At 34.7% G+C, this 121,896-nt stretch overlaps 3 protein-coding genes and 1 long non-coding RNA gene across 7 annotated transcripts; 2 read left to right on the top strand and 2 right to left on the bottom strand.

Moving 5' to 3' along the window:
- Window positions 1-879: 879 nt before the first annotated feature.
- LOC119071413 lies at window positions 880-25,243 on the top strand. Its single transcript, XR_005086645.1, has 3 exons — window positions 880-1,027; window positions 13,961-13,966; window positions 25,231-25,243. It is a non-coding gene; the product is annotated as an uncharacterized LOC119071413 (long non-coding RNA).
- LOC119071389 (endoplasmic reticulum chaperone BiP) lies at window positions 17,107-21,012 on the bottom strand. The gene is made up of 3 exons (XM_037176270.1): window positions 20,801-21,012; window positions 19,497-19,634; window positions 17,107-19,392 (listed from the first exon to the last, which is right to left on the bottom strand). Exons 2-3 carry the CDS (start codon window positions 19,619-19,621, stop codon window positions 17,547-17,549), a joined length of 1,971 nt encoding a protein of 656 aa, XP_037032165.1. The 5' UTR covers window positions 19,622-19,634; window positions 20,801-21,012; the 3' UTR covers window positions 17,107-17,546.
- An 8,963-nt stretch (window positions 25,244-34,206) lies between the features above and the next one.
- Window positions 34,207-111,629, bottom strand: LOC119071374 (tyrosine-protein kinase receptor TYRO3-like). Of its 3 annotated transcripts, XM_037176238.1 has the most exons (9): window positions 110,980-111,629; window positions 94,790-95,364; window positions 67,015-67,220; window positions 58,685-58,846; window positions 58,568-58,616; window positions 56,442-56,549; window positions 50,039-50,166; window positions 43,351-43,519; window positions 34,207-34,445 (listed from the first exon to the last, which is right to left on the bottom strand). In XM_037176238.1, exons 2-9 carry the CDS (start codon window positions 94,824-94,826, stop codon window positions 34,276-34,278), a joined length of 1,029 nt encoding a protein of 342 aa, XP_037032133.1. In that variant the 5' UTR covers window positions 94,827-95,364; window positions 110,980-111,629; the 3' UTR covers window positions 34,207-34,275. The 3 variants fall into 3 exon arrangements, with proteins under 3 accessions (XP_037032133.1, XP_037032142.1, XP_037032151.1); XM_037176247.1 differs by lacking the exon at window positions 56,442-56,549 and having other exon boundaries at window positions 110,980-111,628; XM_037176256.1 differs by lacking the exons at window positions 94,790-95,364; window positions 110,980-111,629 and adding an exon at window positions 94,189-94,230.
- On the top strand, window positions 60,401-63,475 carry LOC119071348 (probable cytochrome P450 12b2, mitochondrial). 2 transcript variants are annotated; one of them, XM_037176235.1, is made up of 9 exons: window positions 60,401-60,604; window positions 61,011-61,110; window positions 61,247-61,767; window positions 61,825-61,940; window positions 61,999-62,158; window positions 62,223-62,471; window positions 62,540-62,757; window positions 62,818-62,945; window positions 63,018-63,475. In XM_037176235.1, exons 1-8 carry the CDS (start codon window positions 60,515-60,517, stop codon window positions 62,924-62,926), a joined length of 1,563 nt encoding a protein of 520 aa, XP_037032130.1. In that variant the 5' UTR covers window positions 60,401-60,514; the 3' UTR covers window positions 62,927-62,945; window positions 63,018-63,475. The 2 variants fall into 2 exon arrangements, with proteins under 2 accessions (XP_037032130.1, XP_037032129.1); XM_037176234.1 differs by lacking the exon at window positions 63,018-63,475 and having other exon boundaries at window positions 60,402-60,604; window positions 62,818-62,968.
- Window positions 111,630-121,896: the final 10,267 nt, after the last annotated feature.

Raw genomic sequence — 121,896 nt, 5'->3', positions numbered from 1 at the left:
AAATTTCAATTTGTGTTTTACATACATAATATAACTGAAAGCTTAAAGAAAAAAGTGATTTTTTCTTTTCTTTTTCCTTTTCATATTTTCTGCTTGATTATAATTTATATCATATCATTTCTGATGTTGGCTATTGTACTCTGTGAGATGAAATATTGATGCGAAACTTCGTTTATTCGTGTTGTTCTTAGACTCGTACGAAGTGTTACAGGTTTACTATCACATTTGAAACACGTTCGACATGGGTCAGAAATCTTGCAAGTGTTCTCCGAAATTTTTTTAGCTTTCTCAATTACACATTACCCTAACTTTACGTGAGAGTGGATTGGTGAGCTATGATATGAATCGGTCGGTAGGGAAAGTAAACGGTCGAGAAGAAAAGTAACGGCTGGGAAGGAATGCACCAACACACTCTCACTATTACAGAAAAAAATCTTTCAAAATACCCCAATACACACTCGATTGGGATATGTTGAAATATACTATTTCATGCCTTAAATTACGGAATTTTCCTCGAAATTTAGGCCCAAGGCATGAAACATTGTATACGCATCTGTTGTGGACGGCTTATTTTGGGTACTTTCGCTTGTCGCTCTCACTTCGTTCGGGCTACAACCCGCGAAATTGCCTAAAATATACCGCCCACAACAGATACGTAAAACCCTATTTCTATTCCCAAACTGTCATTTTTGTTTTGGTCTTGTAAAATTGTATTCGTTTCGTGGAGAAAAACGGTTAATTACATCTCACACATATGGAAAACATTGTCGCTTCGCTCTGGCCGCAAATTTTCGCTCTTCTTGAAATTTCCGATTTTCTTCCCTCGGTAAACAAATACCTATTTACATGCTACATGTGCCGAAAACCTTACTTATGTTTCAATGAGAAGCCCTCAGCATGTAAAATCCATTACATAACTGTGGATAGAAAGATAAAAAGTCTCGTTTTAGTTTATTTATTGACCTCGGCTATGCCTCGGATCAACAAAATTCACACTTAAACTCTACTTCTCATCCATATTTACTCTGTTTGGATAGATTTAAAGGAAGCCTATGTTTGAATGTGAGGGAAGGTTCAACGGTTTTCCCAAATATCTGCGGAACGCGGCCAAAATCAATTATAAATAAATCAGAGAGGAAATTTGTAAAAATCTGGAGTCTAAATTAGAGTTCGCATTCTGAGTCGAGTAAATTTGTATTTTTTTTGCACTAACAAAATGGCTGACAGCAGCCATATTGGATTTTAGTAAAAATGAAATATCTCGATGAAAATGATACCGAGTGTATTTCTGTCAAGAGGTAAGCGACATATAAATAATTAGATGTGTTTGAGGTGTTTGGTGTAACTGTGTACGAGTATATTGTGTGCATACGTAAGACACTATTCGTACGAGTCCCTTCTTATGTTTTTTTTCCTCGTTCCTTCTGTAGTTGATCGTTGAACCTTTTACACACAATATCTAGGACAACATTTTTTTGATTTCTGTACACGTGTGTGTCTTGTGTGTACATTTCTTTTCTGCGAATACTCTGTCTACATTTGCGATATAATCTATTCGAAAATTTGTTTTCACTCAGGGGTTGGTATGGACATAAATCCCCCAAAAAAAAAAATTGTATTTTTCTTATTTATGTGAGGTTTTAGGTCAACCAACATCTGACTCTGACATCTAGACACCAGACAGTTTCTATGCTAAAAATTCAAATCTTTTTAAGTCGATGAAAATTGATGGAAAGAGGTTATCGTACTCCAGCTCCATATTTATTGCAGAAAAGCTGTCTACAGATGCTATAGCTTCTACTAGTTGTTTTCTACGTCAGGGTGTGATCTAAATTATATGACCCAATTTCTTATACAAAACACGACGCAATGATATTTTCAACTTTACAACCACTATTACGGATTGTTTGTGGCAGGTTAAATAATTGGACGATGGATGAACGATTCCAAATTAATTACGTCCACAAAACAACACATCAAGAGTTGTATCCCGATATATTTACGTAAACATTCGGTAATGTGTCGCAAACTTATTGAACGATAATATAAAACAAAAGCACCCGGTAATCGAGACTGTTGAAATTCGAAAAATAGATTTCCACTTGAAAACAGGATAAAAAGACGATAAAAGGAACACCCCACTCCCAGTATGAATGGCGCATTTGAGACGCGACTTTATGTATAATATGAATTTCGGGTAAAATACCAGCGGCATTTACTTAACGTTGAAGTTAGGCGAAAAAGTTTCGGAATAAATAAAGTAATCCGGTGAATAACGGGTTTATGGAAAATACCATGCACAATTTCGACGAAGCATTATTCAGTCGGAATAACTGAAATGAGCGAAATTTAAGGGAAAATATTTACGTACGCATAAAAGTTTTGAGGTATTATAAGCCACGGATAGAAGTTCTTTATATCGCTGAAAGGAGCTTTACATTTCGAAAACGAATTTATGTCAGTAAAAATGTGGATTTGAAACAATTGGAACTAATGGAAAGTGGGACATTTCCAGACATCATAATAAAAATGTTTATCCATATCCAAGATTGAAGTTTTTTTTTCAATAGCTTCATTCGCCAGTTATCCAATTCAAACCTGTCACAAACGGCTATTCGTCCGTTATCGATAACGACGACGAAAATAATGACAAGCTCTGGGTACAATGGTCCTTTATATAGTAAAATGCATGTTAAAAAAGGGAAGTACAAGATTTGAAATCAACAGATTAAAATTACTTTGATCGATGGATGTAATAGACCCGATAATAATACTGGTCATATGCTTGAAGCCTGTAACCGGTTAAAATGAAATTTTGAACCAGCAAGATGGCTAACACCAACCGAAATACAATTTATTGTCTAACATAGTCAACTGTCCAATGGTTCAATATTTGAACTAACCATTTTAACCTAATCTTCTGTACTTACTCTGTATTATTCACCACAAAGTTCTTATTTGTCTACACAACCCCACACATACATACCGTCTCCAATTGCCTTCAATATCCGCTTACACAGTACGAACGTCGCTTTACGTTTCAACTCCCTTACCATATCTGAATCATTCAAATGAATATTTCATGGTTGAGAGTAGAATTGCAGAGAAGAAAAAAAAACATTTTTATTTTATCATACATCAAGCATTTTATATGGAAAATGATCGAGACTGGCACTTTTATACATATAGGCTAAATCGAATCCTTGCGCCGAACCACTGAAACAGTTTTCCAGGTCATATAAAAACATACTTTTTTCGGGCGCAAAAAAAAATATCTGGAACCAATACAATATAGTGTCGGTATATAGAGGTGGATATAATCATCTATATATCTCGTATAGATACCCGTTGTGTGAAAGCACATTTTCAAGTTCTCACAGACTATACTAAGCAACTCAATGAAATATGTGTACATACCTAATATTCCGAATTTTATTTTCCGTTTTCCTTGCATATTACAACATCGCACCAAACGAATTTGATATTTGAAAGGAGTGAAAATATACAGCTGGTCGGGTTGCCTTTGCATATACAGAGAGGCCAGTACGAGATGAAATATTTTTCTGTTGACTGAATGAACACTTTATAGATAATAAGAGGATGGTACTCACGACTGAGGTACAATAGTATTGGCAATCAAATTTGTGTCTAAGTTTGCGTCAGATGTTTTATCAGTTGGGCCACTCATGCTTACACAATTTTACTGCTACCACGCGGATACGTGTAATTATGAAAGCCGTATTCACGGACAGCGATTTCTGGCCAGCTAATTTTTAACTAATCGGTGAGTCATACGGCGAAATGAGAAGAACTACATACAAATTTAAACTGGACTAGTCGGGTTACTCTCACGGTTTTCAACTTATAAATTTATCTTATCTCGGGGTCAGCTGTCAAAAATTCATGAATGAAAAATAAAATTGAGAATCGAACTCTGTTTACAAACAAAACAAATTTGTATGCGATCAACGCACTGAAAGAACAGAATTTAAATAAGAGGCCTCCACGACGCAGTAGTCCAAAATTCACATATAAATTCAGTTTTTTATGTTGGTATAAGCCATTGCGTTACAGAAGTTATAGGCGAGACCAGTAGCAATAAACTAGACAGAAATCGTACCAGTTTCCCAGTTGCAATAAACTAATCGTTTTCCTTAACCGCCCTATTCATTCATGAATTTTTGAAAACTGACCCAAAGTTCAGTTAAACTTAACTGATCTTCGCTCTCCGTGAACACTCTGGTATACTGTGTTAACGTAGAGACATTTCGGCTCAGTTAAACCTAACTGGCCTAAAGGGCAATGTCAAAATGAGAGAAGATAAACAAAATTCAAACTTTGAATTTCCTTTCATTTTCATGCAGGGCAATGTCAAATAGAGTTTTGTACTTCGGCATAGCGCTGCTTCTCGCATAACGCCAGTTATGGTATGTCACACATCAAAAATCTTCTAAAATTTCGTACATGAATGCTTGTACACGTAAAATAAAAAAAATCTTGTCTAAACGAAAGAGATGCAAACCTATTCTGGGCAGTTCTATGATTTAGACTTCCGAAACATGTGTTTATTGTTTTGCTTAGACTGGATTAGTAAACTTAACTGGTTTTATAATCATCGCAATAAATTTTCAAATTTTCAGAAAATCGAGTCATTTTATTTACTGACATGCTTTCAAAGCTAGTTACAATTATGTGGTCTTTCTTGCAAAAGGTAACCGCAAAATATGCTCCGCTGTGCTGCTCGTACAATGCACAGGTCTAAAATGCACATAAATATCGCGGGAAGTATATCTTTTGAATTTTATTAAACGTGCATGCATTGCAAATATGAATATTTTTCGTGGCTTTCAATTTTATGCAATTTTGTACATGATTTTTGCATTTATAACCGAATGCATTTAGCATTTTATGTTTCGTCTTTATTTGAATGCTTTATGGTAAGTTTGTTATTATTTTCAAAGTAAATTATCAAATGTTTGTAGTAGTTGAAAAGGGTGGTTTTGTTGGCGGGATTACTTGTTTGTTTTGTTTTGTAAAATTATTTTAGATATGATTTGGAGCAGGATGTTTTTATAAAATAACACGAGCTTTCAACGTTTTCAGTTTTAACATAATTTTGCTTTCAAAATCAGGGAATCGGAAACGGCATGAAGTTAGTTTTTCAAATAGAATTTAATTATTATTTATGAGGACTAAAAAAAATAATTGTGGATTCGAATGATGGCACTGTAAAATCGAGAAGACGATTTTAAAGGAGCATGTCAACAAATTTTTATTTTTATGAATGGGTTGTGATTTTCGCCATCTTGTTTTTGGCAAAAATTGCATGTATGTAGAAAGACTAACAGATGACGCTAGGAGTAACTCTATGATAAATTTGAATATTTGTATGGAGGATGTGAGATTTTTCTGAATCTAAAAGTTTTGGAGTGCGGAAATCAAAGTTTTTGATTTTTCTTGTTAAAATTAAAATGTTTTCTGTCGTATAAAAATAGTTCCGCATGAAATTTCAAGAAAAAATAATTATTCACTGGAACTATTTTTAAACGATGCAGAACGTTTTATTTATAACGAGAAAAATCAAAAACCTCCATTTCCGTACTCCAAAATTTTTAAATTCAGAAAAATCTTACATCCTCCATACAAATATTCAAATTTATCATAGAGTTACTCGCAACGCCATCTGATTTCCCCTGATTTCCCCTCTCGTTGAACGAAACTATATCACAACCCATTCAATTTGTGTGCTTTCAGTTGACATCAGTAAAAATGAGACATGAATTTGTTTCAGCTGGTCCACTGATACAAACGAAACACGCACGAAGAACAGTGATACAACCATATGAAGACGTATGAGCTGGAGCAGTATGAGTGTACCAGCTGAAAAACGGCTGAAGCAAATTCAAGTCTAAATTTTACTGACGTTGACTGTGCATACACATCAAATGAAATTGTAAATTCATTTTCTTACATTTAATCTTGCTCTCAAGTCGTATCTGAGTGGATGTTTTGCATACGTCTTTGTGAACATGGAAAAAAATTCTTTCATATTTTAGTCGACATTTTATCAGCTGAGATGTTTATCATTAAATGTGTTTATTCAAGAAACACAGAAAGGTCTTTTTGTGTCCTCTCCGACTAATGTAGAAGCAACAGATCCGCGATTTTTTTTTTAAATAAGTTTTCGCATCCGGTGGATAACTTATATAATGTTGAGACTAGTGCAAACTACAATTTGCTGTTTCGAGATAATCACAGTGTCTAGTCAATCTACTATTCATGAGCATTACAACAATTGGATACAAGTCAATACTTCCTTAGAAAAAGGAAAACGTAGGTGTAAACGCTATGATTGTGCCTTGTAGATAATGAGATATGCGAGTTGAGCCAGCTGTGTATAAATATATCAAACGAAGCGTACGTACATTATTTGCACCGAGATAAAATAATGGAGATTTAAAACCAAATGCAAAAATCTAAATTGAATTGAAAATCGATATCGAACGTCCCTTCTCTCGTGTATTGAATGCTGCAATAAACAATCTTTAAGTCTCAACTTCGTAGATTGAAAACCTTGGTAAACCCATAATGGCTCAAGAAAACTCATTAAAGTAATTTCGTTTTCGATATAAATTCTCGTATACAGTTTTCACATATAAAGCTCCATTCATTCTTCTGTGGAAGAAATAGGTTTCGCTTGGAAAGGTACTCGTGCTGCACATGTATATACACACTAACATATTGAGTGGATTCGACAGGATATTAAAGTACATTAAATTAGACAGAATAATATTGTCACGAAAAATGTTAATAGATTTATACTGTTCTTGCCAAGACTGGTCTGAAGATGAGGAGGAAATTTTAGAATTGGTTGACGCTGAAAAAATTAAACATTTACCAATTTAGTATGAATTTCCACAACTGTTGTGTAAGATCGTTGCTAACGGTAGTGTAGTAATGGAATTTCATTTTCTCGTGTTGCTCTCGCTTCGCTCTGGCCACCTCGACAACACTATCGCAATAAAATTTCCAACTTTTTTCCTCGCGAACTCACACGTGTTTTAAGCACCTCGGTTTTAAAACGGTTATTTTGACTTGGTTTGTTGCATACCTCGCCTTCGGCTCGGATATGCAAACTCTACCCTTGTCAAAATAACAGTTTTCAAACCTTAGCGCTTAAACACACACTTGGGAGTTCCCCTCGTATCAATGTAACATACTATTTGCGTGCCAGCCTATGGATCATTCTTGCTGTGTTCTACGTTTTTGTTCATGGTTTAATGAAACTCCTCAGTAAATTCAAATCAATTTTATACTAAAGCTCCTATCGAAACGAAACTACTAAAATTAGTCGATGTGTGAGTAATATTTCAACCCCAGAGGTTGAAGGATGTGCTACAAGAGGATGTGTCTATTCGACCTAATTTTCAGTATAACGAATGTCCCAAACACATTTACAAACGGCTCACAAATTGATTGCATTGATCGTCAACATACGTCCAGTATGTATGAAATGGCTGGCAGACAGCTTCATTTTTGCCTTACTTCGGAGATGTATTCCAACATCTGACATGTATATCGTCAAAGGCTCTATACCTAGAACCATTGATATCGTACATGTTCGATGTATGAACATAAGAGTGACACGAATAGTCATGAGCAGTATGTATGATTAAACGACGGACATGTACGATATACTGTCAGACGTTGGAACATATACGACGACGTAAGGAAGAAATGAAACTGTCTGCCAGCCATTTCATACATACTGGAAGTATGTTGAAGAAATTTTTTTATCAGTGATGGCATCAGGGATGGCATCGTTATTCTTCAGAACTTAACGGATGTTCGAAAATTATTTAAAACTTCCAATGTAGCCACAGAAAAAATGTGTTTCACTTTTTGTTTCTTTTTGTGGTCAGTCCGGATAAATATGACTTCCAAGCCATGCCATGAAGTATCTAAATACTATCTTAGAAAAGTTAGTGAGGTCACGCCTAAATGTATGGACACAAATTCATCGCATTTGGGATAAGCTTTCAATTAGACGATTCAGTGGCCGAAATATACCTGAATTATGAAGTGCGATATACCCAGGACGTACCAGAATTTGGTGAAAATTTAAAATTTCCGACTCTAATGTATGGAGCAGTAGCTAGTGACGTAGTACATTGAATCCGACTAAAATTCGACTTTCGAAAAACTGAAGAGATAGAGTGACCAAAGCGAAATTACAAATGTGCGAAATTCATAATCATGGCGGTACATTCAAACGTGCATATGGCTGTATTACAGTGGACGTCAATGAAATTTGAACATGCATTTTGCTGCAGCTGTTTTCCAGCTTACGACATCAATTCTCTTTCCTCTATTCTACTCCATTCTATATACCGATAGAGTGCGCTTCACTATTTCATTGAAAGATGTCGCTGCAACAAAGCCAATGTCAACACAAAAATGATTAATTTTTTACTCGACGGATTTTAGTAAAAAAAGCCGTCGTATAGCATATGACCTTATAAACACTTATAAGCAGTTCTGTTGGTATCAGCGGATTTTCTAGGAAAATGTTCAGTGATTCCACGGAAAATTTAATGTGAAAAAGTCGAAAAGTGAGCATAAGTCACGAAAATAGTTGCTAGAAATAGTTGATTTTCTGATCTAAAAGTAGGTGAAAAAGTGAGTTTTCGGGAAATTTGTACCCTGTTTTTACGCGAAGCCAAAGTTATTCCGCAAGTAAGTTTCTAAAAATTTAAATTCGTCAAACTCAACTAGAACTTTGTTGCGTCACATCAGCACGTTTCGAATCATCATGAATTGCTTATAGTCTGGGTTATATGTCAATCCGCGCGCTAGGCGTTTACCGAGTTTTTCAGTTCTACCATTCGATTGGGCTTGAAAAATTATAAAACATATGTCTTTTTCAAAAATAGTCATTTTTCATAAAAAAAAATTCGCGCGGACCGGTTTTTTTTTTAACATAAGAGCCCAGACTATTATGAGAAAATGGTTGTAAATTCAGAAAGAATCCAGGTTTCGACATGTTGTCGTAAAATTAGATGTGGAGGACATTGAGGACATCCGTTACCTCCATCTTACGTGTTACATTTCCTATGACTCAGTCAGGAAGGCTTGAGAAAAATTTATAACGTTCAAGAGAAATCGGCACATAAAATTGGCTGAAAAGGAGAACCTCATTTTTTGTGCCGATTTCTGTTGACATTATGGACCCGATATGCATAAAAAATAAACATTTCTGTTGGAAATTGATAGAACAATTACGGCGCTACAGAACTTTAATGGAGGTTGCGTGTGAGAAGCTTTGGTGTAATTTTTATGGTCAATCAAACAGACTTTCATCCTCCCTCATCAGGATTTCAATAAACTAACTATTTTCGAGCTCAACATTAAACTCTTGTTCTTGTGTCTGCTGTTTTCATTTGACATTTGTTTCATTGAGACTTAATCCATACCTGATCTGAAACCTGGAGAGTTACCAGGAAAATTTGTATGAAAGTTGCAGGTTACCTGTAACTCACCTGACAGCTTTGAAGCTCTGATCAGATCCCTCCACCATAATAAGCGTGCGTTCTGTTTGAATGACTCAAGCAATGGTGGAATCAAAAAGTAGATTGGAGTCGACGCAAAGTTTCTGCGTACACTAACTCCACAGGTAAGATTTCTAAATGATAATGTACAAGACTAGAAAAAAAGGAGAGTTTCGAGCGAAATTTCACAAATCTAACATGGTTTCCAACCTGTTTTAAGTGGTTACGAAAAAAGTGAGTGAACGGACTGAAAATAGTTGAAAAACGTGAGAAATCGAGCAAATGCTCGCTTTTTCACATGTTGAAATTAGTTGTAAAAAGTGAGAAAAGTGAGTGCGTGGAATCCCTGAATGTTGTTAAATTCGGGAAAATGCAGGAGATTTTGTGAAAATACAGGAAAAATAGTCCCTGCTTATTTATCAAAGGTTGCAACGTCTCAATATCCCCTACCACATTTAAATGTTTATAAAAAAGAGTGAGCTTAACAATAGTCTCGACTTTTTTATATTGATTAAATAGACGAAAAGCGAAGAGGTTATTGCAGTAAAATGTTTATTATAAGCAAAATTTAATACTTTTTTTATGGAACCTAATAAAAATTCTTCACATTGTAGTCTTTCTATTTAATTAATATCGATAGGGTGTATCGCATTATAAAGGCACCCAGTCGAAATGCTTTCGGACAACATAATAAAATACTTAATTTCCAAATAAAGTCTTTATTCCACACTCATTTTACTCGTACAACATAATATAGTTACCTTCTGGTGAAGCTAAATTTTTTATTTCTTACCATAAAAGCACCATTCAAAAGCTCTTAACAATTCTACTTCGCACTTTATGCTATTCATTTCAGTTTCACAATGTTTACAGCTCTCATCAGGCATTAATTTAAACAAAACTCAATGTAACCAAAAAAGGAGGACACTTGAAAATTTAACACTTTTTGGCTTTGGAAATTACTTTTATTTAAATATTTGCATAGCTCAGAAAATGAGAACCGCACAACATGACAATGAAATGGGTTTGCTTCCATGACGGTTGGATGTTTGAGTATTTTTGGGGATATAATATGTTTAGTGGAGGATGATATTACAACACGTAACCACAAAATTGCACAATGACAAAATGACATCATCAGCCCTCTGTCTGTTTATATGGATGTTACATGGTAGATGGTACTCCCACATATATACGATTTTTTGTACGACATAATGGATGAGATGTGCCGTGTTATGAAGTTGAACATTTTGCTTCCTTCGAAACAACGTTTCAACCATTCATGAGCATTGTAATGTGCCAACGAGATAAAAGTCTTGTAAAAGTAAATGAAGAAAAAAAGTTCTGATTTTACTGAATGCTTTGAGGTTGTACTATTTACACTGTAAGGAATTGAGGTAGGAACATTACAATAAAAAAGGATGCCTTTGAACGACCATTGTGTTTGCATTATGTGAAGAAAACTTCAATGTGCAATCTGTTTAGGTGGATGCTATTTGCACCCGGTTGGAAATAGTGTAAGTACTACTGCTGATGCATTCTTGTTGAAGATCATATTTGCAACCAAAACCAAGTGTAAATCATCGCAGTGTTGTAAATTCTATTTGAAACTATTTTTGGGAAAGCTTTTTCTGATATTTTCCTAAATTTTCCCACAGTTTTCCTAATTTTCCCAAAAACTTTTTTTTTGAGAAATATAGGAAAACCTAGGAAAATGTATGAAAATTCAATGAAAAATGGGAAAACATTTTCACAAAAAATAGCAACTGTCAATTACAGATACTGTTTTCCTCCAATCGTACTAACATTACCTTTTGACTCGTTCTATTTCTATACTTCGCTAGTATACAGAGCAGTATAATAGGGGTAAACCATTATGGTTCGTAAATTTCGTGAACTTTTGACGTTTCGCCCATATATTTTATGTCAAAAATCTACAAAATCGCCAAATACTACCGAACTTCACGAACCATAATGGTTTACCCCCAATGGTCTCGACAACGAAGCAAATAGTATCATTGTGTCACAAGGAAAGCCTTTCAGTATCATGAATGACTTCTTAAAAAATTGCTCTGTGGCAGCGACATTTTCTCAGCAGACGTGTCAATTCGTGTCAACCGAGCGTTGCCTATAACCGATGAAACGAACTGTACGTAAAAGATTATCCGAATGACAAATTTTTGGTTGTTTGAAACGTAAATTCCGCATGACTTGAATATATGATTTTCTGATGTTGAAACTTAAAACAACAAAGCGTCCAGTAATTATCAAATAGTTTTGAACTGAACATCGACAAATAAACTCAGTCCCGTTTGTTGCGGTTGACCAACATAACCGAACCGTATCTACCGAACAACATATCCCATTTATTTATGTTAGCAATATTCGGAATAGTAATATTTTGTGAATGTTTCAAGATTCATTTAACTCTCAAATATGAAAGCACCAGCTCGACGAAGAAAAGTTTCAAAACAAACCGAAAACTAAACTTTAAGAGTTCGCTCTGTATACATTCACTCAAAACCATTTCATTATAGACTTCTTCAACAGACAACTTGTAGTTTGGTGGGTATATTACATGGAGAAAAGTTCACTCTTCCATAAATAATTTAATTAAATATTTCCGCCGAACATTGGAAAAGTCAGAAGCACATTTAATTGCTCATTCAACTAGCTAAAACGGCAGTTTGTGTAGTTTTGCTTTCTAGTTCAAACGAGACCCATTTTTTATCACTCCAGTTACACTATGATGCAACTGATATGAATGTGAACCAAAATTCCAAACAAATTGTTAAATATAGCCATTACCGTTGCTCAACAAGGACGTCCACTTGATATAGTTACATTATATCCCGTAAATCCTTTCTGTGGAAATTGTTTGTGACGTCAAATAATTCGTACGTCTTTGACTGATAAACCAAAATGGAAGTAGAGGATAAACTGGATTTTTTTGCTTCATAAGACCAGATTTTATATCTGCATACAACAGAATTTCTCTATGCAGCATTTCCTTCGTCCTTTTACATTCAACGAACAACGGCACTGAAGTACGTACTACTTGTAACCATGGTTGTAAGTTGTTTGTCCTTATCGTTTTTTCGAAACATATTGATGCGAATAAATAGAGTAAATTGTACAAAATACGAAAAACCCAGAATCTTCAACAACAACGAGACAAAGCTTTTATCATTCTTCAATTTTTGTACACAATAAACGGATGGTGTTAACATCTTATTATTATCCCTGCAACGTATAATCGCCTTTTAAACCTTTTTCCATTCTCACTTTTTTCTACTATTATCTATCATTTGTACTTGCGATTGCGTCATAAGCGACACATAACAGTAATAAATTTGTAATCTTTTCATTGTCTATATATGAAGGAGATGTCTTACACAAAATCCCTCTACTTCTTCAACTTTAGCTTCCACCAGGCTATGACGGGTAAAAAGCCATATCTACCATAAATACCTGTAATAAATTTCCATTTTTTCTTTCTTTCGGTTTTTCCTTAGCTTTAAGCTTAATCTGTCTTTTTCGTTGGATGAGAAATAAGACGATTAACAATGACTTTATTGTGATGCTGAAAATAAGACGCCTAGTCGAAAGATAACGGGGACAAGAGGATGATTGAAATGGCATAGATACAATATACAACAACGCAAGTCGTACCTTCCTCTATGTTTTTAATATGGCTATGGCTAGATTGCTCATGCGATTTTCTATTGCCAGGAGTAGTATTTTAATATGTAAAAATTTAATATCGTTCATTTTGAATGGAATTGTTATAATAGTTATTAACATGCTTTTGTTTTCCCTAGGGTCGAAAGTGGCTTATTACACACCTAGGGAGAACAAGAAATTTTATTTGGAATAAAAGTTTAAATGTCTTGTTTTCTTGTGTTGATTGACCTCGGCTTCGCCTCGGATCAACAAAATTCACACTAAAACTCTACCTTTCAACTTGTTATCTCTTGTTATGTAAATAACTATTACATAATAAGGGATAACAAGTTGAAAAGTAGAGTTTTCGTGTGAACTTTCAATAAACACATGAAAACGAGACTTTTAAACTTTTATTCCGAGTCATTACATTTTACATGCTTTTGAAACCTAAACCTAATTCTTGTTTTCCCTAAACTGTGTAATAAGCCACTTTCGACCCTAGGGAAAACAAAAGCATGTAAAATGTAACACTTCATTAGTTTGCTTGTTTGTTCATTGATGGATGTGAGACAAGAAATAGTTATAATTACAAGCTGTATAATAACAATAAGCTCTGTGATAGGTTGTATGCATTTTGAGGTCTCTAGGGTCCTTAGGATGTATACATAACACGGGATAAACAATTGAAGAATAAAGTTTTTTGTGAGTTTTGTTGATGCGAGGCGAAGCCGACACTCCCGATCCAGAGTTATGTAAGGGATTTTTCATGACTTGGGCATTCATCTCAGAATTTTGTATACTTTGTCACTTTGTTCGGGCTACAACTCGCGAAATTGTAAAAATCTACCGTCCACCACAGTAACGTAAATAACTAAATTACATGCTTTTGAAAGCTAGATCGATTTTCTTGTTGTGTTATAAGCCACTTTCGACCCTAAGGAAAACAAAAACATGTACGAGACACGACGGGATAAAAATAGAAAGTCAAGTTTTCGTGTATGTGACGAACAGAACAAAACAGTTCAATTGAACCAATTTTCAAAAACTCACACTGATAACCAAAGACAAAAACTGCCCGATTTTTGAAAATTGTTATTTTGTACAATTCTGATTTTTTTAGGAATGTTTCGGAACCTTTTCCGAATTTTTCGTAATTTTCAGAAAATTTAAGAGAATAAATTGACAAAAAAAAGTCCTGCGTGTTACAGCAGAGACTATTATTTGGAAGTTTTACCCAAGATATTTGTGTTTTACACTTGATGCGTCGAACTTAGTTTTGACCGTGTGGTCTTTGTATTCTACCAATCACCGTACTGAAGTCGGCTTGCCTCATTTGATGAAATGCGTTACTTTCCCTTCAAGACTTACTTGAAGAAAGTAAATGGTACCTATAAACCGTATGTGTCTTGGACAATCCAAAATTTCCTAAACTTAAATTTCTAAAATCAGGAAGTTTTTAAGAATTTTTAAGAATTAAATTCCTGGAATTAAGCCCTGATTTAAGCTACCATTTCCATGTAGTTGCTTCTTAGGTTAATTTTGTATCAGTAAACATACGAGGATATCAAAATCTTCCTGGTTAACTTTACGTTGGCTTTTTGTCAAATGCTTTCTAGGGTAGATAAGTCCAAGGTAGATATAGCGTGGAGGCAATGCTAAACATACCGTTTTTTTAATTGTTCACTAATGTTCACTTGCGTTTCACAAAATTGTTTTCCTCCCATAAAGCCCATAAAACAGCTGGCCGAAGTTTCTATTCCATTTTTTGTTTCTACCTCCCCACTATACCTTGGGTACATCACGAACGTGCGAACGATATACAAGATTATATGAGGGGTATTCCTTGCATTTTTATTTACACTCGATATATGACCGTATATAGAGCATATCGCGCATATCGAGTATATTTGAATATATTGCGCATAAGGCGCATATCTTTGAAAACTCGCCTGAAAAATAAAGCACTTCAAGCAAAAGTGATCATAGTCGACAGCTGCCAAATAGAGTACTATAGACCATTTTCATTGTACGGTACTCGTCAATGTCAAGGCTGTATACTTTGGGGAAGTAGTACTTTACTTCAATTATTTGAGTTCAATTTGCTGGTTTTTACACGCAAATCGTTCGTTCAATGGGTTGTGATTTTCGCCATTTTAAGAAGAAGAAGAATGACGTTTCAGGTCTATCACGCTCAGTAAATACACAATTTGTGAAACTATTTATGTTTCAGGCATGTAGTATACGTTGAATAAATTGGTGTATCGAGTCTATATCTCAATTTCAACAGATCATTGAAGTGAAAAATCAAAAAGAAAATGTTGACATTGGCGCTGGCGATCAGTTTCGACGGTCAAACCATGAACTTTCATCACAACCCATTGATTCGATATTTTTTGACATTTCTGACAACTGGGGATCGTGTCTGACGTTTACAAGGTCATGAAAATTATGTATTTTGTATGAAATGGTTTTTTATGTACAGTGTTTTACAGTTATATGACACATTGTCAAGTTTCAGTAAGTACCGTAATTTGTATAAGAAACAAGTGTCTCTTATGCAAATCATTTGTAACCATTTTTCAGCAAGTAGTTTCTTATGAAAAATTTACGAAAATATGAAAAAATCTGCATAAGAAACTTTTGTCAATTTTGTTCTAAACGAAATTGTAAGTTGTAAGAGAAACTACTTTCCTAAAAATGACCACAAATAATTTGCATGAGAAACTGATTGTATGGAATTTCTATGTATTTCGTACTGAAATTTTCTAGTTGTTTCTTATACAGATTATTTGTGGGAAAAGTTTCTTTTGCAAATTATTTATTGGCATTTTTGATCGAGTAGTTTCTTATGAAATTGAAAATTGCTAAAAAATAAATGGAAATTTACCGTTAAGTGTTTCTTATGCAAATTACGGCGGTCATGCTTGAAGTTCGTTGCTAATATCAACAGAGTAGAATCGTAAGTTTTTTTCAGGTTATACCCAATATTATGTTGTATAAGAAAAATTAGGGGATACCGGCTATTCAATATAATACCCATATGGTTTCAGATGTGATAAAAATCGATTTCTTCCAAATAACTGTAAACATGAATTTTCACTGTCCGTAGAGATCGGTTTTCATATAACGTATATTGAGCAAGGCTGTATACTTTGGGGAGGTCACGCAGACCGCCATTTTATTAGATACGCGGGAACACACCTAGCCTTTAAATGGCCAGAGAAATCTTTGGAAAACGTTAAAGCACTTATGGGGCCCCAGCTCTGGAGGGGTCGACCCAAAATCGCCCATCTTCGAACTAAGCCTCACTATTTCAACTAAAAAATTTTTGAAATCGGATTTGATTTACTCAAGATATCGACGTGACAGACGGACAGACGGACAGAAGGACAGACGGACAGACAAAATTTTTATTGCGGATTCGTTATCTATGAACATAGGCAAACACTTTGCCCTTACCGTCTCCTTCGAATTCCATCAATTACACACGGCATCGTAATCCTATAAGCCCCTTCGTTCTTCGTACGGGGCTAAAAATTTCACCACATCATCAAGACGACGAGAATCATCAGAGTAGGTGAATTTTTGTATGAAATCGGCCATTTTATCATCAACTGTGGTGTGTAACCCGCGTATCTGTATCTGCGTGACCTCCCCAAAGTATGCAGCCTTGATATTGAGGAGGTTATGGATCAAATTTGACAGAACTTCGATAATTCGTATGGCTTTGGAACAAACCTAAAGTCGTCACGTTTAACATACTTTATGAATGATGTCTTAAAGTCAGTTCTAGGGAGATCTCAGATGTATTTGCGGATGTGGGTTTTTACGTTTACAACTCTGTCGTCCCGGATATGTTCCGCTGTGTGGTTGTTGTACGAGAAAAAAAAGATTTTTTTTTTAATTTTTTTCTGTTTTTATTTTCTAAAAAAGACAAATTCTCTTTACACATTTGCATCAGTCTTTTTTTCGAATCAAACACATTCTTAACTACGTACAACCATTCACACCAATCACACTTATACTCTCACTTACGTTAACATAATGTCTATATATCAGTCGAAATGCTTGCATAATATTGGTTTTAGTTAGGTTGATCGAACCTGCCGAGTAAGTGTGTAAGTGTCTTCTTGAACAAACATTTCTGATTTTTTTTTTGTAAACATGAAGGAAACCGAAGAATTGTAAATTTTAATCGAATTTGAAGAAGACTAATTTTGTTTTTTTATCACGGAATGAACGCGGACCTCATCAACATTTCGTTTTCACTAAATTTTTCTCGGAAAAATTGCAAAAATAAATAACTCACTAGAAAGTTCAAATAAATTAAATTTACAACTCGTCCTTGAGATCATCGTCTTCGCCACCAGCTGGTGGTGGTGCGCCTCCTTGCCCTTGGTATAGTTTGGCAATGATTGGTTGCACAACATCTTCCAATTCTTTCTTCTGTGTTTTGAAGTCTTCCGGCTCGGCATTTTGATTCTCTTCCAACCACTTGATTTTCTCATCGATAGCCTCTTCCATTTTAGCTTTTTCCTCATCGGAAACCTTCGATCCGAGTTTCTCCTTGTCGCTGAGTTGATTCTTCAAACTGTACGCATAACTTTCCAATTCATTTCGCGACTCAACGCGTTCCTTCAGTTTCTTATCCTCATCGGCGAATTTCTCCGCATCGCGGATCATACGGTCAATGTCTTCCGGTGTCAAACGGTTCTGGTCGTTGGTGATGACAATTTTCTCTTTGTGTCCGGTGCCCTTATCTTCGGCGGTTACTTGAAGAATACCGTTGGCATCGATTTCGAATGAGACTTCGATCTGTGGAATGCCTCGGGGTGCTGGTGGAATGCCGGTCAAATCGAATTTGCCCAACAAATGGTTGTCTTTGGTCATTGGACGTTCACCTTCGTACACTTGAATGGTAACGGTGTTTTGATTGTCGCTGGCAGTTGAGAAGATTTGAGACTTCTTGGTTGGGATGACAGTGTTTCGTGGAATCAATTTTGTCATTACTCCACCAACAGTCTCGATACCCATAGTGAGTGGATTGACATCGAGCAATACGATGGCATCGGTATCTTGTTCGCCAGACAGTACACCAGCTTGAACAGCAGCACCATAAGCAACAGCTTCATCGGGATTGATACCACGCGATGGTTCTTTGCCGTTGAAGAAATCTTTGACCAATTGTTGCACTTTCGGGATACGCGTACTACCACCAACCAATACGATTTCATCGACGTCCTTCTTGTTCATGTCAGCGTCCTCCAAAACTTTTTGCACCGGTTTGAGTGTCGATCGGAACAGATCCATGTTCAATTCCTCGAACTTTGCACGGGTCAATGTTTCGGAGAAATCTTCACCCTCGAAGAACGATTCAATTTCGATTCTGACTTGATGACTGGCCGACAACGCTCTCTTTGCCTTTTCGACTTCACGACGCAATTTCTGTACGGCACGGTTGTCTTTGCGGATGTCCTTGCCCTTCTTCTTCTTGTACAATTTGATGAAGTGGTCCATAACACGCTGATCGAAATCTTCACCGCCCAAATGTGTGTCACCGTTCGTTGCAACCACCTCGAACACACCGTTGTCAATTGTCAACAGAGACACGTCAAACGTACCGCCTCCCAAATCGAAGACCAACACATTCTTTTCACCGTCTTTCTTATCCAAACCGTAAGCGATGGCCGCGGCGGTAGGTTCGTTGATGATTCTCATGACGTTAAGACCGGCGATGACACCAGCATCCTTAGTTGCTTGACGTTGAGCATCGTTGAAATAAGCCGGAACGGTGACGACGGCATGTGTAACGGTTTTACCCAAATAAGCTTCAGCCGTTTCCTTCATCTTCAGCAGAACCATGGCGGAGATTTCTTCCGGTGCGAAGGCCTTGTTTCCTTGACTGGTCGAAACTTCAACGTGTGGCTTCGAGTTCTTTTCGATGACTTTGAATGGGAACAATTTTGCATCGTGCTGGACGGTAGCATCGTTGAATTCGCGACCAATCAAACGTTTTGCATCGAACACAGTGTTTTCTGGATTCGTTGTCAGCTGATTCTTGGCCGCATCACCGATGAGACGTTCACCTTCGGCTGTGAACGCGACATAGGATGGAGTGATTCGGTTACCCTGATCGTTAGCGATGATTTCGACGCGACCGTTTTTGTACACACCAACACTAAAGAAAGAGAGACAAGCAAAACGTTAGATAAATCAACACCGATTGGCATACAACATCATCATTGAAATGAGGTGCATAATTGTACACTGGTATCCACTTACCATGAATATGTTGTTCCTAAATCGATTCCAATAACCGTGCCCATTTCTTTATCCTTTTCTTTCTTCTCCTCCGCCCATGACACACCAATTACGGCCACAACGGCCAATAGCACGAACAATTTCATCTTGTATTATGATCTGTAACAAAATGTATTTTCCATGAGCATTTGAGCGTGAAGTAGTGCCACATAGGTTGTTTTATCAGCCGTATGGCCAAATCAATATTCAGATAAGGAGACACCGGCTCGATATGATATTAAAAGCGACCTGTCTCCATGGCAACCCTATTTTGTCCGAGATTCAAATGTTACGAATCATACACAGAGATTTAGAGTGGAGACATTCTACTCATTGGACATTGGCTCATCTGGCTTTTAAGTCGTCAAAAAACCAATTATCGAAGGATTTGTTTGGGTGAACCACGATTAAATGAGTAACATGGTCACGTGAGACATCGGCTTAATTCAAAACTTTAAACAAATTAATTCGTGACACAATTAGTACGCACACGTATGTGCAACCGTTACCGTGGTTGACTGAAACCATTAACATCCGAAATAATTGTATGCGTCAACAATATGCTGGTACACACAAGACTGTAACAGTTGATGACCTACAAAAAATCGCGGTGTACGTGTACTGTTTCGTCTGTTTCGTTTGTAATAAAGCCACGTAAGTTCTAAAGCAATTTCGGTTTGCCGGATCTCATTCAAGTGTGGGCTTAAAAATTGAAAAAAGAACTATCGAACGAATACCAGCAAAAGTGGCTGTGCCAGTCAAGCGAAACATGATAATTTGTTGGAAAATGGGGTTTAAACAGATGGTTTGAGCAGACACATCAGTGATATCCGTTAGGTGCTTTGACCTTGCCAATGAAATTATTCCGATAATTCTAACAATGGAAAACTATTTTTAGAATTGTGAACGCGACAATCGTGTTGCGACCGACACTCATATTCTCTACCGTAAGAAATCCTTTCACGTTTCAGTTTAATTTAGAAATTTTTCTCATTCCAAATGGTTTGAGAAAGAGGCGCTGTCCGTCACCATTTTATTTTTTGCTGAGAAATAGAATGTGGTAAAAACCACAAAATTTTCCCGAAAAAATAGTTCCACTTGAATATATCGCTTGGAAGGTAAATTATGTCCCTATTGCACACGCATTCCGACTAAAATTCATTTTACTTTGCGGAAAATTCAACATCGTAAAATCACTGAGACCGGCTGCCATTGCAAAATCGATAGAACGATTTTTTTCCGTTCACACAAAACCGCATACGAATAAAATCCAAAATTTCACTTACACGAATCGATCTAATTAATGATATAGTTGAACGAGGACCGTAATGCTGTCCCTAATTAACTTTATATTCCGAATTGAGATGTATTAATCACCAAATTTCAGTTGTACGTTTCGTTTACCGACTTGTTCAATATATAGTTACTCGTTTACTTCTCTCTGATTAAATGGAAACTGATGTGCAAACCGTCGTCGCTGTGCATATGAAGCGGTCGTTGTCTGACGTGTATTTCATTCATTGGTATACATAGCCGACAACGTGGTTTTATCTGATTGGTGCACGTAGTACACGTCAATGTTTGTCGTGTCGCAAATGTAATAATATCTGAAATTTCAATTGATTGTAGGGCAATGGAATCTTCTGGAATGGTCCAAGACTTTTCGAGATTGGACTAATAATTACTCGCAAATGATCCAAATAAAAATCTGAAATTATTTTCAAACATTGTAGCGATTTTCATAATGCAATGGTTGGGAAATATACGTTTGAATGAGTATATATGTACATGTCGTTATATAGGCGGTGTATGAGAACCATGAGAACGTGCGTATAATAGCGTTATACAGGTTTTTGGTAAACAAAAACAGCTGTCTGAATGAAAAGTTCTACCAACTGGACGATATTGTTCTATATTTTTTTGAATTGGATGGGTTGGATGTGTAGCGTTGTGCTTCAATTTAATGTTAAAGTCGAAATGAATGGAAGATGTTTTAAAGGGCTTATTATGAATTATGATGCAAAAGGTTTCGCTAGCTGTAATCTTGGCTCATTACATTTCGTGAAACTTTGCAAAGACTCAGCTTCATCATTTGTTGTCGACAATGTAATGCTATAACCAAGGTAATTATATGGGCGGAGGTAATACCATATATAACCGAATCAGATGTGCAGTGGCACGAAAGTTCGCTTTAAAATCACAAAATTGCTTAGAAGCCTGGGCCAACATTTTGTGAAACACAAGTAAATCATTTTAACAAAAAAGGTGTCATTAGCATCAAACTGTTGTGCTTGGCCAGGCGTCTGAATGACATTACCTCCACCCATACATTTACCTTGGCTATAACTAACGAAGTAGAAGATTTCGAACCAATCTGTCCACAGCACCGCTCGTAGCATGAACACTGAATTGGCAAGTGTCAAATTTGGAGGCTTTAGCGAGAGGAGCTACCGTCTAGGATTGTTTGTATTGTATGTTTTAACTCATAAAACGAAAACAAGTCATCTTTCTGTACAAAAGATACGCAGTGCGAATATTTTCAATGTTCATGCTAGAAGCAGTGCTGTGATCTGTCCAAAGGAATATCAAATCAGGTTATAAGACCTGATAGGTATCCTTGATTGATATGTTTGTCGTTTGTGAAAGGCTAGATGCTTATTCCCCTCCATGAACTTACCTCCAATTTAAAAAATTCTCTCTCTCTCTCTCTCTCTCTCTCTCTCTCTGCTTACTCAACATTCTCAACATTTACCCCGATATCCTGTATGTCAACATTTCCCCGTATTAGAGCATTTCAATTGGTAGACGGGATGGCTTAGCAGTTATGTACAGAGACTGTATTGAAACACAGCCTGCCGAAATCAGATGCATTTTCCAGTGAATATTTTTTATTTGTGCCTAGAGAAAGGTATACAGTTTTGTGTCATTGTACAGCACAATGCGGGCAATCAGGGAAAATCGTTTTTTGATGCTTTAGGTACGTTTCAGATTCAGAGGAACTTCCAAAATTTCGCCGAAATATTCAAATTTTTACCCATTTTTTCAACTGGTCATATCTCATAGTGGATAAATTTTAGACCCAATCAGAACCCCGAAAGTCCCGAAAGTGCATACAATTATCTTTCTTATGACAGGCTACATGTCCTGTAAGTTTCGTGTACTTGAATGAATTTCCATTAGAAAAGTCTAAGCATCTCTCTAGGATGCCTAACACAACGTGGACACTGTACGATTTTAGGCCTCCTAATTTTGTAAACAATGCGTGTGCGGTTGCTATAGAGAGCTGCCCTAGAAAAGTTCATGTTCATGTTGAGAGGAATTTTGTCTTCTAGGGACTAATAACGCTCTAGGCACAAATTAAAAAATCCACTTGAAAATGGGTCCGATTTCGGAAGGCTGCTTTTCAAAAGAATCCGTCACTAGCCGTCCAACAAAATGATCCGGGTTGATTCCCCTTTTAGGTAACGTTTACTCAATCTTCATGTGTTTTGGTGGAACGATGTACATACTGAATGAATCGTATGATGTAATCCAAGTGAGATGGTATCTAGCATACATTTCAGCACCTGAGTATTTGCATGTATGCATACTTCGAGGCATGAATCGGAGCCGGACGTTTTTTATGCCAGTGCTTCAGACTGAACTTATCATATGGCCGTTAACATTTGTTTTCAGCCAGTGACACAATTTTCTTTTAGTCGGAAAACCATTTTATTTGTCCAATGGATGACTAACCTAATTTGTGAAAATAATATTTCTACTGCCAGCTCAAAAATCATATGTTGATTTAACTTGCATCAACTATCAGATTCCGCGAATTATATGGTTTTTTGGGAAGTTCTGTGAAATTTCCAGATGTTAAATACAAACGAATTCATGTTGCAATCACTGCTAACTAAAATAATTAATTTGTACCAAGCTCTGATAGCTGTATTTTCCAGAAAACGAATTGAAACTTTATATAGGTATTATTTTGTAATTAAGAATTCTATCGAATTTTCTGCATTATATTTCGTCCTGACCAAAACAAAGATAACAATTCCTTTAAATTCCACTGTGATAAAAGAACGCATTCAAATGCTAGTACGAACATAATTTACTGCAAAATTCATTGCTCATAAATTCCAATAAAAAAAATTCTGTCTCAAAGTGCAGAAACTGTAAAACACACATCAAAATTATTTTCAACGAGTCAGCTTCTGGTTATCTGCTGAACATCATCGTTGAGTTTTTAATTTCCATGTTATAAATCTGCAGTTACAAAATGATGAAAAAGTAAACCGAAAAACTTTTTACTCTTAAAATTATTTGGAAAGATTTGAACAAAGATATAAATCCTTTTCGAAAAAACTTTGAGCAGGTAGTACCTGCATCATACCATTAATAAATTGTCTGTTTTGAGACTGTTATTTCGTACACCTAACGGTAATAGTAGATTACATCCTTGTTCAGAACTTTATATTTTGTCTCACTTTCGGCAAAATAAAAAGTTTCACTTGGCAAACAGTTCTTTTACTCACTGCATCCACCGGAAATTTGTTTTCCGTCAATGACAGTACTAGTAGCATCAAAACTGTAGGGGGGTTTTGGAAAAATTCAGAAAAATGTTGGAAAATATGGGAAACGTGTTCTCGAAAATATCATCGGAGAATAAACCAAGGCTGTTGAGGATGTCACGCAAATACAGATATGCGTTGCTTGTGTGGCCTACGGCTCGACCTACAAGCGTCACACATCCAGATAAAATTCTCCAAACCAGTACGTAATCTACGTAATCTACTATACAGGTTAATACTTGCTGCATACGGCAAGCATATTGACCAGTATTATTATCGGGTATATTACTTCCATCGATCAATAGTATTTTATCACATACGCGCAGTGTTCGGATGTCAAAATAACTTAACTAGAAGTTTAATTCAAAAATTACACCTCAGGTCTATGTTGTTGTCTCGTTTTCGCTTATGTGATAAAATAGAGTACACATTTGTCACTATCAGTCTCGGCAAGCCTCGACTTCTCCGTGACAAGTGTGTAATAGTACATTTCGTATCTAGTGCTAAAAGTCTTTTTTAGCATGTGAGAAGTTTCCAGACAGAGCCGAAGGCGAGGTCTGGAATTGAATACGCTAAAAAAGCCTTTACTCCGTGGTACGAATAGTATTTTTCATATTGGATTCGGGTCCTAGGAATGAAAAATCCATTACATAACACATTACATTACATAATTTATCCCGATAAAAGTGAAAAGTCTTGTTTTCGTGTGTTTATTGACCTTGGCTTCGCCTCGGATCAACAAAATTCACACGAAAACTCTACTTTTCATCTTTTTATCCCTAGGCATGTAATATATATATACATACTTGTCACGAAGAAGTCGAGGCTTGCCGAGACTGATAGTGACAAATGTGCACTCTATTTTATCACTTAAGCGAAAAGGAGGCAACAACATTGAACTGAAGTGTAATTTTTGAATTAAACTTCTAGGTAAGTAATTTTGACATCCGAACACCGCGCGTATGTGATAATAGTAGATTATTCACCTCTGTCCACATGTTTATTTAGACACTTAGGGAGTTAAGTTATTGCATGAGCCGAAGGCGAATGTTATAACCTCAAGTGTCTAAATAAACATGTGGACAGAGGTGAATACGCTATTTTATCTACCGGCGGCGAAATAATAGCACTTTTTCACTGCTATTATTTCACCTAGGTAGATAAAATACTATTACATGCTTTTGTTTTCCCTAGGGTCGAAAATTACACACCTAGGGAAAACAAGAAATTTAGTTTAGGTTTCAAAAGCATCCATTTCAAATAACTATTAATCGGTTGATTTGAAATCTTGTACTTCAATTTTTCTAATATACATTGTTGGTTGGTTGGTTTTATTGACGAGCATATTCCGTATTACAATTCAAATAAATATGCATTGTACATATAAACGACCATATTACCCAGAGCTTATCAATATTTTTGTCGTCGTTACCGATAACAGATGATTAGTCAGTCGTATGTGGTTAATTGTGAACAGTTGCGTTCGTACAAGTTACAAGTATATAATTCAACCATGAATTTTCTTGTTAACTTCTGTAACCAACATTGCTCTTTTACTGAACTCACTTTGGTAATAATCAAAGGAAATCTTTGTTTTGTGGTAGGAATACATTTTTCACGAAATCTGCATTGAAAATCTTAGACAGTGTCGGTGTCATCGCAGCCGGTTTCATTTTGCCTTTCGTATTCAAAATTTAAGTATTCAAGAGTCTTTCAACAAATGTTTTATGCACATAAGCGGCAAGATAAGTTTTTCGAATCGGTAGCTGTGAAACTTCTTTTTTTTTTTTTGTAAGCACAGTAGTAACAAAACAGTAGTCAAAACTTTAAAGGTGTATAACACTCTGAATTTAAACATTTCTTTTGTTTTCTTCTTCTTTTTTGTTTTCGTTGAGATTTAGTTTTCTTTTCACAAATGTGAACTTTTCTGAAACAAATGCCAGAATGCCAGGAAAATATGGCCAACCGCCTGAGAGTGCAAATCTATGGATCCATTGAAACATTTATATATAAAAAGTCGATCCGATTGTTTCAATAATGCATTATAAGGGAAATATAACAGTTCTTCTATCGAATTTAAAATTGGATTTCTTGAAGGTAATGTACATTCGGATATGGTTGAATAAACTTTGACCAGCTTATATAATGCATAATGCTTTGAGGCTACTACTTTGATTAATCTTTCAAGACATCTGATGAGGACCAGTACTGTATTTAATACTATATCCACTATATATTGAATAAAATCATGTTCCATTCATTCATTCTTGCATTAAATCTTTGATGTTAGATGAGATTGGAGGTAGATTGTGTAGATGGTATAAAAAGAATATATTTCATTTACTTATGTAATGTATTGTTGAGAGAGACTCAAACCAGCAAACCAAATTGATAAGCGGATAATATCATTTAACTTTTTGTTGATGTATAGATTTTGGAGTTTTTACTTTTCTGGCGCAGCTCAACTTTTCTTCCAACATTTTCGAAATAATCATTTGCGTACCAATTATGTGGCCAAACATAAATGACGTCACGCTATTTTATCGATTTTTTGATCAGCAGCATCTCAAAAATGGTCAAAATTGACCCAAATTTATTAGAACCATCACGTTTTCTACTCAAAAGGGTCAAAATTGACCCAAAATTGTTAAAAGGTCCTTTCTCCCTAAAATATGTTTTTGGGCGCGGTTTAGGTTGTAGTCTATGTCCGTATTGAATTTGACCTTATGCGGCAGACTTAAATTTCAATGTGAAGACCACGATGAGCTTGAACTAACTTTTATCCCGAAGTGATAACATATGGGATTTTTACTGAAATGTAGTTATCTACGGTACTCTCACTATTATTTTCATCTGGAAAGTACAATCTTCACATTGGTAATTTTTAGATTTTTTTTCTGAACTACAGTGTTACCCACAGAGTGGATGGTCGCCGAAAAAGTGATTAAATTCATCAGGTAGTACAGTTGGCGACTTTGAAATACGTGACGCATTTCATTTCAGCTGTTTTTCCAGCTGATTCACTCACGCAAACAAATGTGTTTGTATGTTACTAAACGGTTTTACCACTACCATGCGCATGCATAGTGTATAAGTGTTTTTAAGTGTATACGTGAGAGTGTATTAGTGAGCTATGATATGAATCGGTCTGTAGGGAAAGTAAACGGTCGAGAAGGAAAGTAACGTTTGGAAAGGAATGCAACAACACACTCTACTATTGCAGAAAAATATCTTTCAAAATACCTCAATACACACTCGATATGTGTTTTCGCTTGGGCTATTCACTCACTAGTGAAAACCTTTTCCCTCACTAAAAGGTTATACTTTACGTGAAATAATTTGATATCTCGTATCACGATGAGTAACTGATCTGGATACAAGATATCAAATTACTTCACTGGTGTAGTAATTTACTATTATTTGTTTGAGCGGATCAGCGCAAAAAAAATAAGTCACTTATTTCAGAGTCACCGGCTGTAATACCTCTAACGCATAAAACTTATCAAACTTTTATGCATGAACATTGCAAGACACTTGAAATCAAATTGAAATTTGGAAAAAAAAATTGTTGTACAGAAACGAGATTTGAAACCCAGACGTCTTGCGTATGAAGCAAACGTTCTGAGAAACAAAATTATTTCAATGTTGGGAACACCACCGAAGCAATACAATGTTTAGAATAAAAACATATGAAACTCATTTGAACGGCTTTAAGCCGATCCAGTGACGCTGCCACTCTACTAAGGGGCCGTTCATAAATTACGTAACGCAAAAATCAACATTTTTCAGACCCCCCCCCCCCCGGGTCTGTAACGCTAAAAGGGTCAAGTTTGACCCAATTTTGTTAGAACCGTAACGCTTGCCTCATACCCCCCCTCCCCCCTCTAGCGTTACGTAATTTATGAACGGCCCCTAATCAATTTTAAATTTGAATCAATGTGTACTATAGAAGCAACATAATTATGTTCCCAGGCGTAGGCTATGTTTTGATTTCGGATACACTACGATGATTTTTCATGTAGAAGTATTATTCCGTTGTTTATGAGACGATATGAAGACTGTTTATCGCACAATTATGTGGCTTTAAGGTGTCATTAACACACCGGGGAATGAGATCCCAATCTGACTATCAGTAGAGTCATTTGGTAGATAGCGATTTTCGCTCTTAACCAGAAGTTGGCGTTAGACTGGAAAATTGTAAGTAACGTCTTCATTTCAAATTGAAAACTAATCTGGATCATGAAGAGACGATCTTTTCAAAATCTCCATATTTTAACCTCCATGGGGAAAAGTAAAAGGTGAACACTTTAGATTAAATATGTTATAGTTCAAACTCTCACCGTGGATCGATCTGTTCTTCACCTAACATTAAAGTGCTGTTGTAAATAAGAAAAAACTGTAGTAGAACAGTGGTCAAAACTTTACCCGTTCATCGCACTGAATTTAATAATTTCTTTTGTTTTCCCTGTTCTTTTTGTTTTAAAAAAGATTTTCTTTTCACAAATGAAATTTTCTCAAACAAATGGTAAGTGCCAGAAAAATATGGCCAACCGCCAGAGAGTGCCAAGCTATGGATCCATTTATATAAAAATTCGATCCACTGAGTAATGCTGACAATATAACCGAATTGAAGGGATTTTGTTTCAATAATGCATTATAAGGGAAATGTAACATTTTTTCTACGGAATTTAAAATTGGATTTCTTTACATGGGATATGGTTGAATAAACTCTGACGAGCTTATATCTTATAAACAATGGTTTGAGGCTACTGCTTTGATCAATCTTTGCGGATCTTTGATGAAGAGACCAGTACAGTATTTGTTACCACACAAAGTAAATTTAATCAAATCATTTTTCATTCATTTATTCTTGCAGCATATCTTTGATGCAAAACGAGATTGAAAGATTGCGGTATACCACGAAATACTAACGTTGGCTTTTGACATAACACTGCAATTTATGTAACAACATTTTTAGATATGATATTGAGAGATTCTTTAAGCAAACTAAATTTTTACAGGGAAGTCAGGAAATATGTTTCAGTTTCAGCTGCAACTTCGAGAATTGTGAAGAATTGATCTGGTTTTTTCTGTTTCTTCGGGTGACTTGTGAAAACACTCTCAAACTGCAATTTCCAACTTTTTTTACCGGTTTTAAGATAGTGACATTGACAATTTTTGTGCTTTTTTTACATGAAATTCTTTATTCAACAAAACAAACCTAAAGGAGGTAGGTTTTGTATCAAGGTTTTTCGTTGTAACACAAATTTTTGTGTCACCACAAAATTAATATGAGAAAATTTTCAGTGCATTTTGGTCAAAAATTAATATGAGAAAATTTTCAGTGCATTTTAGTCAAAAATTAATATGAGAAAATTTTCAGTGCATTTTGGTCAAAAATAATATGAGAAAATTTTCAGTGCATTTTGGTCAAAAATTAATATGAGAAAATTTTCAGTGCACTTTGGTCAAAAATTAATATGAGAAAATTTTCAGTGCATTTTGGTCCAAAATTAATATGAGAAAATTTTCAGTGCATTTTGGTCCAAAATTAATTAGAGAAAATTTTCAGGGTATTTTGGTCCAAGATCAAAACGAGAAAATTTTCATTGCAATTTGGTCCAAAATAAAAATTAGAAAATTTTCATTGCAATTTGGTGCAAAATCTAAATTACAAAATTTTCATTGCAATTTGGTGCAAAATCAAAATTAGAAAATTTTCATTGCAATTTGGTCCAAATTCAAAATTCAACAAAAATTCCTAAGGAAAAAAATGTACAGGTGGGCCCCCATGTCGCGAGAGTGTTAGCACTTACTTAGCCGCAATATCTTCTTCTGGTTCTCTCCAGGATCCAGGTGGTCCATTGATTGATTCCGCAGCCGAATTATTTTCACTTACACATTTTGTTAGTCAAAAAATAAAAATTAAAAGAAAAATGTCTGAACACAAACACAAAATCTAGAAACGGAAAAAACACATGACACGCTAAACGAAAAACCGCGATAATTTTCCAATAACTGGCTCGATCCATTCTGAATTTATTTAACAGTGTTCGATATGATAGCATATAATGTAAAATCAAACGCTACGGAAGTTAAAAATGAAAAAAAATTGATCGCGTAATGAACGCACAGCCAAAAGCGGTACTATCAGAATGCTCACGTTCCTCACGTTCTACAAAAAGCTGTTTCGAAATGTGAAACTAACGGTATGTATGAGACTGTCAACACTGACAACTAATTAATTTCGAAAAAAAAAATCGAAGTTCACAACCCTTTGTATTCGAATACTTTGAGCGGAGCTTCTAAACCGAGCACAAAACTCTTCGAGTGCCAAATCAGCACATGCAATTGTGTACTAGAGTTAATACGGAAGTAGAAACTAAGCGCCACATGATCTATATTCCATAGTCCGGTAACAGACGTAACAAAGCTAGTGATAACAGTATTTGTTTCATTACAATTAATTTGTCCACACACAGATTGTCTCACGTATAGGTGTGCTGCTAATAATGATGAAGAATCATTGTATAACTATAAACCAATGCACTTGACCCAAAAGTGATCATAGTCGACAGGTGCCAAATAGAGTATCACTACTGTTTTGTATGAAATTGTTTTTCATCGATTTTTGGTCACTTTAAATTCAATTAGTCTCACTAGTACTTGGACTTGACCATCGTAATTTATAAGAAACACAATTTTCAGTATTGCTTTTGTTATTTTATTGGAAATTGTTTTTCTTCCGAAATACGGCAGTGGGTGGAAGGAGTGGTACAAAAATGTCGTCGAATGGCCTTGGACAGTTACGTTCCATTCGAATCAAAGATACAAAGAGTGTTGATGCCTTATCTCATCTCAACAGAGGTTCAGTGCATCAAAGTTACGACCTATCGTAAGTCAAAAGCTTAGCACGGTAGAACAGTTGTTTTCTATAGGAGAAAATAAAGATTACAATCGGTTGTTGAGAGTAAAGGAACTTTGAATGAGTACCACAGCAATCATAAACCGATTACCACATATCGAAAATGACAAGGTCATGTTAATGATTGGTCATATATTCACTGATCCAGAATCGTACTCCGAAAAGAGGCGAGTCAGTTGTAAGATCGTTTCAAATAATAGAACGAAAAATTAATTTATTAAGTTTGAAACCTTCTAGACACAGCAAACATATCGCTCAATTGATTAAAATCTTCGTTTGATAAACGTGACGACGCCGATTGTATTTAATACATAAAATCTTTTACTTCAATTGTTAAACATAAACTTAATATGAATTTGTTTAATTTCATTGTGAAATATAGAGATGCGGTACTGACTACATGCATATAACGTATAGTTGTGGGAGACCTATCTGTTTTACATCAATTAGAACTAGATTTTGTTTATCCAAAGCAGGAAATGAATTGAAATCGCTGAACTGAATTTCAAATTAATTTTTTGTTCAAAAATCAAATCCAGTTTGCACAATTCATCAGGCAAGTAAAGTCAGTATTATGCCGGGTTACGGAAATGAATGGAAATTTTGGCTGTATATTTGGTTCACAGTTTCTGTTGCAATCAAATGCGATAAACTTATGGAGGAACAGGTAAGATACAATTTTGATCTGTTCCGTGAATTGGAAGTTAATCTTTCAGGGAGCGAGGCTTAGATTGGAAAGAGCTGCATGTAAATGTTCGCCCACTTTTTGCCAAGTAGAATGCTACGTTAAATTTATATCACGTGAACGGGCAGACTATAATACTTTCATTAAACTGCTCAAGCCGTTAAATAATATAGGTTTTCATATAGAAACCTTTTATAAGGGTAGCAACAACCAATATCGTCCAATGTTGGTAAATTATAAGGACGAATATTGTGCAGCTTATGCGAATGATTCGCCAGTTCTTGGAGTAATTCTGAAAGTGTTTGGTGATCACGTAAACTTCAAGAAACCATGTCCTTGGCCTCCTGGAGACTATTACGTAAAAGACTTTAATTTTGGAATAAAAGATTTTCCAGGTTTTATACCAGAGGGACGTTACGTACTGAATATAAGCTTATCAACACCTACTCACTCCAAAATTACTTTTATATATTTTGAAACATATTTTGAAGTTAAAAACTATGGCATAACGGATATGAGAATTGGATGATCAATAAATTGGTAAAGTTGCTCGAATATGTAAGACATGCCGGACACAAATACATTTACTGTTTTATTTTTTTCGTGTATTTTTTCCCTTCATTTTTTTCTTATTAATTTGAGTTTTCATTGAATGTAGAAAAAATTGTTCAAAGAGCTGATATACTGATAGAGGTGTTCGGTACCCGAACATAAAATTCCAGATCAACACATCGCGTGATTTTTGACATTAGGCGAGATAAATCGGTAACGGTAGTGCGATTCGTCTGTTTTGGTTATCCACATTTTTGAAATTTTGAAGAAAAAAAATCGGTTGTCAGACGTGTACACAAATGCACAGCTGGTTGAATCGATTCATAAAAAAATCTGGTATGGTTGTGTGTGTAGAGCTGTCACACGGCTTACCGGTCAAGACATTGTTGGCAGCTGCCGGTATTCTACTCCTACTGCGCTTTAGTGGGTCTTAGCACTGCTATAGGTACTAAGGCGCAATATTCAAAAATCCTTCAGAGTATATATTAACTATATAATAAGGCGTGGTTCGGAATTCACGTAAGGCATGTGGTCCCTAGTGTTAGGTCATTACAATACCATGTAAAAGTACCTTCACTGGCTATAACAGCAAATGGTAGCCGACAAACCAAATACTATGGTGCCATCTTGTTTCATTCGAATGAAACGCTTTTGATTATTCTTAATAACATTATTGTTATGCCTAGTCGGAATTTTCAGTCACACTCGAAAGACAAGTAACGGGTATCTTTATTTTTAGGTTTTAGCTACTTTATGCAAACATTTTTTTTTTTAGAAAAAATGAAATTTGGCGCTGCTAAACTTAACAACTGTCAGTTAAGAGCAATGTGCCCTTTGCAAATTTATAGCCTTAAGGTCCGTCATAGGGAAATGACAGGACAGTTTCCCGAAAACTGTAGTATCGTGTGACGATGCTTGTATGTCAACGCTGCAATAGCGGCAACACTGTAAACCATGAAGTCATTGAATAAATCATTCTCTTACATACAGTCACTGAGACCGAACAGACGTGGCTTGACCTCCTACAAAAACGTATGGAAAATTTTATAACACAAATTCACCGAAAAAATTCGAAAAAAACTCACCTCTTTTGCTTTCCATAGTATTCGGGCATAGTCTCTTTAGGCATCTTTGACCACTAAACACTTTTTACACCATGGGCAAATGCCCGTGGCGCCCGAAGTGGAGCAGAAAAAAATGGCGCTCGAGGTCCTTAAAAAAAATTTAGCTTTACTAAATTGGCGCCTATTTTTCCAATTGACCGATGGCGCCCAAAAGCTAAAAGCGGCACTGAATTCGAGGCTTGCGTCTATAATCGAATTAAACACTATGATTTCCAATTTTAAAACAATTTATTTTTATATTCATTGAATATTTAGTTTTATACATTTTCCCATCATAAAAACAATTTTTATATTGACCTTATTTTACGATCTAATTTTATTTTCTTCTCTTTGTGTTAATTAATTTAAAATATTACTTCTCTGTCTCTCTCTCTTTTTTTCTAAATTATTCAAATAGACAGATAGGTTTCTAATTTTTCATCTTCCAATTTTAAAATAAATATAATTTCTTTTTATACCTAACTATAGGTGTAATATATGTGCACAATATTTTGGTTTTGTTTTTGTTTTTTTGTTTTTTGTTTTTCTAAATGAATATGTTCTCTTCACACGGATCGTCTTTTTCTTCTTTTTTTTGTTTCTTCTTTAATTTCATTTAGTGGAAGATACACATTATATATATATATATACGGAACAATGCAACATGACCATTTATATAAATTTATTGAATAGAAAATGTGAAATAAATTTGAATTCAATTCTATTCTATGACATAGCTAAATTTATACACATTTTCTATTATTATGTGGGGGGGGGAGGAGGGCTAGCAGTTACATTTATATAAATCCATTTCGTTGATAACATCTAATATGCTCCTTGTTATTTTTTGTTCTGTAAATTCTTTATTTCCTTTTTTTTTCTTCATCTATTACATTTTCATGACATATACACATTCACGTGCGATGCATTCTCAATTTTATCACCGTATAATAACATTAGTCTTCTTACAAATTTTCACATTGATCTTCGACAGTTGAATATGCTGTCGAAATAGGTTGCAGATGCTGATAATAATGCAAAGTATTAGAGTGTGCGCAGATTGGTCAGATATTGTTGATGTCCCAGTTTGCATTGCCTCGGGCCGTTCACCTATGAGAGCGGAATAAAAGAATAATAAAAATAAATAAAAATTCGAATATTTTCGATTAATAAAAACCAAATAATATTTTTCATATTCGATGTTTATGAAAATGTTCGCATGTTGGGCGCTTTAAATTAAAATTGTGGCAACCGCGGTTACACATAGCCCCGTAAAAGGGACTTTTCGACAATAACAATTTTCAATATTATTATTAAATACCAAAAGTAAACAAACACTTGGAAAAATATTAACTGCAAAATTGTGCATCCATATCAATGTTGTTCAATGTAAATGATATATTTCAGTTGGTACATACGACAACATAATATTGCCATACTGGAAAATCCAATATATGTGAATGGGGTGAGGATAGAAACCAATTTTACAATTTCATGCAAATATTTTAGTATAAATAATGCGTTAGAATTGAGATTTAAATGCGATTTTTCAGTCGTAAAATAATGGCATGAACGTACTTTAGGATCCGATTTGGAACTTGAGGGGTCTCTTTTACTTTTAATTATATTTCTGATGCTTATGTGTCTACACTACGCATTTTTAGACGGTAACGAATGGTTTCTGCCACTCCAGAGTATACTTCCAGAGAAATGACAACAGGTTACATTGCCTGATATTTCTCTGCAGTTTACAAGTGAACATAATTATGTAAATAATTCAATTAAATCCAATTTATTTTCTTACGTACAAACAACAAGGATTTCTCATTATACAAATGTTGGTATATTACAGAAAATTTTAAGTACTACAACGAATAAAAGAGTGAAAAACAAACAGTGAAAGAGTGAAAAAAAACAATAATTAGAAAAAGAACTTCTTTATTGGTTGCTGCACTTCTCAAGCTTCCACTTCCAGTCGTTCAATAATATATTATTGCTACTGGGTTTTATATCGAATGTTGAGTCGTAATGTATCGATACATGAAACGGAGGCTTTCCGAGATTGCCTCTCATGTATCGATATCCTATTTTATCATAAGAGCGAAAGCAAGACAACAACAGTTGCACTTGTCAATAATTACCGATCTATCCTTCTAGATAAATAAACGTGACGTCACAACATGACGCGAATATGATAAATTCAACTGTGACATAGAGGTCGCCATTAGAGAAAAGGGTCACGACATGACCTATAATGTGAAACTCAAAAGCAATACGATGCTTTTTTGCATAAGCTTTATGCACATTTTAAAAATCCTTGGATAATCGGAATAACGTCGCGCATATCGCAAAACGATACGAGAGTGATATGAAGTCAATCAAATTTCTGTCTAAGTTAGATGTCAGTTGGTTATGAGTGTTTGTTTATACGGATACGGATTTGTGTGTACTACATGCGCGCGGTAGTGGTATAACTGTATAAACATGCATGGACAGTTTTTGTATGAGTGAATCAGCTGATGCAAATTTTTGATAAAATTTGATTGTCCTTTCCTGTATTTGAATATTGTTAAAGACTTGAATTCTGTCGACCATAAGGGGCGCCATCTGTTTATACAAGGACACAACAAGGCTGTAAATTCGAATACATTTGTTTACTGAAATAGAAGTTTTTGAAAACCGTACAGACTACTGATATGAGATAGCACGCATTATAGTCGCGTGAATTCTATTTGTGGGTGGAAAAAAGGAAAAAAAAAAGTTGCTGAGCTGTTTTCGTCCGAGGTAAGTTGAATATTTTAGGTTTTGATTAAAGGACATCAGTTATCTTTTTAAAAAGAAACGGTTTAGTCTCTCAGTCTTAACCTGTCACATACGGTTATGGTCATATGGTTCTTAATAGTCAAGTGTAAGTTGTCCAAAAAAGCCGTTTCGCTCATATTGAATGTAAAAAGCGATTTTATGGTTGATTATCGTAGATGGATCGACCAGTAACTCAAATCGCGATGTTGCCTAGCTGGGATCGGCCTGGTTTGGTCTAGGGGGCCGACGTTGCCTAACACTTCTTTTGGCTCTATGAAATTTTGATTTTTGAAAATTTATTTAAAAATATAAAATGAAATATTTTTGACATGGTTCCATGGGCGAAATTATTCCGAATGGTGTCAATTTTATGTTAATAATAAAAAACATTAATTACTTTAAAAAAAGCATTTACCGGATTTTCCAGATTTGCACATTTTTTTGTATTGATGGGCGCCATCTTGAATTATAGCGCCACCTGCATTCTTTTTCAAGCACCTATATTTTTCTCGTATGCAGAAAGGTTCAAGGAACACAAGATTTTTTTCCCACTCAATTCGGATCAAAATTCAATTTTATAGAGCCGAAAGAAGTCTTAGCTGACGGCGGCTCCCTGGCCCAAACCAGGTCAATCCCAGCTTGGTAACATTGCGATTCGAGCTCGTGGCCGACCCACATACGATAATCAACCATAAAATCGCTTTTTACATTCAATATGAGCGAAGGGACAACTCGCACCAGACTATAATATTGTAAAATGGATGTTAAAAACATTGAAGTACAAGATTTGGTTGTCGAAGGAATATAAGTTTAGACACTGGTTTCGAAATGTGTGAATTCCGTAGCAAGAATGTATTCGAAGTGTTGCTTCGGATAAAGTGGAATCAATTGGAATTGATTTTTAGGACCATTCTCTTACTCAATCAATTTTGATTCGTATAGCAAACTTGCCGAGATACCATGGCTGCGTCCGTCGTAATGAAAACTTGTTTATAATATTTACGTTCATAAAGAAACCATTGTGATGTTGTAGAAATTTAAAACGTCTTGATTTTTCTGTAGTTTGTAGCAATAGAATATAGTCTTTTGTAATGTTCTACGCACATTCGCTGCTGCGATGGGTGAATAAAGTCAAAGGTAAATATTTGGTTCCGATTGATATTCGAACGAGGACAAAAAACGAGAAGCAAATATCAGTATTATAAGTGTTTCCCAGAAATTTCATTTGCTTGTTACGAAGATGTCAGATTCATACGTTATTGTTCGCAGTGAACTTTCAATTTTGCCTTTGAAAGTCAAATATACCCTAACTTCCTTCTATCAAGTCTATTCATACCCATATTAATTGCTTTTCTAATATAACCTTTGTCAGAGAATCATAAAGCGAGGGGGTAACGTCTGTGGTATTTGTGGGACAGGTCAACGGAATTTTTGGAATTTAGTGAAAATATTGGAATTTTGAGTGGAAATTTGTGGAAATATTGGAATTTTAAGTGGAAGTTGAATTGAATATTTAAGATTGTTGAGTTGACTACTTACTGACCTTGATTCCACTTCAATTTATTTTCTTAGTGTTTGCGTTTTTGTTTTGATGCCAGGGAATTTTTGGAACGAAATTGGAATTTTTGGAATTGAATGGAATTTTTGGAATCAAGTAGATTTTTATGGATTTTTTGAATTTGAAGAGTGGAATTGGAATTGTTGGGACAGATTTATTCCCAATGGCTACCCCCTCATCATAAAATCAGATGCAGAACTTTCGAGGTTGCCATCAGAATTTTATCTAATTACTCGCAAACGTGTCTTGGTAATACTAACTATTGGCACAACAAAATGAAAGCATAAAGACAAAGAACCCATCATAATATACTATGAAAGACTAAATTTTTTCCTATTTTTATTATGCTTATTCCAAGACGTCACGTAGAGCAGAGTTAATATTAAGAGAAAATGATGTTATTCTGTAGGTTCTATTCTTTATATTAAATACAATTTGTTTGCAGACGGGTTAACGTAATAGCATGTGTCTTATCATTATTTTTACACCTGAGACAAACACATGACCTTTTAATAGCGAATTCCCTGTTACGCATTGAAAAGAATTGGACAAGCAACATAAGATATGGTTGTATATATCTCTCATAGCATTAACGATGCATCAACCTTTGTATCCATTTTTTTACGTAAATATTTTCAATGAAAAGAGTTTTTCCTTTTCTATGGAAAATTCCATAAATAATTCGTTTTTATTAACTCCAGTTTACCTTATCGGGAGACTCATGTTGTGTTGTATGTTTAATAATGATGATGTACGATATTACTCATAACATTTCACTACAATAATATGGTCCATGCATGCATATAATATGCGAAACTTTTCACGACGAGAAGCAAAAAATTTTATTTTGACAAAACGGCATCATATAGACAACGAAAACACGGTGGGACTGAAAAAAGTTTTAATGAACTAGACGACTTCCACTTTTGTTTTATGATAATTTAGTAAGGGCACACGAGTTCTCTTCAAATCAACAAGTTTTCGTTTTCCACAGCTATCTATTGCGAATAGAGGAACGTCGATGAAACTCTATCATCAAGAGTTCTTGCTGTGAATGAAGCTTGACAAGTCTGGTGTCGTTGTGACGCTTACATTTTAGGTCAAAATACAGCTGACATACCGTTTTGAATTGTTTGGCTTCCCACAATTTCCAGACAAGAAAATCGTTTTCCCCATCTGCCGATTTATTTAACTGTTCCTCGACTGTCCACAATTTTCAAACCAGAAAACAGTTTCGTTTCTCTGTTCGCCGATTGATTCTGTACGAAACCCAGAATTTCACAATATTCTTCTCTTCTTTCCTTTTTCTCCTGACTACTCGGCCCATAACCTGTTGGAAGTCCTTGGAATTGACGATATTAAGAACAAAAGAAGTGAGACTCAGCCGAAAGTAATTTGGCACTTTATTGTAAAGGAGCTCGAAACAGAATGAACGAGTTCAGATTGATGAAACTAACTAAATTGAATGCATGATTTCCAACAAGTTCACCGAGGCTAACCGAAAAAGTGACCTTTCTAAAAAATGTGAAATAAACGACAGTTTACCAGTAACAGTTATTGTACCAGTAAAAGCTTTATATCTTTTTAAAAGGGTGCATTAACTTCAACTGGAATCACAGTTAAGAGGCTTACTCTGTCATTTTGTCATGGAGCTATCACCCTTGGAAGATGGTGAAATGTTGATTTTGTACTGTTATCAATCGGCGACTATGTGACCGAGAGCAATAATTTTTACACTGTAGATCTTACCTCGCCACCAACTCCAATTTCAAGCACGAGTCCAACGAGACAGTTCAGGATATTCCTATTCTAACGTATAAGCGGTTCTGGCTAAAACTTGCTGATTTGATACACGGTAGAGTAAAATAAACCAGGCAGGAGCGGCTCATTTTTGTAACGACAAATAAGGGACCTAACACACCGTATGAAAATGAACTCGAATGAACACTGAAAAAAATTTAAATAATTTTATTCGCAAAAATAAGGCTTCAGATAATTCAGTTCCCTAGTCAAAACTAGTGCTCCTGGCTGGTTTATATTACTTCGCCGTGTTTCAAGAGTTCTCGTGTCCCCTAACTAACGTATCATAAACACAAAAATGAAAGTCTGCGAGTTCATTTAAACTTTTTCCAGCAACACCATGATAACGTATCATATCCATTCTGTGTAACGACAACGACGATGATGAAAAAAAAAATCGTACTAACAATATTTATGCACCATACTGTGCTAAGTGGATTTTTCTTCGAATTTTTTGTCGCTTTTTATTGACTTTTCCCATTGATTTCCATTCGGAAATGTTTTCATGAACTTTCTGTTCAACGGCAAAGCATATCATTCAAATCGGGTATGGTGCATCCAATATTTTATGTTTTTCGATATAATATGTGTGTGCGATGTGTTTTGCTATGTATCGAAATAGATCTCTGACAAATTTAAGGGTGCTCAATCGGGAATGTAAATGACGAGAGAAATGTTACCAGTTTCGGTTTGGGTAGATTGAATTTGTAGCTGTTGTTATACATGTTACATGCAGACGGGTTATGAATGTGGAAGCGGTTTTATGAGTGCGATGATAGATTATTTTTCGTTCACAATACATATATTCAGATGATTGTACCAGCAGAAGGTCTTGTCTTCATATGACACAGAAAAAAATGCGTGGAAGAAGCATGGTAAAAAGCTACAAGTAAAAACCATCAGTTGAAACAGTAAAATAATCCTAATCCGAGATAATCCTGCGATAAATTGAATAGTAATCTCACTTGGTAGTAAAACAAAATTACCAATGGATGTTCATCTAAAATGAATCAAAACAACTCGAATTGTTCATCGGAGCACAACATTCAGAGCTGCAAACAAATTACTCTCCTCATTTTTTCCAAGAAAAACCCCAGACTGCTTAAATCTCCAGTATAGCCTCACCATTACCTTTACTTTGATCCAGAAAAGAAAAACCATTAAATTAAATCTTCCTTCGCTAATAACACAAAAAAAAATTCATTCCTTTCAACAATTAATGATCCTTGTTGTCTTTTCTGCCTTTCCGTTTTTAGACAAAAAAAAAATGAAAACATTTGCATAATGCAGACAAAATGTACACACAAAAAAGACATTACGATTTCCTTTCCACGAAAAAGCAGACTTTCTTCGCCTCAGAACCCATCCCCATCCCCATGCCATTCGACGAAGAAGAAGAAAAAAAACCGTTAAAAAGACGAGAATTTTTGTTATTTGATAAAAACATTCTCGTCCTGGCAGCCTCGCCCAACCCAAAAAAAGAACCGAATGAAACTTGCTGTTAATATTTCGTTATCATATTTTATACGAACACTCATTTCTCCGGCTAAAATAATGTAGGTGAGGGCATTGAATGCGAACAGGAGAGTTGTATATCTTTGACCTTTATTTTGGCGTGAGATTACTTGTTTCGAGTACATAAAAGGAATTAAAAATTTCTTAAGTATTTCTTTCTTTCGCCGACTGCTTGAATTCGTTATTTCCGAGCGGGTAGCTGTTACGTACGTACTATGCCTAAACGAGTAGCCCTGCCATTCCTTTTTGTGTTTCTTGAATGAAAGAGGGGTGAATATTAGACTCGTCGATAATATTGCTATAAGATGGGGAATAATATAAAATTGATAAGATGGAATTAAGAAAATAAACAGAGGGTAGCATGATCGGCCCCACAAAATAAATTTTATATCGAAGAAATTTACAAAGATATTGGAAAATGTATTAACACAGACGCGTATACATACGTATACGAAACATATATATCTTGTCCATAACTTTTAAGAACTTTCCATTTTCATAAAACGAAACCGATTCAAATGGAAAGATATTGTTTATCGAAAATGTTGTTTGTTGTCTTGCAGAAAATGAAAACGATACGAAAATTATTCTTATGACCATCCGAAATATGGTTGGTGTTTTATCGGAAACGGTTGGGTACATCATAAATCATTTGAGAGCACATTTTGTATACGTTACGTATACATCTGCATGGCTTAGAATAAAATAAAATAAAAAAGTTTTTTTTCCTATACCAGAAATAACGTCGTTCGATTATTATTTTTGTTGCCGAGTTTGCGAGGGAAAATTATTACGGGTTTTCGGAATGAAAATAAATTTCCATTTTGTTATGGAAGAAGTGGGTATCGAGGATTCGAAAATTTAATTTTAGAAAATTGAAAAATTTATTGCTCTGGATTCAAGAGACCTAACGCCTTATCACGATTCTGATTCAAATAGCATTCACATTTCATCGTATGACACTGGTCTTAATCAAGTGAATAGGCAAAGTTCGAAAAATAAGAATCGGATCCTGGATGGGAAATATTCATAACGAACATGATCACTACACCACGATGACAAAATGATGATCGAACGAAAGAGTGGAAGATTTTAGAATATTTTAGTAAACGGAAATAGACCCAAGCGATCACATGCCTATTAATCCCTTATAAGACAACAGAGTAACGAGATGAAGGTGTTAGAACCAAATGATGGATCCAATTGAAAATGGTTTTTTGTCTGTCGGGGGAAGAAAATAGAAAATTCCAACAAAAGTAGAGTTTTGCGGACAGAGCGGAGCGAGGTAAATACAAAGTTTTTCTTATTCCTCATGTGTGACTAACCCTTTTTCTCCACGAAACATTGTTACACAACTTCTCAAAACAAAATCAAAGGTGACAGGTCGGTGGAAATAATGTCTATTTTCTCCCCCTGTCGAAACCAGAGGTGAGAAAATATACATTTTCTAACCCGAAATGTCATCAGACAAAATGTCATTTTCTCATAATAATGTCGTACCTGACAAGACTTTATAATGAAAATTTAATTTTTTCGACATTTAGGACCCGATAGTTATTTATCTACCAAGGTAGGTATGAAGGTATTTTTTCGCACTAGATGTCGAATGTCGACCCGAGGCGAAGCCGAGGTCGACAAGACGTCTTGTGCGAAAAGATACCTTCATAGTCGCTGCTTTGTGTTCAAAAACCTTTTGGTGTCGGGGGTTCGATTTCTGGTCAATGCAAGATTTTTATTTATAAAAATTTAGCCTTCGTTGAAGGTAATAGGTTCTTTAGCGTGCGAAAAAAAGTTAATATCGCACTGTGTCCACAAATACAGTGAAATAAATACCTTCAAAACGATATTAAATGGATGCATGGAAAGGTGATGATTATGGACCGGAATTGCGAAAACAGTAATATTCGACACCAATTTGGATTTTCTACTATGCGTTATTAGAGATTCCGGCCCTTCGAAAAGAGGGTACAAAACGAGTGTTTCTTGTATCGGATAATATTAGTAGATTACTGTAACAGGGAAGTTATTTGATATCTCGTATCCAGATGAGTAACAGAATCCGAGGGCTTCATCCCGAGGTACTTTTACTCATCGTGATACGAAATATCAAATTATCTCCCGTGTGCAGTATGCTATTTTACTTGACGAGCGAGGTAAAGGGTTTTCCGTAGGGAGGCAATGGCCCTATTACCTCTCTAGTAAAGTCAAACAATTTGAATCCGAAATGTCCGACCTGCAAAGTAGTGCGTCCACAAGTACGATAGTAACAGAAAATTATCAGAAAAATGTATGAAACTTCTTACTACGTTCATGATCATAAGTTTATTAAAACCAACTCACCGTTCAAGACATGAACACGTATCGATGTTACATCAGCGTTGGATGGATCGCAAGAGTATTTTCCGGAATCACCTAAGTCAGCATCTTCGATCAGCAAAGAAGATGCGGCAATATCGCCCTTGTGTGTATGTATACGAATACCGCCTCTCGGTGAATCGCTGCTAATTACCTGCAAAGAATTCAATTTATTTCATCGATATTATTTAATGGAAATTGAAACTGAAAATTAAATTAGTGAGGGGACACTTGTCATCAAAATGTAGATCGATTATTACTCAGGGAAGTGTTTACAGAACTTTTATGAATTTAAAGAGTTTTTCTAATGCAGCTAAATCCAACCAAATTTGGTATTGCCACCACCATCTGTATTGAAACAAACTGTGTCACAAATTTGGATGGAATTTCCGAATAATAAGCCCTGCTATGAGTTAAAAATATCTAAATGTGTCTGATACAATTGAATTCGAATTATTCGTGCAGTAATATCCATAATTATTGGTTTATCAAACGCTTAGCAACCTAATTTTCAAATCAATTACATCCAAACAAAACTCGTTTTTTTTTTAGAAAATGTGAATGGTCGAATCAGCGTCGGTCATGATTATAATGCATAAATTTTCGGTGTGAATAATTTTAATGCATTTCATGATTTCACAACAAAATATAATTCCGTGATGAGTTCATTCATTTCCAGTGATTTATTTTATTTCAATATTGTTCGAAATTGGAAAACGGCGAACGTAATGGAAAGTAAAATTGATTTCCCAAATTCAGAATTAGTCAATTAAAAAAAAAACTCAAATTGTTTTTGTTCACTTGATTGCTTAATTAATTTATTCGGCTGGGGTTTTAGAGTTGCAAATATTCGTATAGACGACAACCGATGCTGTGGAACCGTTGTGACTATTACACAAAAAAAAAATTGATTTTTTATTAGATAAATTTAATGAGTGGTAAATTGTGAGGAAAATTTTGTTTTGGGAAATAAACCAAGCCATACTCAGTTCTGATTACTTATAAGCAGATTCTATTCCTTAGGAACTACGATTCCTCGATGGTTTCTCACTCAGGATCTTACTGCGGTTATCAGAAATAAGGATTCTAATGAAGGATTTTGAGGATTTTTTAATGATTTTCGGGTGATTTTCTTTGCTGGATTTTTGGATTTGCTGAACAAATGATTTTTAGTTTTCAAAAATTTTCAAAAGATTTTTTAAGTATCTTTTAAGATCGACAACGAATTTTCGACATTTGTCAGCCCCTGACCAGTAAGTAATCTTTTATAAACCTTTTATAACACATTCAAAATAATTGCGGCTTGTCAACTTTCGGCACCCTGGACTTTACTTAAATATTCGTGGAATACCTCCAAATAAATTTCTAAAAATCTAGAATTCAGTTTTGGATTTTTAGAAGTTTATTTGAAGGCATTCCTCGACTACTTAAGTAAAGTCCAGTGTGCCGAAAGTTGGCAAGCCGCAATTAATTTCAATGTAATAAACGGCAATCGTATCGCCATGTAATAATTAAATCTGTTATTTTCTTTGTTTTAAGTGCTAAGTTTGATACCAAATCTTGTACTTCGTTAGTTTTACCATTTTTTTTACTTTTTGATCGAGCTCATTGAATGTTTTTGTCGTTGTTTGTAAAAAGAGACTGTCTGCTTTCTGAATTTATGCGCGCCCGATTTAAAATATCTTCGCTTCATTTGAAACACTTGGTCCAATTGTTTTAGTTTTATTTTAAAAAAAAAATCCCATAAATTTTAATTTAGATAAAACTGAATCCTTTCCTTTCAATTAATCAATGAGTTATACCAAACGGTCCAACGAAATGAAGAAAACTATTTAAAATTTATCGTCCACTCCTGCATCATAATGTAGATAAATCCATCCATATATAACTCATCTGTACATGGTATTGTTACACCAAGCTGCTCCTCTTTTTTTTCGACAACGGAAATAAAATAGAAAAAAGTCTCTTTTATAGCCGACCCATTATTTAACTCTCGCGGCATATCTCTTTAACATGCAACATAAATTCAAATCCCTTTTTTCGTGTAAGAGAATAGGAAATTGTGACCCACATTACTTATGACCAGAATTGAAAATTTGAAAGCGACACTTTTTTTCGGTTCATTGTTTGAAATTTGATAGCTTTTCGGTCTTTTTGTCTGACAAGATTATGGTTTTAGAAAAAAAGATTCGATCAAAGCGATATGTGCAATGAAAGCTTAATATTATGTCGATTAAATCGATTTGAATTCTGTAAGAGTGAATTCGCGAAAACTCAGTAGTCGAGAAAGTGAGCAAAACAGAGAGTAGATTGTTTGTTGTGCCTGTTTTCCAGCATATCTCTGGATATTTTCGCTCAAAAATGTGATAAAATGATATGTCAAAGTAGACGAAACAAAATGTTTTCGGGTTTGTACAAGCTATTGGCCAGAAAGCAAGCAAAAAATCGTGTTTTGCCTGTCTTCCCTCACCTCCCTATGACCCTATGGAATCGAATTCGAGATTGTAGACTCCGAATGAGTTTAAATGAATGGTCAAATACGATTTTTTTCGGACGCATTTTCCAGTGGAATATTATATGGACCCTAGAAGCCAAAACAACTTTCAAAAAAATTCTTCAAAGCTTGTGTGGCTAGTTATAGGTGATCAAAACCCGAAAATATGCGCTTTTCTTACAGCAATTTCTCCAGTTACACGAACTGTACAGGGTCGTGTGGGGTGTCATTAGAAACGTAATTGTATTAACTTTCGTGACAAATAGGGTCGTATTGGAATTAAAATCATCCACACTGAGATATGTGCAGTCGAAGGTTTCAACAGAAAAAGACTGAAAACTTAAACTTTTCTTACAGAAATTTCTCAAGGTACACGAAACGTACATGGTCGTGTGGGGTGTCATTAGAAAGGTAATTTTATGTTGTTTCAGGGCAAATAGAGTCTTACGGAAGTGTGGTGGCATCTACGATGGAATATGAGCACTTAAAAATTTCAACTTCTCATATTTCATCATACTTGAAAAACCGCATAAGACCCTATTCGCCCGAAAGATTCCAGTGAAAAATGCGCCCGATTTCGGTAGGCTGTTTTTCAATAGAATCCACCTTGGTCAGTGTAGAATGACGAGTCACTTTAGATATAACTCATTCGGGTGGCGAATTCCGACGGTTTGAAGGTTTCGCGAATTCACTCTTAACTCCTGCAATATTTTGTAATTATTTTTGGTGGAGAATTTAAGTAATTTCTGTGAATCTTAATTACCAAATAAACTCCAAATATCCCTTAGTATTCAAGTACACTGTAATACAGTGACTGTACCCTGATCTACCCTAATCCACAGCATCATAATCCTGTTCAATATTACCGAGTATTTCAATCCGGAATAAAATAGGAAAATACTAATTGGCGAACTCAAATACATAATGGGAAAAAAAACCTTCGCCTCTACATCCCAAACCAAGTATCCCACTTACAAAACATCTTGACGAGGTGAAATACAATATTGTAACACCCCAGCTACGGATAGGAAGTACAGTATACATGAAATGCCATAAAATATAAAGCTGAATTTTTTGTTCGAGATTCTTTTGTAATTTATGTACTCGCATGTATAAGTGCATAAATCTTTCACAGACAACAACATTAAGCACAAGCAAAGTGGTTTTAAGAGTATATTTGATACAGATTCCAAGTGTAAATAATTTTTTTTTTCGTTACACAAGAAATTGTTGTGTTTAACACAGAGAAATGAAAGCCTCAAAGGCTGGGCTTGTTCTATAATACGTGCATGGGAGAGGTGTGTACGCTTTATGTCTATACGTTTACCCATTAGATCCTCAGATATATATATATTATACATTTTACGTCTCTTCAGGCCATATTCTATTTACATGCGTACAATATTCATCATTTTGTTTTCGTATAATCTTGTTTAATGTTTGTGTTCACAAGATTTTGCCACTTATTTTTCTTTCATTGTATAATGGCCATAATATACATATCCGAATCGTATACACGGTCTACATTTATATATATATGCTACTCAATAATGGTTTCACCTAACCTTTGCCTTACCTTGTCGTATTGGGACTCAAAAATGGTGTGTAATGAAGGTTAAGGTTGTATTAAATTGTGGTAGGACGGAAAGACTACGCACGACCGAACTAAATTGCTATATTATTTATGCAGCCATTATGGATGTGCTTGGATACTTTATGTGTCTTTCAACCGTCAGACACATATTATTTTGTTGGGAAATGAACGAGAGGGTAGGAGGGAAACAATGGAGGATCTGAAAAGTTTGGGTTTGAGCCTTACAAATTACGCAATTACTGAACTTTTAATTGGGTCGTGTATTTTTTCCAAGAATGAAAATAAAAGAAAAGAAAATTGAAGGGAAAAGTTTTTTTTTTTTGCTTGTCCTACTACACAGCAAACTTTTGAAACAATCAATGAGAAATTAAATATAAAAAAAGAGAAAAGATTGTGTTTTTATTTGAAAGCTTATCTCCATTAGAAAGTTCAAAGATAAATCAGACTTTCAATTATGAGAGATGAGATGGTATAGAGGCGATGGGATATTTCGGATTCGCATTTCCGGATTTTTTTTTTGTGAAGTGAGGCGTGAATATTGGTTACAGCATGGGTTGTGAAAATGTTGATCCACGGAATGCTGCAGCTATGGTCCGATGTTAGGCTGACCAGACGTGGATATGAGGTAAGCGGAGGATTATTTAAAATTACAATACAGGCTTTACTTTGGGAATCGTTCCTTATATCCTAAAGAATTTCCTATCGGGAGTTTCGTGTATGTTATTGCAAGAATATGTTCTACAACGGTTCTTCATTGCATGGCATTATTGTGCTTTGAATCCACTTACTCTTACAGTTGAAGTGTGACGCAAGTTTCTTAATCCACTTACAAAAGAACTGATATCGATTGGATTGATATTAATGACAACCATCTTATTGTGTACCGAGTGTCAGGAAACAACTGTTTCAAGTAACTCCTTCATTTGTGTCATATTTATCGAGAATATCTACCAAGCAATCCTATGCTTTCAGGTCTCCCTCTAGATGAATATTGATTCGAAGTCTCATAACAATAAATGAGCTACACTTGAAGATAAGTCCTATTTTCTATGAAATTTTTCTAAAATTTCGATTTATCAAAATAGTTGGGTACCTTGTGTCAATCCGCTCGCTCTACGTTTTTCGAACTTTTCACTTATCACACATGACTGGGAATGAAAAGTTTGGGAACAAATTTTCTTCTTCGAAAATCGACTTTTTCAGTACATTTTTGGCGAACGAAGAGCCATTTTATCCGACACAAGAGCCTGGACTAAAATATTTTTTTGAATTTTTGGATTGATTTTCTACAAAATAGAAGTCATAAATCTCGAAAGGTAGTAACTCTTAAGACCAGGTGAATTTGTTTACAAATTTGGCGATAGTAAACACCTTCACCTGGCCTTAAGGAAACTATTGTTGAGCTTATGAAATAACCACGCAAGAAATGACACCACCGATTCCGTTAAGTAAAATAACTTCAGCAAGGAATATCTCCACTCTTTTCCATTTTCAAAATTACTACAATTCTATTTGCCGTAGGTCACTTGACCACTGTTTCGATCTAAAAGACAATTAAAAAAAAGCCTTTCATCAGACCATGACGACAGTATCACTGATACAGTGCTCAATAGCGGATTGTGTAAGTCGAGACTTCACATTGAATTATTGAGTTGCCAGTTGTGGGTTCGAAACTCAACCGCAACACAAATAATTTGATTGGTGTCCACAATAATGACATCTGATTGAATTGGTTTTTAGGTTGCGAGGATTTGGATTTGGATTTGGATTTGGTACCGATAACGTCTCTTTGTGTTATTTGTAATTGTTCGTTGGTAAGGTCATTCAGTCAGTTAGGCGAAAAGCCCGTTGACGGTGTGTGTTGTCTTCAAAGAACACTATAGCATTTTGAACACGAACAAGTCTAGCGAATCATAATTAAAATGAAATTCTATCGGGTTGTTTCTATTAAAATAATAATTTAAACAGCAAAGAAAAATGTCATACCTATCCGTATTTGACCACTAAACTGACAATAACTCATTCACACAAATGAAATTTCGAAGGAAATAATTGATAAATCACTCTTCCCATCCAACCCACCCAGTTTCGTTTTTTTTTTTTAATTATCTAATTATGAGCTCAATTAAAGAAAATCGATACATAATGACTTGAACTGTAACCATTCGATATCATCAAACTATTTAATCCTTTCAATTTTTCATAAATTATTCAATGAAGACGGTCTGTTTCTGAACGAGATTAGTTACAAAAAAGAACCCACTGCGAATAGTTTTACGTTGATCCAGCAAAAATTTATGTCGAATACAACGACACCGACCAAGCGAATCGATGTCACCGTTCCAGAAATAACTAATTAAACGAATTATATAAGGTAACTAATGGAGAGTTGACCTTCCCAGAAATGAATGTTGAGTTGACTGTGTAAATTTGTATGAAGCAAAAATCAACAGGCAACTCATGATACAGCGGTTATCTTCAAAAATCGCAGAAAAATTTAAGTTCAAAGTGGAGATTTGTCAAATTAGGACAACTCTCCATTAGTTGCCTTACATTATACTACAACAACAAAAAAATGCACAAACCTTGTCCTGATGATACCAAAACATTGAAACTGGTGGCTCGGGACTGAACCGTATTGCACACGTTAGGTTTATCGTACTTCCTTTGTCCACATACAGATCGGGTCCATTTAAAATAGTTGCGGTGGGAACTGGAAAAAGTTTTATTTTTTCGGAATTATAAATTTTTGTTTTGCTTTGTTGTTTTTCTCTCTTTTTTGTTGTTTTTATTTTCGTTGCATAATTCAGTTGCATTTATTTTCATTTCGTGGATGACCTAAATTTACAAATACGGGAAAAAAATAACAATCGCAAAGTGGAAAAGTTTTATGATTAAAGATAATGGAGTTCATAATATTTAGTATGGTGTTATATAGATATGCAGGTTTTCGTTACCCGAAATTTTCGTTTTCATGTATTAACACCATACACACAGCAACACTCGAAACGGTTTATGCCATTTTTACAGGTGGGGAAATTTTTTTTATTAAAAACATGAAATCAGATTACAGTTTTTAAGCTTACACCATTCATAGGTATTGTTAATGCGTGTCATGATATGTTTAACCGAGTACAATTATTTTATGAACTGAAAGCCTACATAAAAACTGTTAAAATGGTCAGGATTAAATCACCACTGAAACAAAAACTCTCTCGCATTAATGGAAATATAATAAAATTATTCATTCCCGATATAAATTACCGACATTGGTAAAATGCATTTGTTTTAATCTGAACGCTCATACTGACTACTGCGGCTGTTATATACTTATCTAGGTATTAATGATGATTAAACATTAAAATCCACCGATATCGAAACATTAATCAACATGTAAAAGCCCAACAATTTTAATGAAAAATAGATTTTTAACTATAAAACCGCAGTGAAATTTTGGCGGTTCCACTGGATTAGATTAACGGATCGGACATCTAGACTTTCAGTCGACTTGTATTGACCACTTCTGATCTTAACATTGATGGTGTAGCAGCAAACGGATAAAAACAGAATGCTTGATTCCTTAAAGACCACATTTCAGCTGCTATCGACAATTTAGTTTAGACTATTCTCAATTGACAACTGGCTCCCACGTGTCCAGCTAGAATCTAGATCATACTGACTTAAAACATTTCTAAGGCTTGCAATAGGTTACGTTTACCTGAACTGATCTGAAAATTTGTGTGAACTATTCAGGTCACCTAACGGATGATTGAATCCTTCCCCATGGAACGTTTATAATTTTTTTTTTTCAGAATCGTGGACTCAGAAAACCGTTCCACTATATCTGACCTGTTCCTTCGAAGCAACTTTTTTTTCTATCGAGGTCAGTTCAGGTCAAATCAGGTCAATTCAGGCTTGTTTTCTAAAATTACCTGACTTAACATGACATTTCAGGTAATACTAAATTTTGAACACGGTTGACCTATTCCGACCTTTATCTCATGACCTATATCTTTTCTGTAGCGCTAACATTACAGTTACATGTATTACAAACACTACGACGAAATAAAAGATAATCAAAACAATCCCTCGGCATGTTACATTTGGATCGGCAATCTTATACTTTATCTTCCGTTAAAACGATACGTTCTGCGAGTAAAACAACAAACAATTATTACGTCCTAGGGCCAAAAAAATATTATTTCATTTATCTGATCTTTTTTCTTTATTTAAATGAATAAAGGAAATATTTACTTATGTAACATGTAACATACATAGTTACGTGCCAAGCACAAAAAATAAGTCAATTTCATGCCCTAAGTAACTACAATAATATCGTGAAATTGAATACAGAACAGAGGAAAAGCTTTAATGCGAATACACGAGCTTTGTTTTTTTTTATCTTCTTCTCTTTCTACTTCTGTGTTTCCTGCATGAAAACAAGATGGAAACGAGGTAAAAGAAAACGAAGGAAAAAAATCGTTTTGTCAATGGCAAAAGAAGTGCTCGATAGCATCTTAACGTCTAAAAATTCACACCTCAGCGCCCTTGAATATCATTCATATCATAATAAATATGTAAAGTGTGTTTGAGAATATCCCTTTTCATGTGATTGATATACATTCGTCGTTATTTATCCTTTTTCTTCTTCTGAATGGTTTTTTTTCCGCTCTGCTTTTGAATAATATCCAATGTCTCATTGAAGCATCGATTTTCAGTCATAATTTTTTTTAACCTAAAATATTCTGTGAAATTTAAAGCGATGAAAAACCTAAGAACATTTTCAACGCGATACGACTTGATTCTAAGATTTTGTTCTTCGGGTTTCTCTATTCTTTCATATGATATTCCTGTCGAAGATCTTACAGAACTCACAGAAAGTAGTTTTAAATACGTATTTTGATATGCATATAATGTAACAACTAAATGATCGGTGCCCCGAGTGTAATTCATCATTAGAGAACACAAATCTTTTTTTTTGGATTTTTATTAAATTTACTTAATTTTCCGACATTTTTCCGAATTTTTCGACATTTTACCGACATTTTCCAGAATTTTTCAACCATTTTCCCAACTTTCCGACGTTTTTACAAGTTCTTTCAAAATTAAAAAAAAAAAAATAAGTTAAGGGCACATTCCGCCAATAACGGTCTTTTGCGTTACAATTTTTAAGACTGAAAAGCTTCAGGCATCAGACTGATCTTTCCTCTATTGCCTCACAGTGCTAAAAACTTAATCTGAGGTAACTGGTCATACAAAATTATTGTAATTGGCGGAGGTCTGCGTTTTCAAACCCATGTTCTACGGCGATCTCCGCTATCAAAATTTTTTCTCCGCCAATAACGGATTTGTTCCATAGTTTTTCACGCTCTATCGTCTCCAGCAAGTTTTATTCGTTTACCATTGAAACTGAGGCGTCCGCTGATAGACAATTTTACAGATTCTGAAAATTTACCATCAGCGAACCGCCGAGTTATGTGGGAGGACATCCAAAACTTTCGGGGATGGAAAGAGCCAGAAGAACTGTGGAACAAATCCGTTATTGGCGGAGAAAAATTTTGATAGCGAAGAATTGCCGAGGCTCTAAAGTTCCAATTCAAAAAAATATACCCTGGAAAATTGGAAATGCAAAAATCAGCAAAATGTCGAAAAATCAAGAAAATATTTGCCCAAAAATTGTCCCTGAGAGTGAGAGAACATGAGTGTTTTTCAGTAAGGTAAAGTCTGAGTTTTTTTTATTCAAAAAATTTTGAAGTAAACTAAATGGCATTCCTGTTACTACGTTTGAAACGGCGGTAGTTTGCACCACATGAAGGAAAAACTGTCAGAGTTTTACTTGCTACACACATGCTTGTTGCGAAATAATCTTAGGAATGTGTACATTTTTGTCCAAAGAAATTTAGAATGCTGAAACGTTTATCCTGTTGATTCTCGAGGAGGAATAGCATTTCGCCCACCAATGGGATAAAGCTCCGTCTGTGAAATTTTAAAATAATTGACGCTAATGTTCCAAGTTAGAGTGATGGACAACGATTTCAAGCGTTCGAATACCATTTAATTTCATCTTAATAGAAAAGCAAAACAGAGCAGAAAACTATGTATAGAGCATTTTAAGATGGGAATGTTTAATTAGAACGGGATATTTACATATATTTCAATAAACTGATCTCGTTTAAGCTCTGAGTTAAGGTAGAGCTATAAATTGAATGTTGGCACTTATTTTCTCAGTTAAATACCATATAATTAAACTCCAAGTGGCAATACTATCGTTTACCACTGATACAATAGTTCATCACACTGAATTCCCATTGTGTCACAGCAAAACAAATTAATTCATAAAATTTAATTACTCGTTGTAGTGAACCGAATACTGAAAATAACAAGTCTTCAATGTACGCGTCGTTCCTTATAATGCTCTATCAATTGATGGGAAAAGTTTTCAACAGCAGCCAGACATACTTTCTACGATGTATACTTTCTACATCATAGAATTATGAATGGTGCAATGCAAATAATAATATGGTAACAACCCATTTGTATTATTGTATCACTTGATTAAATTCAAACGATGACACGCGTCTGTGAACAGGTAGCATTATAAATGGAAATGTTTATTGATGAATTGTGTTGGTTGAACGATCACTTTATCGTTCATAAGGAATCTATTTAATTTAAAATTAATGTGAATCTTGAACCTGAACTAATCGCATCACCACACTACAATCCATTTATAATGTCGGTGTGAGCCTGCCGAAATCGGACCCATTTCCGAGTGGTGTCATTTTGTGTGCCTAGAGTTGTCGAACCGTAGGATCCAAAACAACTTTAAAAAAGAAAATTTCAATCAATATGTAGACATTGGGGGTGATCAAAGGCCGAAAAAGTTTAATTTTATTTTGCGATTTTCCCCTATCCCAATAAGGTCACACAAAGCCTTACAAATGTTAATTCAAAAACTCGTATATGACTTTGGATAGTTTTGATATGGTCTGCCACCCTAATTGCTCTTCCAAATGGGTAGTAGATCATATCAAAACTATTTAAAGTCATCTGGGCCTACGAGTTTTCTATATATTTTGAATTGACAATTTTAAGGTTTGGTGTTGCATAATTTTGTAATTTTGTTCCTGAACGACGATGGTCATGGCCAAATGGCACCACTTCATGTATTTAAGAGGGCTTTTATTGAGTGTCGGACTCAACTACACTACAGGACCTATTTTAAAGGATTAAATTCTGGAAAATTCCTTAAAATTTCCGAAAATTCCTGAATTCTGGTTTCTCTTGAATGTTATAAAAAATACCATCCGAATGGAATCAATGGAAAATACACTGATATCAGCCATAGAAAAAAAAACTGAAATCGGCGAGCTTCCAAGGGTTGTCCTGCCTCGACAAAGAGACCAAAAAACCTGGAGGAGCCAAAAATGTAAGGTAAGGAGCAATATAAAGCAGAGGCTTTTCGGGCATCGGCTGATCGCCCAGTATGACCAGACCGGTCCTGATTTGCAACTCAAGCATAAGGTTCCAGTTCCAGTATGATTCCAGGATTTTTTTTACACTATTATACCAGCAGCTTATGTAGTTTTAGTAGCTGTAGAAATCTGCTCTGATGGATTTCAATTTTCACAGAAGGTAAAGTGTGCAGAGTATACAAACATTTCTAGGAATTGATTTCAATGCAATTCATTTATTGATTTAACGTATGCATAAGGCAAGCTGTCTTGTTTCACATAATACAATAGCTACTTGCAACAATAAAATGTAAATAAAGAAAAATATATTTAAAAAAAATTAAAATTAACTCAAAGACTGAAACAAAAAATGTAAAACTTATACAAATCTACAAAAACATTTAAAACGACGAAATGACTCCAATATCAGCTGGCGTAAACCCAAGGATACTATGTCACCAAACTATACTCTCCAACAGTAGAAGTCAGTAAGCAATCTTAAAGTCAATTAGCGAAATGGTTTCGATCTGAGAAGAGAATGCAATTTCATAATTCCTCAAAAGTTTTAAATAATTATTTTTGCCAACATCTCATCAGGATATGGCGACAGTGACAAGGAAACAACTAACCTCAGGTTGTCCTAGTCATACCTTGTTGCATGCATGAGTCTAGCGAATCATGAGCAAAATGAAAGTTAAAAGTAAACTTCCATTCTGCTTCATCACTAGCCATGCAGTGATATATTTACTGTTCGACGAATGTGTTATACTCGTGAATTCCTTTAAATAGAAGCGAGTTCTGTGTTTTTGCGATCGTAGGTCTCGATGGCACTAAACAAATGTTCCGCTTCGAGTGACCTGAGAGCAACCTTTCTGTTAAATACGCAAGAGAGCCGTATAGAGCACGATATTCAATATACCTTATGCAAGCTTTGAAAGTTTTTTTTAGTGTTCTTTTACAGACATCGTCAAGCCCGAAAGCTAAAACTTCGCAACGGTAAGTGAAGTGAGGCAGTAGTGACGATTTGAGACATATTTTACCTTCACCGACTAACTTTTTGTACAGCCTGGGACAGTCAAAAAAGTGCATTTTTATTCTATACGTGTTTCATCGATTTCAGCTGTTTTGCCATTGTAATTTGTATTGTAAAAACAGCTGAAATCGATAAACACGAAAATCATAAAAATACACTTTTTCGACTGTCCTTGGCTGTAGTGCTAGGTATTTCTTCAACAAAAATATCTTGTTACTTACAAAAAACTATAGCAAAACATAAAAAAAACCTTTATGCATGTAGTTGTGTAGCTCAAACTCTTTCGTGTTTATATTAACAAGAGTTCATAAAAATAGTTTCAAACCACAAAAGCCTTAGAAACGTTTTAATAGTTTTTAACTTGAGATCGAAACCTTTGCATACAACTTCTTTTTTGACCTGATATTTAAGTCTTGTTTAAATGTCAATTAGTGGGGTTAATAGCAAACAAATTAAACGGAAATTAAAACCAAAAATAAAGTAAAATAAAAACCAACTTGCCATTAAACAACCTGCCATTATGTCGATAATTATAATTCTGATACGTATCAGCCTGCATAAACCGTTCATCATTATATGTTCGATCAAATAATGAGTCTGAAGCTGGATCTACAAAATATAATGGAATAAAATGGATTTTTCGTTGGATAGAGGGTAAGGGATGCAAGAAAATTCATCAAAGAACGTAATTTGTGGTGGCAGGAAATTAATTTTTTGTTCCGTCAAAGTATAACATGTACTAATAAAACCAAAGCTGAATTTTTTCAATCGGAATGTAGCGGTGAAAAGAGTCGTACAGATTTTGAAAAATCAGTAATTAAAACGTAAATTCAAAGCATTGATACATTTCTGTGTGCGTCTCCGGTCCTCAACATTATATCCAATTTAATACATCAAACGATTGTGAATGGAAAGTACATAAACAGAACGGAAAAAAGGATGCCAATTTCCCTCAAACAATCCTTAAGGCCCGTCATAGGGAAATGACAAAAACACAGAAAATATTTCGACACAACTGTGACACTCCCCTATTATCAGAGCTCATTAGAGGTTTGTCAAAGCTCAGCCAGGCCCGGACTGGCCATATGGTGAATTCGGGGGATTCCCGATGGGCCTTCTCGATTTTTGTATGAAAATATTTAATTTGTTGGCCTTTTGCAATTGAGTTGCATGGAGCCCCCGATGGGCTTTTCGAGCCAGTCCGGTACTGAGCTCAGCGTAGAATTATTAGAGCTCAGCGGAGGTTTGTAAAAGCTCAGGGGAGAATTATTCGACCTCAGTCGATATTTTGATTCAAAGAGTTGGCACAATTAGACTCAGCAAAGTCTTGTTAGCTTACTAAAGAAGTGGGAGAGGTAATAATTTTAATAAATGTCTACCATACTTGAAGTGTCGGACACTTTTTTGAATGAAAATATTTTACCGCCGAAGTGAACACAGCAAACATTCATTCTAGTACTTATAGTAGCGGAGTGTCACAGTTGTGTCGAAATATTTTCTGTGTTTTTGTCGCGACAAAACAAAAAAAAACTTTTTATTTTTGCATCGAGTAAAAAGTGTTTAGTGTTTAGTGTTCTATGGCGACCTAAATAGACTATGTCCGAATACAATGGAAAGCATAAGAGGTGAATTTCTTCGATTTTTTTCGGTGCATTTTTGTGATAAAATTTTTCATACATTTTCGGAAAACTGTCCTGTCATTTCCCAATGACGGACCCTAACTTATTTTTGTTGAGTGGGACGTTTCCATGAAAAAATGTGTGTCATTATCCATTGAATATTCAGTGACATATCGAGTAACATTCGTAACAGCGAAAAAGCTCACAAAAAATGTAATAATTTGGAAACCAAGAATCATTCGATAATTAATTTATAATATACGTGCAGATCGCGTAGATGTAGTCTAGGAGGAAAACACCGAAAAATTCGGCCCATAACCTGTAATACTTTCAAATAATTGTAGAGATTTGGCAAGTCTGACTTGCGTGGACCTAATTTCGTAAATTTGTTCAGTATTTATAACGGACTGGCTGCAAAACAGCTGTGGCAAATTTATATCTAAATTTCACTGACGTCGACTGTAAGCCTGAGGACTACCTAACTATAAGCTGGAGACACGTCCTCTTCTGCATCTATTTAACCAAAAAAATTTCCATGCGAAATTATTGATTTTGTAATCGCAGACTTTTGTACGATAAAGTAAAACAAATTTCCAACAAATTCATGTTAATGAAACCAACTTGGAAAGACACACTGATGACTTCCTCATACTATTTCCTGCACCACAAAAATAGGACTTTTAATTCTACTTTGAAACTGTCACATTAATTAATTATGCTAATTTCATTTGTTCGCCATAAGCTTACAAAAACCACACGAAATTAGCATTTCGTTTGCGAACAAACTTTTCATCACTATGACTTTTTGCATGTTCACTTCTTTCTCTCAAACATTGAAGATTAGAAAATGGTTCAGCAAGGCCGTTGTCGTACATAATAAATTAGAGTAAATTGCCAGCCCCCCTCCGCTTCCGGAAAATTCTCTAAATCTTACTTTTTTGTTTGTGCAAAATATTCGGTTATATGTTTTGTAGGTCATCGAATTAAAACAACAACTTACGAACTTACCAACAACATTCAATCGCACCGAATAGCTTTTAATTGGTACGGTGGATATCTGTGGATTAACATTTAATGTAAATTAGCATTACAGAATCGAATGGCTGGCTGTCTGTGACAACTGACTTGGCACTCGTACATCCCAGCATCACGTTTCTGTGCCCATTTAATTTGCATTGTCCATTCATTGATGTCCCTGTGAAATGTTGTCTGAAACCGCTGGTCCGTTGTGTACGTATACGTTCCAACGGTCAGTATGTGTATGTCTCTATGTCGAATCCACGAAACCTTTAATTAATCAAAATGAATAGTTAATTAGTTTTGTTTCTATTGCATGCAGAAATGACAAAAGATTGTAATTTATAGCAGTTTGGTTGTGATGAGCTTTAATATTGGATTGGTGTGTGGATGTGTGTGTGTATGGCTGTGTGGGATCAGATACGGGATTAGAATTATTTTGGAAAGGTATACATTGTTTCGGGGGTGGCTATATATTCGTGAAATACAGTACTGGGATGCGGTTCGTTTGTGATTTGTGTGTGCAAAAATGAAACAAAAATTTATTCAATTGGGATTCAGAAAACAAGCAAAATTGATGACACTATCTACGCAGCACATGCATGCCCTCATATGAATAATTAATTTGTAATTTTACGAATTTGTTTCCAAAAATTGACGAAATCTAAGTAAAGCTACATCTACTGAATTACATCGGCTGCGGTGTCATAAATGTGTAGAAGAGAGTATGCTGAATACGAATATTGGACTGTGACATGGGACGATTCGCCAAAAGTTGTGTGAGCCGGCCGACGAACATAGTGCCATCTATGATGCACTAGTAGTACTAGTTCTAGTACTAGTGTTTTGCCGGTTAGCAGCGTGAAATCCTTCCATTCAACTTCATTTGTGTTTAACCGATTCTATCAGCTTTGTCTTGATTAGAAATCCGACAAACAAATCTGTTCAAATCTGTATGCGGTTGCGTTTTCAACTGACTCAACGGAGCTATTGAGTTGTGACAGTGTTGACTAAACGTCAAAATGGCGTGACGTTATCTTATGTGAACCGCTGATTAATTTGACGAATATTGCGATTTGATTGAGAGTCAAGTAGCTATGCAAAGGCAATAAGCCGTTTGTCTCATTCTCTACCATTGTATTTAATGGACATTTCAACAAAGCTGTAAAGCGAGAGAAATAAAATTTACAGCAAGACTGAGCGAATCCTCTCCTTTAAACGGTCTATGCAGTGTTAAATTAGAATGTACAAAAGAGTGTGCCCCCATTATTGAACTTAGTTAATTTAACTGATTTGTTCCTAGTTAACTGGACTTTTGCATACAAATTTTGACATGTCGCCAGGACCATTTGAATAAGTGGTCTTTTTTCTCTCTTTTTCCGCTCTTTTAACTCTCTAGTAGATTACTTGTTATGAGAGCGAATAAGTCAGTTTCTTGTTTTGTTTCTTCTTACCAGTCTACGAAGCGGATTATATTGTAACTGTAATCTGCGTACTTCTGCAAACGTTCATAACAATAGCAAAAGTAATGAAATACCCAAAACAAAGAATTGGACCATAACAATTCCCAGAAATAAAACCGCGATTCATTCAGTAATTATCATGTAAATCTCATAGTCATGTGTTCTTATCATGGCTGGCGATTATTGTCTACTGTAAGACTTTTAGTTTTAATCAGCCGACAAAATCGTTGCTGACCAAAATTCGCGAATAAAATCGAATTGAACGAATAGTTGAGAATCATTGTTGACATTGAAATTACTTAAAGAAAAAATAAGACTGACGCGCAGACGCAAAATTGGATTTGTATATGAATCATATTTATATATCGGATACAAACATACCACACGATCATAACGTTTGTGGAGTTTCTCGCGAGTTATCTGAATATAAACTTGGAAACATCTGTTTATTGTGAGTAAAAAAAGTGAACAAAAAATGATGATTAAAAGTAGTGGCCGACAAATTGCACTAATTTCGAATTGGAATGTACGTCGATTATCTGCTGTTGCACAGGCTCAAGTGAAGGTGGGTAAAGTTTTTATCATTTAAGCTCTGTTGCAGAGACAAATGTGAACTGAACCAAAGATGCCCGACAGAATATGGTTTCAAAATGTGAACCAATGTAAACTCGTTTCCCCTCGCTTCAGTGTATCGCTTTTGGTTTGTTTGTTAAATTAATTTCGCTGATAAATTGATGATAACGACGTATAATTATGATAGTTGCGAAGTGAGTAATTCTTCTCGAGTTGTTCGTTGTAAAACATCAGCTGGTAACTCGCTCTTTTTTTGTTTTTCTCTCTCGCATCTATTTTGGTGTAAGCAGAAACGTTGGTAAGATATAGTATTGATAACGACGGCCGTTACGGGGAAGCGTACTTTAACTTTTTTTATATTATTATGGCTCAGTTTATAATTCATTGATTCTATTCAGACTGATGCGAACGACGAGCAAGAGTGGAACAATGCAAAACCTTACGCATCTCTTCCTGGACCCTCAAAATTTGAAATATTGAGATACTTCTTGCCAGGAGGTATGCACACTGCACAGATATAATACAATGCCTTGAATACTCAATAAAATCTATTTTTCTAATATCTGCTTTAAAACCGCCCAACTGAACTAACGCGTGCATTATTGATTGTTTATACTAAATCCTGTAATTACAGGCAGATATTACAAACTCAACATTATCGACATGATGAAAGGATTGAACAAGGATTATGGATCGATTATGAAACTCCCGGGAATATTGGGTAAACCAGACATGGTTGTGACGTTCGATCCCAAATATTCGGTAATCATTTTTCGGAATGAGGGACACTGGCCCATTCGCAGGGGCATCGACACGTTCGAATATTATCGCAAGAAAATTCGGCCCGACATCTTCCAAAAGAGTTCCGGATTGGTCAATGACCACGGTGAATCGTGGGCGAATCTGCGTACGGCTGCCAATCCGATTATGATGAAACCGAAACTGGTAAGGGCGTACATTCCTGACATCGATACGGTAGCCAAGGATTTCATTCGACGAGTTACGACCATTCGAGATGAGAATAATGAAATGCCAGATGATTTCCAAAATGAATTGAACAAATGGTCACTTGAGTCTATTGCACTGATAGCGCTCGAACATCGACTGGGTCTTTTAAGTGAGGTTGATAATCCAGAAAATCAAAAGTTGATCAACGTTCGTATTCTAACAAATCAAATTGGCTTAGAATCTGAATGTTTAATCCTCACTTAGGCGGTCAAAGACTTTTTCCTGCTTGCCTATGAACTTGATGTTCAGCCGTCGATTTGGAAGTACTACAAAACACCAACGTTCAACAGATTAATGGAATCGTTTGATGTTATGACGACGTATGTACAGGATTTTCTTGTTAAATTCGTCCCGTTTGTACATTTTCATCTTCAATAGCTTGTCGAAGAAGCATATAGATAGAGCCATCGAGCGCATAGGAAACCAAACAGAAAACGACGAGTCGCAGGAAGAAAGTGTCCTAAAGAAAATTCTTCAAGTTGACAAAGACTATGCAGTTGTAATGGCTTTAGACATGCTGCTAGCTGGAATCGACACGGTATAATAGCACATATCAGGTGGCATGACCTAGGAAACTAAGGTTTGTTTTCAATTTGCTATAGACATCCGCTGCGGTGTCTGGCCTTTGGTACAATCTAGCCAAAAATCAAAAAGCACAGGACAAGTTGCGTGAAGAAATTATGAAACTTCTACCCGATGTTCATGCACCACTAACACCAGAAAGTCTTAATAGTCTGCCGTATATGAGAGCATGTGTCAAGGAATCGTTAAGAGTGGCGCCCATTGTTGGGGGTAATATGCGCTGCATAGATCGGGACATTGTTCTTGAAGGATATCAGATACCAAAAGGAGTAACACTTTTATGAGTCTTCCCATAGATCATCAGACATTTCATATTCTTTTGTACTTCATTGTGTAGTCGCACTGTGTGATGGGAAGTATGACAATGGCGAAAGACGAAAAATTTGTGGAAAGGGCCGATGAATTTATACCGGAACGTTTTCTGAAAGAAACGCAATCAGGATGTCCAAGCGCAAAGGACTTTCATCCGTACCTTATGCTTCCGTTTGGTTTCGGGGCTCGGGCCTGTATTGGCAAGCGTTTTGCTGAAATGGAAATTGAAGTTCTAACAATTAGGTAAACGGTTCATGAAAAACTGCCACTCACTGACCCATATCTGAATGTTTAAACGTTTAGATTGCTGAGGGAATACAAAATCGAATGGAACTATGAGCCGATCAGTTATGCAAATGGATTGATCGTAACTCCTGCATCAAAGTTGAAATACAGAATCACCGAGCTGTAAAATAGGAGTCAAACTTTGTGTATGTGTGTTCGGCTTTCTTGTCTTTCTATTTGGATAATTTTGGTAATTTTTCTCTATTTTCTTTCTTCAGAATGCGTCACTTAAAATAATATCAGCTGTTACGGACTAAACACAGGGATTTGCGTCACATTTCCTTTATTAAACGTTAATTACTCAAATTAGCAATTCGAAGAAAATCACATTCGCCAGTCATTGTATTAATGCAAGTCATCCACAATGTGGATTCCACATACTACCTCAATAATTCTAAATATCTAGATGAAAACCCAAAAAAAATCAGTCAAAAATCCTTCAAATCCTAGAATTCCACAAGTGGGAGGGGTGGGCGAAGAAAACTTTTTTCGCCATTGTTTCTAATTTGACTTCCGGAATGTAATTCCTACAATAAATCGATTAAATGATTGCAATTATTTTCTCCTAGCTGGTCAGGATGATGACCGCGTGTGCAAATAATATTTTTTCCTTATAGCAAAATTCGACCAAATTTCCCAGTAATAATACTGGAATTTCCCAGTAAAGAATATTAATTTTCAATCTTACTGAAGCATGTAAATTATCTTTAAGGTCATTTCATCATAATTTTTCAATAATGTTGGCCAACCGCGAGCGAAGCGAGAGAAAATTTTCGTTTGATCACAAGGCTTTTTTTCTATTTTTCTACAGAAGATCTCGACTCGCTTCCCGTTGTATATTCACCTGTTATCATCTAATCATTTTAATTCCTGTTCATTTCCCACTCATTTCGCTATTTTTACGATTTACTAGTTTTGAATCAAATCTAGTTCTCAATTGCAAGGACAGATTTCTGGTAATTTCCCGATTTCTGGGATACCAAGGATACACATTATTTGCACACGCGATTATGACCTATGAACGCAATCTCTGCGGAAACTTTGTTCTGCTCATTGAATTCTATAACGCTCCTGCCCGACCAAATTTGCAGATTTTTTCTCTTGTAATGGACTTGCGTCACGCTAACGTGCTGGCATAATGGGGTAATAAATATGTTACCGTTCTCTTTCCATGCTATTCGCGATTTGAGCTTTTCTTCAGTAGTTTTCACATGAAATTCGTATAGTTTGACTATCACATAAATTATCCAAAATGATATTTTAATTATGAACGAAGATAGCAGTAAGAAATAGCATACATATTAAGCCAAATAAAAACTAATTAAAACTGAAAATCGAAAAAAAGAAACTTTTCTAATTTTAACTGACTCCGATGACATGCTGTTTTGTATTTCAATTCTTCTTTTAGCGTAGGTTAAAACTCGTAATTTTATTTTTAACTTCAACGTTGTATTTTTAGAAGTAATTATTAATTTGAAACGAAATAAAAACAAACTCGTACATGTCATTCGAAAGGTAAAACGAATGGGGTTGTGACAGCAAACAGAATAGGATATACAGCAAATTGCAAATGGTTTGATCTACAGATTCTACAAAAAAAAAATATCTGAGAATCATTATGTAAGAGACTACAAAAGTGGAGAGAAAATATTTATTTTTCGAAGGATTATTCCAACGGACACATCTGCTCTAAAAACCTACAAACCGGTTTTAACAAAATTAGAGGCTGCTAAAATAGAGCTGATGTGGGAACTGAATTTCTGAAAAGCGACTTTCAGATCTAATCAAATTGAAGAACTTTGCACCGTTAAGCAACAAAAATATCAAAAAACAACTTTCCCTGATTGCCACTAGTCTCAGCTTTCCCTTGACATCAAACCAATAAGCCTGTTCCCTTCATTATATTTATACTGGATATACGAGCGTATATCCAGCATATCAAGTATATTTGAATATATCTCGTATATCGAGTGTAATCGTATTAGTTTGACAACTGCCACCTGGAAGAAATTTTTCTTTCGCGACGGATTTTGATCAAACAAAATGCCGGTGTGTAGCGCGAGATCCTAGGAGTCCGGCAAGGTAATTAGTTTTTTAATCAGACCAATATCTGCTGAGCGATAAGCCTTTGGAAAAAATCTTTTTTACACGTTGAAAACAACGTATTTCCAAAGTCTTATTTTTCAGCAGATATTGATCTGATTAAAAAACTAATTACCTTGAGCCGTGAGAGCAAGAGCTTTTTTGTAAACGGAGACTGTGCGTTTGCTGCTTTAAGTAGGGTTTCCACTCAACAAAAAGTACTCAGTGAGAGAGCCGTGAGAGAGCAAGCTGCCAAGTAAACAAAACATAAATTGAAAAAATTCAATTTTATCTCTCCCACGGACTACATTTTTTGCAAGTGGAAGTCAAGCATTAGTTTCTCTACTCGAAGATCTACGTATTCACATAATCAATTTTATCAAAAAAATATTTTTTTCTGTATACGTGAGAGTGTATTGGTGAGCTATGATATGAATCGGTCGGTAGGGAAAGTAAACGGTCGAGAAGGAAAGTAACGGTTGGGAAGGAAAGCACCAACACACTCTCACTATTACAGAAAAATATCTTTCAAAATACCCCAATACACACTCGATGTGTGTTTTCGCTTGGGCTTCGCCCGCGCGTGCACACACATCTTGTGTGTATTGGGGTATGTTGAAATATACTATTTCTGGATCATTGACTGACATTCTCGATATCACCGAACATCAAAGAGTGTCAAATAACGAAATTTTGTTCGTGTATGGTCAAGCTTTTCAACAATTACATCACATCGTTTGCGGATACGGGGTTGTTTAGTACAATGTTCCGAAAGTAGTAAGTGGATTGCTCAACACTCAGCAGACACGCTTTGCAATGTACTTATTAGGTTGAACATTGTGCCACTTACGCAGTAGAGGAGTAAATCAGTTATATGTTATCCACACACTGCTGAACATTTAAAAAGTCCCTCAGTTTAGAAATCACTTATTTCTCCTATACTTTCTCTCTATCGTTATACTTTCGTTATGGAGAAATGAGAGAAGTACACCGACGAACATTTAATGCTTGATTTCCACTTACCAAAAGAGTACTCCGTATGAGAAACAAAGTTGAATTTTTTCAATTTTTGTTTTTTTGACAGCTTGCTCTCTTACGGCTGAATACTTTTTGTTAAGTGGAAACCATACTTAAAGTAGCAAACACACAGTCTCTGTTTACAAAAAAGCTCTCTGTTTTGCATCCGCTTACGATGAAAAATTGAACGCGATTCAGTTTTTGCACCGTTTCGCATACACATTTTTCGCTCAAAAATGCATGTTGATTCACTTGCTTTTCTGTAATTGTCATGTAAACCGAAGAGCCGATTCCTAAACGGAGTAGTGCGATCCATGCGATCCATGTAACCCATGCGATCCATGTAAGATTTTTACAGAGAAATGTTAACAGATGGCGTTGTTTTCACCAGCTGGATTTAAAAAATATTTCATTTGAGATTTCTAAACCGATGGACAATTAAGATGTTCGCGCTGTAAATTTTGGTGACGGTGTCGGTGACGGTAGAACGTAACTAGGACAACTAATGGTCTGACTAGTGTACCAGTGTTTCCGTTTAAAGTTGAGGATTTATTTTTAACGTTCGTAAATTTTATCTGTTGCTAGGAGTGTATTTTAGCTTATTTTTGTCGCTATGACGACATAAATGCTCTAAACTTCAATAGAACGTTAAAAGTACAGAACCGAATTAAAGTGAGAACCTTCATAATTTATCACAGCGTAAGCTCCACTGACAGACGTCCTATTTAATTCAGCATGCATTACTTCTGTAATTACTTGCACAGAAGCTAAATATATAAAAGTGGATTTCGTAGAATAGAAGGGGAAAAAAATGTCACAAATCACTCTGTGGTATACATGGATTATGGTGCCGCATATATATATATTATCGACTTTATCAACATTAAACACACATATGACAAAACACTCATTATAACAAACATGGAAAATTATTCCACAAGCTATTCTTAACGCAAATACAGCAAAACATGCCAAAAGCATATATGGATGGTTATATAATGTAAATGATGAATTCTGTGAAAACTAGGAAGGAAACTAGGAAATTAATTAAAATAATTTCTTCACATGGTAGATTTCTGAAAAGGTATTTAATACATAACACAAATGTATACATACTGTTTTATTGCCCAAGTTTCTCACACGACAGCTCAAATATGCAGATTTTCCAACTAAGGCTGTTACATTATTCGGTACGCTTATATCGAAATAAGGTTCACTCCATTTTGGTGGGTTCATAATCGAATTAAATAAGGGTAAACTAGTACTTGTGTCGGTAAATGTATTATATCCATCTCTAGGCTTTTGAAAGCTATTCGTACAACCTGGAAAATAATAAACACATTTTGAGTTATATGTAGTATAATGCCAGCACTGTAGTATAGTAACTGTAGTTTAAGAGTATTTTAATAACAAATTTAATGGAAATATTCTGAATTTACGCTACGCTATCCGAATTTGAGCATAATTTTTAACAACGTCGTATACGTAAATTCCGAATCATTACAGTTCACAGAAACTTTACACACAGTGTATGTAAATGTTGCAGATTATTTACTGCAAAGCAAATGATGTAGGTCGTATAAGAACGAAGGATAATGTTGTTCAACATGTACAGAACAGGTACATTCAATATAATTCAATAAGCGAATTGAGTGTATACTTCAGGTGGTAAGAGGAGGTAATATCTTATCTTAATCAATTGATGCCTATGAACTATTTGCATAAAGCGGCGATTGTTATAATTGTTAATAGTTATTGACGAGATAAGGAGAATCATTAAATGATGAAAGTAACAAATTGAGGAGCATATTTGCATATTTCAGAAAATTGAGATACTATTCAAACTATTAGTCAGAAGAGACTCCTTAATATCGGTCATAAGTATCGAATAATCGAATTATGTTTAAAAGCTACTCGTCTGTAATGGACAACAACGAATTTTATCACTCAATGAACATTGAAATTAATGAACTGAAGATCCAACTGATAGAAAATAGTTTCAACAAATGAAGTAGTTGCAGTTATACACTTGCCGATACCGTGATACTAAAAACGTAATCCAAAGAGTATTACACTTCAAACGTTTAGCACAGTTTTCGATCAGTTGAAGCTGCGGAACACAATTAATCTGCCCTTATTTTACATTAGTTAGTAAACAAAGAAGTGTAATTCTTCACCTAGTCTTAGGCCAGATTCATCAAATTTAATGAACCACTCTTTATAACATTTGGGCAACGTATATTGTTAATGATTTGTGCCAACCGTGGAGGTGGAGGTGTTGAGAGGTTTAATACGCATAATAGAAATGCGAAAACCAACAAAATTGTGAATTGTTATGGATAACACGTCACCAACGAGTCTGGTAGTATACTAAAACAAAAATGAAGAATATGAAAATCTAGTTGTTCATTTCTTAAAGGAACATATATGTGATCCAGCAATGGAGGAAACAGCACAGCATGAGTTATGCCAACGCATTTTAAGAATGAGTGGTACATTCCCTCAATAGAGTACTGAAATGCATGAGTGGTACCATCAATAGAGTACCTCAGTACAGCATGAGTGGTACCAACGAACTTCAAGCAAAAGTGCTTCGAGTGACATCTGTCAAATAGAGTACTATTTTGTAAGACAATTTTTTGTACAGATTTTTTAGACGTCCACTCATGCTTGAAGAGCGTTCAGTCAGGGTATCAATCAAATTTTGGCACTGTTTAAAAATGGGTAAAAAAGTACTATATTTGACAGCTGTCATTAGAAGCACTTTTGCTTGAAGTGCGTTGGTTGCGTCGTTTTTCACTTTCCTCCAATCATAACTTAGAAATCTCGCAAATTTCTAAACAACACTATTTGTAAGTTTTTAAAATTTTCCGTCGTTCACATACATTCCAACCACCATTGCCATGAAAATATTGCGTTCTATTTTCTACCAAGGAATGTCTGACGAAATCTAATCTCAAACATTATATACATAAATGGAATGAAATGTAAATACCATTCAGAAAAGTGGATTATTACATAAAAAAGATCCATTCCATGCTAACACAATATATTCAGTCTTCCTTGATGTCTTTTCCCTTTGTAAAAGTCAAGCGTTGGACAGACGTAAACTACGTTTTTCAATCTTCCTTTTTTATACTTTTTATCCAACAATCACATCAAAATCATGAAAGTCACAGCCTCAATACAGTCACTCTATGGGAAGTTATATTTGGTACTCACAAAACAAATAGGAATATATGCTACATTGCTATACAGTCTCAATGAAAGAAAGGAAAAAAATAAAAAAAAAAGAAAAAAATAAGTTTTTCTCAGTGCTTATCGTCGTCGGTAGATATTTTTTTTCACTTTTTATGCGATATTCGAGATGATAATAATGAAACTAGCACAACAAAATATTCAAGTCCCTCGAGTCATTTTTCATACGATTGCAGAATAAAAATATCAAAGTTCTCTAGGTTATATTCTGTACGGTTTTATTAACCGTACGTTGGTCCACGATGGGAAGAAAAGCATTTCCCGCTGCAAAAAGAAAAGAGCGAATATTCACGCGATAAGTGTTGCGATAAGTGTTGAAGATGTTTACATCAAATTGACTTGTTTACATAAACTTCTTATTTTTCTTTGAATTGGAATAATATTTTATGTGATTTCTGAGCGAGGGTAAGTAGGTAAAAGTGTGTTTATTGTTTCTTTCTTACGGTATGCGCTCGCAGAATAATAATAACAATGAGTTCATATTAACGCATACACTGGATGCGTATAAGCGAAAAGTTAATCGATTTCGCTATTTTATGGAATAGAGCAGGGTTAATTCTCAGTGAAACTTATTTTATAGTTGAATCGTTGCTATTGTCTTATTTAGATTGATGATGCCAAAGAGAGAAATGAAGATTTATCGAGCATAAATAAATCAGTAAAGTGTTATTGTGAGCCGTTTATTTGATTAAGGAAAAACTTTTACTCCTTATTCGCCTTTGAAATTACAACAGTTTGTGTACCGAACACTCGACAAACTTTTAATTTTATTTTACCTATCGTCTATTATATGGTACAAGTTTCAGAACGTTTCGATATCATTAACGTTCGATTTGGTTACTTTTTGTTCGAAATCGTTGTATTAGGTCGTTACTACGGACAGGCGATATATTCTATTCTGGTGAAATGAATGGTAAGTGATAATGCAATGTCGACATTTTTCCATGGTTCTTTAATTTTTGTCATTAAAGAAGACCTGAAAGCATTAAACTAATGAAAAACAAGATGAGAAATTATGTACGTGACACTAGTGAGTTCGTAACACTATACTGGACACGTAACGTCAGTGCGTCCCTATTTAAAGGAGCGTGAAATTTTTACAAAAAGTAACATCTCAAATAATTCTTTTGATACCCATCCTACACCTCAAAAACAAAAATTCTAAATCTGCAATGGAATTGTGGGAACTAACCTACTACCACCTCAATAATCCCGAAAACCCACTGGTGAACCTAAAAAATCCTTTCATAACATTCATAAAATTCTGGAACTACGAAGATAGTGAACCATGTAGGGTGGTGGAATTTTTAAACCAACATACTGCCACATCAATAATCTCAAACCCTGAGTGATGGAACTTTGGGAACTCAACTATTGCAAAATCTGAAAAAATATTATGAAAATTGGCTTTCATAACACTACGACCGAACAGCAAAAGTTGTGAAAATTCTCAACCAGGCGAAGTCGAGGTTGACAACACATCGAACGCAACAATTTTTATGAATTGTAGCAATTTGAAACTTTCATCAAATGAATATTTTCGCAACAAGTGACGAAAAGTAGGACCTTCCGTTGCCTTTATTACGAAAAACGTTGTATACAGCTCGGTGATAAATGCTTTTTTAGGCACACGATGTACCCCGTCCCGTATACACTTGCATAACTACTATGGCAGATGGTGTTAATAACGATCAACCTAATGGAGGAACTCCACCGGTTGATCCTGTAGTTGGTAATGGAGGTGACTCTGGGTTGGGTGATGGAAATGTTCCACCGGTTGACCCCATTGTGGGTAACAATTCGGTGCAACGCATCCAACTAAAAGTACCACCATTCTGGAAAAAGAATCAAGAGCTGACAATCTACACATCTAGTGCCTAAAAAAGCATTTATCACTGGGTTGTATAAATAACTATTGCGTACGGGTAGTGAATATGCGCACTACAGTAAGTGCATACATTTTTTTCCCGATTGGTGTGGCCAAGACCCTCTAATTTGCTTTACTTAACAGCATAGCGGTCCTAATTGCACACATTACTTCTGAGCGGCTAAAAATAATCTAGGAGATTGTAATTGCCAAGAAAACTACCTTTGATTGTGATATCGAAATATAACCACAAATGTTGTCAATATTGATTCCATATTATTGAATGGATATCAATGACATAAAGTCTTTAGGGGAATTCTTTTATACTTTTCTATGCTCTCGTATATCCAATGTATACGTTTATTGCGTATATCCATCATATCGAGTATAGTTGAATATATTGCGTATAAGTCGGATAACTTTGACAACCGTCATATGAAAATAATTCAATTTTACCTCGACAGATTTTGGTCAAATAACCTTCCAGTGTGTAGTGCCAGATCGCATTCCCATTCCTAAACCACGTCGAAATATTTCAACACTGTAGTTAAGAAAACAGTTTTTCAATCGGAACAATATCTGCCTAGCAATAAGACTTTGAAAAAACCATTTACTTCATCGGATTCATGAGATCAAGCGCTACACACTGGCAGTTTGTTTGACCAAAATCCGTTCAGGTAAAATTTATTTATTTTCAGGTGTCGGTTGTCAAAGTTTTGCGATTTATACGCAATATATTCAATCATACTCGTTATGCTGGATATACGAGGAATTCCCCTTTCATATTTTTTTGGAAACATTTACGTTGTTGCAATTGAAATGCCAGTTACAGAAGCAAAAGAGAATCAATATTTTGATATGATATTGTATAACACTATAACTGATACTCAATCAACACATTTGAAATTGTATACATCACAGTATCAGCCTGATACTATCAGGCCTTCAAATTTGGTATTTGCATTTAAAAAATTTACATGTTTGATGAAAAAAATATCGACAGGCCGAATTTTTCCAGTAATTTAAAACATTTTCAGAATTTTTTTAAAACCTCACAACATTTCTATAATAAAATTAGTCTTGTGTGTATCACGGTGTAGCCTTTCACTTCTGTTGTTCAAAGTATCGTTCAGTGTTTGATACAAAATCTTGTACTTCAATTGTTTCGACATTCATTTTAGTGTATAGTATGACTATTCCAGGGTTATCATTATTACATTCTCAGAGCTCTACAAAATTAAAACAGAAATCCGTTTGTTCTCTCTTAAAGTTCTGTGGAATTCTGAGAATGTAATGAAAACAATACTGGAATTAGCCACATGAGACCACATTCACCCCGCCGATCATCGCTCAGTTCTTTCGTTGCTATCACCGAAAACAAATGACAGCAAAGTAATCATAAAAGTCAATTAATTGACAGAAACGTTGATTACAACTCTTGTTCTGAATTCAAAATCTTTCCTACAGATTTCAAGAATCAAACACAACGTAAATTCAACATACAATGCACGTTATAGACTAACAAATGAAATGAAATTAATTCATACAAACTTGTGTCATTCACTTGCATAAAAGTCACAGCAAATTAAAATCATACATCTGGGATCGATTGTGAAATTTATTGAACCGAGTTGTCAATATAATCATTCGATATATATGCGAAACCATTTTTTGTACTCAAATGTACGACGGAATTACCTAGTGATATTTCCAGAACAATATTGGTGTGGTGCTACTATGGCGACTTCACGACAATTTACAAGTCAACAAAGTGATTTTTCTCACACGAAATACACAGAGTGGGGTATCGTTAGAAAGGTATGACCTCTGACTATGAGATAAAAATTAGCTTCGATCAAAATATGTCCACTCACGCCACTCACTGAACTTTTGTGACAAAACGGTTTCAGAGAGGTGTATGCGAGGGGTAACCGACTGGCCAAAATGGTGGGAAATCAATTTCTAATTCCTTTCAATTCCGCTTAATTACCTCAATTACCGGACCAACTCGTCTAATTGCCGGATTCGCTCTATTTCCTTTCAATTCCGTTCAATTCCGTTCAATTCCGTTCAATTCCTTTTAATTTCTTTCAATTCCCTTTCAATTCCCTTTCAATACCCTTTCAATTTCTAAAGGTACTTCCTGTCAATTCCTTTTAATTGCTCTTAATTCCTTTTATTTCTTTAATTAACGGATTAACACCACTACTTGCCGGATTCGCCCTTCAATTCAATCAATTCCTTCAATTCCACGAATTTTCGAAATAATTGCTCGATACTTTCAAATAGATATAAATTTAAAGTCAAAGTTAAACCCTTAAGCATTTTGGAAAAAGAATCGTCAGATTATATCAAGATAAAATTTGGAACAACTATGTTGTCCTACATTTGTGACTCATTTTGTTAGAATCTTTAATTTTTACTCATACTTTTAGAAGAGATTTTTCAATTTCAATTTAGATTAAACCGTCTAATTGACTGCAGTTTTGTTTAAAATGATTTCACATCGCACATCATTGTTTATTTTAGATAAATAGTATTTTTCGTACCAAGCTAGGAAATGACGAAAAACTTTTGTGCATCCGACAACTGAAATACGACATATTTTGCCATGATTTTTCACTAAGAAATGTCAGTTTTTCCCGAACTATATATCGTGCAGGAATAGTTATTTACGTATATGTTGTGGACGGTATATTTTAGGCAATTTCGCGGATTGTAGCGCGAACGAAGTGAGGGCGACAAGCGAAAGTGCCTAAAATAAACCGTCCACAACAGATGCATATACAACTTTTCATGCTGAGGGCCTAAGTTACGAGAAAAATTCCGTAATTTATGTCCTAGGCAAGAAAAAAACTTTATTTCTTTACGATTTATGGTGCGGGAAAGGAATTACATGATTTTTTCCATGACTATACATTTATTAAATTTGATATGGTGAATGTGAAGTGTGTATGTTTTCAAGTAAATTGCTGTGTTTTGTCTATTTCAGTTGTCCGATGCACAGAACGTTGTTCGTACCTCGACAGGAAATGGATTTGTTCAGCAAACGTCAGCAAAAGCCAAAGCACTCAATTTTTTGTTTCGCTCAAGTGATCGACATCGTAAGATTTTAGGCTTTTGAAAAGTTGATGGAATAGATGATATTGTCGGTGATGCATTTTTTTGTAAATTTGGTTTGAAACTGGAGCATTTCGCATCGGCAATGCCCCAGCCTAACCTCCCCCTGACGAATATTCACTTGTTTGTTGCGGCTCAAACTCTTCCGCATCTGACTCACAAGAATCCTCTGAAGAAGAATCCTTCAGTGTGCATATTTTGAACATAAAAGAACGTTGGACTTGTTCTAAAATGGAACTGATCAACACTGTACACTGTTATTTATTGTGCGGGAGCTTTTAAAATTAAAACAAAAAGGAAATAGTGTGGTTTTGCATTCGCTGGTCCTTCTTTCCGATAATCACACTTATCAGCATTTACTCTCATTTACTTTCAATTCCTTACAATTCCACATATTTCCAGTCAATTCCTATCAATTCCGATCAATTCCAGTCAATTCCGATCAATTCCGGTCAATTCCATCAATTCCAATTATTTACCGGATACCACGGCAATTCCTTTGGTGTGTAGTCAATTTCCCGAGTCGGTTATCCCTCGGGTGTATGAAATTTCATGAAATGAAAATTTTTGTATGGGGAAGGAACTGGTTCGATTTTACTGAATGCGGTTTTGAGCTCCCAATAGGTCCCTGAATCGATGTGCGTTCTTAGTTTTTAGGTGCATTTCGGAAAAAATTCTTTTTTGTTGAGGAGGGGCGTGTAAACCTGATGAATATTTTACCATTCTTAAGATAACATTTTTCCTGACAAAAATTAACTCAAACCTATTCATACTGATGAAAATTTCATTAAATTCGCTAAAAGCAGCGTACTACCTGCTTAAGCCTATACATTGCCTCATTTTTGTGTCTACAGATGACATTCTTTGCATCGATGCTCAATGAATCATTATGGTTCTTTGATCGGTTGTTGAACTAAAGCTCGAAATAGGCGCGGATTACCTTCGTAAAACCAAAAGGAGAAACCTGATTTACTATTCTGTTTAATTCTGTTACCAAAAATACCAGAATTTACTGAAAATGTTCAGAAAAACCGGTCATTTTTGGAAATTCAGTAGGTTTTTCAGTGAATAATAGGCCCTGGAACAGTTTACCTGCAAAATATTATTGAAAAATTCAGGTTACCTCCCACCCAGGTTCCTCAGTTCGGGTTTTTCCGACGTATTCCGATAGTTATTTTAAATGATTGGGATTTCTCCGCAACGGATGAATATGTTCTCAATTCAGTGTACATTCAGTTCGAAATTATGAATTCTTTTTCCTTTTTTAACAATTAACATGAATTTTTTCTTTCATCAAATTAATGAAACATTTTCAAGCTGTGAACATTTCGGGCAAAATTAAATTTTCCGTCACACCCGTTCACAGCGACATAGTACACACACCGATTCCAGTGAAAAAAAGAAACGTAAAATATATTACAATAATATCCGCCTACCCGAATTTAATTAAAACTAAATTAATTTTCATTCACAAAAAAAAGTGTACTGGCAATGGCTGTGTTTATAATTTTAAATATTTTATTTTTCTGAGCTACACTTTCACTTAACACCAAAAAAAATTCTACATTTCCCATTCGAAATACAAAAATTTGGTTACTCGTAAATTACGAAGTAAATAACACTTCTTGAAAGGTGGATTTGAATAAGGCAAGAAGGATATGAAAAAAAAAGTGCAAAAGAAAATATGGTGAAAATCCACTTTCGTTGGATTTAATTTAAAAATCCATTTACATTTACAATGCAAAGTCACAGTCACATAGAAATTAAATTTAAGGAAAAATGTGAGCAGCCCTTTTGCTTTCATGTATTTCTCAGTGTTTTTTTTTATTATTCCTTGTTAGTTCGCATTATACACTAAGCCCAGTGAAAGTAGCTACACTTCTGCCGTTTCCCTACGAATTTCTCTGACAAAGCTAAAGTACGAATAAATTAGTAAGGAAGGAAAAGAGTCGGAAAAGTGGCTATTTAAGATTGAATGACTCTATACCGGAATAGGAGTTTCAGTAAATAATTACTTCTATAAACGAAATGTAAGTGTAAATTACAATAATTTCGCATTTATGAATTGGGTAACCTTTTATCGCAAAACGTGAATGTTTACATTAAATTTTTTTTTCTGTAATTGAACACAGTAATTTCTGATGAAATATCGCTAGAAGTTTGTGTAACCGAAACACAGAACCGAATGTAACATAAAAAACCATAAAGTATCATTTTTATCTGGGTTATAATTTATCCGTTTTCATCTATACACAACACACGCTATATATATAAAAGGGAAAATAACGTTTCAATGCTTTTTTTATTCATGAAATTTTCTGTTAATTGATTACAGTCATGATAGATATTATTGATAAAAATTGAACCTTTCATTCATATAATTTAGAGGCAATTTTTCTCTCTCTCGTGGCTCCGTGTTCGTGACTTTATTATTTAATTCTATAAATAAATTCAATTTTGTTACAAATATTATATCAATTGAATGAATGAATGAATGGAGAGGGGGAAAAGTACTTTGAAAAACGTTGGGCCCTGACTTTGAGAGAGAGCCTTTGCCCGGTTTCATAGCATTCTCTGACTTTTTACTTTTCTTGAGTTCAATGCATACAGGGACTATTTTTGAGAAAATATGCTTTTACTAATTTTTCCACATTTTCCAGAGATTACACTGACTTTTCGTAGTCTGGAACTTATTTGAGTCATTTTAGAGTTTTAAAATTCATCGATGTTGCCAGTCAATAAAGTGTTTCCAGGTTATGATATTTTGGCACAAAATTTGAAAATCCCCAAAATTGACAGTTAAAACTCTGATAAATCTTAAATTATGTTTTCTAAAGGTGAACAAACTGTATTTTTTGTAACTTTTCCCATGTTTTTTTTTAAATCGCCGAAAATTTAGGAAATGTGCGAAAATTCAAGAAAATATTGGAAAACGTTTTCCCAAAAATAGTCTCTGGTTTAATGACTTTCGTGACCTCAGGCTTCCGAACTTTCCTGATTTTCGATTATCAAACAATTTTGTATTTAAGTTACTGGTACAGTCAAGGACAGTGAAATTTCACCATGAATTTGCCGAAGCTGTTTTTCAGCTGATCCATACAATCAAAACTGTTTATACTTGTTTATACGGTTGAAGCTGCTACACGCACACGCGTAGAAGCGGTAAGACCGTATAAAGACGTGTAAACAGTTTTTGTGGATCAGCTGAAAAACAACTGAAGCAAATTCATGCAGAAATTTCACTGCCTCTAACTGTAGTGGTTAAAAGAGTTTGAAAAGTATGGCTCAAACACTCAATTCATAATAAAATTGATTTCGGATTGCCGGAAGCTCTTATGCCTTTCTGGTTAACTTTGTTACTTTTGCTACGTCGGTACTACGACTTTTCGGAACTGTTTTCCCCTCGATAATTGCATGTGATAAAAGAACACATCCAGCTAATTGTGCGGTTACATGAGCTTATTTCTGCTATTGTCAGTTACATCACAGTTTATGCATTAAATTAGAAAATTCAACGATAAAATCGATTTTTAAGCTTTTAACGAATGAAAGTACATTTTCATACGTTATCATTATTGTCATTTAATATGTGAGAATTGTAAATCTACCGCAGGCTTCTACCGCAGGCAAATGTTATTCTAACTAGCACACATCGTCTTGAGTCGATAATATTAAATCACTTTTCCGTTATTTACTCCATATTTCTATGGAAACTGTTCAAATGTTTTGCGGCTTTCAGTCTTACCAGAAATCAATACTAGCTTGCTAGCTGTGTATCGATATTTTAATGTGCTTGAGCTGAGATGAGTAATGGATCTAATGAATTGTTCATTAGCATGACTTGTTCGTTTGTGCATCACAGTCAATAGCAAATTCAGTTGCAAAGAATTTCAGTTATTCCCTTGACTGTAAGTCATGGTCTTGTGCAGAAAAATACCCTATAATGTTTGTCCCAAAGGTTGTATGAAATGTTATGAAAAACGGAATTGTTTGTCCCAATATTTTGCTTGTAAACACGATAACGTGAGTAATTATCAACCAATTACTATTTTTTTTTTCTTTAATCGACGCAGAATTGAATTCCTGAGGTTAAATTCGAAGATGGGCTATGTCGCATTAAGGATCTGGAACTTATTCCAGAAAAATTGTGTTTTCCACTCGTGGAAATTCAATCAATCGAAAAAGATTACTTTGGTGGAATTTGTCGGTTAGTTAATCCAGCTATCATGAATGATAGTCAGCTATCACGGTGATAGACAGCTATCACGGTGAGTGTCAGCTATCACGGTGAGTGTCAGCTATCACGGTGAGTGTCAGCTATCACGGTGATAGTTGGCTATATTCAGGTGAAAGTCCGGTATCACGCACGGTAGTTTTCTATAACGGTGATAGTTAAGCGAGGGCCGTAATTCGCACGAGTCGAGCTATTTCATTCATGATTAAAGTCCCTGCTTGTAGCCGAATTGAATTTTGGACGAATTAATTGTATTAAAATCTCAACGAAACTCTTGAAAAATTTAGACTATTAGAGAGTTGAATTTCTCGAGAAATATTTTTGTGCACGCACAGACACGACCGTTCGTATAAGTAATGCAACAAAATAAAAATGAAAGTAAAAAATATATTTAAGTATAAAAAAGGAGTAAAATCTCGTCACATCAGACTTCTGTATTATTTCCAAGAATTAATACACTGCATATTGGCCACCCAACTTTTCAATTTAAAATTTTGTTTTTTTTTTCTTCCTATCTATGTAATAAAATATATGTTCGCAATTACGTTGTTGACAGACCTGCTATTTATTCGATATTTAAACACATTTCGGCGAGACAGTAATTTTACGCTTGTCTTGATGCTAAAATAATTTTCTTTGAGCATGGACGCGCCGACGAAACACAAGTATGCTAAATACTCTATAGAACGCGTTGCAACGTTGGGAAATGTTTTTGCTGTTAACTTTTATCAAGTTAAAATAATAAGACTGAAGTGGATGAACTGGATCTATATACCTGTACGTGTTTGAGTGAAATTCGTGGAATATTTAATTTAATTGAATTGAATTTCGGGGACATAATGTTGAATGCAATACTAATCAGTTGTACGCCCATAAGCTGAAATATCCTAAAATACAAACACTTTTATTTCATTTTTCCTGGAATTTAACACGATGAACTCTAGGAAAATTTCTGAAAAATTGCTATTTCCGAAAGTATTCCTAAACAAGAACGCTGACACATTTTTGATAAAAGACAAGCGTATCGCCACATTATGATTAAATCTGTTACATCTTTTGTTTAAAGTATTGTGTCGCGTTTGATTGAATATCTTTTACTTCTTTAATTTTACTATATGCTTTGCCATATAAGAGAATTCCAGCCAGAGCTCATCTCTTATCTTTGTCGTCGTTGTCGATAACACTAGTGCGCAATATACTTTGATCGCACTACTGTACATAAAATGATTTCTTTGGTGTAAAGAGACTAAAGAAAGTAGTCTTAAAAACGTTAAAATTAATATTTTTGTATTACAAATTCCGTGAATGTTCTACGATGATTGCCCTTGTCTAAATTAACTCAACATAAATTTTGAAAGCAAGTCTCATTTATCTTCAACGCTTAATCGCTCTAAATTACTATCTATCAATATTTTAAGTGGTAAACTAGAAAATCTTTCTAAATTTAGCTGAACCTATTAACATTTTTTGACGAAATAGCGTTCTCTCTAAAACAAATCTAAAATTAAATTTTGTTTTACGAAAAACATTTATTTTTTATAAAGTCGGTGATAAACGCGGACTGTTTAGAAAACAAACCTTTAAAAAAAATCTATTTTTTTTGTTCCCCCTTTTTGTTTGTGTTTTATACGAGTCCGTTCACATGACATAAATTTTTTTGTTTCTTCTTCGTAGGTGACTGTTAAGTCGTAAGCACACCAATATACCATACATCTGTCACAGCTAATCAGAATTAGTTTAAATGTTTACAATACTAAACATCATCTCATTAATTTATTTGGTGTTAAATAACCAGTTAGGCGTCTAATCATCATCATCATCATCAACCGATCTTACCCTGTACATGTATTATATGATTATACTATAAATTGAGTGCCGAAACAGAAAATGGGACCGGTCACCAGTAGATATATGTTTTCACCTATTCGTACGAACCGTGTTCCTATCAAGAACCTTTTTGTTTTATTCAGAAATAAAGATGAAACAAAAAAGAGATAAAGGGCTCGTAACCGGAGAGTTTTCCCATATGTGCGGTTAATTGACCGTCTGGATGTTCACAGTGAAATATCAGCGTAACGGTTCGTAATAGTATTTTACATGTTACAATGTTACATCCATCGAAACCCGTACTTTTCCTGTTTCAAGTACTACTTTCGACGCCCTCAACAAGTAATAACTTCGTCTCGACACAACATACATACTTATGCAAAAATTATTCTCTCGGTATACGAATTCACACGTATACTGTTATTTCGTGATTTCAATCCAAGTGATGTACACAATTTTACACTCACCAAACCATGAAAACACTAAATATCACGCGTCAAAAGTTATCGGAAACCACACTTTTTTAGTTCTCTCTCAGCAGACCTGCAAACAGGTCTAGGGATCCAGGCGATGTTTTCCTTAATGGTGTAGTTCGTTTATGTTATTCGTCAAAGAGAGAAATTTGATTCGTATCAATGTTGGTAGTGTGATGCACATCGAACGATCAACTCGTCCGGCTTTATATCGCGTATTTTCTGTTTCGTTTTTATTCTCATTCTTCTTCTATACATTCATGTTCAACCTTGAACGGTTTGTATTATATTTGGTTTTGTTGTTTGTGTATTTCATGGTTTGGCGAGTGTAAAATCCATTACATAACTCGGGATCAAAATGCCACGCAGATCAACAAAGTTCACACGAAAACTCGACTTTTTATCCCTAGTCTAGTAAGATACTATTCGTGTGAATTTTGTTGATCGGAGGCGCGGCCGATCTCAATAAACACAAGACCACGAGACTTTTTATTTTTATCCCGGGTTATGCAATGGATTTTACATGCTGAGATCGTCGAACGTATGGCTTGACATGAAAAGTACGGTTTTTGACGCATTTAGCATGAAAATTTATTGTAATAAAGTGAAGAATTTCAATCTGGATCGGGATATATCTCCATCCGACTTCATTACGCCAAATTACGATTTCTAATCAAAGGCGGGTAATTTCTCATGTAAATCTAATATAAAATCGTAAATAGGTACTAATGCTGTCAGGATGAGCTGCTGTTCTCGACGGTGTGTATATAGATAGATTTATTCGATTAACACATTGTAGCTTCATATTATAAATGGTTCATCTTCGAGTAAATGTTAAATTTATAGTTTCAAACATAAATCATTTTTTGTTTGAATAAATATTATGTTCAACAAATTGGTGTTGAATTGCATTTTCTATATTTATGATTATGCGAGTTAAAGTAGCTGAAATGTCTGGGGTGTAATGTTTTCTGTAAAGATTTATGATTACGCTCGAATTTATGATGGTGAAAATAACATAAGGTTACAGAAAACATAATACTCATAATGAACAGAAGCACATAATACGCAAAATTTATTAAGACTGAACATAATTCAGTGGCATATTGACTGAATTTCTGATTAGTTTTACATTTTCTGAAACATGTAAAATGGTTCGTACTTTTGGAACGAAGTGACGTTTTATTTGTGTAAGAAATGTTATGAGTAAATGAGTGATGACGTAACATTGTAATCAAGCAAATTAATGAATTCGTTGGGTAATAAGTCATTTAAACATCTTTCTTATGTCTTGGGGCGAAAATGGCTACTTTTAACCCGAGAATGTGGGTAAATCAACTTTCCCAATTCTTGGCATGAAATAGTTATTTGTTTACCAGGGGGAGACAATAGGATATTCAAAGAGTTTGAATTTCCTATTTCCTCAGACACAAGAGAAGATAAAATTTTCCATAAGTTGTGTTTTTCCTTTTTTCTAGACGAAACAAAAACATCGATCCGTCACACAATTTTCGAAAACAAAGTGACAGTTCGAATAAAGAAAGTTCTATTTACTCCCCACGTGATAGAAAGTGCTTCACAGTCGTCAAGAAATCACACTTTTCTCATGGCCTATTGAGGGAACAAAATAAGGCAAAGCACAACGCGCCCATGAAAAGTTTTATATGTACGATACATTAAATATAATATGCACCTCTGACCAAATGTTAATTTTGGGGAGTATGCATTGCATACAATCCTTGATTTCAGCTCGCAGGTATTTCACATAAGAAGTATAATTTCCATCATTTGCCCCATTGATAAGTAATGTAAGTATTACTCACTAAGCCCCCGGTTCTGGAAAATGTGTTTCAACACTCATGTCAATGAAGTTTTGACATATTTTCCTAGGGCTTAGGGAGCAATAATACACAAGTTTCTTGCTAGGACATTTTTTTTTGTTTTTTGAGGCGTGTGAGAAGGTTGTTCGAGCAGAAAATGCATCGTACACATCAAACAAAAAATGTCCCAGCAAGATAGTACGGTACTTTGTTGTCTTGCGGAAAATGTGAAACGCTGGTTTTGAGCGAGACGGTAATGAGTCGTTTTCTAGCCCCAAGACAACATAATCAATTTACTCCGTGCATCAACGGAAAATGAGTCATTACTTCTACGTCCATACTTTGACTTTAGGCTCGCCAATTCATATTGACAAACAGGAACATCAACATACATGCAATAGTATGTGTAAGATTTTTGTGGATAATTTCAGGACAGCGGAAACCTCCTTGTTTTCTTCAAAGTTCCACATAGTTTGTAACATGATTTCTTTAGTGCTCATTTTATGGCCATTTAACTTTCTTAATAAATTACTGCACATTAAATTCACTCGTCATTAAGAAACGAAAGAGCCAAATCTCAAGTAAACTGATTTTTTTTAAATATTTATTTTTGAAAATGTTTACGAATGTGATTCTTCTGTTAAAAATAAATAAATTTTTAGTTTTAGTCTGAATATGCCAGAGTTAATTAAATATTTCGAGTAATAAAATGATTTTAGCTGGCATATCGTAGGTACACATTATACCTTCTGGTATAAATGTTCTTTTTATGTCGTAAACTTTTTTACATTTAATAAAATAAAAAATAAATAAAAACACGAGCGTACAGACGTCCAATGGTTTAATTTTTAATTTAAATACAGATGTGTTTTCCTGGAAAGAAAATAGCACTTCTGTTCCACTCATTAACAGTTTTTCAGAAATAGGATAGCAGCTTGAGCGGCGATTGAGTTAACATCAGAAATTTAGTTGAAAGAGTCGAATTAACGGATTTTACCAGTACATTAAACGGAAGTTAGTGTAACGATAGTGATAATTCAATCAATTACACTAACTAGCACGGACAACTCACAAAGAAAACTATAATGAAAATATTACAAACGTTTTTAATGAATGTGGCTGACCCCACATAACTACTTGATTGGATTTTTTTTGATCCAAGAGCAATAATCCAATAGTCAAAACAACAGTTTCTGAGCAATTATATTCGAACAAGCGAGCGATGAGCAACGTTTTTCAGTACACTATCTACAATACCCTCCCTAGCAACCAAACTACAATTATTAAGGTGGTAGATACGTTTATGAATCACTGCTACTTTGTTCGCTCGTGTTGTTGTTGTTGTTGTGTTTAAGCTATATTAAAAATCAGCGTTTCTCAAACTTATTTTTCCCCCTAAGTCGATTTTTTGAGAGAGTTTGGATGCTAGAGAGAGTATTGCTATCTACTAACTGTTACAACGCTAATGTTGTTTATGCCACCACCGAGTGATACAGGCCGTTTTTAGCCAGTATATGTGTAGGGTCCAAAATTTCTAAACAAGTGTGCATAAGAAATTTACAAGCCCACATGCGTCAAAAACCGTACATTACATGACTCGGTATTAAAATCCAAAACTCGTTTTCGTAAGTTTAATGACTTCGCCTACGCCTCGGATCAACAAAATTCACACGAAAACTTTACTTTTCATCGCTCTGGTCGTATGGAAAACTTCGGTCTAGTACTGAAAAGGTTAACATTACAACATTTGTAAGACAACACACTATTACTTCGTATGTTAAACGTACATTTTCATAGTCAAAGCTAAAACAACTAAAAATCAGGAATATTTTTGCATGTATTAGTCGTAGATAAAAATTAAAGCGAGGAAGAAGAAGTCAGTTCATTGTTTGTCTGTGGCGATAACAGATGAACAGTCATTGTTGAAGTCCATTTCCTTTACATTGTTCCGAACAACATTTCAAGTCCGGTTACATGAAAATTCATTTTCTTTTTTCGTTTTTTTTTTTAAACAAAAACACATTTTTGAGGCGGTCGGTTTTCTTGTACTCAAGGAAAAAGAAAACCATTTCTGTCTGTAGGTTTCTTTCGAATTTTTTTTTTTACTTTTTTTACGGTCAGCCAGCTTGCTTATTGCATAGCTCTGCATTGAAAAAAAAAAAGTTTTGCCATTTGTCCGGAATCATAATTTCTTTCGAAAAAGTTGAGAACGTCGTCATTGATTTTCTTTCGCAATATAAACGTGTTTTAATTTTACGATGTAATGAATTACAACTTGTTCGAAAAAAAGTTGGTATTTCAGGTGTTCCATAAATTTTTTCCTGCGTATAATTAATCCAAGGAAGAAGTAAACACACACAGAAAAAAAAAACCGTACGGTGGAAAAGCATCTCATTAGCCGCCCAAGCCCACCTCAAAACCTGTATAGCACTGTAGCATATTAAGAGCATAAGCACGTAATACCATTAAAATGGAAGTGAAGTTTCAAGAAATTAAAAACAATAATAGATGGTATGAGTGAGAGAGCCTTTATGCTTCCAATATTTCTCTTGTTATTCAATCTTTCTTCCCTTCATTCCGTATATATTGAAAATTTATACAAATATATTATCATACATTATGGTAGCATTTAATAAAAGATTGAGGGCATGCATACAGTGTAAGTAGGGGAAGAAATTGTAAACATTTTTAATGAGAAATAAGATGTTTCGTCTTCTGCTTCCTTAGCAAGAACAACTTTTATGGAAGTGGTGCTTTCAATAAAAGCAATTTTTTTATTGAGAGTTATCATTATCCTTTTCAGTGGCTACAATTGCAGGTGAAAGAGTGAAGTTGTTTCCACTTAATTCCATTTTATGTAATCCAATAAATAACATTTGTTCTGCTGGAATGCTTTTAAGGTAAAATTTGTTATCTCACTGATAGGCTGTGCAACAGAAGCTGAAGTGTAATGATGGTTTTACCGTTTTACAATATGAGTACCGATTATCATGGGATTTAACAATAAAATATACCAGAATAGGATTTTATAACATCATTCAAGTGAAATCGACGGCAAGCTTTTGAATTTACACAACAATCGATCAACAATTGTAATGGATTTTTTGTGTTATACGCCTACGTATTTTCCTACACATGCTGTGGATACATTCAATTCACTCTCGGGTTCCGGACAGAAAACGATTCTAAATGGTTCCCTGTGTATGGTCCATGGGTCCGCCCAGATCGGAAGCAATTAGCCCGCTAGTACTATTTCATGGACAAACACAAAAATAATAATAAAAAACAATGTGTAGAGTTTCAGTAGGGTTCCAACAACTGATAAAAACGCTAATCAGTCAGGACCTTCTTTTACCACTGTCGCCATAAGAAAGGAAGAAATCATTTTTTTACCAAAAACACACTTTTTCCTATGCATCCTCTGCTTCCGAACCAAAGACCTCTCACCAGTTCCTTTCACTGTATGAGTTTCGGTATCGTTCGGCGTAGAATGGAATGCACTTTTCATAAATTTCCCGTTTTTCCTTGGCGATTGATTCATCTTGGTTGCGGTCATTTGTTTCGTATCGTATCGTAGTCAATAAGATGTGACGTCTTTAAAAAAATTATAATTTTTCCAATAATTTTAAAATGCATTGCAATAGCATCTCAGTTCGAAAAAGTAAGTATTCCGAGACCTTTTCGGATGAATGAAGGGTCAGCCGTTTGTCAAGGTTACTGTTTGGTCGTTGGAGGTTGAACGGTTGCCTTTTTGCTTTCCAAATATATTATTGATTGCCAACACATTGGGTAACCGAATCGTCAATATTGGAACGGCTCGGTATTTCTATCTTGAATCTAATATTACGCATGCAGTGTGAGCATCTGAAGTTTTCATACTTCAAATGTGCATAAAAGCATGTAAATGTGTTAGTGTAGGTCATTTCACTTATGATTCGCTAAATATGTACATGCAAAAAGGTATGACAACATTTAAAAGTTTGTCGTCTCTTAAGCTCAAAACAAGAAGATTTCACGGTGGGGTTGAACAAAACTTAAAAAGAGTCGCGACACCAACTCTGATTTTTTTTCATGTTCTTATTGAGGGACTCGAGTGCTATAAGGAACCACATTCAGTTCGCGGATCCATCCAGCCGTTTTGGAGAACCGGCACTCATGGCCGTGCGGGACCGACGAGTCAATTTGAATACAGATTGTTATAGCAACGAATATAGGGACCAATTCTAAGCTAATTCATGTTAAAATGGCTTCCCTCGACAACCTGACCACGTAGCTACAGCCAGCTAAAGTCGAAACTTCGACATTTATAAATCTTGATAAGTCCAAGATGAAGAGAGTTTGAAACTCTTTGAATGGCGATATTGATTCCATGATCTATTAAACGCCGAGAATGGATCTTACAAAATTTGTCTGAATTGTACAATATTTGAAAATTTTTATTTTCAGCATCCTCGGCGAAACTTGGACTCATCTGTTAAACACAGGTTGTCCATAAGCTTTACAACGATACCACACTTGCCATACCAGTCTCTCAACAACTATCTGTTGCGACATTTTGTTTGCAGCTACGACGAAATTTTCAATTTCAATTTATCGATCTTCAAGGGCCCGTTCCTTTAGGATGAGTGGAATTGTTGTCCAATCTTCATAAATAAGTGGTTTAAGTTATTTGAAGCACTTCTTTCATTAATTGTGTGTATCTGGAGTCGGTTAAAGTTGATTTCGCTAGCCGTTAGAGGAAATTTACACCAAAAATATGTGGAAATCAACTTTAACCGACTCCAGATACACGTTATATTTATGCAACTATGGTCAACTTAGCCGATTCGGAATTTTGTGAACATTCACATTTATACGCCTAAATTCAATTCCAATTTTAGATTTCATTTTGTATACTTCTTTGCGAAGATTATAAAATTAATAAAAATTTGAGTTAAATAAAGAATTTAAAACGTGTGACAACAATGACTAAGATAGTTCATATAATCAGAAATATTATAGCTGACAGCCTAAAAATGTTTTACTTTGAGTTACGTACACATATTCGCACCATAACATTAAATTTGAACACTGCCCTACACCGATCAAATTCTGAAATAAGTACATTATGTAGAACACACAATTTTAAACTGTGGCGCTCTTCGCATTTTGCAAAAATTAAAAACAAAACGAACGAACTTTCTTACAGTGCCAACATTGCAAACATAAAAATACAATAAGATTGCAATATGTGTAATGTTACTGTAATAAGATTTTCCCGGAACTATATTATTACAGTCACGCACCTTTGATTTCTAAGGCCAAATTGAATTCCAAAATTATGCGACTTGTGTACTTTGACAGAGCTCGTGAAAGTTCACCAAAGTACACCAATGAACCCAAAAAAAGTTTCGTCCAGGTGTGTGCACTCTCTCACTGAACCCTGTAATCTTGCAATATTATTACGGAATTCGGAGGGTTCAGTGAGTGAACCTAAGGACTTGGACCAAATTTTTTTTGGGTTCAAAAACCTAGTTTCGTGAACTTTCATGAGCTCTTTCAAAGTACGCAAGTCAAAAAATTTAATATCGCTCCATAGCCTTAGAAATCGAATCCGCGTTTTTGTGATGCAATAATATTCGTTTGTTATCTTATTGCGTTACAAACGAATACTATTGCAACTTCTGTAATATTGTTACAGTTTGGTGTAATATTATTGCATGTTTGACATAATGTGCCGTTTATTTTCGGTTGTGGTTCTTTCATTATTTTTGGTTTTCAACAACTTTAATTGTATTGTTGGTTTTCTAATATTGTCCTTTTCTTGGTAATGGTGATTGTAAACTCAATTGAAAGAAGAAAATGCAGATAATTTCTAAAATTTGGAGCGGTTCAAAAATTGGTTGCAGAATCTTTTGATATTACGTTTTTTCAGCGATTAATAAGGTTTGGCTAGATTTGTATTTATTTGTTCGTTATGACTATCACGTATTTTTGCGAAATTTTAATTTTTTGGAAGAATGGTATGAAGACGTCAAAGTCAATGGCTCAATAAGATTACATCACGGAACTGCAATCGGAAACATTGAGCAATTTTATTATTAATGTGTTCCATTACAACATGATTTGTCGCAACAGGAAGTAATTTTTTTGTAGTATCGTTAATATGACAAGGCTAGTAATACAATACGAATGTTCAAGTCTCTTTATTTAAACCTAATCTTCTTTCAAATTCCCGCATCTTCCTGATGCTCACGTTGCATTATCATTTTTAAATCTACAACTTTTCGTATTTTTTTTATAGATGCGAATTACCACACAGAAGGTTTTAACACTTTTGATTAAAAATATTTCCACACGTGCACGTTATCCCTAATTATAAAATATACGTATAGAAGCAACGTGCAGCGAGCAGCAAAGGGTAAGTGCTGTGCAGAAAAATTTTCTGTTTGGAACACGTAATTCGATTTTTCATGCCGAGTTAATCAAACAATTGAATGAACTATGTCGGTCGTCTGCATGGCTAAAAACACGAAAACTCGTATTACTCGTACTCCTATCAATTATAGTTACTCGAATACTTTTAAATTGAAGTATCAAAACTGTGAATGTTAAAGTATTTACGTTTGCTTCAAGTAAGAACTGCACCCCATCTGTAATAGAGCCTGAAACCATTCGTTGGAAACAGAAATAATTTTTGTCTTTTACTTTTTACAATCATTTTGGTCGCGATATGTAATCTAAACGGAAAATGTTGTACCCGAATATTTTATACGTCTCTCAGTAAAGTAAATTAAAGAAAAAAGAAAACCGAAATCACCTTCCAGCATGATATTTTTTGTGTGTATAAGAGAACAGTAAAATTTATGGAAAAATTTATTTTCATTCGGTTTTTGTTTCTCAGTGAGTTTTTAATGTACAAGTGAACGTTTTCTTCTTTCTTTTTATATTCAAACATTCGGTTGCAGAGCGTTCCAACCAAGATATGACGAGAATTTCCCTCTTTATGTTATATGCTGAATGCTATTAATACAAAATTTACCTACCGTTAAAAAAACCAATATCCGAAATGCTTTATTAAAATTTTTTCGGTTATGCCAGCCGCGAAGTTTATTTAGTTGAAATATGTAAACGGTGAGCGTATGTACATATTTTAAGATAATAACGGTAGTATACCTTCATAATATAAACGGGAATGGGTGGAAGTGGTTATGCGAAACATAATCTTTAAAGAGCTGATGTAATCTATTCATATTTACCATAATTCATGAAATTTTTGCGAAAAAGAAAATCCTTTTTACAAACAACGAGATTGGTAAACGCTTTAGACATTTTAAGTTGTCATTCCATCGACTCCTTTTTTTCTGAAATTTATTTTCATTATTTGAACAAATTAAAAGAGTTGAAGTTGTATATATAATGAGGATGTAAGGAGTACATGCTTCTCTTTTCCTTCCTGATTAGCTGTCATTCATCTACAAAATGTGAAGTCTTAGTGGCCACTCACAAATTTCGAACAATCTTTAGAATGGATAACGAATATTCATTACATTTTTCTTATGATTCGCTTAACATACACATACATACTACGTTTGGGCTACAACCAGCGAAATTGTTACATAAATACCTATGTTTGTTAACCGAATGGAGAAAATAGGAAATTCCTACAAGAGCGAAGAGACCCAGAGGTGGTGAACACAACGTTTTTCATACGTGCGAGGTGCGATTTACCTTTTTCTTACGAAACAAGGAACATCAATTCGACATGCTAATGTTGAAAACACAAACAAAGTGACAGTTCAAGCGAGAAAAGTTCTAATTTCTCCCCACTGGAGGGAAAGTGATGCAATTTTCTCGCTAGAAATGTCATTCGAAACGTCAACAAAACGCAGTTTTCTCATAGCCATTGAGGGGAGAACCGTATTTTTTCTAGTAAGACATGGAAAAGTTTGTTTTGTTTGAGTGAAAATACGTTCGTTGTGCAATAGATGAAATCTTTGGATACATTTTGTTTGAGCTTCATAGAATGTTATGTTTTAGTGATTTATTTAAATAAATTACGGGACTCTAAACCCGAGCGGTGTCACAGTCAAATTTAAATTTCCTTTTTTGTTTGAGTGCAATGACATCAACTTGTTAAATTTGAGAAGAAGATTCATCTCAACTTTTTTTAAATTTTTCAATTTTTTTTGATGGAAAAGTCAATTTTTTCAGCACCAGTGTTGTGTTGTTTATGATTTTAGTTGGTATTTTGATAAAAAATTTTGTATTTACGTTTTGGATAGAAATAGTTCTTTTCCGTCTCGAATAGATCATTGTCAATGTCATTTGAGCTGTCAAATAAGTTGTCATTTTAACAAAGCCAACCTCAAATCGAACAAAAAAAGTATTGGATGGTGAGACGCCACACAAATTTTTAAATATTTCAAGGGTCCTCTGTGAACGACAATCGACATCTAGTGCGAAAAAATACCTTCATACCTACCTTGGTAGTTAAAAACTTGTTTTGTACTCTAAGCCTGCGTGTAATATTCTTCCTCACTACAATATCACGAAGAGACAAGAAACAGTTCAACTCTACCAAATTCACAGAATTGCACCAATTTTACTAGGGATATACCATTATGACTAGTAAAGTACACAAGGATGGCGATTTCATGAGCGTTTGACATTTCTCCCATATGTTTTACGTCAAAAGTCTACAAAATAATCGCCATACTCACGAGCCATAATCACCCCAATCATTTAACATATACCAAACCACTACCTTCGTACGGGTCTGAATCCATATGAATAAATCTCATTAATATTTCTGTATGAACAAACACATCATTACAATTTTAGATCGGCATTGTTGATGTTATAATTATAATTATAATTACATTCACCTCTTCTGCTGCACATTATATTTATTTAGAGAAGATTCACTTAATTTTTGACAAGCAGATGGCGCTTGTTATGCATTTCCCGTACAATGAAAAAGAGCCCATTAAAATTCCGAGAGTGTATGAAAAACAAAACACTAAAAGGAAATTCACTTAGTAACGTATACCCACCCATTCATCAACAGCCACACCGACGCATATCTTGTCATTGAATGAAGTTTTTTTTTAAATAAAATTCTTTACATTTCAACATTTTACTACTTTTATAATTACAAGTGCTATTCAGCTTTATTTCCCTTATTAGAAATGTTGCGCAAATGGAATTTGCAGGTCGACTTGTACACGCGAATTGTATGACTTTTAAACCGAATGAATTTATATCGAAAATGGAAATTAAGTAGAAGATATGGTTTGGACATGTACATTTTTGTTTTGCCGGGTAAACAATTGATAAATTAGGGCACTTTAATGATCAGTACAGTTTTGTTTAACATTTTAACGAAGCTGGATTTCTTTTAACGGTTCACAATTAAAAAAATGAATAATAAATTTGGTACAGGGTACGTAGGTGGATTAAACATTTATTTCGTATGATGGCAGAGTATAACGAACTGAAACTGAAATAACTTATCTTTCTGCGCGATTATTTGTCATATAACATTATTTGTCAAACCCACGTCATACGCTATAAATACAATAGAGACAGGTTGATGGCAATGTTGCAATGAACGAGTAGTGTGTATTTAACAACCATATTGTAAGAGACACAGTTCTAAGAAAGTTATATGTTAATTTACGCTAGTCATTGTAAACAGGGGAACAGTGGGACTTGACGTGCAATATTTTCAAAAAGATATGGCAAAACTAAACTTGCAATGAAAAGAGCCCTGGAGACATTTTCAGCAAACGTTCGAAGAGATATGAACTTTGCCGACGAACGTTAGAGATCTTAGACAAACTTTTCTCAACACAAAAACCGAAACACCACCGAAGATGCTTTGTTATCACTGAGAACTGACTCTCAAGCACTAAACTGATCTTTTATCTAGTACATGAAATGATGGTGTCTTCAGATCTGGTGTCTCGAAACATTTGAAATCATATCCGCATTTTAGTCAGTTACAGGGAGTGTCAATGGGGCCTGCAAGCTATTAGATAAAGATCATCTAAAAATTACGGTACTTTCAGACTTAACCTCACCTAAGTTTCGTTAAATGTTTCGTTACTCATTTGTAACCATTGGTTGCCTTACTCGCTGTCATTAGTGTAAGGCCTAAGGGGTGAGACACAGCTGTCCTCCCAGTGGCTTTCTCGAATTTACAGTCTAATGAAACGAGGTTGACGCCAGTCACTCTTTGCTTTCTGCCCTAAGGATTAGCTATCATTTTGGTACCTAATCATAGGCATCAGTTTGCTCGCCTGGAGTGATTCGTGTAGAGCGTAAGGCAATAGGTTGAGAAGGAGATGAGGTCCTGAAAAGGGCCTCAAGATTTTCATGATGACAGGGTAGCACAAAGGATCCCATGATCTGTGTGCATTGATCAGAAATGATCACCCTAACTGATTAAATCTACTCATTTGTATGATTTTTTTTAACGTGGATGACATTTCAAACGTCCTTAAAAGTGATCTATTGGGTTTCGATGTGATATGTTCCAGTTCATCCTTACAAAATGGCGAAGTCAGATTTTGACATCAGAGCACATGTGAATTTTGTAAATAAATCACATTTTCGATAGGCTTTTTTGGCTTTTGTTTAGGGCAACAATTTACTGATTTCAGCGCCTTGCGGAAAAATTGCGAATATTGCAGAGTCGAATATTCCATGCAAGTAGATAAAGGTCAATTATCTCAATTGGAGGAGGTGCGGGAAAAGAGACATTGTCAAAGTACTGCTGCCTGTAAATGTACGAAATTTACACTTTTTCTGGAGTTGAGTACAAGTTAATAATAAAGGGTCTCGATTTTTATAGACCTGACGCATTTGAAATTGTCTCAATTGCTATCATTTGAGGTATCGATAATCTTTTTTGGGCAGATAGTTATAGACGTTTTGGACAGATTGGAAAGAAATTTCTAGAGATATTCGCGAAAAACAAGTACAACGCTCGGTTTTGTTCGCTTTATCGCTAATAGCTGCACGAACTCGATTTTCTTAAAATTTTCAATTCCTTTCATTTAACATATTGCAATTATTTTTGAACGAAAACTTCTAGATATAAGCAGTGATTAAAAGGAAAGAGAAGAGCTTAGCGAGGAAGCAAGCAAAACAAGGTGATTTGCTTGTTTTTAGATGTTTTTTTTAGTTTATCTCAGAAAGTTTCGACTTAATATTGATGACTGATACGCCGAATGGAAGGTATTGACGTGACAAATCAAAGAGAAAGCAAGGAATACAGAGCGTTTTACTTGTTTTCTGCTCATATCTCTGTAAACTAACCTTAAATCTTTGTCTTAATTAAGAAATCAGGGAAATGTCTCTTTTCCCGCATCTCCCACTGAATAAGATTTGAATATTTTGTAACGTGTTTTTGTATTTGTATTTTCTCCGTATCGTGTATGACAGATTCAGAATCAATTTTGATTGAAAGCACTTTGAAAATAAAAAGGGTACTTTTGAAAATCCGGAACCAATAAAATTCAAAAATAAAGTTAATAAGGCAATTGACGTAAAGCCCGTCGGTATAAATGGCAATAATAATAGATTTCCAGCGAAATATATTATTTGTGTCAAAATAACAATATCCGAAAAAATATGTCAAAAAAATGATAAAAAATTTATAATAACAAGTGTGTCTACACATAAAATACAAATTCCAACACTCACCTATAACACAGAGCAGCAATAATGTTGACAAAAAATATAAAAACGTCATTAAGCAACAATTTTTTTTCGTCGCTTTCAGAATAATCTTGAAAATGTAAATATGGAAAAAATCGTTTTCTTCGCAGTCGACTATTAGGAAGGATCTAGTTGAAGACTAAGTAAAGTGGTTTCCATCTCTATTTAGGTCCCAGAACTCAGATATGAAGTCATTTTGTGGGTACATTTTCAAAAAACTTTATCTTCGTTGAGGACAGCCGTGAGGATTTGAATATTTTGTAACGTTTTTTTTTTTTGATTTGGTTATTCTTTTCTCCGTATCGTGCATGACAGATTCAGAATCAATTTTGATTAAAAGCACTTTGACTGCATTTACAATAAAAAGGGCACTTTTGAAAATCCGGAACCAATAAAATTCGAAAATAAAATTAATAAGGCAATTGACGTAAAGCCCGTCGGTATTAATGGCAACAATAATAAATTTCCAGCGAAATATATTATTTGTGTCAAAATAACAATATCCGAAAAAATATGTCAAAAAAAATGATAAAAAATTTATAATAACAAGTGTGTCTACACATAAAATACAAATCCCAACACTCACCTATAACACAGAGCAGCAATAACGTTGACAAAAACATTTTACAGCAAAATATTTTTCACGGAAAATGTTCTCACACAACACATCTATATAGTGTATATTATGGCATGCAATGCATGGAAAAATATATATTTATTATGCAAGAACTTGAAATTTCACTGTATTTGACATATTTAAATTATTCCTGAAGTTCTGTTCATTTTTTTACGATTTTGTTATATGTTTTTTTGTTGTTGTTGCTCAACGTTCACTTGGTACAGATATTCTTCACTTTTCATATTTTTCATTTATATTATTTGTTTTTTCGTTGAAATTGTGACGATTTTTACAGTCAAATTGACGGCTTAATTAAATCGAAAACTTTATTTTTTTCAAGTAATGTCCTACCCACAGCCGTACTTTTTTTACAATTTACATTGTCACCAATTTTGTTTTTAATTTTTTAACGAACCCCAATGGGATCAACGAAATGAAATTTATTTATTTGGTGAAATGTATTTGTTGAGGTGGATGCATTACATACGGTTCATGTGCGGATGTTTACTTTCGATATTCTGCAGCCATTAATATTCCCTTTCCTGCAAATGAAAACAAATGAAAGTTAACGATAGGTCTTGCTTAATTACACATCGATTTTCATTCTGTTCATTTCCATTCGTACAATTCGATTGCACTTAAAGACGACTTAACCTTTTCATTAACTTTTTTTTTTCCTTTGGCCTTTGTTTGTACAAAATACTCGGCTCTTTATATCTTCGAAATTAATTGGATTAGTTTGATCGTTTCGAAATAAATAAAAAAGGAAAAGGAAATGAGCAATAACGAAGAAGAAAAAAAAACAAAGAAGAAACTTTTTCATCTTGTCAACTACAAAACGAAACGATAGAGTTTTATGCGTATAGATTCCCTCATATACTGGGCATATAGTTATACTGGGCATATAGTGCTGTGTATTGATATGATGATTTTAGCACATCACTGTACTGGTATAGTGCTATATATTGTATTGATTACAGTACGTAAGTGTACACTGGACATGCATATCTATGAACTATTTTCTATTTTAATGAAATTTTGTGAATTCGAAGCAGAGCCTGTTGTTTGAAATTACGTTTCATTCGGTTTGGTTGAATCTCAACAATTTTAAGGACTTCACTCAGGCATTCCAGTGATCCTAGAAACCAATTTCTTCAACTCACTCAATTCCTATCCATAAATATTGACCTGGAATTTGAAGTACTAGATGCAAGAAAAATTTGAGCATAATGTTCATGCAACTGATAAATCTAGTACTTCAAAATCTAAAGTATAAGTCAATTTTGAGTGGAATTTTATAAGATGTAGAATGTATAAAGAATGGTTGCAGCAAAAGTCACAACTAACCGGACTTCAATGACGTCCTACTATAAGTACAAATGGTCAGAATATCCAATGTCAAATGAGTTTCCCGTAGCCCTATCATTTTTAGAATGTATCATATAGGTCAAATGAAAACTGTTTCGTGACGAAAGAAAGAAAGTTAAATCGTTGAACTAAAAGTCCTTTTCTAAAAGTCGTTACGCAAGAAAAATAAAACCGTTGACGTATCGGTTATCCCTTTTACGAATGCTGCAAAAGCCAAGCAAATATAAACACACGCACACACCCACTTATAAAAAAAATGATTTTACCCTACACTTTGCGATACTTAAAAAAATAATAAAATGAAAACTTTTCTCTTATCAAAAACGGTCGAAATGCCATTACACGTCAAACAAACGCTGAACATTTTTAATGAATTTCTCAAACAATTCTTTTCATTTTTTTTCTTCTTTCCTCTATGTTCTTACATTCTTCTCCATCCCATTGTGCCATGAGTTGTTACAGAAGTGAAATAAAAAAAGCATGCAAGAGAAAAACCTATCCAGCAAATAAATGACATAATGAAATATTGGCCGAAAAAAAAAGTTTCCATTTAACTTTCCGAAAAGACGGGTGTGGCAATGCATCTTATTTTATGGCAATGAGGTCGTATTGTACCGTTTGTCCCTGTGTTTTTGATAAACGCTTTGTTCGGTGTTAGAGCTTGGTTTAACTGAATTTGACCTTAAAAAACATAAATCTCTTTTAGAATGAAAATGAATCAACTATAGCCAGACCTATATTGACCTGAATCCTGAACATATTAGACAGGTCAAATGCACTGTATATTTCCTAAAAAAAATTTGTATGAAAGTTTCAGGTTACCTGAACTCAGATCTGGAGAAGAATTACGGCATGCTTTCTCGATTCTCTATTCTACCAAAAATGTTGGTCCAAAATTACTATTAAAATGTTGCAACCGACGTAAGTGATCGGAACATTTTAACAGTAATTTTGGTAAAGTAGAGAATAGATAAAGCATACAGTAATTCTTCTCCTGACAGGCTTGAATTTAACTATGAACGGGTCAAGTTTATTTTTCGATAATTGTACGTGATCTGAACTTTCAGGTAAAATGATGTTTTTTGGTCAAAGAAATACATGTTGATGATACTTAAGCCCAGTACAATACCTAAGTCAACGTCAATACTTAAGCTCAATTTAATACTTAAGCCCAGTTCAATACTTAAGCACAATTCAATAATTAAGCTCAGTTAAATACTCAATACTAGTTAAATACTTAAGCCCAGTTAAATACATAAGCCCAGTTAAATACATAAGCCCAGTTAAATACATAAGCCCAATTAAATACTTAAGCCCAGTTTAATACTTAAGCAAAGTTAAATTCTTAAGCACAGTTAAATACTTAAGCTTATTAAATACTTAAGCCCAGTTTAATACTTAAGCACTGTTAAATACTTAAGAAAAGTTAAATACTTAAGCCCAGGTAAATACTTAAGCCCAGTTTAATACTTAAGCCCTGTTAAATACTTAAGCAAAGGTAAATACTTAAGCACAGTTAAATACTTAAGCCCAGTTTAATACTTAAGCCCAGTTAAATACTTAAGCCCAGTTAAATACGTAAGCCCAGTTAAATACGAAAGCACAGTTAAATGCTTAAGCTCAGTTAAATTAGATCTTAAGCCTAGATAGAAGCCTATGTTCGCAAATAACGGAAAATATTGAGTAGCCATAGTACCATATGTAAACATAGAAAAAATTTCGTACATTCAAGATGCATGTCTTCTTTGTGTGAAGTGTGAAACACACGTACACACAATTTTGTATGCATAAAAATTGGGGTCCAGGGGCGCCGACTTCTAAGGACAAGCGAGGCTCGGGTACCACTACTCGAATGATGAGCACCACTACATCTTTCCAGTTTTACTTGAAAGAGCAGCACTCCTCCCAGATTCGCTTGATGTATGAGCACCACTACTCCCAAACACAAGTCGGCGTTGGGGTCCTTTAATCACCTGACAATGAGTGTTAATACTTGGAGCTAGAGTGTGCTATGAAACGCGATACGCTTGACTTCAATTATACTCATTATTTCAGCCTGTAAATATATTTGACTCATAAGAAAACATTCAGGTTGATTCAGGTTTCATCCACAAATTAAAGTCGGCGCCTCCAACATTGATACGCTGTCCTTCGAATAATGAAATCTTTGTTGCTCATTAATCATAGTTTGCTGTATCAATTTTGCATAATTTCGTGGAATAAAAAATTAATTTAATCACCCGAAACAGCGATAACTCATTAAATGTAAAAGTTAGAAATTAATATTTGGTCGCAAGTCTTTAATTATCCATCGCGAATTCAACGAACAACAACGTATAAGCATAGAATGTAGATGTTTTTAAGGACGACATATTTAATACGTTCACAATTTTCTCGGAAAGCCCAATATGTTCTCCAAAATTGTACACCCCCATAAATATTGTAATATCATGCCGCTGCTCCCGACCGAATCGCGAAAATATCCAAAACAATTAATTCAATCTTACATCCATCCAAAAAATATTATTTCGGTTTCCTTGTGGTCGCAGATATAGAGCAGATCTTCATTTCTTTTTTTTGTCCTTCTTTGCCATACGTACACAATTATGACAAAGTGATTGATTGCACAACATAATAATGGTAAGCGAAAGCCGACGATAGAAAGGTTTCAAGAAAAACTGAAATTTGATGAACATCATTTACCCTTTTCCCGTGTATTTGCGGGTGGTACATTTTGGTCGAGGGATAGTATTCGCATCTGAATTTCGGAGCAGATGATACAACGAAATTGTTTGGGGATAATACTCTCTGGCGTGTGTATGCTAATGTAATCGAAATTTTGTTTTAAATTCTTAGTTCAACGAGAGACTAATGACAAGTCCATCAAAATTAAATTTATCATTTTTTTTACTTTAAATACATGGACGGTCGGGATACTGATACTGATGGAACAGTGGTTGTAATTAAAAACCGCAATGTGGATTAAATGTATTTTGTCACTTCGCTGGTTATTTCGAAAAAAAAACTGACACCCAACCGAAATATAAATAATTTTATGAAAATTAAATGAAAAATTATTTTAATATTTAAATGGCTTTCGGTCGGTCGGTTGAATATGGAAATATATAATCGGTTGGACGAAATTTATAAACAAGCGGATTACAACCCGTATAATTCATCATTAATCCATTGAATATGGTATTGGATCTGTTGAATGTTGAAAACAAAAAAATGGCTAGAAGCACAACCGAAAAGAACGAATAATTAAAATGTAAATGAAAAAAGGTCGAATAGATTTCCGAGAATAATTTATTTGATGTGAACTGAATCTGTGTTATTACCAATGAATTTCGAATTACGACTGCTATCAAAAACGTATATTTATTTCAAATGGAAGAGGGATTTTGGAGCAAAAGGACATGCTAATGGTTTAAACTGGATCAGACAACAGTGAAAATTGTTTAAACAATTGTAACGACTGCGAAAAGTCATGGGACTCAATAAAAATATATCTGAAACACAAATAGACTATTCTCACTCGGGTGCGAATAGTATGAGTATTATTGTAGTTGCTATACGCAATCGGGTGTGAATAGTAGCAGTATTATTGTGGATGTTGTTCGCCACTCGGGTGCGAGCCGTGCGAGCAGTAGAAGTATTATTGTAGATGCTATTCGCCCCCAATGTCACAAAATAAATATTTTAGCGAAGTCTTATGACTTAACCATTATTACCTATGCAGTGAATTGGCTCAGTGTAAAATATATAGGCTGAGATTAACCATAATGCGGACACTATTCGAGATGTTGGCAAAAATAACTCTATAGCTTTTGATTACACTTTCCCACAGATCGTAACAGCGGCAGAAGCCATTTCGCTAATTTTAATTAGCTATGTGTCTGCTTTATGGCACCATGGTCTGGCCGTTCCAGGTTTGGTACATAGCTCTTCTCTTTTTTTTAAAAACCATGTTGTTGTTTCTTGACCATTTGGAAAACCGAATCAACAATATAGAAATATTTCGCTGTTCCTATATTAGAACCAAACACTCACATGTACTTGTGTCAGCGTACGAAGATTTGTTTGTTCTTGCATAACACTTGTACATGTTTTTCTTCATATGTACCAGCTTTGTGGTATCTTGACTACATGTCCCAATAGCATAGCTGGTAATGAAACTAAATGAAAGTAAGCTTCATACTTTCATTTCGCTTGTGATTCGCTAGATTTGTACATGTAACAGGGTATGACTAGCCACTAGCTCCGTGTGGTTAGTTGTTTCCTTGCCGCTATCGACATGGCCTGATAAGGAGTTGGCAAAAATAATTCTATAAAGCTATTGAGGAGTTATGAAGTTGCACTCTCAGATCGAAACAGTGGCAGAAACCATTTGGCTAATGTACTTTCTGTCGGACAAATATAGTCATTTGTACGGTAAATCATATTTTTCATGTAGAATTTGTTCAGATAATCTGTCTCGAACTGTTTGACACTATACGGAATTTATCCTTTTACAAATTGTAACGTTAGGTAGGGTTCCCATTTTTCAATTTTGAAAAAGAGGACATTTCGGCGTCAAAAAAGAGGACAAAAAGAGGACGCCTTCACATTAAAAAAAGAGGACAAAAAGTGAATTTCTGACGCGGAATTACATCGACTGTACATGCACTTTGTGCAACTATTGTGTAATTTACACCACAGGTCATGGTGAAAACAAAAAATTCAAAAATACTCTGGGCTATATGCATGCACTGAAATTGTCCTGATATTCTTTTGGATACCTTCTCAGTGATTACATCCACTCCAAACTACCTGAATACAAACTTCGTTTTACCTTATGCTTGGGTGATCTCTCACAACGTAACACTATTTCTTTCTTGTCAAATTTCTAACTTTTATTTTAATGTATGAAAGAATGAGATGGTAAGGAATACGAGCGGAGCGAGCGATTATTTTTTTTTTTCGAGATGAAGAGTTCGTTGTATTAATAAGTAACTTTCAGAGAACTTTCAGGGTTAGTTAACGCCGCGCAGCCAAAATATTTCGTTTTTTAGGTATGAGCCGCATCAAATTTACTTAAAGAAGAAGGCATGAGAAAAAGAGGACAAAGAGGACGTTTTCATCAAAAAAAGTGATGTTAGAATATTTGTAAAAAAGAATAACGAGCCGAAAAAAGGGGACGTTAGGGCATTTTGTTCGATCCTAATGCATTTGTTCTTGTAACGAAGTGGTTTGGTTCGATTCTACTGAATTAATCCGTGTGCAAAGTTTAACGTCCACTATTCGCATCCAAACCTGCGAATATCATCTGGAATAATACTCTCACTGTTGGTACTATCTACCAATAGATGAAACTACGTCAGTTTCGATACATATGGTACATCGAACCCACATCAGAAAAAACAATTTACTCAGCATGAAAGTCCCATGGAGACATCCGTCGACGTGATAAATTCATCCGAATTGTTGAAATCGTCGACCAGACTTTATTGTTTCACCCATTGGTCACTTATTCTCTGAACTGTTTAATAAACGGTTGGACAACATTACTTCTTCATATACTTGAAAGAGACGAAGAAATGCAACGTCACGTCGTGTAGGTTAGCTTCGTATGAAGATAGATACTAATAACTAAAATCGTTTGGAAGCGCGTCGAACTGCTGCTGATGCAGGTCTTTTTTTCATGTTGACAAGGTAAGCATAGTTGATGATGATTTGATTTCCCCATAGTTTTTTCACTGTGAGAGAACTTATGATCTTATAAGTTCTACGTTATAATTGGGAGTGAAGCCTCGAGTGTCGACTCTATATTTGTCAAGTCAGCCGTAAGTCCGCCCAACCGACTGTTTAATGAATATAAGACTAATGGGACTAGGTGTGATAATAGGACTGTATTAAATACAGTATATTATGTAACATTTCTGGGATGCTTACTGAAGCTACACATAGCAATGCAAAGGAGACCTAATTCAAATTTATGTTTTATTTTTCTATCAAAAGAAAATTTTGGATTAGGACTTTTTCGCGTCGCTATGTGTAGCTGCAGTTAGTCGAATGCTTGTTCTTTGTAATTGTTTATTCAGCCAGACTTTGACGATGCAATAAATTAATTGAATCCCAATTTGATAAATAATACTGCATATAGGTCTGGTTCGATACATAGCGCATCGAACCCACATCAAAAAAATACAAATCGCTTCAATACGAAAGTTGAAAGTCCCATGGAGAATGGAGATACTCAGCGATGGTAACTTCATCGAAATAGTTAAAGTGGTAGACCAGACTTTATTGTTTGACCCAATGGTCACTGTTTCTCTGTACTATTTACTAAAATGTTTGACAACACTTTAAGCACCAAAATGGGAGAAAATGTCTTTAAATTGTGAGACCTAACGTGTAGTTATACGCTTTGATCAAGATAATTCGTATGGGTTTGTTTTATGCGGAGGCGATTACTCAATTTCTTGATTTACATTTCCATGTTGTAAATCAAATAGTTCCCTTCCTGACCACAAGCAACCAATAAATAAATTAATGAAATCTCAGTTGTGCATCTCTCCGGCTGCTTAACAGACCGTGTTCGTTCAACGAACAATATATTGCCGTCGACTTGTGGATGTGTAAACCACAATTATTTACATTTTAAATCGATCTCACTTTGTCTTACACGGAACAAGTACGAGCATCTACTGTGTAGCATAGTATAAGTAATCGTATATACATGAGATCAACCCGGGGTAAAAGCGGTTTTTCCCTGAAAGTACCATGCGGATAAATGGGCAAACATTTCCCGTAAAATGTCAACACACAGACATGATAAGGATACCTGATGTGTACATGCCGAGGATAAAAACAGTTTCAAGATAAATGATTCACCGTCAAGAAAAACCCCCGTACCACGATGAATAATAAAACAATAAAATGTTACATATTTAAGTTAAAACGAAACAAAAATGTGCTGTCTGGGGATGGTGCTGTTTCACTTGTGTGTGCAGATATACTTTGTGTGATACGAGTGGTGTGCAATGTGTACAATCTGGAAAAATATATACTTTTAATCATGATTGTAATAGTCCGTGGATTACATACACTTTTGGAGTAATCCAAGGTATTTCGTACACAAAACCTTCACGCAGATTGCGCAGATTTGCCATCTTCTGTTAGACATTATAACCGGTAACCGCATAATATCATTTCACTGAGGTAATACACATACACACAGGGGCCTGAACAAACAATTTGAAAAATGGATCGGGTGTGTGTGCTTGCTAGTGGTACAGGCATTGTTTTCGTGTTTTTATCTGAAAAAGATTAATCCCAAAAGAAAAGTTTTATGGCTTTACAACTTTTGCCGACTAAATACATTTTACAAACAACATTTGTTCCAGTTATGTGTGTGCATAAAATTTGAGTTATTTGAATATAAAACCGAGAACCGAGTACGACTGTGTTATTATGTGTATGTTTGCTTTGTGGCGTGCGAACATAATGAAGACTTAATTTGCCCGTCTCTGCAGAAAGCGTCAATTAGGAACTTGTCGGGGTTTAGGATTTTGCCACAAAACAATGAAGACTACCAAAATATGGCGTAGACGTTTTAATGGTAGAAAGTTAATTAAATTTTTCGCCTTTTTCTCACAGGTTAATGTAAATTAAAATGGATATTTATGGAGCTAATCATTTCAACACCTCTCCACGTATAAGTTTTCAGTTTTAAAGTAGGTTGTGTGTGGATTTGAAATATTTAGTAGATTCAATGTTGCAACAGGGCCGGACTGGCTCGAAAAAGCCCTTCGGGGAAAAACTCAAAAGGCCCACATATTCGGGACACTATTTCGGCTTAGGCCAAAATTTCCCGGTGACTAGAATTCGAAATCCCGGTTATTTGAAATCGGTTTCCCGGTACAAGTTACAACTCTGAATTTCTGTGAAGATTTTAGTGAATGTAAATGTCAACCGAGTTATTATTTGAAACCACCGATTCCAGTTGGACAAGAATAAACTTTTCAAAGAGTAGGTGAAGACATTGCGAGCGAAGCGAGCAAATTTTTTTAAGATTGATCTTTGACGATGCAAAAACAGTATCATTTTTTGAAGCAACACAATTTACTACACATCATGCATAAATTGCGCTGAAGGCGAAATTTTTACACATTCCGGTGTTTATACTGAGCTCACATGGAACTGTCTTATCAGAATAATTAAGCATTAACTAATCAAGGGTTTTGTTTTTTGACCAGAATAACTCTTCGGGAAACTTGAGTTACTACAATTATATCTGAGTTGATAGTAAAAAAGAAAATTTTTCGATTTTCTACTCACAAATTATATTCTGGTGAATACTTCCCGGTGAATATTTTCCTGTTAGTATTTCCAGCTTATATGCTTATTTCCCGATCAGTCCTTCCCGGTGACTTCTTGTCATCGTATCAGCCTAGGTATAATGATTTCGACTACACGCATTACACCATTGACATTAAGAAACTACAAACATTTCATTAATCGGCTATAAGTGATGAAAACATTTTTCTCTATCGACAGCCACTTTAAAACGTTCGCTGTGATATCATTTACTAATATGCCGTTGCTAAATAATCACTGACTGAAATCCTCGAGGCCATAACAGAACGTAGAGAAATTTAACTCTCCACATCCCTGCTCCTGAAACAAACTATGCAGCAAGCATCAGAGAGTCATGGCTCTGTGTTATATATCATAGGGATTTTTCAACACCAATTATGTATTATCCAAAACGAAATCGTTACGTTTGCGTTTTTGGATAATAATATAAGTCTAAGAAATTTTCAGAAAGCCCATTCGGGTCATCGCCCGACCGAGGCAAAAGGCCCTTCGGGAATCGCCCGAACGCCCAGTATGGCCAGTCCGGGCCTGGTTGCAAAGTTAGGCATTGTTCATGTTCAGGTAAGCTGAGTGATTGTTTTCATAATTTAATCTGTTGAAGATATTATTCACAAATTGAATATGTTAGACGAGAGAAAAGTGGTAAAGTTTTAGGTTTTAGGTGCGCTTTCAATTATTAACCTTTCGGAAATTAAGAGAACAATCCTATCCTCGGATGGAGGCCACAGGTTCAATTCACATTAGAAATTTCTCATTAAAATTCATAGTTCTCAAAACACACGAGGCATCGAAAACATATTTCGATGAAAATTCTCTTTGACGCTTAACGAAGCTATAACAAAGAAAATTTTGATCGAAATGCCCCGTGTGTTTTGAGCATAATGCAGTTTCGGAGCATGTGGAGAACAGATTGCAACAGGGCCTGTTATCGGTAAATTTATTGCAATTTACCCAAAACTTAACGAATTTATGTTTCGATAAATTCAGTAAACATTCGGTAAATTTTGGTAAATTTCAGTAAATTATTTGGGTTGTAACATGACACGAATCAACCGATTTAATTTAGGGCAGATTTACGCTCAACTGAAACCTGAAATAAAACTGAAACGAAATTTCGGTTCGCTAAGTTAAGACCTAAGGTTTCTTCAGTGAAGGTAGAACACTCAGGCTCAGGTCAATATTAAATGCTTCTGATATGAAAGAGCTGAAAAACAGAAACAGATCAACGTGAATGAGAAAGGAGTATCATGTAATACAGAGAAATCGGTACTAAATCTGAGACGCATACCAAATAATCAATTCAATCAAATGTTGTTATTGTGGACAACAATCTGTTGAATAGAATCACATGTGTTGCGGTTGAATTTCGAACCCACAACTGACAATTCAATGTGAAGTCTCTGTGCTATTGAGTTGTCTCTAAGACTACTAATTCGTTGTCCTTTCCAAGGGTACATTTAAAGACACTTACTACTTTTATCATCAATTCAAGCTGTAGCATCTTTGTGTAAAAACTAAAATTTATTATTCCATCTCAATCGGCTGAAAGTCAGGGTTTAACTGATAGAAATCACTCTAAAAGGTTTACACAATGAAATGAATGAAAATGTTTGAAACACCTAGTCAATTCCTTGATAACTCAAGTAATTATCGTCGTATTTCCAAAAAAAAACTTTTTTTTAGAACATGGGCTATACCAGACGGGTGATCTTAGAGATATACACAAAAGAGTGTTTGTCTTGTCGCATGATACCACAATAATTCGAGCAATTCTCAACGGATTTCCAAAAACATTTTTTTATTCAACGAGGAACATAATTACCTCACCTGGGTAAGCTCGTTAATGGAAAATATCGCAGTAATAATCTAGGTGTTGTGTAACAAAAAAAATATAATTCCAACGAGTGTGAAAATTCACACGAGTTGCATACTTTATTCATGAGCAAATAGATAAATGGGGCAACTTCACAGCTGATAGTTTACTTGCTAAAATTACTTACAAAATATGAAATTTCAACGAGTGTGAACTTTGCTGCGAGAGCAAAGCAAGGGCTGTTATTCATACGAATTTCATTATTATTTAATAAGAGGTAGGTAAGGAATGCACCATGTTTTTTGCATCTTTCAGCAGACCATAAATCAAGACCAATCAAAGGACCTGACCCACCCAAAAGGTGGGGCCTGGTAAAAAAAATTGATCCCTTGATATTTCTAACTAACCGCTTCGTAATAAAAATAGTAGTCGTAACGGACAATTGCAGCCTCATTAACACAACGTTTTCTATTCGTATCGTATTTAACGAAATTCAGTTACAGAAACTTTCGTTAGTCAAAGTTATGGCCTTTTGTTATTTAACTTTAGGAACATCGGTGTATGCAATAATGTAATTAGTGGCATAACGTCTCATTTGTTATGAAGCCATCAATCATTCCAATTTATTTCATCTACAAAATTTCCATTCATAAAACATCCATAAATTCCAGTAGAACATACGAACTATGAAGATGAATATACGCTGGTGCTAATGGAACTCAACTGACAAGTGCACTTAGCTCACTTCATTAAAACCACTTCAAATGATTTTTTATAATATGATATCCGTTCAAAGTTGAAAACTCCACGAATTTTCCAGGTTACAATCGAATATTTACGTTTTAGAGAGAAAAATGTGTGCGGAACCGAAATCGGATACACAGCGTGTTATAGTTAAATTAAAATTTCACCGTATAGCTGTGTATGCTGAAATTTTTGGTATGTTTTCCCACTGTGTTACAGTAGTCGGGAAGCATGTATATAATTGAGAATATGCTAGTAAATTCACCGAAATTGAAGCATTCGAGCATCGCATATTGCGAAAATTCGGTGCTTCCATTTCCATACATCATAAATATTCAAATTTATTACATATATTGGGATATAGTGTTAAATGCCTGTTTATTCAAGAGTAAATGCACCTTCCACATGTACACCTTTAGCAACCACCCGTCCCCCTTCCCGTTCGTTCCACATTCGAATTAATTAACAAAACATATAATTAATTTTCGTTCTCGAGAAACGTTTCGGGATAAACCACGGATCTGAATATTCTATACACAGAGCAGAAATCATTGCGAAGCATCCGCGTGAATTTATGTGTAATACATTAACTCCTACGAAGAGAATAAATTAAATTGTTTTAGAAAATGTGTATCATGGGCGGGTATGTTTAATAAAATCGTAAATAAATTAGGAATATTGCTCTAGATATCAGAGAACTGTATCAGCAGAGGTTACACTGCGTACCGTTGTTGTACATGTGTTTTTAGTTGATTTCATATCTCTATGTGCGATCCCGAAAATTTTCACCAAATTTTAACCAACATTTTATCGTTTCGTGTATGGGTAAGTGTATGTATACATAGTGCAAGTAAAGTGGGAAAGAGGATATGAATGAACGGCTCGAAGCTTCCTAATTCATTATAAAAGGAAGCAATTTGTGTAATTACTTTTTCGTGTATAATTAAATTAGCTCCTCATAGAGCATAGGCATTTATACTGGTTTCACTTGCAAAAGGATGAGAGTAACGTGAAATATTGTTGTGAACGTAATGGTTTTAGGTAGGTAGGTCGTTATTTTTGGTACTTTGTGAGCTTCTCTCTTCTTTTAAAATATGTTTCAATAAATCATAAACATTACAATATAAACTGTCGTTGTATTCTACAAAATCAATGAGAAGAAACGACACTTTTGAAACCAGTGTTTAGACCCTAAAAGAAATGATGTCGACAATGACGACAGGAATAAGCGACGAGACCTGGTTAATGTGTAGCGAAATACATTAAACGCTATGGGATACTTACTTTAAACAGCTGAAGTACCAGTTTTAAAATCTAAACTCAAATATAGTTAAATCTATAGTATTTTCGATTTTAGATATGTTGCGTATTGCATATGCATACAAATGATCTGCTAGATTCTCATGTTCTGTCTGCATAATTTTTTTGGTGTCACGAAGCAATGACATCAGAAATTGAAGAAGAAAATCGTGATCAATGCTTACAGGTAGATGGGAGTGGTAGGGCGAGTCGAAGTGACATCACGTTTAACTATTATATAAAAACCAAAGTGCTAAAATTGCATTTGGCTATTTTCTGTTTTATTTTTAATTTATTTGATAGACATCGATGATAGACATAAATATCAAACAAACGTTTTCAATCAGAACAATTAACGATTCCCCAATTTTATTATTTTATAAATAAAAAATCTATTTATTACTGGGACCGTTATGGTACCACATATCCGAATTTTAGCGATTCTAAGGATGACAGTTAGAAAAGCCTATTATAATATCTTGAGTGGGATTACGGCATCAGTTCTCTTTTCTCAATTCTATCTCAATTCTAAATGATAGAGAACGATTCACTATTTCACTAAATGATGTCGCTGCAAAAACAGAAAAATAATTAGTATTTTACACGACGGATTTTAGTCAAATAAAATGCCATCGTATAGCACATGACCTGAGGATTCTGGAACAGTAATTGGCTTTTAAATAGGCCCTTTATCAGCTTGGCGATAAGAGCCTCAAAGAAGGATATGATGAAACGATTTTTCAAACCCTTGTCCCCAAGAAAATGTAGGGCCTATTGAAAAGCTGTTCCGGAGTTTTGAGGTCACACGCTATGCTAACCAATGGCATTTTATTTGACTAAAATCTGTCGAGTAAAATTTTAATTATTTTTCTGTTGACATTAGCTTTGTTGCAGCTACATCTTTCAGTGAAATAGTGCATGAGCCATGGAAAATATCCTGGAAAATATTAGAGACCAATTTTGTGAAAAACGATTGGAACGTATGAACACAATACTCAACCTTAAAGTTTTCTCCCAATACTCTCTGAACTATTTTGTAATAAATCGGTAACAACATCTAACCAAAAGTTTTCTTCCCAATCTTTCCTTTAAGGATTGAATTACTAGAAAATAATTCGGAATTTACCATCGATGTAATATAGGGTAGATTGGTATACACGAAGAACGTTTGTGCGGAAAGAATGTAAGAATGTATGTGTAACTTAACCTACGTTCTGAGAAAGCGCGCGGAAGAAAGCCATTCAAATATTTCAAAATCCTAATGTCACCTTCCTTTTTGAATGTCTATTTTAATGTCCCTTCGTTTTGTTTTGTGTTGTGATTAAAAAATTGTGTCGTTGTGTGTGTGATGTGATATATTTCCGAATTTTCGTTCTTCGTGTGTACCAATCTACCCTATATTATATCGATGGAATTTACTAGTTTTACAATACCTGCAAAGATTTGAAAATGTTAATCCCTTAGTTCTATACTAAATTATCTCAGAAACTTTTCAATGAATTGATTATGCCCTTTGTTTCTTTGGTTCAACAATATTATCCATGAAATATTAGGTGAATTATCGAATCTAGTACTTCAAAATCTAAAAAATATAAGCTAATGTATTGCGGTGTGGTTGAAAAGAATTGTATTAAAACATAAGGCTACGGGATGAGTGGGAGGCAACCTGATTGGGATTACGGATTGCAAATAGAATCAATTTATGAACATATTTATTCAAAAATAAATTCCAACGAACTCTGGTATGAGAATACTGTGTATGAGAGCGATTCAATTTGCTTTTGGTTTCCTCTCTTCAGCTATGAATAGTTTTGACCGCTCGCAGAGACTGTTTAAAAAAATCTATTATCTGTGGTCAGTAACAGACATATCCCTCTTTCGTACACCCAAGAATCGGCAAGCAGACAATCAATAGAATTACAACACTTACCGATTGCAATAACAACCCGTTTTCCATCACCACTCTCTAGTGTCCTAGATTCCGGAGCACCAAATACTATCAATCTAAAAAAAATGTTGAGCCTTGTTCAACGCTCCGAGATCCGGTAGTATCAATAAAACTCCATTCAACGATACCATTTGTGGAACTTGTGGATTATGGAATTAAAAAGGAAACAAACTTCGCAATGCCCCATGTTTCAGTTTTCTTAACTTTCGTTAAATAGGCTAAATTTCTCTAATACAACAAATTGTGACTTAATGTACCAGCTTCTGAATATGATTCCCGAATTGCTTAAAGATTGCTCAAAGAAGTGTAACATATAACTCTAAATAAAAATACGAAAACGAATAAAAAATACAAACAAATTCCAAATATTCTTGAGCCGAAAAAAACACTCGTATTATCGGGATTATTTACATTGATTTTCATCCCCTAAGATTGTATGTAAATTTACTTATTTTCTTATACCAAAGATCAAATCGAAATGGTTAAAATCGTCTTTTCAATTCTCTTCATACCAAAACCACCAAAAAAAGTGAAGAATTATTTTGAATAAATTTCTATCTACGACAAAAAAAAAACGAACCAAACAGAATAATCGGAAAATCATTTGACATAATGAGCCCATACCGTTTGATTTATTGTCTCATATAATTTTCTGATTCGTCGATCACGATGAGCACACACTCTTCGTATACGCACAGCTTGTTACCGCATCGTTAAAGTAAATCACAGTGTACCATTTTCCTCCTCTGCGAATATAAATGCGGCACCAGCACCACTATCTATACGCATATATAGACGGTGTGGCAAAAAAATACCAACAATTTCAACCAAACACTTTTAAATTAAATCATCACGATCACACATCTTTTATATTAACACATTCTCCTTTGGTGCCTTTCCATTCGCTTTCTCTAAACTTTTCCCAAATCAAAGTCGCATTATATGCTAATCCATAATATTTCGGGTGTGAAAAATAAAAAATTTATAAATTTGTTCAGCCTATCCACACCACACACTAATAATCCAAACCAACACCACACACAATTCGCTCTTATTGAAAAATCGGAATTATCTATTCCACTTCAAGCACTTCTATACCCGAGAAAACGCTGTGTGTGTATCCACAAACATACGAACTATACTAAACGTAACGAAAGTCTGTGCAAATTGCCATCGCAAACGCACCAACAATCAGTGCACAATGACGTACACAAGGGACCATCATATGTTCCATACGTGACTATCGCGACACAACTGAATTGATGTTCGCCTTTAGGCCAACCGAAATGTATATTTTGATTGTTTTTCCTCGGTTTTTCTTTTATATTATTTTTCTTCTGTGTATATCGTAAGGAATAGCGGTGGTACAAGGAGAGTAAGTCGAAATGATATTCGTGAAAATTTCGTATGAGAGACACATTCGCAGAGAACGATGTGTTGATTTATTAGTTTTGTTAATGACGAGAAATGGCTCATGTCGGATTCGAAATATTCTCACATCTGACCGGAGAAGGAGAGGATCATATGGAGAAAGAGAGTGAAATGCAAGAGTTGGATCTCCCAATATAGTTCGCTTTGCACATGGAGAAAATGAGTATCCCCTTTGAAAATTCAATGAAGTTCAATTTATATATTGCGGGAAAACGGTAGTACACATCGATACCAACCATTTTGATTGAATCGGTTGTTTTCACAAACAATTTGCAACCAAAATAATGTCGTAAATGGACATTGTAATAACTGACATTGCTAACTGAGGAAGATTTTGATTGGGTATTACGACAAGACAAGACCACATTAAAATCACTTAAAAAAAAAATCCTCTACCCTTGTTTGGCCAGTGTAAGGTGATCGAACACCGAAAGCATGCACTTTTCTTATGGAAATGTCTCTAGGCACATGAAACGTAGAAGGTCGAGTGGGGTGAAAAATAATTGCATGTACTTTTGGTTCTTATTGGGTCTAAACACAATACACACACAATACAAACTAAACACAGAATGAACGTAACAAATATTCGGAGACTGATTAAATCACTGTAGGCACTGCGTTTCTTTCGTAAAGATAGATAACTTATTTTCGTTCTATGAGGTACATGTACAATACAAGCAATCCTAAGCGATAGCTCTTATCACTAAAGCCCTAAAATTTGTCATTTGACAATTCAGTGTTCATGCTAGGATAGCAGTGCTGTGGTTTAAAATTTAACCACTCTGAGATATGACCAGTTGAAGAAATTGATTATTTTTGTGAATTTCTAGCACTTCCTCTTCATCCGAAACGCAACGAAACAAAAAACAAATATTTTTTCTATCGAAATTTTCCTGTGTACGGAATTATTCGAGTAGAGGAGTTGAGACTTAAATAGCCTATGCCAATCAACTTCAACTAATTATGGAATTTAAAAGGTGGTGGTTAAAGGTAGTGGACTTTATCACTATTTTATTTTACCGGAAACGTGCATACATTCAAATAAACGCATTTCCGCCAAAAAACTGTTTTTTTAAATTACGGGCAAAGTAATTTCAGTTTTGTGGTGTGTTTTGTGGACATGAACAGACTAGGGATGGGAGACGTTCAAAATTATCGATAATATCGATCGAAAGAAATTATCGATAATTGATTAATCAAACCATTATCGATAATTTGATAATTATCGATAACTATCTAAATATCCATTTTTCGATATTAATCGGAAAATTAATGATGATTTAACAACATATCGAAATATATCGGGTTTTTATAAGAAAATATCGATGTATCTATACATCGATATTTTGATAATGTATCAAAATATCAATTATTATCGATTATCGATATATTTTGATTAATTTCCGGAAAAAAAAATTATCGATTATCGATTATCAAAATCATTATCGCCCATCCCTAGACAGACATGTCAAGAATTTTTGTTTACCTGAATAGGTTTGTTCCAAGTAACTGTAAACACGAACTTTGACAACCCGAACAACGACAATTTCATCCATAGCAACGTCGCTTACGTGATATTTCATACAAATCGACCAACGTCGCCTACGCGATTTACACAGAGGTATTATTGAGGTTATGGTTATATGGATGAAATTTGACAATTCATATGGCCTTGGAACAAACCTATAAAAACATCTTTTTTATATGTTTTCTTCACATTTTACCGACTGAATTAGCAAGAAACGTATTGCAGGGAATTTCACATAGATTCAGGGAATTGAGCGCTGAATTGCACAATTGAAACCAAATTACTTTTAAAACTCACATTTTTACAACACCCACAATGTTTCACCAAATTAATTCGACTTTAAAATTATTTCTGAAAATTTGTCTCAAATTCTGTTTATGACACTAGAATGAGCACACTCAGAACTATTGTCTGATCGAAATTGAAACTAAATCGCTTATTTTTACGCGAATAGTACACATTTTAGACACAAACTTGTTTGAAATTAAAAAATTTCTGTGGCGATTTGACATTTCATCAAAACAAAATTCACTGAACTAGTGAAAACTTGATGAACTGAGTGAACTGCAATTTTAATGTTGCAAATTAATATAGGTTTGTTCCAAGTAACTGTAAACACGAACTTTGACAACCCGAACAACGACAATTTCATCCACAGCAACGTCGCTTACGTGATATTTCATACAAATCGAGCAACGTCGCCTACGCGATTTACACAGAGTAATTATTGAGGTTATGGTTATATGGATGAAATTTGACAATTCATATGGCCTTGGAACAAACCTATAAAGGTGCTTTTAGTCTAAAAAAAATTCATCCGTTTACGTAAACTCCGCCCACATTCTATTGTTTGAACACATCTGTCAAGTACATGGATGAACTAAGCGGAAGACTCTGAATTGGACTTAAGACCTTATGTGGAATTTGGGTAGAAAATGGCGCGAATCACATATTTCAGGAATTTATAAAGTTAAAACTTTTCGGTTTCACGTTTTTTCGTCAAAAGACGACTCACTGGTATCTTTATTTACAATTTTTACCTACTTTATGCGAAAAAGAAGAAGAAAAAAGTCATTTTGGCCAATGAAGATCAACACAAGGTATGGTCGAATGTCAAACTTTGTATGCAGCGGAGGACATAGCGATTTCATATAAACAAACTCACCTCTAATGAGGTTTGTATGAACAGACCATACCTGGTTTATACTGTCATTGATTTTGGCATAGTCTTACTATGGCGAGACTGATCTCACTATGGTTCTATGACCACAAAGTCTGTTTTCAAAGGTGTACTACATGTAATCTTCGTTTTTTTTTTTTGTGATCAGGGGACCATTCTGCATCGAACCTACCCGCAGGCCTTAAAAACAAAATACTTTTGCCAAAACGCCACACCCTACTCCATACAAAAAATCGAGCTGTTCCAGACTTTCAACTCATTTTTGTCAGTTTAAGGAGCTGCTACGTACTTAAACTTTCGGTCTTGAGACTGAGCAAGATCATTACTGTTACAATTGCTAATAACGAATAGGGCAAACGCACCAGTCTCCGCACATGTATGAGTAGTCGGACACCTACTGTTTTTCGTCCAAAAATTGCTTTTATGACTGACAGAACAATATGTGGTGTCCCACTTCAAACACATCTCCGGGGACTGGTAACGTGGTATGTATGGTATGTACGCCTAACCAAATTTATGTTTTATTTATTGAAAATGGTCCACCAAACCGAATCTAACCATTTTTCTTATCACTGGAATAATAATTAGAATTTAAACAAACAGGACTATGTGAAGTGACACCACCGTTAAACAAACGATCAACACTTAATGTGAAATATTAGTTCATACAATCTACATGATGGGAACAAACATGTATGTAACAACACAGAGAGAAATCCTGGATTAGATTTAAATCTTTTTCGGATTACATATAGGACCAAATTATTGTAATTTTATTTTATATGAAAAGATCGACTTTTTACTGGCTGCGCCACTATTGTGAGCAGTCTTTTTTGTCGTAAATATTTATTTATATTACAAAATATAGGACCAAATTTATTTTTGGATTGAAATCTAATTTTTCGAAAGATTACTTGCATTTAATCTTTCGAAAATAATCTGTCAATGGATTAGATCGAAATCTTCTAAGAGATTACAATTTTTTTTTATTTTGAAATTAAAAATTTGTTTTCAACATTTATTTGAATATTGAATCAGATTTACTTGTTTTATTTATTCTGAAATTGGGAATTTTATTTGTTTAGTTGAAATTAAATGTTTTTTTTTACTTACTTACTTTGATCAGGATTTGAACTCTTTCACCTCGGTACCTCCGTATCTCCAGTCCTGTACTTTACCACTGAGCTATTGGGTTCTTAATCTTGGCAAGATTTAATTTCGAACCGTTGTTACGGAGATTTTAATCTTTCAAAGATTAAAAAATAATCTTCTGAACGAAACCTTTGTACCAACTGAGGTAACCATCATAGTAAACGAGTTCAAATCCTAATCGAAGGCAACATTTTTTTTTCTTCATTTTTTTAATTATTCAATAAATGATTATTATATTTCATAAATCTGGATAATCAACGATAAGGAAGTTGAGCCTGGCAAAAGTATTGAAAAGTAGGAAAATATTATAATAAAACGATATTTTGCGCCCCATATTTAATTGTACAATTGATTAAGAAGTATAACGGACCAATTTGCATGGAAGAATTTTTCAACGATTCAACTCAAAAATCAATATTCCTAAAGAAAAGCAAAAAAAAAGTCTCAAACATTTCTGTGCTGTGGTTTTTAGTTTTACTTTGAATCGCTAACATATGACAAAAAATTACACATTTACCATCTACTAGATTCTAATCATAAACTCTAGGTACCATAACAACGTTCTTTGAAAAAAAAAAAAAAATTCGTGGCAAAAATTTCTATATTTAACTTCACTTCTCACTGCTACTATCAATTTTAGTCATTTAAATCCAAAACGTAATCTATTGAAAGATTTAATTTTTGTAATCTTTGAAAAAAGATTGAAATGAAATCTTTAGAGAAATTTAAAATGTTCGTAATCTTTCCAAAGATTAAACATTTAATCCGACCTTTTTCTCTGTGAACGGTATAACAATGCATTGTGAAACTGTTCCATATATGCCACATCATGGTTATGCTACACTATAGTAAGATATGTGTGTGGATAATTCAAGGAGCAGATTTGCATAAGAATTAGTTGCACCATAAATATAATTTTAAGATAATTATACACAGCTTAAATGTGTATCTAATAGATGTACCTTACATGTTGGAAACATAATGTAGCTTCTGATAAAAGGTATACTGCACGGTATACACACACACACATATCCCAAATAACTTTAATTAAGCGATGCTAATCGCTCTCATCAATTTCTCAAAACACTTTAGTTTTAATCCGAGAATAAAAGTTTTGTTGTGACACGAAAATACTTGGCAAGATTATAAATGTGTGTCTTGTAGACAAAGACACATTTATTTTGGACAGCCAGTTAAAAAGTTAATCCCGAGTATTTTAGTCATATTTTACCAAAAACATATATTTATGATGGTGAGATTGAATGTTCGTATCAGAAAATTCGTTCAAACACTAAACACATCTAATATTTTAATTAAATAAACCAAAAACCACTCATCCTTCCTCTCACACAAGTGAAATTACCTTTATCAACATTGTGGATAATTTGTCACGTTTAAATCTTCTTTGGTGTAGCAGCCAGAAGGGTATTTACAGGAACAATCAACAATGGCCAATTTATTCTCTCATACCATTTGAACAATTAAAAGCATCTATTTCAGTCGTTTTAATTAAAGAAATATAAATTAGAAAACAAAGTGGAAGACAACACTGTAATGGGCAAAAACGATATTTTAACCATGTATGGGTATACTACAACAACGCGATGCTTTCACCTCTTTTAATGCTCTATTGCTCCCCGTAATAGCGAGGGCAAATTGAAATGCTACAAGAAATGTTGTCTAATAAAAAATATATAAACAACAAGGAAAGCAAACAAACAGCAGGAATATTGTTACAAAAACGTTATAACCCATAAACAGTGTGTAAATTCAACATTAATTCAAATCATTTTGTAAAAGCATTAGATAGAAATTTTTCATTTTATTTATATTTGTTCCTGTTTCGAATCCATACACATACCTTTGTTGCATGAACTGAACCATTTCGGTATAAATGCTATAATGGCAAAGATATACCAGATCAGTGGAAAAACATTTTCCGATCTGCATTTATATAGACAAAATACCTACACACTGTCGTCGTCGTCGATAAATTAAATTTATGTTCATCCATAGCTGTATTGATGGAGTAAAACCAATTTTCAGCAAGAGAAAATATTTTATGTTTTTCCGAAAATTTATCATTTGAAAAAGGGTTTTAGTTTTCTGGTTTGGAACAACAAGAAATTTTTCTCCATAGCATCGTGTACGATACTATGAATGGTCTGACAAAACACTCGGCATGGATACATATCGGGGAAACAATAATAATGGATTTCAATAAATAAAAACGAAAGGAAAATAGATTGATCCACTTCGACAAATAACAAAGAAAATTTGCGACGACAACGGGAGAAAATCATAGATTTCTGGTCGTAACTCATATATTGAGAAGTTTATATCAATATTGATGCATTGAATCGAGATTATTTCTGTCGGTTCAGCATTTTCGTTTGCACTATGGAAAATGTTGTGTGGTATAGTGATTGAATACCACAACAATTTTCACATTATATTCTGTGTGGTCGATGGTTTTAGTTTTTCATTTAGCTGGAATTTTAAATCATTTTTACGAGATGAAATTTTATCAGAAACACTATTTTGCTAGCTAGCTATTTCCGTTAAATTTTTTATAAAAATATTTCTTTATTGGTCAGGCGTGCTTCGTAGCTGAGGTATGGTAGCTAATATATGATATCAGTATGAAATTCAACTATTAAACTTGACAGTAGAACATAAGGAAAATTTGAATCTGATCTCCTACTCGTTCCTAATGTGCAGATAAAGTAGTTGGCAAGCCTAGTCGCGTGTGTAGACGGTGTTGACACGTATTAATATTGTTCACATTGACGACTAGAGTTAGAATAGCTATTTTGCAAACTAATCGCTAAATGGATGTGACATTACCGACACGAGCGAAGCGAGTTTGACTGCACGTCGTGAGCGCAAAACATCCATTTACTCATGTGTTAGCATCAAGATTTTATCTTCTGTAATGTCAAAATCACCACAAAAACAAATGAAAAAAAATTAATCAAACAGAAACATCAACCCGCCAATGGAATCATATAATCATATAATTTCACTGAGAAGAAGTCAAAAGAAACTGTAATGGTTCTGGTCTGTTCCAATGTTATTTGAGCTGTTAAAGCGTCATCCAGGGACAGACCATGCCTGGTTTGAACTTTCATTGGTAAAAACGGAACGGTCGGTGTGAAGTAGGATTTTGAGTTGATGTGTTTTGCTTGAAAATTATGAATATTTCAACTAACAGTAGATAAAATCTTGTTGCTAACACGTTAGTAAATGGGATTTTGCGCACACGATGTGTTGCCGAACTCGCTCCGCTCGTATCGGCAAACTCACATATAGTGCGCAAAACAAGCCCATTTACTAACTTGTTAGCAAAATAGCTATTTACAGTCTCCAATTTATTGTGTTCCACACTTAGAAAATAGGACGATAATACTAGTACGTTACCTATCTGTTTCCATTTTTTTTGCAAGTGCGAAGTTTTTACTACAAGCCGAAAACAAGAGATTTAATCCCTCGTGCAAAAATACAAATTTGGAAGCAGTTAGGTACTATATTTTATTGCATTGCGGTCTATATATCGACATTAAACACTGTTTTTCGGAGTACAACCGGAGTTTCGGAGTTTAATACCAGACATTATTTCTCTCAATTATTCCATTGATATGACGTCATTATTATTTATCTAGGTAAATATATCCTACATTAATATATCGATAAGTTGATCGTTTCCGCAATACAATAAAACATTATAAGGTACCAGTGAATATACCACGCACTATTCCTCTTCTGTATATTACACGTACACTCGTGTTTGTGCAATATACATAAGAGTATTAATTCTCGGTATATTCACCGGTACCTTAATGTACTATTATCTACAATAAAGAAAGCTTCTTGACCATTAGCTTTGCAGATGCATTTCCCTTCTTTTATTTAAAAATAAAAATTTCAATTAAAGTGGATCTACAATGTACATAAAAGTACACCGATGAGCTGCAACGTCAAAACGTTTATTTTTTATAAAATTAAATTAATGATAATAAGGCTGTTGTAGGCGGATGATGATTGTTAGTAGTTAAGAGTAAAGGAAAATAATTATTTATGCAAAGAAAATCGTGAACATTTGCACCAGAATGAGCCATCATGGCTTCATGGTAAAAGTAGATTTGAAGAATGTCTCGGCAAGAAATATGTCACTACTTTTCGTACTAATAAAATTTTCTTTCTTGCACTCGTTCTTTACAGGACATTGTAACATAATAGGCAAGAGATATTTCATTTCGGACCCCGAATCCACGCCGTTCGTGCGTCATCGGCTTCTGTCAACCTACGGTGAGTTTCATAATGACATGAATAATTGTAAATGCAATGGTATCATCTAATTAACAGTTTATGCAACTCATCATAAAATTCGCTACATTATGACATAAGCTTATGACGCACATATAGTGTGGATTGCATAAAAATTTGAATGGAACGGATGCATAATAGATCACATAAAATCAGAATATTTCATTTCTGTTTCTTTAGACTACGACATCACGTTTACACTATGAATGCGATACATTTTTGTCGTCACAGTCGATAACAGATGGAGAATCGACTTTGTTAAGCTTAGGTTCTGTAGTGGTAGATAGTGCAATGAAAAACATTTCATTTGAAACCTTTCCATTGATGCTCTTCGTTCCTCATTCAAATTAATTTAATGTAACGACACACACATAAGTATATGGAAAAGCAATATCAATTTAACTTAAATTAGTGCTTGCTAACAAATAGAAAAAAAAAAGCTTGTTCAATATGTTCACCTCGTGGTGCATTCCAGTAAAGAATTCTAAATTCAAACCACGTTGCATTAACGAAAAAACTAGCTTTTTACTCCATTCACTCTATCTTATATATTCTTTGAATTCCATTTAATGTCATCGTCGACAAAGACACTAAAATGAGGTCAATTACATTACGAAATAAACATAAATATTTAACGAGTAATTTTAATTAAATTGGATTTCTTATTTCTTCTAAAGTATTATTGCATTCTGGTATAGACACACACACACACACATGGAGAATTTACCTCCAGCAAGAAGGAGATGCAAACAATCTTCTCGAAATAATATGTGAATGATAATGCCACGCTTAAAATATACTTGGCAAAGGGAATGGTTAGATGTCAGGTTTTGATAGCCAATAAAAATAAAGTTTAATAGAAATTCAAATCTAAATCTTGATAGCATACTTACCCATGCAATGGAAGATGGAAGATGGTATTACAGATAGAATTTCTAAATACAATTACATATTCCACAGACGGGAGACCGTGTTCTCTTTATTGCTATATTTATGGTTTGTAGTCGAAATTGATATAAATAAATGAATTGTAAAATGTGTGTCTATTTGGTTGAATAAATGAACATAGTCAACTAAAATCACTAATGTTTCTTCGAATTCTTTTTCAACCAGTTTCTATCTACTGCTGGACGTAGGCCTCCTCAATTCTCTTCCATTCCGAACTGTTGGAATTGTAATACGTACTAGTCATATGGACGTTTGATTAAGGCTTGTTCTGTTGTCTTTATGTAAGTTGAACTTGTCATCGAATAAATCACTCTTGTCTATCACTTTGAACTGTAAAGAAGTTTTATTTACACTGCGAAATATATATGAACAACACGAACGATTCGTTACCACTTGTTGCCAATTTGTGCCTGCATCTCTCTTTATACCATTATTCCATCTTTCTGGTGGTCTACCTCTAGGTCGTGTTTTAGGTGGTTTCCAGATCATGATCTTTTTGGTGCAATATTCGTCCATCCTTCTTGCAATATGTACCGTCCAGCTCCACTTTATTCTTTCGATGACATCAACGACTTTTGTTTGCTGTCTGATCCATAAATTTGTCATTCTATCTCTGAGCTTAATTCCAAGCATACTCCGTTCCATGGCGCTTCTGCTAACGTTAACGTTTCCGCTCCATATGTGACGTTTAGCAGAATAAAATGTAAAAGTGAAGTCAACCATCCTGACGATCTTGCATCACCAAAGTTCAACTGAAAGATGTCACTGCAATAAAGCGAATGTCAACCTAAAAATAATTAATTTTTACTCGACGGATTTAGTCAAATAAAATGCCATCAAGCCGCCGAAACAGTAATCAGTTGTTCAATCACTCAATTTTTTCTCGGTTTGAATCGCTATCGATTCATCATAACATTTTTTAAGATTCTTATGGACAAGCCGACATCGGACCGATGTAAAAACTTATTACTTTACT

Source organism: Bradysia coprophila, chromosome II (genome assembly GCF_014529535.1).
Source record: "Bradysia coprophila strain Holo2 chromosome II, BU_Bcop_v1, whole genome shotgun sequence".
NCBI lineage: Eukaryota > Metazoa > Arthropoda > Insecta > Diptera > Sciaridae > Bradysia > Bradysia coprophila.
This window is presented reverse-complemented; position numbering and strand designations above follow the sequence as displayed.

Bases quoted from the DNA above. Each gene is read 5' to 3' on its own strand.
- LOC119071389 (XM_037176270.1), bottom strand. From the start codon at position 19,621: ATGAAATTGTTCGTGCTATTGGCCGTTGTGGCCGTAATTGGTGTGTCA. The intron at 19,393-19,496 runs GTAAGTGGATAC...CTCTTTCTTTAG, and splicing joins TTAGGAACAACATATTCATG to TGTTGGTGTGTACAAAAACG.
- LOC119071348 (XM_037176235.1), top strand. From the start codon at position 60,515: ATGATGATTAAAAGTAGTGGCCGACAAATTGCACTAATTTCGAATTGG. The intron at 61,941-61,998 runs GTATGTACAGGA...CATCTTCAATAG, and splicing joins TCGTTTGATGTTATGACGAC to CTTGTCGAAGAAGCATATAG. The intron at 62,472-62,539 runs GTAACACTTTTA...TTCATTGTGTAG, and splicing joins GATATCAGATACCAAAAGGA to TCGCACTGTGTGATGGGAAG.
- LOC119071374 (XM_037176238.1), bottom strand. From the start codon at position 94,826: ATGTTTTTGTCAACGTTATTGCTGCTCTGTGTTATAG. The intron at 58,617-58,684 runs GTCAGTTGTCAC...GTTAATCCACAG, and splicing joins CTGGGATGTACGAGTGCCAA to ATATCCACCGTACCAATTAA. The intron at 43,520-50,038 runs GTTTGTGCATTT...AATTCTTTGCAG, and splicing joins TTTGGTATCATCAGGACAAG to GTAATTAGCAGCGATTCACC.